Here is a 144,179-nt window from a genome sequence, read left to right on the forward strand (position 1 = left end):
TGTGTAAAGACCAAAAGTGGAGGACATCCACATTAAATCGGCTTTAATATCAACAGATCTTCAATTAAGGTACGCGAATCTTTTCATCATGGCACACCTTCAGCCTGTTCAGTGTGCTGAGTGTAGGATGTTTAGTCATTCTTCTTCTGTTGCGAACAATAGCTTTATTTGTGATAAGTGCAGATTAGTTAGCTCTCTGATGGAGAAAAAGCCTGGGCACGTGCTAGAAGCACATGTCCAGGCTTTAGAGAAGGCCAGTGAGCATGAGAACAGTGTAGTTTCTGTAGAGGAAAGTCTGGATGCCCTAGGTGGAGTTAGCAATCCCCCAACTCTGGCATTAGAGCCCGTACAGTGGGGCGAATGGGTGACGACTCCACAGCATAAGCGTAGAGCCAAAGCTACCGCTGAGGCTCACCCATGGGAGCACCACTCCTCTCCATGTCACATGTCGAACAGGTTTGCTCTCCTTAGTGATGCACCCACTGAGAAACCTGAAAGAGCTCTGGTTATAGGGGACTGTATCATACGGCATGTGAAATTAGCTCAGCCTTTGGGGCACCAGCAGCTTTAGTCAGGTGTATACTGGGAGCCAGGGCGCTGGACATAGCAGGTAATCTTAGGTTCCTAGGCAAGCACAGGATCTCAAAGATAGTTATCCATGCAGGAGCTAATGATACATGCCTTTGTCAGTCTGAGGTTACTAAGGGTAACTTTGTAGAGGTGTTTAAATTAGTGAAGGCGATGTCCGATGCTGTAGTATGCTCTGGCCCCATCCCAATGCGGCGTGGCGATGTAGCTTACAGCAGGTTATGGTCGCTGAACTGCTGGTTGTCCAGGTGGTGCTCTGAAAACAGTGTGGGCTTTATAGATAATTGGGCTAATTTTGAGGGCACTGCTGGCCTGTTAGGGCAGGACAGTATCCATCCCACTTGGGAAGGTGCTGCTCTCATTTCCTGGAGCATAGGTCATAGTCTCAGAACAGGCCTAGTTAATTTCTGACAATCCAGAGCCAAGGCCAGGGAGCAGACGAACAGGCTAAACCGACTGTCTGCTAGTTGCACAGAGTCGTCACTCGGGGTCCACTACATCAAGACTGTGTCTGTTCCCCGAGCTCAACAAAAAAGTAGAAATACTCAGAGTTTGTTCCAGTAACCTAATCAATATAAAATTAGATCATACTGGCTGTACAGCTGCTGCCAGCACCTTTGATCTAAAGGTGGGGCTATTGAATATTAGATCTCTTACATCTAAAGCGCTAATGGTTAATGAACTTTGTACTGATCAGGAGTTTAATGTACTTTGTTTAACTGAAACATGGATTAAGCCAAATTAATATATAGCATTAAATGAAGCGAGTCCTCCTGCATACAGTTATATACACCAGCCTCGTCTAACTGGCAGAGGAGGAGGTGTTGCGGTTATTTAGAATGATTATCTAGGTGTAACACAAAAACCTGGTTATAAATTTAATACATTTGAAGTTCTTCATACTAGTATAATGTATGTAGCCTCAAAAAATACATCTACCCAGTTAATTCCATTACTTTTTATATACAGGCCCCCAGGGCCATATTCTGAGTTTCTTTCTGAATTTGCAGATTTTCTCAGATCTGGTTATTTCCTTAGACAAAGCTTTAGTTGTTGGAGATTTTAATATTCACTTCGATAACCCAGAAGGCCCTTTGAAAACAGTGTTTGTGTCCATTTTAGATTCAGTATCCAATATCTCAGATTACATACTGACATTTTCAAATGAGTGATAACAGATGCCTTTCTCTGGGCTGAATTAAAGCTCACAACCTGGTCTCTCTAAGTAATGGTCCCATAACCTCTACATCTACAAAGCAAGGGAGAGAAATAGAGGTATTTTAACTGAATGGAATATTCAGCTTGTTGGTTGGTGTGACAAACCTGCTGGCAGGTAGCAGCTTCAATAAATAAATAAATAAATAAATAAAAAATACACCTGGAAGGAAACTGAAAACACCAAAGGACAACTATCTATCTACCTAACTACCTAACCCTATTCGATGCTAATACTAATGTTCTTAATTTCCCTGAGGGAAACCGCCCAAAGGGATCAATAAAGTTTTATCTAAGCTAATCTAAGTCATGCCCCTTGGCAGCTTCCTGTTGACCAGTCAGGGGCTCTGCTGGTTTGAGGAGGATGAGGAAGAGTCAGCTGTACTGGCATGAAAGTTGATGTTGTCTTTCTGCTGACCTTTGCTGCCAGTCACCCAGGGGTGGAGGAGGATCTGCTCTAGGGTTGGCCGGTGAGAAGGCTGCTGGCTCAGACACCAGCTAATCAGCTCCTGGCACTCTGTGACAGAAACACATGGAGGCGAAGAAGGGCAATGGTAAACAATAAACAGCAGCAAAGACCATACTGTAGTGGTTCTCATATAAGGGCGGAGCACAGAAGATGGCAGGACAGAGTTCAGGTCGGTACAGCATTTTTATTGCCACACTTTTCAGTGAACAACTATTTTAAATCCACAGACACGCACAATCGGCGTCTCGTTGGGGGAAGAGCTCCCTCTGCTCTCGCTCTCCCTCCTTAAGTAGGGTGCAGTCACTGGGAAGACACACAAACACAGGTTAATTGCCCTCAGGTGTAGTGATTCTGCCACTTACCTTCCCTGACTCCACCCTCCGGTCACAGACCGGCGCTTGACCATGCCCCCGCTGCCACATACCCCCACCACCCGACTCAGGCTGGGCGGCCGTCTGGCCTGCAGCCGACTCCCCCCCTTGACGGGAGAGGAAGTCCGCCACGACCATCTGCGCCCCCGGCCTGTGGACCACCTTGAAATTAAAGGGTTGGACTGACAGATACCAACGGGTGATCCGCGTGTTGGCATCCTTCATGCGGTGGAGCCACTGGAGGGGTGCATGGTCCGAACAGAGGGTGAAAGGGCGTCTCAACAGGTAGTAATGGAGGGAGAGGACCACCCACTTGATTGCCAAGCACTCTTTTTCAATCATGCTATAGCGCCCCTCACGCACCGACAACTTCCTGCTGATGTACAAGACTGGGCGGTCCTCCCCCTCCACCTCCTGGGACAAAACAGCCCCCAGCCCTCTGTCCGATGCATCCGTCTGCAACATAAAGGGGAGAGAAAAGTCAGGGGAGTGTAAAAGTGGCCCCCCACACAGTGCAGCCTTTACCTCAGAAAAAGCCCGCTGGCATTGCTCCGTCCACTGGACCGGATCTGGTGCCCCCTTTTTAGTCAGATCAGTCAGCGGGCTGGTGATGTCTGAATAATTAGGTAAAAACCTACGATAATAGCCAGCCAGCCCTAGGAATTGTCTCACCACCTTTTTGGTCTTGGGCCTTGGGCAGGCCGCAATTGCTGGCGTCTTGTTAATTTGGGGACGCACCTGCCCATTGCCCAAGTGGAAGCCCAGATACCGTACTTCCACCCACCCAATCGCACACTTCTTCAGGTTGGCTGTGAGACCCGCTCTCCTCAGCGACCTAAGGACGGCCCTCAGATGTTCGAGGTGCCTCGGCCAGTCATTACTATAGACAATAATGTCGTCGAGGTAGGCGGCCACATAGGTGGCGTGGGGGCGGAGGACCCTGTCCATCAGCCGCTGAAACGTAGCGGGCACCCCAAACAACCCAAATGGAAGTGTGACAAATTGGTGTAAGCCAAACGGTGTGGAAAAGGCCATTTTTTCTCGGGATAGTGGAGTCAAGGGGATCTGCCAATATCCCTTTGTTAAATCCAGTGTCGAATAAAAGCGAGCTGTTCCTAGTCAATTGAGCAGCTCATCAATATGAGGCATTGGGTACGCGTCGAATTTAGACACCGCGTTGACTTTTCTATTGTCCACACAGAACCGGACCGACCCATCTGCCTTGGGAACCAAGACCACTGGGCTGCTCAAGTTTTTCTTGTGTTCGGGAAGCCTGTAAGGGCGGCTACACACTACCACCCCCGGGGACATCTCAATGTGGTGCTCTATGAGGTTGGTGCGGCCGGGCAGGGGCGAGAACACATCTGAAAACTCAGTCTGCAACTGGGCAACCTCCGCGAGTTGGGTCAGGGAGAGGTGGTCTCCACAGGGGACCGGAAAGGTACGTGATGCTAATGTTCCCTTTTGAACCTCCAGTCCCAGCTCCGCCTTCTCCAGAACCACCGACACCAATGTCACGGGGACCTCCTTGTTCCAGAGTTTGAGCAGATTGAGGTGGTAAATCTGTAGCGCCCCACCCCTGTCCGTTCGCCTCACCTCATAGTCGACGTCCCCGACTCGCTGTGTGACCTCAAAGGGTCCTTGCCACTTGGCGACTAATTTGGAGCTCGATGTGGGCAACAGTACGAGTACTTTATCTCCTGGTGCGAACTCTCGAAGGCGCGTACCCTTGTCATACAGGCGGGTTTGCCGTTCTTGGGCCTGCTGCAAATTCTCCTGGGTTAGGTGTGTGAGTGTGTGGAGTTTTGCGTGCAGGTCAATAACATACTGAATTTCATTTTTACTTGGTGAAGGTCTCTCCTCCCAATTTTCTCACAGCACATCTAAAATGCCGCACGGCTTACGCCCATATAATAATTCAAACGGGGAGAACCCCGTGGAGGCTTGGGGGACCTCTCGCACTGAAAACAGCAAGGGTTCGAGCCATTTATCCCAGTTACATGCGTCCTCACTTACGAATTTTCTAATTATATTCTTGAGGGTGTGATTGAACCGTTCAACTAAACCATCTGTTTGTGGGTGATACACGCTGGTGCAGATCAGCTTAATACCTAATAACCCATACAGTTTGTTCAGTGTTCGTGACATAAACGAGGTACCTTGATCAGTCAGAATCTCTTTCGGGATTCCAACTTGGGAGATGACGCGGAAGAGTGCCTCCGCAATACTGCGTGCTGAGATATTGCGGAGAGGCACTGCTTCCGGGTATCGCATTGCATAGTCCACCAGAACTAATATAAAGCGGTACCCTCGTGCTGACCGATCTAATGGCCCGACGAGATCCATCCCAATTCTTTCGAATGGGGTCTCGATTAATGGTAGAGGGCGCAAAGGCGCTTTTGGAATGGCCGCTGGATTTACTAACTGGCATTCGCGGCACACCGTACACCACCTACGGACATCGCCGCGAATCCCCGGCCAATAGAATTGGGCCATTATTCAGGCTAGTGTCTTATCCTGCCCTAAGTGTCCAGCCATGGAATTAAAGTGAGCCGCCTGGAATACCAATTCCCGGTGGCTCTTCGGAATCAAAAGCTGCATGACTCGCTCTTTAGTTTGAGTGTCCTGCGTCACTCGGTATAATCTATCCTTCATAATTGCGAAGTAGGGGAAGGACGGGGTGGCGTTTGGCTGGAGCGTTTGACCATCGATTACTCTCACTTGGTCAAACGCATGCCGCAGAGTCTCGTCTCGCGACTACTCTAACGGGACATCCACCAGGGATTCCCCGAGAGAGGGAGGAGGAGCCTGTGGCTCCTTACTCAGACGCGGAGATGACGTAGACGACTCTGTGACAGCTGCTCCCGCCAAAGCGACACCGGGACCTCCCCCTGTCAAATGGCAGGACCCACTCTTTACTAAGTGTGTCATTAAATCCCGAAATCCCAGCCAATCAGTCCCCAAAATTAAAGAGTGGGTAAGGCGAGGATTAACCGCCGCCTTCACTATAAATTTTTCCCCTCAGAAAAAAATGTGGACTGACACTAAAGGGTAGTTGTAAACATCCCCGTGCACACACAACACCTTCACCAATTGTGCTCCCCCCACTGCCTCGTCTTGCACCAGGTTTTGGTGGATTGAGGTCTGATTACAGCCAGAATCCACCAACGCCTGATATGTATCCCCTTGAATACTCACCGGTATGCGATACGCTCCGGCCCGATCGAGGGTGGCTCCTGGCGCATTGGGGATCCGAACCACTGCGCCCACCTCCATTACCGAGCACTGCTGTTGGAGGTGGCCCAGTTCCCCGCAGCGCCAGCAAACCGGCCCAGGCTTCCTCTCTGCACTAGTGCTCTGGGGCTCACTCACCTGAGGGGGGGAAGAGACAGACACAGAAGGGAGACACGGAAGGGCACCGCAGTTGCGGCGGGCCGGCTGAGGTGGCACCGGCCCCCGCCTCCGCGGTGGGGGAATGGGGCGAGGAGAAGACACAGGAGGGGGGAGAGAGAGAGAGAGAGAGAGAGAGAGAGAGAGAGAGGAGAGAAGAGAAGGGGTCGTCTGCTGTCCTGCCGTCGGGACAGCCGCCAGATGATCCTCCGCCAGCTCGATTGCCTGATCCAGCGACGCCGGGCAGTGGCACTGGACCCACTCTGCGGTTCCTGCTGGTAAACGCGCGACGAACTGTTCCAGTACCACCTGGTCGATGAGTCCCTCGGCGTCGCAGCTGTCGGCCCTCAACCACCGCCAGCAGGCGTCCCGGAGTTGCTGGCCAAACGCGAACGGCCAGCCGACTTCCTCCAAGCGCAGAGCGCGGAAACGCTGATGTTGTTGCTCCGGGGTGCGTCCCACCCGCTGGAGGACGGCCCGGCGAAGGTCTGCGTAGGCCGGTCGGCGGGGAGCTGTAGCGCAGCCAGCTGCGCCTCTCCCGTTAGCAGGGGGAGGAGGCGCGCCGCGCGCTGTTCCACCGGCCACCCCGAGGTCTCTGCTACCTGCTCAAAGAGCATGAAGAATGCCTCGGGGTCGTCCTGCGGGCCCATCTTCGTGAGGGTGAGGGGGGAAAAGGGCCCGCGGCGGTGGAGATGGTGGACCCCGCTGATGCAAGGAGGTGCTGGAACGCCCGACGAGCTTCCTGTTGCGCCAGCACCAGGGCCTCGAACCGTTGTTCTTGCTCCTTTCGGAGGGCGAGCAGCGCCTGGTGCTGGCTCTGTTGGGCCGTGGCGAGGGCGTGGATCAGGTCGGTGAAGGTGGAGGACTCCATGGGGCTGTTGTCTTCTGTGCTCGTCCCAGGTTTCAGCACCACTGTAACAGTTCGTGTAGGTGGGTGGAGCACAGAAGGACGGCAGGACAGAACTGGTTTCACAAAACTCTCTTTTATTAAGCTTTTCAGCTTTTATCTCTATTCCCACACACTCAGACACGTACACACATCAGCCGTCTGGTTGTGGAGAGAGCTCCCTCTGCTCTCGCTCTCTCCCCTTAAATAGGGCGCGGTTACTGGGAAGACACACAAACACATTAATTAACAACAGGTGTAGTGATACTGCCACTTACCTTCCCTGACTCCGCCCTCCTGTCACAGACCGATGCTAGACCACGCCCCCGCTGCCACATTCCCTCACTGCCTTTTCCAGCAATATTCCAGCAATATACAGGTTTTGTACTGTTGCTATTATTGATGGACATATACCCTTGGCTGCTACTTTCACAGTACACTGTTGAAACACATTATTGTTGCATTCATGTCTTTGTTATTTTTAGTACTAGTAAAAGTTTTTCATCTCACTGTGTACTATGTATGGCTGAAATGACAATAAACCTTCTTGACTTGACTTGTGTGCAGCAACTCAGTTTTAAAAAGCTTACAATTCTACAATTCTTACAATTAAGTTAATACCTTTTAGTAAAATGTTACCTGGGAACTCCCCCTGCTATCCTGATTTGCATTTGTATAGCCTTCCCTAGGCTTAGGGGAAGGGGGGTCATGGGGGACAACTGCCAAAGCAAGTTACACGTCCATTTCTGACAATTCACGGCAGTTTTCAGTGTTGCCTGCAAATTGCTGTAAATTGTCATAAACCTGAAATTCCACAGAAATCTACAGTCCCGTTTGCTCCCGTAAATCCCACTTTTCATGCAGTGTCATTTCTGCCGCGCATTAAGCTGGAATGCTGAGAAATTAAATGAAACGTCACTGCATGATAACTAGGCTATGTGTTTAAATTCCACTTGTGCAAAAATGCTCAGCCTTCGTCCCAACAGTTTAGTAGCCTATCTTAACTTTTGTCATTCGATGCGTAAAATAGCGTAAATTATAAACCAAGTTTCACTAGTTCGCCCTTGAGTGCTTGGTGTACAGTAAGCATGTTTGGCATGTCAGCTGGCCTCGGTACCTGGATGCTTTCAGCGGAGATCATACGGGATGAGATCCACTTCACACACCCCCTATAGAGGAATTGCAGCTGGGTGCTCTAGTGAAATGGAGGAGAAGGGGGAGGTGGTGGGACAATTCGAGAAGCCTTCGCGCATGACAGGTCAAAGGAGCAGGAGGGATTAAATCTCCGCGAAGGCGGGAGCAGATAATGACACCTGTCAATCACTCCGCGGGCTTCCTCCCGAACTACGTTTATACAAACAACATTTATTTTAAATACTGAAATCACGCGCAGCCACTTCACCTCTCTAACTTAAATCCTGGAAGTGTGCTCGAGAATACTGTGCAGTTTAATGATCTCGTTATCAGCTGAATCGGCATGCGCTAGAATATTAATGTTATCAATTAAGTTGGGATATTTATTAATAACTAACATAACCAGACGAACTGTCTTCACCTACAAAACAACGGCAGTGTCTGTACAAAAAATTAAGTGACAGGGCATGCCAAACAAACTGTGCAATTGCAATTTTTTTTTAACAGCTGCGTGGAGGAAAGGAGGTGAGAGGAGAAATTGGCGCATCTGCTCAAGTTTGTGGCGTGCAATTATCAACTCGTATGCATTCAATTGTCTCTGTTATTAGTTAGCAATAGAGGTAATTTGCTATCACCAAATCGCCGATTATCACCAAAAAGAGAGGGAGAGATGGCGGGCGCACATGTTTTGGCGGCCACTGACAAAGCCTACTTCAGTGTTATGCTGCCCCCATGGCTGCAAGTTGTAACTGCACCCTTACCACTGCTTACCGCCAGGGCCCCTACCATTCTGCGGCAGACAGGCGAGCATTCTGAACTAGCAACCACAGTAGTACACAAGTTGAGGCTTTTGATGCAGAGATTAATGAAAGTAATTCAATTTATTTTAGGAGAGTAAAACATTCTAATTGATGATCTGACACAGTTATATTGTTAACTACAGGGTCACCTACATTGTCTGGCCTTAAATTAGTAGTTTGAATTATTTGTTGGATATTCTCAATTTTGCCATTAAAATAAAAAAATCATGAAATCTTTGCCACTGCATATTACAGGTGTGTGTGTGTGTGTCTATGCTGGACTTATTCCTGGTTAATTTTGCTATGGTGCTTAATAGGAATCTAGGATTATTTTTTACGGCAATGACGTTCCAATTTTCGAGTGGCCCTAACCCTGACCCTAATCCTGACCAATCGAAAGATGTGACATGTGACAACTTTTCACCATTTAGCCCCTAACCCTAACCCTTTTTGCCATTTAGCCCCTACCCCCTAGATGCCGCCCCTACCCTAACCCCTAACCTAACACTAAATCTAACCCTAATCCTGACCAATCAAAAGATGACAACTTTTCGCCATTTAGCCCCTACCCCTAACCCTAACACTAAACCTAACCCTAACCCGGGCTTTCGTTTGCAAACACCAGAATACCTGAAATATAAAATAATTGATAGTGCGTATGAAAAAGGCTTTGGACGAAATGTCTTAATTATTGGACAAAATGGTCACTGGACGAAATGTCTTGAGCCCCTCATCTCCTAACCCTAACCCTAACCCATACTAAGCCTCAGAGTTTCCTCGCTCTCTTTCCGAATCACGGACGGAATTCTAAAAAATCGGCACGTGTCACGAGTACTCTTGTGCAAGGACGTGTTATCCTAATGGGCTTCATGGGCAGCTGCCCAGGGCCTCGGCCCCTAGGGGGCCTCGGAGGTAGCGAGATCAGAAAATATGAAACGATATTTTCAGAAGTTTTGATCATATTGATAACATTTTTGATGCATTTCGCCACCCGTAAGGAAGCCCACCTTGTCCCGTCGCATAAATCACCCGTCATTGTCAATATGATCACTGTCCACCATGTCTTCACACGCTACGCCAGCTTGAGTTCAATGATTTAATTAATGACATCGCTTTCCAGAAAAGTAGGAAAGTGCCCTTGTAAGTTGACCCATGGCTGTCAAACTGAATGCGCAAAGCTGTGTGCCACTGCTGTTTGGGACATTATGTGTGTGAAAGGATGAAATGTTTCACATAGCCTAACATTTTGAGATTTATTTCTGAGAAGCAAGATATAGAGCCCTGCATTCCCGCGGGACCCGACGCAAAGCAGTGCGGCGCGGGACAAATTTTGAAAGCTCATTGCGGGCGCGGGCGGGAGGGGGAGTGCACAATGCGGGAGCGGGCGGGAGAGGTGATAAGCTGCAGTCCCGCTAACTAAAAACGTGTTTAAAATAAAATTTATACATTATTAATTTAAGTCTATCATTTATAATTTGTGCTGGATATTTTATTTGGCATTAATAAAAACATTTTAAGATGCCTAAATTTGCGGATGTGGTCTAATCTCGCGTACGTTTCCGATGCCTTTCCACTCTTCCGTGTTTGAGATCTCCGATCATGGCAGAAGAGCAGAGCTCCTCTAGTGAAGCTCACAGTGCTTCAGAAGTAAGTGATGTTTTAAAAAGAGGTACATTGCTTGAAACGCACCCCTGAACGTGAGCTGTAGACATTTATGCTCAAATCCACTCAAAGTAGAGGGCAGGGCACCATCACGCTGTGTCTTTAAATTATATTAATTTCTTATAGGCCTACTTGTATTTCCTAGAATGTAAATGTGAGGAGTGACATATAAGCTATGTGCAATGTACAATATTCTTAATATCCACTGTAGATGTTGGTAGGTGTGTTGGGTATCTCTGTAAAGCCTCAGCTGCGCATGCCCCCTGGCAACGCACACCCTCACTACATGCGCTAGGTGAAGGATCGGTCAGTGGAGAGCTCAGCTAAGCTCAGCATGTTTAATTCCCCAAGCCAATGACAAGAACTTTCGTGAGAAATAACGCGAACGTCTGCATCATGCAGGATTTGCAGGCGGGAGCGGGACAAAATATGGCAGGCGCGGGTGGGAGCGGGACTGAAAATCATAATTCTTTGCGGGAGCAGGCAGGAGCGGGACTGCACAATGCGGGAGCGGGCGGGAGCGGGACTGAAAATTCTGTCCCGTGCAGACCTCTAGCAAGATATTTTTCTTTCTTTGTTATCGCTCTTTGTTTTCACAAGTTAAAAGTCGCCTGGATTCCAAAATGAAAACGAACGGTTATATACCAAATGAATGTTCTTGTTCTGAATACTAAAGAAACTGTTGTAGGCCTCGGTTATGTTCTTGACATGTTGTTCATTGGCTCACTCATTCAAAGGCTTCTTGAGGCTAAACTTTAGTTAACCAGACTTGTTAACCGTGATGTCTGATGGATTTTTTCACCATGCAATTGCCTATTTCACCATTGCTTTTTCTCGATTAAATAGGTGTTGATGGATATAAAGTTTTATCGTTCAATAGTATTTCTAATTGTGCCACTGTCATTATTTAAATTTCTGTGTCTAGTTAGACAGGCACGTCTGAGGGGGTGAATTTGCTGAGCGCAGTTGACAACAGGTGGGGGTGGGGCCTCGGGGGTGTGTCTGCCCAGGGCCTCGGCAAGGGTTAACACGGCCCTGCTCTTGTGACCACAACCATATACAGCACAAAGATATGGCATAGCTAAAAGAGCACTTAAAGCAGTGGAAAAACAGAGTTGCACATGCGTTTTGTCATGTTTTGCATGGAATGTCACTTGACCCCACATTTGTGGCAGATCACAGAATCCAGGGACACATGTCGGCCCAGGGGCATTTTGAGTTATTGACAGATTCAGAAAGTACAGTTTCTAAGCTTTCCAATGATGCCTTCCATGTGGAGATCTGCCAATATTTGAAGAATGTGTGGCCTTTTGAAAGTGTATACTTCTTAAAACAGAAAAGGGAGAAAATCGCCCTCAAAGTTTTCCATCTCAGCTACTCTGGGTGTAGGGCGGGCACATAATGGTGCTCATTTGCATGACATTAAGGAAAGCTCTACCCCCTACGAACTAGCACGATACTACTTTCATGTAAACAAAGATCACCACGTCAATTTTCCTTCCATGCAAAGTATGCCCAAAACAATTATGAAGTACAAAAATAAGTCCTAAAGTATACTTTAACGTTTTGTGGTTGAAAAATTACTCACACCGTAAGAAAGAAAGATAGCATGATGATGACACAACTAACACAACACTAGTTTCATGTAAAGCCTCGGTCTACATGCAAAAACCGCAAGAAACACACGGAAAGCGCGCATGAAACGCAAGAGAGCGCGAGTGTGAAAAGCACGAGAGCGCGCATGTGATGTACTGATTTTCGAGCCGCAGACTGGCCGCAGAGGTTCTTTGTCATGTCAAACAAACTCTACGGGCGCTTACGTTTTTTTCAGGTTGCAAGACAAACTTACGGCCAACGTGCGTCTTTCTCCGTGAACAAAAAAAAAACGCAGCGATTTGGGAAACGCCAAAAATCACACGGCCAAAAAATCATATGTCCGGTTGTGACCTAGGCTTAACCAAACCACAACACTCTCCGTTACATGCAAAAATAACCACACAGCCTTAGATTAATAAACTTACCCCATCAGAAAGAGAAACGGCACCTTGCACATACCAATGCCTCCGATGGAATGTAGTCCTAGAACGGTCCGTGTATCATCCGATCATTCAAGTATTCCATTCAATCTGGAAAACGAGGTTGCGTTTTTTTTTTGCTAGAAATGGTCATCTCCGATGTAAATACCGTGTGTCTGTTTGCTTCGCGGTGTTTCAGCTCCTCTGCGCTCTGTTTAGTAACTCATTCCATAGTGAAATCACACGCCTGTATGCAGCTTAAGTAGCCATGCGCTCAACTCGTATCATACAGCTGATTCGCGGAAAAAAAAATGACTTAAATCATCATGTGAATGGCCCATATGGTAATTTAGCCACACCCCCCAGCAGGCTACAGTCCTGACAAAAACGAGACAATTTGCAACAAAAAATGTATGCTTTTCCAACAAAACAATCTATTATCTGAAATACTGATTGCATTCTTCAAGATCTCAACTTGCACATGATGGAAAAAAAACAAAAATCACAAATTTCGAAAAAAAAAAAGCTTCTTTTGCGATTATCTCGGATTCGTTTTGGCCGACATGTGTCCCTGGATTCGGTGAGGGGTCACATTTGTATCTCCACCTACATGACCAACATCCAGGTTTCTATTTTGCTTTGACGTCACTTGCAAATCAAGGATTGTACCAGTGTAGATGTAGGACTGTTTATGCAAATGAGGCTGTCTAATTAAGCATGGGAACATTTGCATACTTAACAAAACCCGTAAGTCTTGTCTTAGGATTTTATTTTTTAGATTTAAAATGCTTGCTTCACTGTGAAGACACTCTCAAGAGAACTTTAATCAAGAGAACTGAGGCTACAGAAAGTATTTATTGTTTAATGAAGAACTTAACTTGGAGTTAAGAACTTTTTCCAATGCCATTTTCAGTATACGATCCAGCAATAATCAACATTTTGGAAATTTTAGTCTGCAGTATGCTTTGTATTAGGAATAGGAATAGCCTTGACATGTAATATTTCAGTTTGCGTGCATCATGTAGTGTGTGATGGCTCATTAGCCTAATTGTTCACTTCAGATCTGTGTTCCTCATGGGCCCACTAGTGGTCAGGAGGCCTGGTCAGTAAACTGCCCATATAAGCAGCATCTATCCATTCATCCATTATCCTGTGCAGGGTTGTGGGCAAGCTGGAGCCTATCCCAGCTGACTATGGGTGAGAGGTGGGGTTCACCCTGAACAAGTCACCAGATCATCACAGGGCTGACACACAGAGACAAACAGCCATTCACACCTACAGTCAATTTAGAGTCACCAGTTAACCTAACCTGCATGTCTTTGGACTGTGGGGGAAACCGGAGCACCCGGAGGAAACCCACGCAGACACGGGGAGAACATGCAAACTCCGCACAGAAAGGCCCTCGCCGGCCACGGGGCTCGAACCCAGAACCTTCTTGTTGTGAGGTGACAGTGCTAACCACTACACCATTGTGTTACCCTCCTAGAACTTTATGTTGACATATAACCATTTTAGTCTTGCTTAATATTCTTACACATCTCAACACATCTCAGCTGTGTGTGTGTGCGATCACTTCGGGTTTTTAACCACCTGATGTCGCCAGTGAGGTCTGTTTGGATATCTGTAAGTAAAGAGCTTTGGAAAACTTCGTTTCTCCTTTCAAGACAACAAGGGACAGTAAAATATAACATTTATATTCAGAAATGTTTGTATGATAGTCATGTTATAATCTGTTTAACATTACCAAAGGCCTTGGCGAATCGAACAAGACCAATAATCGGTTCACGCATGCGCAGTGCAGGTCGAGCGACACTGACGCTACCTGATGTGCAAAGAGAGCTACGAGATATATACGAGAGCTCACGACGCCAGACATTCTGTGGCGGCTCTGTCGCGGCCCATCTGCGTTTCCGCGCGTCCTAATGAAGCGGCCACCATCGCTGCGGACAGCCGACGACGACGACCTGATGTGCGTCTCGTGCCCAGTTCACATAGCGCATGCGCACACATGCGCAGCGCACATTGGCCAGGGGTATAGACCGGACAGTGACACCTCCATTCTGTAAAAGGTAAAAATATACATATATATATATATTGATTTTTCTGTGTCGTTGCAAGGGAAACACTAACTGATTGTAGAGTTGATCACCTGAACATGGCAATATTTCTCAGGGAGTTTTAGTCAGATCGAAGGCATGTAAAAGCCCGTGATTGTGTCTGTTTGAGGAGCTTTAACTCCGTTCTGCTTTAATGTTCAAACTGAAGCTGTTAGCTGAGCTGCTAATATTTAACAGCTGAATCCCAAATGGATCTTTACTTCTCTTAATGTACATTACACACGTGTGTGTGTGTGTGTGTATAAAATTAAATATAGTACGTTGAAGCTGATTGTGTGTATCTAAATATAAATATGTCCATTAATTTTGTTCTGATAATGGCTCTTGTATAACTTTGTCTGTTGCAGTGAGTTTTGGGTCATGAAGAGAAAAATACAGTAATTTAAAAATATAAGTGAGAATTGTTAAACATGGTGTGAAGTTTCATCTGTCTTATGTACTAATCCTGACTTAGTTTTGAAAACTACTGATGATAAGAATGGTGAGTCAAAAATAAAACATCAATGTTAGACTTGTAATTCATGATAACTCATTCTGAAAGCATTTCTCAAGTGTTTTTACTTTGTATGATGCATATCCCACAGAAAAGATAACGTCTGTTTTACAGATATTTAAACCAACACACATTTTTAACGCTTCAGCAATTACAGAATCATAGATGCTTTGTAAGCCTTTTCAATTTTCCCTTCGAACAAAAATAAACAATAATGAATAAACTCCAGCCTCGTTTTATATTTTCATGTAGAGCAATGTTATGATTTCAGAAATCTTACAGTATATGAAGTTATATTGCACACAAATATTGTGTGATATTTTTAGAATGTGTATGGATTTCCAACAGGGGTGTAGCAGCCATTTTAAATGTGAGGGTGACACATGCACACCCCAACATCATCATAAATATCTCAAAGCATCCATAACTGAGATCTAAACACCAACACTGCTTTTACTCGGGTTCTCAAATGTAAATATCCTGAAGTGCCAATTACTTTATCTTTTTCTCCTGGTGCTGCCACTGCTTACATAGGTCCCAAGTTTCCAACTTCCAAAAGCTGGTCTATTTCTGAAGTGATGCTAAAGGCTGAGGCCTTGCAGTGGCTGACTGACGATGGTGAAGCTGCCTGGGGTTGGGGGTCTGGAGCTCTCCTCCAGAAATTTTTTTTTAACTCTAATCATAGATTGAAATATGCAATTTCTGAGCATTTCAGCTTACTTTTATGACATATATACTGGTATCAAAACTTGCCAGTGGATGGTGTATCTGCTGACAGTTTATAACGGCACGTCTATAGCCAAGTCAAGTCAAGTTTATTTGTATAGCGCTTTTAACAAAATTTGTTGCAAAGCAGCTTTACAGAATTTGAACGACTTAAAGCATGAGCCTATTTTATCCCTAATCTATCTCCAATGATGAAGCCTGTGTCGATGGTGGCAAGGAAAAACTCCCTCAGACGACATGAGGAAGAAACCTCAAGAGGAACCAGACTCAAAAGGGAACCCATCCTCATTTGGGCAACAACAGACAACATGACTATAACATTAACAGTTTTAACATGAAGACAGTTTCGTTGATGTTGTAACTCTTCATTGATGGAAACTTGAGTGCAAAACTGTTCATGACAACTGCAGTCCTAAAGTTAGCAAGTCAACTGTATTCCTCAGCCATAAAAGCATTACTGTAAGAGTCCAGAGCGTCCTCCAGGTGTAACTTTCAACTGTCCTCATGGGGCCGTCCTCCACAGGAGCGATGTGATAAGACTCCAACCAGACACAGGGCACCAGGATGGATCAAGCAGGTCCGAGGAGCAGAAGAGGTTCAACATCTCGATCCCAGGACCGACATGTAACTCAGAGGGACAGATGGGGGGGGGGGGGGGGGGGGGGAACATAGGTTGTTGGGTATGCCCTAAAAATGACGCAAGTATTAAGTCTGTGTGGTAGGCTCGCAGAGACGAGAGTCTTGACATCAGGCATAATACACAACAATGGCATGTTAATATGGTTAAAAAAATATAATGACCTGCTCTGGCTGGATGCTTGATTGGGTGATGGGAGCACACTCCTCAGCAATGATGGGATGCAGATGGGACCCTTAGGGCTGGCTAAGACAATTCAGTTACATTTCACCGGGTCTGGGACATGCGACAGAATGTCTGACGGCCGATTCCCTGCAGGCTACGATAGCCAGTCAAGGTCTTCATCTTCTCCACCAAAAGATTTCCTGTTGACTCCATGTAACTCAGAGGGACAGATTTGGGGAGAGAGAGAGAGAGAGAGAGAGAAAGAAAACACAGGTTGTTAGGTATGCCCAATGTCACCTGAATAAGTAGGAACAGTATACATATTGCACTGAGTACAAGCAGGGACTCTGGCAACTAACTATGACAGCATAACTAAAAGGAGAGAGCCAGAAGGTAACACAGGCATGAGGGAGCCCCGGGACATAAAGCAGCAGCCACTACACCATCAACAAACTCGAGTGAGTAAGCGAGTGGGGACTGACAGCATCCATACATCCCAGTTTACCAAAACACTCTGTCTGAGGACCCTCCAGATCTACACCTTTATCTCATAAACACCATTAACACAAGGCTTGACTAAACAGATCTGTTTTCAGCCGAGACTTAAACACTGAGACTGTTTCTGATTCCCGAACATTACTTGGAAGGCTGTTCCATAACTGTGGGGCTTTGTAAGAAAAGGCTCTGCCCCCTGATGTAGCCTTCACTATACGAGGTACCAGCAGATAGCCTGCACCTTTTGATCTAAGTAGGCGTGGTGTTATCAATGTGAGTTTCGAGTGAAAGACTGGGGTCAATAATCACTCCGAGGTCTTTTACTGCTGCACGTGAAGAAACAGAAAGGCCATCCAGAGTCACTGTGTAATCAGAAAACTTGCTTCTAGCTGCATGTGGTCCGAGTACAAGTACTTCAGTCTTGTCAGAGTTAAGCAGAAGGAAATTAATAAGCATCCAGTGTCTAATGTCCTTCACACATTCCTCAATTCTATTAAACTAGTGTCTCTCATCCGGTTTTGCTGAAACATACAACTGTGTGTCATCAGCATAACAGTGGAAACTAATACAATGTTTACGAATAATATCACCCAGAGGTAACATATATAAAGAAAAAAGCAGTGGACCCAAGACAGAACCTTGTGGAACACCAAACTTTACCTCAGGACGTCTAGAAATATCACCATTTACATCAACATACTGATAGCAATCAGTTAAATAAGAGCTGAGCCAGGAGAGGGCCGTTCCCTTAACTCCCAAAACATTTTCTAGTCTATCCAGAAGAATGGAACGATCAGTGGTATCAAATGCTGCACTAAGGTCAAGCAACACAAGCAGCGAGACACAGCCCTGATCAGACGCCAACAGTAGGTCATTTACTACTTTAACCAGAGCTGTCTCTGTGCTATGATGAGGTCTAAATCCTGACTGATACATTTCATGGATGTCATTCCTATGTAAATATGAGCATAACTGCTGTGCCACAGCTTTTTCAAGGATCTTGGAAATAAAGGGGAGGTTTGATATTGGCCTATAATTGGACAGCTGACAGGGATCAAGGTCAGGTTTTTTAATCAGCATCTCACTAATTTTATATCAGTTTTATAGCATCTCGCACTAGCAGCAACCTCCGCTCCTGGACAGTGAAGCTAATGTGGAAATGCTAAAATCTGCAGTTCCTAAAATGGCCACTTGAGGCAGGCTCCAAAAACGAGTCAACTCCCATAGACACCCCCCAGTGTTAAAATGTCCAACTTTACAGCGAAAACAAACATGTTTACAGCTTGGTACGAAAAACGGTGTAGGTCTCTATAGCTAGTTTCCCAATTCATGACAACTGTATGGGGGTGAATATTTATATAACTGAAAAGTTTAAATTATATTGAGCCATACATTTATGCATAATTAAGGGCGGGGCTGATTTGAGTGACAGCTGGGTTTGTGTCATCTTGTTAGCCGCTAACTTGCATTACCTCAGAACTCGAGCCAAATTCAGTGCAGGTGATGGATTTATGTAAATAATTTATGGAGCTTTTCCATGCAAGCACAACTTTTACACTCGACTACACCTGTAAGTTACTTTAATTTGCTTTATTAGATTGTACTTACCTTTCAGTATTTTTGATGTATAGGCTCCAGCTTGCCCGTGATTCTGCACAGGATAAGCGGTTAAGGATGACGGATGGATATTTTTGATGTCGCTGCTGATGAAGTTTATTGGGGTCTCCCCTTCAGTAAATTAGGCTCAGACTGACAATTTGACAGCTTGAGTGACTTAAAAAAAATTACATTTTGGAGTTTGACATAGAAATGATATCCATTCAGCATGAAGATTCATGTAGCAGCAGTCAGTTGTTCCCCAAAAGACACTGCTCTGAACTAAATCACAGGTTTGGTCAATTGCTTCAAATCAAACACTCTGTGCTATGTGACCATCATAGTCCAGGCCTGTAGCCTCCTTATTTGAGCTTCAAACCACTCTTCAGAAATCCTGTGAGTGATGTCACAGAGGCTTTGTCCATCTATTTTAACAGTATATGGTCTCACAGCACTGAGCAGTGTTTATTTTAATGGGCAATGACCTTGACATTTGATAAATCACACACTAGTCTTAGATCATTTCATAAATTAGACTATTACAGGCCTACACTAGAGTCTGTGAGATACAGATCTAGATTTTAGCAGAGGTGGACAAAGTATCCAAATTCATTACTTAAGTCAAAGTACAGATCCCACTGGTCAAATGTTACTCCGATACAAGTGAAAGTTGTCCAGTCAATTTTTACTCAAGTTAAAGTACTGAAGCATTTGCTTTTAAAAATACTTAAGTATTAAAAGTACATTTTCTGTCAACGCATTGTTGTATTATTGCCACAACGCTTACAAAACCTAATGCCTCTGAAGCAACCGACTGGATTTACTGACAAGCTTGTAGAACCTGTAGAATAAACACCTGGTAGAATGTCACAAAATGAAACACAACTGAATTGACAAAAAAAAGAGCCATTGTCATTTTCTTTCTTTCTTTTTTTATTTTAACACACCTACCCATCCCCACAAAGCAGCATGGTAGGGTTGTGACCCAGCTCTGGCAGTGTGTGCACGCATGCATGTGTGTATATATGTACAACCCTGTTTCCAAAAAAGTTGGGACAAAGTACAAATTGTAAATAAAAACGGAATGCAATGATGTGGAAGTTTCAAAATTCCATATTTTATTCAGAATAGAACATAGATGACACATCAAATGTTTAAACTGAGAAAAGGCATAATTTAAAGAGAAAAATTAGGTGATTTTAAATTTCATGACAACAACACATCTCAAAAAAGTTGGGACAAGGCCATGTTTACCACTGTGAGACATCCCCTTTTCTCTTTACAACAGTCTGTAAACGTCTGGGGACTGAGGAGACAAGTTGCTCAAGTTTAGGGATAGGAATGTTAACCCATTCTTGTCTAATGTAGGATTCTAGTTGCTCAACTGTCTTTGGTCTTTTTTGTCGTATCTTCCGTTTTATGATGCGCCAAATGTTTTCTATGGGTGAAAGATCTGGACTGCAGGCTGGCCAGTTCAGTACCCGGACCCTTCTTCTACACAGCCATGATGCTGTAATTGATGCAGTATGTGGTTTGGCATTGTCATGTTGGAAAATGCAAGGTCTTCCCTGAAAGAGACGTCGTCTGGATGGGAGCATATGTTGCTCTAGAACCTGGATATACCTTTCAGCATTGATGGTGTCTTTCCAGATGTGTAAGCTGCCCATGCCACACGCACTAATGCAACCCCATACCATCAGAGATGCAGGCTTCTGAACTGAGCGCCGATAACAACTTGGGTCGTCCTTCTCCTCTTTAGTCCGAATGACACGGCGTCCCTGATTTCCATAAAGAACTTCAAATTTTGATTTGTCTGACCACAGAACAGTTTTCCACTTTGCCACAGTCCATTTTAAATGAGCCTTGGCCCAGAGAAGACGTCTGCGCTTCTGGATCATGTTTAGATACGGCTTCTTCTTTGAACTATAGAGTTTCAGCTGGCAACGGTGGATGGCACGGTGAATTGTGTTCACAGATAATGTTCTCTGGAAATATTCCTGAGCCCATTTTGTGATTTCCAATACAGAAGCATGCCTGTATGTGATGCAGTGCTGTCTAAGGGCCCGAAGATCACAGGCACCCAGTATGGTTTTCCGGCCTTGACCCTTACGCACAGAGATTCTTCTAGATTCTCTGAATCTTTTGATGATATTATGCACTGTAGTCAAGTCAAGTTTATTTGTATAGCGCTTTTAACAATAAACATTGTCGCAAAGCAGCTTTACAGAATTTGAACGACTTAAAACATGAGCTAATTTTATCCCTAATCTATCCCCAATGAGCAAGCCTGTGGCGACAGTGGCAAGGAAAAACTCCCTCAGACAACATGAGGAACAAACCTCGAGAGGAACCAAACTCAAAAGGGAACCCATCCTCATTTGGGCAACAACAGACAGCCTGACTATAATATTAACAGTTTTAACATGAAGTCAGTTTCGTTGATGTTATAACTCTTCATTGATGGAAACTTGCGTGCAAAACTGTTCATGACAACTGCAGTCCTAAAGTTAGCAAGACAACTGTAGTCCTCAGCCATAAAAGCATTACTGTAAGAGTCCAGAGCATCCTCCAGGTATAACCCTCAACTGTCCTCATGGGGCCGTCCTTCACAGGAGCGGTGCAATAAAACTCCGACCAGACACAGGGCACCAGGATGGATCAAGCAGGTCCCAGGGGCAGAAGAGGGTTAACCCAGCATCTCAATCCCAGGACCAACATGTAACTCAGAGGGACAGATTGGGGGGGGGGGAGAGAAAGAAAACACATGTTAGGTATGCCCTAAAAATGACAAGTATTAAATCTGTGTGGTAGGCTTGCAGAGACGAGAGTCTTTACATCAGGCATAACACACAACAATGGCATGTTAATATGGTAAAAAATATATCATGACCTGCTCTGGCTGGATGCTTGATTGGGTGATGGGAGCACACTCCTCAGCAATGATGAGATGCAGATGGGACCCTTAGGGCTGGCCAAAACAATTCAGTTACATTTCACTGGGTCTGGGACATGCGACAGAAAGTCTGACGGCCGATTCCCTGCAGGCTACGATAGCCAGTCGAGGTCTCCACCCTCTCCACCAAAAGATTTCCTGTTGACTCCATGTAACTCAGAGGGACAGATTTGGGGTGGGGGGGAGGGAAAGAAAACACAGGTTGTTAGGTATGCCCAGTGTCACCTGAATAAGTAGGAACAGTATACATATTGCACTGAGTACAAGCAGGGACTCCGGCAACTAACTATGACAGCATAACTAAAAGGGGAGAGCCAGAAGGTAACACAGGCATGAGGGAGCCCCGGGACATAAAGCAGCAGCCACTACACCATCAGCAAACTCGAGTGAGCGAGCGAGTGGGGACTGACAGCATCCATACATCCCAGTTTACCAAAACACTCTATGTCTGAGGACCCTCCAGATCTACACCTTTACCTCATAAACACCATTAACAAAAGGCTTGACTAAACAGATATGTTTTCAGCCTAGACTTAAACACTGAGACTGTGTCTGATTCCCGAACATTACTTGGAAGGCTGTTCCATAACTGTGGGGCTTTGTAAGAAAAGGCTCCGCCCCCTGATGTAGCCTTCACTATACGAGGTACCAGCAGATAGCCTGCACCTTTTGATCTAAGTAGGCGTGGCGGGTCATAGAGGAGCAGAAGTTCACTCAGGTACTGTGGTGCGAGACCATTCAGTGCTTTAAAGGTCAATAGTAGTATTTTATAATCACTACGAAATTTGATTGGGACCCAATGCAGTGTGGATAAGACAGGCGTGATGTGATCATATTTTCTAGTTCTAGTAAGGACTCTTGCTGCTGCATTTTGAACTAACTGGAGCTTATTTATGCACTTATTGGAACATCCAGACAGTAAGGCATTACAATAATCCAACCTGGAGGTAACGAAAGCATGAACTAGTTTTTCTGTGTCACGCAATGACATTAAATTTCTTATCTTTGCAATATTTCTGAGATGAAAGAAAGCTATCCGGGTGATGTTATCAATGTGAGTTTTCGAATGAAAGACTGGGGTCAATAATCACTCCGAGGTTTTTTACTGCTGCACGTGAAGAAACAGAAAGGCCATCCAGAGTCACTGTGTAATCAGAAAACTTACTTCTAGCTGTATGTGGTCCAAGTACAAGTACTTCAGTCTTGTCAGAGTTAAGCAGAAGGAAGTTAATAAGCATCCAGTGTCTAATGTCCTTCACACATTCCTCAATTCTATTAAGCTGGTGTCTCTCATCAGGTTTTGCAGAAACATACAACTGTGTGTCATCAGCATAACAGTGGAAACTAATACAGTGTTTACAAATAATATCACCCAGAGGTAACATATATAGAGAAAAAAGCAGTGGACCCAAGACAGAACCTTGTGGAACACCAAACTTTACCTCGGTACATCTAGAAATATCACCATTTATATCAACATACTGATAGCGATCAGTTAGATAAGACCTGAGCCAGGAGAGGGCCGTTCCCTTAACTCCCACAACATTTTCTAGTCTATCCAGAAGAATGGAATGATCAATGGTATCAAATGCTGCACTAAGGTCAAGCAACACAAGTAGCGAGACACAGCCCTGATCAGACGCCAACAGTAGGTCGTTTACTACTTTAACCAGAGCTGTCTCTGTGCTATGATGAGGTCTAAATCCTGACTGATACATTTCATGGATGTTATTCCTTTGTAAATATGAGCATAACTGCTGTGCCACAGCTTTTTCAAGGATCTTGGAGATAAAGGGGAGGTTTGATATCGGCCGATAATTGGACAGCTGACAGGGATCAAGGTCAGGTTTTTTAATCAGGGGTTTGATAACTGCTAGTTTAAAGGATTTGGGTACATAGCCAATCGTAAAAGAAGAATTTATTATTTTTAGAAGCGGTTCAATTACTCCAGGCATTATCTGTTTGAATAGACGTGTAGGTAAGGGATCTAGTACGCAAGTTGAGGCTTTTGATGCCGAGATTAATGAAAGTAATTCAGTTTCTTTAAGGGGAGTAAAACATTCTAACTGATGACCTGATACAGTTATATTGTTAACTACAAGGTCACTCACATTGTCTGACCTTAAATTAGTAGTTTGAATTTTTTGTCGGATATTCTCAATTTTGTAATAAAAAAAAAAATTCATGAAGTCGTTGCTACTACATACTGCAGGTGTGCATGTGTCTATAGTGGACTTATTCCTGGTTAATTTTGCTACAGTATTAAATAGGAATCTAGGATTATTTTTGTTATCTTCTATTAGGGAGGAGAAATATGTTGATCTCGCAGCACTAAGAGCTTTTCTATACTTCAGGAAGCTCTCCTTCCACGCTAATTTGAACACTACCAATTTTGTTTGACGCCATTTACGTTCCAATTTTCGAGTGGTCTGTTTTAAAGTGCGAGTGTCATCATTATACCAGGGTGCTAATTTTTTGTCTCTGACCATTTTCCTTTTTAGAGGAGCTACATTATCTAAAGTATGGCGGAATGTTGACTCTAAGCATTCAGTTGCCTGATCAAGTTCTGCAGGGGCTGACAGTGACCCAATCAAAGTTGATAACTCTGGGAGATCATTTATAAAGTTATAAAGCTCTGTGTAGTAGTTGACGTGAAAGTACGTTTAATACAGTAGCGTGGTGAAGTGCATATATTATTACTCAGACATAGTTTGAATGAGATGAGATAATGATCTGAGATAACTTCAGACTGTGGAAGTATGACTATATTGTCTATGTTTAATCTGAATGTTAGTATTAGATCAAGGGTGTGACCACCATTATGGGTCGGTCCTATGACATTCTGCTTAATCCCGACTGAATCTAAGATGGACACAAACGCTGTTTTTAAAGGGTCTTCTGGGTTATCGAAGTGAATATTAAAATCTCCGACAACTAAAGCTTTGTCTAAGGAAATAACCAGATCTGAGATAAAATCTGCAAATTCAGAAAGAAACTCAGAATATGGCCCCGGGGGCCTGTAAATAATAAGCAATGGAATTAACTGGGTAGACTTATTTTTCGAGGCTACATACATTATATGAGTATGAAGAACTTCAAATGTATTAAATTTATAACCAGGTTTTTGTGTTACACCTAGATAATCATTATAAATAACCGCGACGCCTCCTCCTCTGCCAGTTAGACGAGGCTGGTGTATATAACTGTATCCAGGAGGACTCGCTTCATTTAATGCTATATATTCATTTGGCTTAATCCATGTTTCAGTTAAACAAAGTACATTAAACTCCTGATCAGTAATGAGTTCATTAACCATTAGCGCTTTAGATGTAAGACATCTAATATTTAATAGCCCCACCTTTAGATCAAAGGTGCTGGCAGCAGCTGTACAGTCAGTATGATCTAATTTTATATTGATTAGGTTACTGGAACAAACTCTCTGAAAATTTCTACCTTTTTGTTGAGCTCGGGGAACAGACACTGTCTCGATGTAGTGGGCCCTGAGTGACGACTCTGTGCAGCTAGCAGACAGTCGGTTTAGCCTGTTCGTCTGCTCCCTGGCCTTGGCTCTGGATTGTCAGAAATTAACTAGGCCTGTTCTGAGACTATGACCTATGCTGCAGGAAATGAGAGCAGCACCTTCCCGAGTGGGATGGATACTGTCCCGCCCTAACAGGCCAGCAGTGCCCTCAAAATTAGCCCAATTATCTATAAAGCCCACACTGTTTTCAGAGCACCACCTGGACAGCCAGCAGTTCAGCGACCATAACCTGCTGTAAGCTACATCGCCACACCGCATTGGGATGGGGCCAGAGCATACTACAGCATCAGACATCGCCTTCGCTAATTTAAACACCTCTACAAAGTTACTCTTAGTAACCTCAGACTGAAGAAGGCGTATATCCTTAGCTCCTGCATGGATAACTATCTTTGAGAACCTGTGCTTGCCTAGGACCCTAAGATTACCTGCTATGTCCGGCACCCTGGCTCCTGGTATACACCTGACTAAAGCTGCTGGTGCCCCTAAAGGCTGAGCTAATTTCACATGCCGTATGATAGAGTCCCCTATAACCAGAGCTCTTTCAGGTTTCTCAGTGGGTGCATCACTAAGGAGAGCAAACCTGTTCGGCACGTGACGCGGAGAGGAGTGGTGCTCCCGTGGGCTAGCCTCAGCGGTAGCTTTGGCTCTACGCTTATGCCGCCGAGCCGTCACCCATTCACCCCGCTGTGAAGGCTCTAATGCCGGAGTTGGGGGATTGCTCACTCCACCTAGGGCATCCAGACTTTCCTCTACAGAAACTACACTGTTCTCATGCTCACTAACCTGCTCTAAAGCCTGGACACGCAATTCTAGCACTGTAATCTTCTCCGTCAGAGAGCTAACTAATCTGCACTTATCACAAATAAAGCTAATAAAGCTATCGCTAGCGACGGAGGAAGAATGACTAAACATCCTGCACTCAGCACACTGAACAGGCTGAAGGTGTGCCATGATGAAAAGATTTACGTACCTTAAACGAAGATCTGTTGATATTAAAGCAGATCCGATGTGGATGGCCTCCACTTGTGGTCTTTACACAGGAGGAGAGAAAAAGAAAGCTTCCGGTCTTGGCGTTCTTCCGAAAAAAGAAAGAGAAAAACCGGAAAAAAAAAACGGAAAAAAGAAAGTGAAAAGTACAAAAAGGAAAGCGACAGTACAATAAAAATGAAGAGGATACTGGAAATTTATTTGTAGAAAAAAAGTTAAAAAAGGATTAGTAATTAACGTCGGCACTCGCGGGAAAAAAGGACTCGGCGCGAACAACTCAGGAACCTGTAGATGATATGTTCAAACTCTTTGCAATTTTACACTGTCGAACTCCTTTCTGATATTGCTCCACTATTTGTTGGCGCAGAATTAGGGGGATTGGTGATCCTCTTCCCATCTTTACTTCTGAGAGCCGCTGACACTCCAAGATGCTCTTTTTATACCCAGTCATGTTAATGACCTATTGCCAATTGACCTAATGAGTTGCAATTTGGTCCTCCAGCTGTTCCTTTTTGTACCTTTAACTTTTCCAGCCTCTTATTGCCCCTGTCCCAACTTTTTTGAGATGTGTTGCTGTCATGAAATTTCAAATGAGCCAATATTTGGCATGAAATTTCAAAATGTCTCACTTTCAACATTTGATATGTTGTCTATGTTCTATTTTGAATACAATATCAGTTTTTGAGATTTGTAAATTATTGCATTCCGTTTTTATTTACAATTTGTACTTTGTCCCAACTTTTTTGGAATCTTGGTTGTATGTTAATCAGGAAGACAGTGGAATAGCTGTAAATGCAGCTTGCTCAGAAAATAAAAATGACAGTCCAACCTGCTTAAAACCCAGGTCTGCATCTCTAGCTTAATAACTGCCCAACAGCAATACTGCTTTAAGCAAGACAAAAAAATGCAAGACCATCATCTGACATCAAAACAAAACTGTGTTAACGTTAGCCGTGGACAAGGCTCTGGAAACTTGGCAGGCAAATCCATAAAAAGTCATTTGACTAATCAGACTGCATAGCTATTGCAACGTTATCGCTAACTCTAAAAGCACAGACAACTTCAGTGCAAGTTTTCTCTTAGAATAAAACATTTACAGACCTCAGTATGCTTCCACAAGTTGGACAGCAAGTTTTTGTAGGCCGATGTGGTTCATTTTAGGCAAACAAAGTAAACAATTAAAACTAAATGAGTCTTTAATCCTTTCAGAAAACTGAAACATGGGTTCTATGGCCATGGGTGCGTGTATTCCCCAGAAGAACCGCCTCCTTCCATTCTGTCATCAACTGATCCTGTTCAAATAACGTTGCTGAGAAATCACTGAACTTGATTTTATACAGTCAATGGACGTGACATGACCCTAGTGATTACTGGTAGGCTCTCAGTGTCACCTGCGAAAAACTATCACGTTTTAGAAAAGAAAAAACATCCACTTTCAAAGCTGCTTCACAGTAATGAGTAACGAGGACCTTGATAGAAATGTAGTGGCATAAAAGTGATGTTTGATATTTGTATGACATTTGTATTTCAAATGTAGTGAAGTTAAAGCCATAAGTTTCCAAAAAAATAATACTCAAGTAAAGTACAGATACTCAAAAAGTGTACTTAAGTACAGTACTCAAGTAAATGTACTTCATTACTGTCCACCTCTCGACTTTAGAGACATTAAAACACTGGGATATTTCCAACATATGGATCTCTTTACACACCAGTAATATAAAGGGAAATTTAAGCATTCAGCCTTGATCTTGTAAATAAGTGATTAAAAATAATCTCTCACTGTACAAAAAGTTTTGCCTGGCTGATCTTTCACAGGCCGTACACAGAAATGTAAAAGACCTCCCTTTACTGAACTTCATTTTAGAATGCACACGGTGGGGGCGTCGTGGCTCAGGTGGTTAAGGCGCCATACCATGAATGCGGGCGACCCGGGTTCGATTCCGGCCCGAGGTCATTTCCCGATCCCTTCCCGTCTCTCTCTCTCCCGCTCATTTCCTGTCTCTACACTGTCCTATCCAATAAAGGTGCAAAAAGCCCAAAAAAATATCTTTAAAAAAAAAAAGAATGCACACGGTGTCCTTGTACTTGTTCCATCATAATCTGACAGGATTACACAAATGACCAATCGTGTGTGAGATATTAATTACATACGGTGAAGATCAATAATTATAAAGCTTTACTTACATCTGTACATCCATGCAGTGACAGCAGCAGTCACACGTCTGTAGGTTTGTAAACTTAAGGGTTTGTCAAAGCAATCAGAAAACCTCGGCCTGTGAAATGCCAAAAAGCAGTTTGGGAATCGGCTGAGTCATCAGACTGCTGTGAATGAAAACACCAGATTTTATTTTTCACTTGTCACCGTGATCAGCAAAGGGGCCCAATCAGCTCACCCCATACACACCAGAAGACATACCGGAAGCACTTGTTTAATAAGTTAAAGAAGTTAATTGGTCCAAAAACACTTATTGGCAAGTTTGGCTTAGATAAATCCTGACAGATCAGTGACATTACTCTTGAGATTTTTCTAATGTGGGTTTTTTTCACATCTTGGCTTGTCAGTTGGTTTGGAGATCATTTGGCAGGTCTGACTCAGCAGATGTGGGTCACTTGGGAGATCTGTGCTTACCTCTCCTACACCAGAAGAACAGAGCATCAACAAAGCAGGAAACTGATACAGAATAAAACAGTGCGGTGAACTCATTACAACTAGCTTAGCTCACAAAAATATATACTATACAAATAACATGACCATAATTATTCAGTTATCTTAGTTAAGTGAAGTTAGGTTTGTGTGACATACTAGTAGGAATGCAGTAACAATCCAATTAAATATGTCCATACATTCCTAAATTATTTGTGTCCAGTACTTCTCTTCTTGAATCTCATCTCATTCTCTCTAGCCGCTTTATCCTTCTACAGGGTCGCAGGCAAGCTGGAGCCTATCCCAGCTGACTACGGGCGAAAGGCGGGGTTCACCCTGGACAAGTCGCCAGGTCATCACAGGGCTGACACATAGACACAGACAACCATTCACACTCACATTCACACCTACGCTCAATTTAGAGTCACCAGTTAACCTAACCTGCATGTCTTTGGACTGTGGGGGAAACCGGAGCACCCGGAGGAAACCCACGCGGACACGGGGAGAACATGCAAACTCCACACAGAAAGGCCCTTGCCGGCCACGGGGCTCGAACCCAGGACCTTCATGCTGTGAGGCGACAGCGCTAACCGCTACACCACCGTGCCGCCCTCTTCTTGAATATATATATATATATATATATATATCCTAATCCATGAGTTTACATTTTGGCCAGTAGATGGTGGGGGAGTGTTCTGGAACAATAGAACATCAAACAGAACACACACACACACACAAAGCTTGTGCCAAAGACATCCCTAATAATACATATATTTAAAACCGAACATAATCAAATTTTACATTTTTACAATCTGCTTTCTATTGTAATGAATATACTACCTCAAAACTTCAAGTGAAAGTATGCATCTTTTTTAGAAGGTGCATTCAATCTGATTAGCTCCCACTCAGCTTCATTGTGATTGGTTGGTTGCCATTCAACGAGACTAAACCCTAACCCTGACTAGCCATAACCCTAAATACCCACAAAAACATGAAAGGGACAGAATCACTTGGTCATGAGGAGCAAGGAGTGTGTCTGCTGTGACAGTGCAGTGGTTAAAAAAAATAATAAAACATATATAGCAAAGTGCGTATGCTCAGCAGAACACCTACAGTAAATTGTACAAATTATTCCACCCCACTAACTCCTAAATTTTCAAGGCTGTTAAAGGAAAAGAACATGACAAGGCAAGGTTTATTATTTTAAATCTTTATAAAGGTTGAGGGTAAAAGAAGTATTAATAACGAATAATAACTGATTTTGTGCTTTGCTTTGTAAGGATGTTGAGATGGAGACCTGTGTGACCTCTGGTGAGGGGACATCAAGCTTTTTGGGACGCATCATCATTGTGAACGAAGAGAACGGTGGATTCCAGACATCTCTTAAAGAAGAACCAAAGGATGAATATGAATATTACTTGTGTAAGACAGCAGGGAGAATCTTTAACCTTCTTGATAATTCCATCTTTTACTCTCATTGGAGTTCATTTTTCACTGGACAGTTCCTCCATTTTTGTGTTCTGTACTTTATTTCTTGAACTATATAAATATGTAAATCATGAAACTACAGGTGGAGAAACATCAGACTCTGTGGACCAACAGAATGAAGAATACCAGATTAAACTTCTAAAAGAGGAAGAAGATGAAGCTGAAGATGAAGACTACCTCTGTAAGAAAACATGTTTTGCACTAACCAGACATTTAAAATAACTACTTACAGAATTGAAGGGCATTTATTGCCATACACAACGTTGAGAGATTAAACCTGAGCAGTAAATCTCAGTTATCAATTAAATTTTGTGTTTTATTTTGTATTTTAATCATTTCTCTGCTGTGTTGTGTTTTGTTTTGTTTTTTTTGTTTTTAAGACTGTGAGATTTGCAGATCTTTTTTCATCAATAAGTGTGAGCTTCATGGTCCACCACTCTTCATCCCTGATACACCTGTTCTTATCGGGGTTTGGGACCGAGCCAGACAAACTCTTCCACCATTTCTAAAAATTAGGAAGTCTGACATTCCAGATGCAGGTCTGGGAGTGTTTAATACAGGGGGCACGGTTCCAGTAGGTGTGCACTTTGGGCCATATGAGGGTGAGCTTGTGGACCAAGAGGAAGCCATGAACAGCGGCTACTCCTGGGTGGTAATTATGCATTATAACTACTGTAAATTAATTAAAATTAAAAATTGATTTTATTCCGTGATTAGGCCACACCAATTCGATTAGTTGGTTCTCGGAATCGCCGCTTGAAGAAAATGCAAAATGAAAAAAATAATAAAATCGAAATCAACTGCCGATTGAGGTCACGTGACGTCAAAAACCAATCAAATCGCCCCTTTCACTTTAGATAAAGACTTGTGGAAGAAACATGGCTGTGGAGGGGAATCCTGCAAAGCCTGTTTGTGATTGTTAGGATATTCAGCGAACAGAAGCGTAAAATCTTTGACAGGTGTGTCGAAATTCAAGAGGGGGAAAACTTTGCCCAGTTGTACTCAAGATGCCGTGAGCTTGTTACCCTGCGATGTGCCAACTTGGACTACAGCTCTGTGGAGGTGGGTTTGATTTATATATTTCACTGATTGATGTGAGGGGCAAACAAAAAATCATTCAAAGTATTTGGCCATCAGAACTAGCTACTCCTGGTCAAATCTTTTTTTCTGTGCATTGTAGACGTTCAGTTGACTGTAATTCAATCGTTTATTTAGCCTCTCTGTTTACTGGTTTGCCTGATAAAAGATGTGCAGCCAGAGCCCTTAATGCATATGGGTGGAAATAAGATAAGCTATTAAAAGAGCCATATGAAATGTGTAACAATAATGTATTGTCTTTGTTTTGTTTCTCTATTATGAAAGCCCTCTATTTCCACCGCTAATTTTACCATCAGAGCATTTTTTTATTTTATTTTTATTTCGCCCGCCCGCTTCATATTTTTCCTGAAAAAATCAGAGAACCAACTAATTAAATTGGTGTGGCCTTATATAGATGGGGAAGTCACCGTTCAGAGGATCTCGTCTGAAACAAACATTAACTATGTTCAGTTGACTTTCACTGACGGACAACCAGAGAACCAGAGTCCATCAGTTTTGTGATTTTTCCCGGCTCTCACAGCCTGCTGAATAACTAGCTTCAGCTAAGATTTACTTGGCTTAACTATAATTAGTTAGAAAAAAAACATAATTGCAGTTTCTAACACAAATATTGAAATTATAGCTTTGGCATGCATGAGGATAACAGCACTGTCTGGCTTAGATCTAAATGTGTTGACATTGTTTTTAAAGCAAACAGGAAAAAGACAAATACGTGTTGTGATTTCCAAAGCAGCAGCTGTCATTCATTCATCTTCAATAAATGAGATTGTTTTTCTAAGTTTTAGTCTATGCCTGGGTCCAAAACCATTTTCTTACATATAGCAATGAAGTGACAGTCTGGCAAGGCTTCTAAGCTTTTACAGAGATGGTACAGTGTTGTACACCTGACTGATGTTGCTGTTTCCTAAATGAGCCACCGGTTCTACAAATAAACTATTTTCCTTCAGTCTACAAGTTGCTGATGTTTACATGCAAATACTTGTTTCTAGCTCCTTAAACAACATTGGCTGCATTAAACAGTTTAAACACATCTAAATCTCAGACAGACCTAAAAATGCATTATCACTATATATCACTAAAAGTATGTGCACCCCTGGCCATCACACCCATATGTGGTTCTTCCTCAAACTGTTACCACAAAGTCTGAAGCACACAATCGTATGTAATGTCTCTGTACCCTGTAGTATTACAGTTTCCCTTCACTGGAACTAAGAGTCCAAACCTGTTCCAGCATGACATTGTCCCTGTACACAAAGCACAGGAGCTCCATGAAGACATGGTGTGTGAAGGTTAGAGTGAAGAACTTGAGAGTGTCCTGCACAGAGCCCTGACTGAACTCAACCCCACTGAACACCTTTGGGATGAACTGGAACAGCGACTGCACCCCAGACCTCCTCACCCAGCATCAGTGTCTGATCTCACTAATGCTGTTGTAGAAGAAGAAGCCTTTATTTGAGCATGCATGAACACGCATCTTCACAGCCACGCCCCAAAATCTAGTGGAGAGCCTTCACGGGATGTGGGTGTGATAGTCAGGGGTGCATAAACTTTTGGCCTTATAGTGTATATATGACCTACAGTACCAGTCAAAAGTTCGGACACACTCATTCGTAGTAATGAATGTGTCCAAACGTTTGACTGGTACTGTATCTCACCGTGTTTTACAGATATCCAACAGGAAACAGTGTGAGCAGTACATTGACGCCAAGAGAGAGATACACGCTAACTGGATGAGGTCAGAAACTCACTGCTGAAATCTTTATTGTCAAGCCTGAAATGATAAATCACTATTTTATTAATTAAATTACAACTAATTAAAGTACAAATTTATGTATCAATGTCTATTACCATGTGTTCATCATGATTCTCATTTTCTTTCTCGCTTTCTCTCTGTTGCTCTGCCTCATTCTCTCAGGTATGTGAATTGTGCTCGTAATGATGAAGAACAGAATTTGGTGGCTTTTCAGTATCGAGGGGGAATTTTCTACCGTTGCTCTCGACCCATTGAACCAGGCCAGGAGCTGTTGCTGTGGTATGAAGAGGAATACGCCAAAGATCTCAGCATCACATTTCACTACCTCTGGAAGAAAAAGTGCTTTGCAAATGGTTACGTACAAACATTGTGATTTTATGATGCTTATTTAGCTCAAAATGATTTCTGGATTTAAATGCATTTTATATCTAATTAATGTTTCCCTGTTTTAAAGCATACAAATCAACTTAAGAACAAAATATTCATGAAATGAGTTGCAAGAAAACTGTACTGCAAAGTTTACACATGCACTTTAAGAAGTGCTGAAGTAGTCAGTATGTTTTTTTTTTTTTAAATACTTACTATTAGAGGAAGCTCACTCAGTATACAGTGTCTTGCAAAAGTATTCATCCCCCTTGGTGTTTGTCCTGTTTTGTCGCATTACAAGCTGGAATTAAAATGGATTTTTGGGGAATTAGCACCATTTGATTTACACAACATGCCGACCACTTTAAAGGTGAAAATCGTTTTATTGCGACACAAACAATAATCAAGATAAAAAAAAAACAGAAATCTAGAGTGTGCATAAGTATTCACCCCCTTTCGTATGAAACCCCTAAATAAGAGCTGGTCCAACCAATTCACTTCATAAGTCACATAATTAGTTGATTAAGATCCACCCGTGTGCAATCAAAGTGTCACATGATCTGTCACATGATGTCTGTATAAATCAGCCTGTTCTGGAAGGACCCTGACTCTGCAACACTACTAAGCAAGCAACGTGAAAACCAAGGAGCCTCCAAACAGGTCAGAGACAAAGTTGTGGAGAAGTATAGATCAGGGTTGGGTTATAAAAAATATCCCAAACTTTGAATATCCCACGGAGCTCCATTAAATCCATTATAGCAAAATGGAAAGAATATGGCACCACTACAAACCTGACAAGAGAAGGCCCCGCCCACCAAAATTCACAGACCGGGCAAGGAGGGCATTAATCAGAGACACAACAAAGACACCAAAGATAACACTGAAGGAGCTGCAAAGATCCACAGCAGAGATGGGAGTATCTGTCCATAGGACCACTTTAAGTCAAGTCAAGTTTATTTGTATAGCGCTTTTAACAATAGACATTGTCGCAAAGCAGCTTTACAGAATTTGAATGACTTAAAACATGAGCTAATTTTATCCCTAATCTATCCCCAATGAGCAAGCCTGTGGCGACGGTGGCAAGGAAAAACTCCCTCAGACGACATGAGGAAGAAACCTCGAGAGGAACCAGACTCAAAAGGGAACCCATCCTCTTTTGGGTGATAACAGATAGTGTGATTATAAGATTTTTAACAGTTTTAACATGAAGTCAGTTTCGTTGATGTTATAACTCTTCATTGATGGGAACTTGAGTGCAAAACTGTTCATGACAACTGCAGTCCGAAAGTTAGCAAGTCAACTGTAGTCCTCAGCCATAAAAGCGTTACTATAAGTGTCCAGAGCGTCTTCCAAATGTGACTTTCAACTGTCGATATGGGGCCGTCCTCCACAGGAGCGATGTGATGAGACTCCAACCACACATAGGGCATCAGGATGGCTCAGGCAGGTCCGAGGAGCAGAAGAGGTCAGCATCTTGATCTCATGATTGACATGTAACTCAGAGGGACAGATTTGGGGGGGAGCCATACACTCCACAGAGTAGGGCTTTATGGAAGAGTGGCCAGAAAAAAAGTAATTGCTTAAGAAAACCCATTTGGAGTTTGCCCAACAGCATGTGGCAGGCTCCCCAAACACATGGAAGAAGATTCTCTGGTCAAATGAGACTAAAATTGATATTTTTGGCCATCATGGGAAACGTAAACCCAACACCCTGAGAACACCATTCCTACAGTGAAGCATGGTGGTGACAGCATCATGCTGTGGGGATGTTTTTCATCTGCAGGGACAGGAAAGCTGGTCAGGACTGAAGGAAAGATGGATGGCACTAAATACAGGGTAATTCTAGAGGAAAGCCTGTTTGAGTCAGCCAGAGGTTTGAGACTGGGACGAAGGTTCACGTTCCAGCAGGACAATGACCCTAAACATACTGCTAAAGCTACACTGGAGTGGTTTAAAGGGAAACATTTAAATGTCTTGGAATGGCCTAGTCAAAGCCCAGACCTCAGTCCAATTGAGAATCTGTGGCATAACTTGAAGATTGCTGTATGCCAACGCAACCCATCTAACTTGAAGGAGTTGGAGCAGTTTTGCCTCGAGGAATGGGCAAAAATCCCAGTGGCTGGATGTGCTAAGCTAAGAGAGACATACCCCAAGAGACTTGTAGCTGTAATTGCAGCAAAAGGTGGCTCTACAAAGTATTGACTTTGGGGGGTGAATACCTACAGTGGTGCTTGAAAGTTTGTGAACCCTTTAGAAGTTTCTATATTTCTGCCTAAATATGACCTAAAACATCGTCAGATTTTCACGCAAGTCGTAAAAGTAGACAATGAGAACCCAGTTAAACAAATGAGACAAAAATATTATACTTGGTGATTTATTTATTGAGGAAAATGATCCAATATTACATATCTGTGAGTGGCAAAAATATGTGAACCTTTGCTTTCAGTATCTGGTGTGACCCCCTTGTGCAGCAATAACTGCAACTAAACGTTTGCGGTAACTGTTGATCAGTCCTGTACACCGGCTTGGAGGAATTTTAGCCCGTTCCTCCGTACAGAACAGCTTCAACTCTGGGATGTTGGTGGGTTTCCTCACATGAACTGCTCGCTTCAGGTCCTTCCACAACATTTCCATTGGATTAAGGTCAGGACATTGACTTGGCCATTCCAAAACATTCACTTTATTCTTCTTTAACCATTCTTTGGTAGAACGACTTGTGTGCTTAGGGTCGTCGTCTTGCTGCATGACCCACCTTCTCTTGAGATTCAGTTCATGGACAGATGTCCTGACATTTTCCTTTAGAATTCGCTGGTATAATTCAGAATTCATTGTTCCATCAATGATGGCAAGCCGTTCTGGCCCAGATGCAGCAAAACAGGCCCAAACCATGATACTACCACCACCATGTTTCACAGATGGGATAAGGTTCTTATGCTGGAATGCAGTGTCTTCCTTTCTCCACACATAACGCTTCTCATTTAAACCAAAAAGTTCTATTTTGGTCTCATCTGTCCACAAAACATTTTTCCAATAGCCTTCTGGCTTGTCCATGTGATCTTTAGCAAACTGCAGACGAGCAGCAATGTTCTTTTTGGAGAGCAGTGGCTTTCTCCTTGCAACCCTTCCATGCATACCATTGTTGTTCAGTGTTCTCCTGATGGTGGACTCATGAACATTAACATTAGCCAATGTGAGAGAGGCCTTCAGTTGCTTAGAAGTTACCCTGGGGTCCTTTGTGACCTCACCGACTATTACACGCCTTGCTCTTGGAATGATCTTTGTTGGTCGACCACTCCTTGGTAGGGTAACAATGGTCTTGAATCTCCTCCATTTGTACACAATCTGTCTGACTGTGGATTGGTGGAGTCCAAACTCTTTAGAGATGGTTTTGTAACCTTTTCCAGCCTGATGAGCATCAACAACACTCAGAAATCTCCTTTGTTTGTGCCATGATACACTTCCACAAAAATGTGTTGTGAAGATCAGACTTTGATAGATACCTGTTCTTTAAATAAAACAGGGTGCCCACTCACACCTGATTGTCATCCCATTGATTGAAAACACCTGACTCTAATTTCACCTTCAAATTAACTGCTAATCCTAGAGGTTCACATACTTTTGCCACTCACAGATATGTAATATTGGATAATTTTCCTCAATAAATAAATGACCAAGTATAATATTTTTGTCTCATTTGTTTAACTGGGTTCTCTTTATCTACTTTTAGGACTTGTGTGAAAATCTGATGATGTTTTAGGTCATATTTATGCAGAAATATAGAAAAGTCTAAAGGGTTCACAAACTTTTAAGCACCACTGTATGCACACTCCAGATTTCTGTTTTTTCCATCTTAATTATTGTTTGTGTCACAATAAAACAACAATTTTCACCTTTAAAGTGGTCGGCATGTTGTGTAAATCAAATGGTGCTAACCCCCCCAAAAATCCATTTTAATTCCAGCTTGTAATGCGACAAAACAGGACAAACACCAAAGGGGATGAATACTTTTGCAAGACACTGTACTTTGTGCACTTCAGCTAACAAAGTCATCAGCATCAGCTCAGCATCAAAGTTTACACCTTGTAGTTCTAGGAATGTCATATTATGGGGCATTTACATTGCACTGGCTCTGATCGTCCAGAATACACACAATCAGACTTGCATTTCTAGCATTTCTTTATCTAGTAATTGTCTGTTTAACTATAGTATTTCTAGTAGTTTGTAGGTTCAAAAGGTTTACCATGTGTTTACAATATGTTAGGGTTTTTTTCACCTCTGGCCCTCACCATCTCGAGATCAGTCCCCTCGTGTCACCCAGACGTCTGGGGGTGAGTCGCAGAAAAAAGAAAGGAACCCCACAATCTAGTTCGCAATCTTTATTCGCAAGTCCCCCAATACAATGAGAGAATACAGGGATTTTATATGTGTCTTATCTGTGTGGATGAAATGACATCACTGTTTGATATGTCTATGTGTGTGTCTGTGTGGATATGCAGCTATGCTATATGTATGTGTGTGTGTGTGTGTGTGTGTGTGTGTGTGTGTGTGTGTGTGTGCGTCGTACGATGTCAGACTATGACAACAGTGACTAGGTCAGTAAACCTTAGACTGAGCAAAACACATCTTAATAAGCAATATATTTCATATTAGCAGATGTTCTAACAGATATCAACATTTACGCACAACCTTAGGTCAGAGATAGAATGTTCCAAAAGATATCAGTATTACGTCTCGAGCAATGTGTCTAGCTTAGACAGAAGGTCACACAGTAACTTGGTCAAGTTACACAGAATTCAATGCCTTCTAGCTGAAATAGTAAAATAGAACAAAACAATATTAAAAATAAATCCTTACAATTTTGTCACAAAATAAATTACTGCCTTCTTGGTCAAGAATAAATACTTACAATTATTTATCCTTACAAAGGAATAAAACCTTACACAATACTGTAGGGCAATGATAACTGTAATGTTAATTTTAATTACACATGCACTTAAAGAACTTTCTGTAATTATTATCTTCTTTTTTTTCTGTTCCAGGAATGAACAACATGCAAGTGTTCTCCTGCTCCTTGTGTCCAGCATCCTATACTTCTCAAGTTTACTTTCACAAACATGTCAGAAGATGCCACTATGAGGAGTATTTGAGACTGCTGAATTCAGGAGAGATTAAGTTTGAGACTCTGATGCCCATGAGGAACTCCAGTAGTCAGCAGACATCATCTGGTTCTCTGGGCACTAACAGTTCTCATGAAAAAAAACAACAAGAACTTCATCACTGCTCAGATTGTGGGAAAAGTTTTTCCGAGCTGAGTATTCTCCAGTTACACCAGTGCATTCCCACAGGGAAAAAAATGCATCAATGTTCATCGTGTGGAAAGAGTTTCAGTAACAAAGGAACTCTCATAAGACATGAACGCATTCACACTGGAGAGAAGCCATTCCACTGCGCACAGTGTGGGAGGAGTTTTACTCAAAAAAGTCACCTCCAAACACACGAGCGCATTCACACCGGAGAAAAACCATTTCAGTGCTCACACTGTGGGAAGAGTTTTAATCACCAGAGTCATCTCCAGCAACACCAACGCATCCACACTGGAGAGCGGCCGTATCAGTGCTCGCAGTGTGGTCGAGGTTTTACTCACCTCGGTCACCTCCAACAACACCAGCGCACTCACACTGGGGAAAAACCATTTCAGTGCTCAGAGTGTGGGAAAAGTTTTAATCACCAGAATAATCTCCAAACTCACCAGCGCATTCACACGGGTGAGAAACCGTATCATTGTACACTTTGTGGGAAAAGTTTCATTCACCAGAGCCATCTCCAGTTCCACCAACACATCCACACTGGAGAGAAGCCCTTTCAGTGCTCTGTGTGTGGAAAATGTTTTAATCGAGCTAGTCATCTTCAGCAACATCAGCGCACTCACACAGGCGAGAAACCGTATCAGTGCTCTGTGTGCGGGAAACGTTTTACACGAAACACTCATCTGCAAAAACACCAGCGCAAACACACACCAGAGACAGCATATTAATGCTGCATTATGGACGCAGTTTCAATTATTCAAGAACGTGCACGTGCCCTATCACACAGCTGACAGACTCAGCACGTAAATATATCAAATCCAGAAACATGATTTTATTATATGTTTTCCAGATTAATGTGCTAAATTATGTAAAGCATGTGTTGTGTATTTGTAGGCTTGACCAAAAACACTTCAATTTATATAGTCTTGTTGAATGTCTAATCCATTTTATGTTTTAGATGACACCGGCACTTATTCCTGCCTACGTAAGAAATGTGTATTTACACTAATCATAAACAATATGACAATCCAAGTGAACTCAGTATACCTAGTGATAAATGTAGCACGATGTGAAAAACACGATAATTCTGTTAATGTATTCTAGAGGTGGCCAATCTTATCCAGTATCAAAGAGACTGTTGTTCTTGGTAATTCTTTTGTGGATAAAATTGTACAGTGAACAACAGCATGTCTTCAAATCTGACAGTGAGGGTGACGATGGTGGAAAAACAACCTGGACGTCCTCTGAATATCATGGAAGGAATTTCTTAATTATCATCAGGTCCTTCTCCATATTTGTCAAAGTTAATAGAAAGCAGCAAGAATACTTTTAGGAGTGTTTATAATTCTCAGATTCTTCCAGAGGACAGTAGCAGTCATTTCCTCAAATTAAAATTCAACAATCCACTGTGACCTCCTCATTCCTCGAATAATAATCTCAGTGATTTTTGTCCATTTGCCTATAAATCAGCTTTATACCGTGATGCTATCCTCTAGATCACAGCTGTGTCCATATGATCAGTGATCATGAAGTTAGTGATTTTCCTGATTATTCAGTTGGTGCTCAACAGCCATGTTCTTTTGTAATCTGGAATAACAAGCGTGATGACCTTCAGTTGGGTTTCCAGAAGCATTCTAAGACCATGGTTCAGTCTGGGTTTTGATGGACATGAGTTTAACACTCCTCACCTTGATGTTGTTTACGGGAATGGTTTGGGTCCATGCTTTTTGTTTCTCCTGTTTAGCTATTTAGTTGTCAATCTCATTCCTCTCAAGTTTTCCTCCTCATGACAGCTCTGGCTTGTGAAGCTGCTTTGTGTCTATTGTTAAAAGCACTATTTAAATTGGAATGTCATTTAATTGTTCATTGTTTTAGTAAATTAAAATTCAAATTAAAAATGTACTTTCTATAAGCCACCTGTGTCTTATTAAATACAGATTTTATGGTATTAATTGTTTTACATTAACAAATAATTACATCATTGTTTCATTGTTATAAATACTTTCTTTTAATCATCCATGTCTTTTAAATGTGACACATTTAAGATTTTGAATTCAAAATGAAAATGTTCAACATGAATAAAATGGGTTTTTTTTGTTTGTTTTGTTTTATTTTTTGGGGGTCCCCCCCCCCAAAAAAAAACAAGCCCTACGGCATACCCAAGTAACATAATATAAACTTTATTTTAAACATGTTCAAATTAAATACAACTGTAGTGCTTAAGATACAACTAGATTTGCTTTCCCTTTTTAAAACACAAACCAAAAATAAAATTCACAAAACAAGGCATTTCTATGTTTTTGTCAAGGATTCTTATGTGTCCCTCAAGCCAGTTTCGGCAACTGGGGATCAGAATGCCAAGGCCCCCACCTGCGGCCGCTGCCCAGTCCACAATTGCGCTGGACCTCTATGGTTCCTCCTGCAGGTGGTGGATGGGTAAAGGCCCGACCACCATGCGCTCACCAATGAGTACCCTAAACCAGCTCCAAGGAAGATGCCCTTTGTGACCGATTCAGTTCATAACTTTTATGGATAGAATTTCTAGGTGCAGCCAGGGATTGAGGGTGTCCAGTTCACTGAGCTCATAATCACATCTTTGTTTTTTGCAGATGATGTGATCATGTTGGATTCATTGAGCCATGACTTCCAGCTTGCACTGGGGCGGTTTGCAGTCGACTGTGAAGCGACTATGATGAGAATCAGCACCTCTAAGTTTGAGGCCAAGATTCCTAATCGGAAAAGGGTGAATTGCTTGCTCAAGGTTGGAGAGGAGTCTTTTCCTCAAGTGGAAGAGTTCAAGTATCTCATGAGTGAGGGAAGAATGGAGCAGGAGCTTGACAGGCAGCTTCCGTGCAGCTTACTGATCTCTCTACATTCCTACCCTCACGTATGGCAATCAGCTGTGAACAAAAGAACAAGATCGCAGATGCAAACAGGGAAATGAGCTTTCTCTGAAGGCTTATCTCCTTAGAGACAGGGTGGGGAGCTCAGACGTTCAGGAGGGCTCAGAGCAGAGCTGCTGCTTGTCCACATCAAAAGCTGAGGTGGGGTTTGGGCATTTGTCTAGAATGCCTCCCAGATACCTCCTAGGTGAGGTGTTCCAGGCATGTGTAACTGGGAAGAGGCTCTGGAGCAGAACCAGAATACACTGGAGAGATTATATCTCTTGGCTGGCTTGAGAAAGCCTCAGTGTCACCTTGGAAGAGCTGCAGGAGGTGGCCAGGGAGAGGGAGTTCTAGGCATTTCTGCTGGAGCTGCTGCCCCTGTGACCCAGACCCGAATAAGCCACAGAAAATGGATGGATGGATGGATGGATGATGTTTTGCACATCTGAATGTTTTACACTTTACATATTAGTTGTTTGCTCAGATTCACACTTTTTCCTTCCCTGACAAACTTTTTTTGTCAAAATAAAATAAAGCATATTTGATGCTGTTCCCATGCTGTCCTCTAAATCACTGTGGAGAAACTCAAAGCCATATTGTGATTAACTGATATTACAAGTCAGTGTGATCATAGTTATGTCATAACCTGACTTTACAATAAATTCATGTGACTTATGTGTCAGTAAAAGCGTCGAAACCAGCAGCGCTAACCGAACTACAAACATGGCCACTCAGAACTACAATAACCAAGATTCACAGCGACCCCTGTCACCGGAGTCTTGAACACAGCTGTTGCTCATCTCTCAATCAACCACCACGCTATTTAAACCTCTCCCTCAAACAGTTTCACTGCGAAGTATCATTCTGAGTTCCCAGTCCATACCGAGCCTTTATATCTCTGACTGTCTCTTGTTGTTCTTTGACTCTTGCTATCCTTTTACCATTTACGCTTCCTGTTTTGCCTACGTTACCCTGTTCTTCGATCAACTGTCCCTCGCCTGCCTTCTGACTATGATTATAGTGCCACAATTTGGCTCTGTACTGTTTGCTTCCTGCTTTCTCCAGCAATTACATTTGTAAGTGCCTGCATCTTGACAGGATACTTTGCCTCCAATAGATGTAGTGGAGGAAGCGAAGCACACTGCACTGAACGCTCAGGGGCAGTTATTAGGAGAACATCAACAGATGCTTGCTGACCTCAACATGCGAATGACACAACTTGCAGCTGTGATGTCGCAGACCCTCTTTCCACACCCTGAGGCGTCTTCTAGTGCTGTATTACAGCTCCCTGTTCCTGAAAAGTATGCCGGAAATACGGTCACTTGTAAGGGATTTCTGCTCCAATGCTCTCTGTATTTTTCTACAATGCCCCGCCTCTCGGACAAACACAAACTCGGCAAGTTTCTATCCTTTCTCACTAGTAAGGCACTGCAATGGGGTAGCGCCGTATGGAGAAAAGGAGTTGAACACACCACTTCATATGAGCATTTCCTCAAGCTCTTCAGACAAATGTTTGATCACAAACCTGAGGGCATCAAAGTTGGAGAGAGTCTCCTCGCCACAAAACAAGGTTCTAGAAGAGTTGCAGAATATGCCTTGGAAAAGCGAGGTGATGGCTTTCGGCCTTGTATAGACTATTGAGGACTCAACCAGATCACTGTTAAATATCCATATCCTCTGCCTCTTGTTCCATCTGCTCTAGAGCAACTTTGTTCCACCAAGATATTCTCGAAACTTAACCTGCGTAGCACCTATAACTTAATAAGAATCAAGAAGGGTGGCTAATGGAAGACTGCGTTCAGTACAACCACTGGTCACTTCGAATACTGGGTAATGCCATATGGCCTTTCTTCGGCTCCCAGTGTCTTTCAATATCTTACCAACGATGTACGAAGAGGCATGTTGGGACGGTACATTATAGCTTACATTGATGACATTTTAATCTGGTCCCCCAATGAGAGGAGTCCTAGAGAACATGTCAGAGTGGTCCTCCAGCGTTTACTGAACAACCATCTTTATGTTAAAGCAGAGAAATGCGAATTCCACCATAACCAAATCTCCTTCTTAGGATACATCATAAGTTCAGAGGGAGTCAGCATGGATTCCTCCAAGGTTTCTGCAGTCATGTCCTGGCCTGCACCCACATCAATAAAGGAACTTCAACGATTCTTGGGTTTTGCAAACTTCTAACGTCGTTTTATTAGAGGCTTCAGCATGATTGCAGCTCCCCTAACGGCATTACTCAAGAAGGGACCTAGATGACTCCGGTGGAATCTCTCCGCTGAAGAAGCCTTCAATCAATTGAAGAATATGTTCATCTCAGCCCCAGTTCTGCAACATCCTGACCCAACTATACCTTTTGTAGTTGAAGTCGATGTATCCGACATAGGAGTTGGAAGGGTCTTATCCCAACGTTGTGGCGAGAAACACAAACTTCATCCTGTGGCCTTCTTCTCCAGAAAGCTCACGTCTCCAGACAGAAACTATGATGTTGGGACCCGTGAATTATTAAGTCAAGTTTGTTTGTTTGTATAGCGCATTTAACAATAGACATTGTCCCAAAGCAGCTTTACAGAATCTGAATGACCCAAGACATGAGCCAATTTTATCCCTAATCTATCTCCAATGATGAAGCCCGTGGCGACGGTGGCAAGGAAAAATTCCCCCAGACGACACGAGGAAGAAACCTCGAGAGGAACCAGACCCAAACGGGAACCCATCCTCACCTGGACAACAACAGACAACATGACTATAACATTAACAGTTTTAACATGAAGTCAGTTTCGTTGATGTTATGACTCTTCATTAATGGAAGCTTGAGTGCAAAACTGTTCATGACAACCGCAGTCCTAAAGTTAGCAAGTCAACTGTAGTCCTCAGCCATAAAAGCATTACTGTAAGTGTCCAGAGTGTCTTCCTGTCATGCTCCGCCCCGGACATCCACTCTGGAGATTATGGATCTATCACACCGGCACCGATCTGGATTCGGGACAGGAATTCCTTCTCACCTGCATTCACTTCCTGGTTTTCACCGCTGCTTATAAATACGCCGTTCTCAGACTCATACTTTGCCAGAACGTCTCGTTTTGCTACTCTAGCTGTTTCTGTGCCTCTCTTACTTCTCATGGTTCATCTCTTTAGCGATTTTCTCTTGTTCATGGTTTTTGCACTAGTGTTTTTGTCTTTGCCTGTCTCATGTTTTTGTCAAGTTGTTTGTTCTCATTTTGCCTGGACTATATTTGCCATTTGTTTTTTGTCCTGTTTGTTTACCTTTTGCCACGCCCTTTCTTCCCTGTATTAAATCATCTTATTTATTGGATTACAGTCTGTGTTCTGCTTCTGGATCCTACTCATCACATCTCACCCCCCATAACACTTCCAAGTGTGACTTTCAACTGTCCATATGGGGCTGTCCTCCACAGAAGCGATGTGATGAGACTCCAACCAGACATAGAATTATTAGCCATCAAACTCACTCTTGAGGAGTGGAGACACTGGCTAGAAGGAGCCACTCATCCCTTCACAATACTCACCAACCACAAGAACCTAGAATACCTCAAGAAAGCCAAATGCCTCAATCCACGCCAAGCCAGGTGGGCGCTCTTCTTCACCTGTTTCAATCTCACGATCTTGTTCCACCCAGGATCTAAGAACAATAAGGCTGATGCTCTATCTCGCACCTTCGTATCTTCTCACCAGGGTTCTGCTACCCATGCGATTCTTCCGCCCAACTGTTTTGTACAATCCATTACTTGGGACCTAGACCAACAGATAAGAAACTCTCAACCCAGGACAGTTCCAGTGAGCCTTCCACCTGGCTTACTCTACGTCCCTAAGCAGTTCTGAGGCAGCTTATCACCTGGGCCCACATGTCTCCCGCCACAGGACATCCTGGCAGCCAACGAACTCACCAGATGTTGAGTAACAAGTACTGGTGGGAGAACATGCTCACAGAAACCAACCAGTCCATTGCATCTTGCTCCAAGTGTGCCCAGGCAAAGGTTCCACGCACCCCGCTGGCAGGTAAACTTTATCCTGTCCCAGTACCCCAAAGACCCTGGTCACACATAGCCATTGATTTTATCATGGATCTACTGCTTTCTCTGGGCAACACCACGATCATAGTGATTATTGACAGATTCTCCAAAGCACTGAAACTCCTTCCATTACCAGGTATCCCCACAGCACTCCAGACCACCAAGCTATTGTTCCAGCAAGTATTCAGATACTTTGGCATTCCTGAGGACATAGTCAGCGACAGAGGCCCCCAGTTCATTTCACATCTGTGGTTTTGCTTCATGGAACAGCTAGGAGTCTCAGTCAGTCTCACATCAAGTTATCATCCTCAATCGAATGGACAAGTGGAGAGGGAAAACCAAGAGATCAGATGCTTCCTGTGAATCTTTTGCATGAGGAACCAGGGGGATTGGGCACGCTTCATCCCATGGGCCGAGTATGCACAAAACTCTCTGGAGCACTCCGCAACATAACTAACCCCATTCCAGTGCATGCTCTGCTATCAGCCACCCTTGTTCCCCTGGGATGACACTCCAGCACAGATCCAAGCCATCAAGGACTGGTTTTCAAGCAGACAAGCCATCTGGGAGGAGGTACGTCAGCACATTGAAACAGTCAGTGCTAAGTACAAGGAATATGCTGACAAGCACAGGAGCAACAACCCAGATTTCACTCCTGGTGACAGGGTGTGGGTTGCCACCAAGAACCTCAGATCACCCAACATATGTTGAAAACTACAAGCATGGTACATCGGCCCATTCAAGGTACTCCGGAGAATTAATGAGGTCTCCTGCAGGTTCGCGCTCCCCCTCACAGTCAGGTGTCCCCAGCATTTCATGTTTCCTGTCTCAAACCTGCCATTTCAGGCCCACTTGCCAAGAACCCTCTCATCCAGGAGCATCAACTGCTGAACCTAGAGGGTGAACCCATTGTGGCAGTGGGGGCGTGGTCAAGCGTCGGTCTGTGAAGGGAGGGCGGAGTCAGGGAAGGTAAGTGGCAGAATCACTGCACCTGACTCCGCCCTCCTTTCACAGACCGACGCTTGACCACGGCCCCGCTGCCACACCCATCTACCAGATAAATAGACTACTCAACTCCAGATGCAGAGGAGGCCAAATCAAGTATCTGGTAGATTGGGAAGGCTATGGGCCAGAAGAAAGAAGTTGGGTAGGTGCCAAGGATGTCCTGGACCCTCTGATGAAACAGGAGTTTCATGCCCCAAACCCTGACAAACCCGCACTAGCGGCAGAGGGCGCCCCAAGAAGAATGTAGCTCCCAGTGGGAGCTTCTCGGGGCGGGGGTCTGTCAGTAAAAGCATTGAAACCAGCAGCGCTAACCGAACTACAAACATGGCCACTCAGAACTACAATAACCAAGATTCACAGCAACCCCTGTTACTGGAGTATTGAACTCAGCTGTTGTTTGTCTCTCAATCAACCACCACACTATTTAAACCTCTCCCTCACACAGTTTCACTGCGAAGTATCGTCCTGAGTTCCCAGTCCATACCAAGCCTTTATATCTCTGACTGTCTCTTGTTGTTCTTTGACTCTCGCTATCCTTTTACCATTTAAACGTCCTGTTTTGCCTACATTACCCTGTTCGTCGATCGACTGAGCCTCACCTGCCTTCTGACTACAATTATAGCGCCATGATTTGGCTCTGTAATGTTTGCTTCCTGCTTTCTCCAGCAATTACATCTGTAAGTGCCTGCATCCTGACATTATGAATATTTAAAATTTGTTCCGAAATGAGAAGAAACGTTCTGGAAAACACAAATGCAACTCACCAACAATCTCACTGACTGAGGAATTAAAATAGTTTTCTTATGATTACATTCATGTAAAGCATGCATGATCAGAATTAATTTACATTAGGCTGAAGTTATTGTGGCTTTTATCATTTTGTCTATCAAATGTAATTTTACTAATTCAGTTTAACTCATTTTACAAGTAGTTTATGCATTAAGGTGACATTAGATGTCTTTTTCTGGAAACACACGGAGTAATGCATTATAGCTAAGGCAAAGTCGAAAGTTTAAAGGTAGCCTGCCTCAGATTTTTCAAGTTTAGGTAAAAAAAATTAATTCCCTGACACCCAATTATTTTTGTTTAGTGGACCAAAAGCCACTGAATTTAAATCACAAACTTCCTATTTATTTATTTATTTATTATAGAACAATTAATGAATTTAGAGCCACATGGCCCTAAATTCTCTGCTATTTTTTCCTGCTTCATCATGACCCAATTCAAGATACTACCTTATGCATCATGTGGTGGGCTTTCCCCATTCACACAAGGCATTATGGGATACAAATTTGAAACAGGAGAGAAAAATGGAGGACGTGAGCGTGCAAATGAAATGTGAAAGACTGACTACAGTCACGGAAAGTGAGAAGAAAAGACATTATGTTGTGAAAGAAAGGAAATGCAGGACCAAACTAATAAATATCGGCGGTCAGCAACCACCTTGGCGTGATCAGCTGTTCATCCAGTGACAGAATTATGTCAAGTTTATTTGTACAGCGCTTTTAACAATAAACATTGTCGCAAAGCAGCTTTACAGAATTTGAACGACTTAAAACATGAGCTAATTTTATCCCTAATCTATCCCCAATGATGAAGCCTGTGGCGACGGTGGCAAGGAAAAACTCCCTCAGACGACATGAGGAAGAAACCTTGAGAGGAACCAGACTCAAAAGGGAACCCATCCTCATTTGGGCAACAACAGACAACATGACTATAACATTAACAGTTTTAACATGAAGTCAGTTTCTTCGATGTTATAAACTCTTCACTGATGGAAACTTGAGTGCAAAACTGTTCATGACAACTGCAGTCCTAAAGTTAGCAAGTCAAGATGTACTGTAACTGTCAGTGCATGGTCAAGGTAAACCTGTAGAGAGCAGTATTGCAACACTGGATGCCAGCTGCTGTAAAGCCCAGAAGAAGAAGGTAAACCTGTGCATGCGCACATGGACTAACTCTGTCTGCTTGACTGCGTGAAGCGAGCAATTTCATACACATTATTTGCTTTAATCCCCTCAAATTAAATAACTTCCCAGCCACAGAATGGCCTGACATTTTGTGAGATATTACAGAAATAAACATATCACAATGACCACATTTCAGAAGGAACTAAATTTCACCGATTTTATGAAATCGAAAGGCTGTATAGCTTTAAAGTTTTCTCACAGTCTCTTATGCACACATGCACATGGTCAATGCGTGGACTTTGGTCTCTCACACGACACATTCGAGAAGCTTTACTCAAACTGCTCTCAGATAAAGCAGAGTGTCAGAGAGAGACACAGAAACAAAAGGACAGAATTTGGCCATTTGGACATAATATAAACATGGTTTGTTGGTGTGTTTATGTATTTGTTGTTCAGCTGCTGTGTTCAGTTTTATCTAAGGCCAGTGTTAATGAAAGGACAATTTTTGGCCATTCTGAGAAAATCGGCGTGTTTGAAGGAACAAGCAATTTTGGGAGTGTAGATGGCACCGGACCCAGTGAGACAAAGAGTACCGGCAGGGTGCTGGTGGTGCCAATGGATGGGAGTCACTGGATCGTGATGAAGGCTGTGGCAGAGGAACTGGGCCGCAGAGGCCACACTGTGCTGGTGCTGATGCCGGAGGTCAGCATGCGTTTGGACTCTGGGAAGCATTACATGAGCAAAACATTTCCGGTTCCATACACACAGGATCTGCTTAACCAACTGGCAAAAACTTCCCAGCAGCTGATTGGTTCTACAGCAGGTCTGATGGAGAGAATCTCAGGGAAACTGAAACACATGAGAGAGATTATGAATCTGATAATCTCCACGAGTGAGAGTTTGTTATTTAACCATGACCTGGTGGAGTTTTTACAGAAGCAGCAGTTTGATGTGGTACTGACAGACCCTGTGATGCCAACTGGAGCCATTTTAGCCTTTAACCTGTCTCTACCAGCCATCTACATGCTACGTGGTTTACCATGTGGGATGGATGCTATTGCCACTGCCTGCCCTGACCCTCCTTCCTATATTCCCCGCTTTTTCACTAAACACACTGACCGCATGTGCTTCACTGAGCGTGTGTTAAATGTGGTGATATATTTGCTAGAACCAGTGATGTGTAAGCTGCTGTACTGGTGGTTTGATGATGTGGCATCACGGTTCCTGCAGCGCAGCATCAGTATGAAGGAGATTCTAAACACAGCTGCTGTGTGGCTGCTGAGATATGACTTCACCATGGAGATCCCCAAGCCACTAGTGCCTAACACTGTGTTGATTGCAGGACTGAACTGTGCTGTTACCCACCCTCTGGACCCGGTGAGTGACACATGCTCCTCTCAGAACAAAGCAGTCACCAGATTTAAAAATAATATAATATATATCAAGCTATTCACTCTCCAACAACCAAACAGGACGACTAGGGACTCAATCTTTTTTTTATATTATTTATTGACTATTTAAAATGGCAAAATATCACTTCCAAGCGAGAAATGGAGTGCTGATATAATCAGCAATCTGACTGAATTAACTGGCAATATATGTGTAATAATCCTCTGCAAGTCCTATAATTTAGAACTCATATTACCACCCATAAACTGCACTGCATGGGAGTCAGTCCTAACAATACATCAAACAGATGATCACTTTCATTCTTTCTGCATCTGTTCTTCCATACAGAGCATCTGTTTAGTGCTTATGGACAAGCTATCCAAACGCTTCAATCTCAGCACCCCTTTATGTTGTTTTTATAGCATTACACCACTTTCACAATACCTGAATATCTTAAGCCTTTCATATTAATAGCACTAATGATTGCAAAAAAGAGACTATATTATTTAATTGGACAAACAGAACAAAAAGTATCCCTAGAACATTAGCTTAACCTTTTAACAGATCATTCAAATGTAGAAAAACCGACAGGGGCCTTTCTGTGTGGATGTTCTCCCCGTGTCTGCATGGGTTTCCTCTGGGTGCTTCAGTTTCATCCACAGTCTAAAGACATGCAGTTAGGTTAACTGGCTACTCTACATTGCCCATAGGTGTGAATGGTTAAGAGGAGAAAACCTCTATAATAATCCAGTAGAAGGCAATGGGAAACCACTACTGCAATTGTCATTAGAAACTCTAATGGACATCAGAGTGGCCACATCTCTGCAGTGACATGCCAAATAGATAGATGGATAAATAGAGCTTTCCATCCACATTCCACCTTTTGAAGCACAAATTTTCTTCATTTTTTTTCTCATTTTGTCTTTCTCCCTTTAATAATGAAATGAAAACTGCAGCATTGCCCTGCATTGATTAACATGCCAACAAAACCACTACACCATTAATTAATTTACTCCATGTACAGCTGAATAAAAGAACTTACTTGAGTACTTGACATAATAACACCAAGTTCCTCAATAAAGCTTAAAGCAAGTTGAATTTGAGAACATTTAACCACCGTGTAAATGTGAGTGCGAATGGTTGTTTGTCTCTGTGTTAGCCCTGCGATGACCTGGCGACTTGTCCAGGGTGTACCCCACCTCTCGCCCATAGTCAGCTGGGATAGGCTCCAGCTTGCCTGCGACCCTGTACAGGATAAGTGGTTACAGATAATGGATGGATGGATTTAACCACAGCTTGACGTCCTCGTCTAACCATGTTTATTTAGTCTTCTTCCTCTTCTTTCTTCACTTCCTTGGGGTCTTATGGCAGCTGGTATCCACAGAGTTGCATTACTGCCATTTGCTGGACTTAATTATACCTGGGAGCCATCAGATTCTTCTTATTAGGCCAGTACTTCCTAGGAACTCACAAATGAGTCAACAACCTTGCTCCCTTTCAATGCAGATCAGTAAAATTTTTTGAACTAGTTCCTATTAGCCCCATTCTCGGCATCCCCAGTAACATCTGCACTCCTACTTCCAACGTCTATGAGTGAGGCTGTCCCTTATTTCCTCCCATTTCAGCCTGCCATGTCCACATGATAGACAGGCCTTTCTTTTATCTCCCTCATGTTCTTTGTCCCTTACCGTCTTTTGTTTTGCACCCTACTGCTCACTATTTTTTTTTATCCTGTCCAGCCATCTCAACTGCTTCTGCATATGGCATCCTTTCCTTTGTTCTTCATTCTTTTGGTGGAACTCCTTCACCACACCTCCCATACTTGTGGTCATCCCCACACCTAGCACAGGTCTTTTTTTCCTTTACAGACTTTAGTGATGGGGCGGCACGGTGGTGTAGTGGTTAGCGCTGTCGCCTCACAGCAAGAAGGTCCTGGGTTCGAGCCCCGGGGCCGGCGAGGGCCTTTCTGTGTGGAGTTTGCATGTTCTCCCCGTGTCCGCGTGGGTTTCCTCCGGGTGCTCCGGTTTCCCCCACAGTCCAAAGACATGCAGGTTAGGTTAACTGGTGACTCTAAATTGACCGTAGGTGTGAATGTGAGTGTGAATGGTTGTCTGTGTCTATGTGTCAGCCCTGTGATGACCTGGCGACTTGTCCAGGGTGTACCCCGCCTTTCGCCCGTAGTCAGCTGGGATAGGCTCCAGCTTGCCTGCGACCCTGTAGGAGGATAAAGCGGCTAGAGATAATGAGATGAGATGAGACTTTAGTGATATGCCCATATTCCTGGCATTTGAAACATCTCATTGGTTTTGAGAAATTCTCTTACTATATATCTTACATATCCAAAGTACAAATCTTTGAGAATTTCTTCTGTCTCCCTTTGCTCCATTCTCCTAGTCATTCTTTTTGCCATCTTAACTGCACTGTTATGGACTCTTAGGTATTCAACTAGCTCCCTCATGCTAATGCTAAGGGGAACCCCAGTTATCACCCTCATGCCCCCATGAGATCTCGGTCCTAGAACTGTTATTGAGACTTTTCTTACACACTGTAGCTTTCTTGCCTTTTTTAACTTGATTCTCTGAATTACACCCTTTTAGCAAGTTTCTGTCCCTGAGCACGCTTACATATTTGACTTCACCTATTTGCGCTCTTATTTTGTTAATTTTGGGGGGATCTATTTTCTTTACTTCTTCCTCTCCCTCAAACCTTACCACAACAATAAGGGTCCTGTCTTGGGGATTTTGATTTCCTCCTCTCTTTCTTCCCCCTCTGTTCCTCCCAAGTTAGCCCCACCCTGTTTCTTTCCCTTCCTACCATCAGCCCTCCAGTACATCCTCCCTTCCCTATCTGCTCCCATTCATTTCATTTATACCCCCTTCTCGCTCACACATCTCCATGCTATTGTGGCTGACTCATTCCCTGCCATGGTGCAACTCTCAGTCAGAAGTAGTGTAAGAGTATCATTACTGGACCTATACTGGCCGTCGGCTGATATGCCTACCTCCCACTCTCCACCAGCCACACCACAGATAAGCTACTTAGCTAGCATTAATGCTCCAAAGAAACTAAACAAGCTTTGTCACATGTGCCTATCTCACTCTGCAACTCGGACAGAAAAGACCAGAACCCCAGCCCCGTTTGTTTATTTTGGGAACTTACTTAGTATCTTATTTGTGGCTGTGATGTTGTTTAGCCATAAATGCCATCTAATGGGACGGAGGAAGATCTGCACCTTAATGTGTGCTGCATTTTACACACGTGTCTTTCTCTCCTATAAGATGGTTTTCAGTAATAAACACTGAATACTATGCAGAACATAAACTTTATATATTTTACTGTTAGTAAACTCGGCTCTGTGTGCGTGCGTGTGTGTGTGTGTATGTGTGGTAAAGGAAGTTTTGGAGTTTGTGGAAGGATCAGAACATGGAATTGTAGTTTTCACACTCGGCTCTTTAGTGCCAGCAATGCCAAAGGAGAAAGCAACCATTTTCCTCCAGGCTTTCAGCAGAATCCCTCAAAGAGTAAGTGTGCACACACACACACAAACGCGCACGCACACACACTATCTATACACTACTTATTATTTATGTGTGTATTAGTGATTGGAAGAGTCATCATTTCGCATCGGTGCAGCAATTTAAAAGTTAACGATGTAATTGTCCCAATTTAAAAAATGTGTGCACCAGATACAATTTAGGAGGAACTCAGGATGGATAATTTCTAACACTGTTTCATTTGCATAAATAAAATATGGTCATTTATTAATCCTTTCACCACTTCAAAATGCTATATCAGTATGGAAAATATGGAATCTTTTAACACAACAGACCGCAAAAGCAGTCTCATATATTGGTCGCCATTATCACAGCAGACCGCTTTTCCAGTCTCATTGTAGTAGGGAAACCCCCGTGTATTGTATATGCTGATTGGTTAAGAAGTCAGATTCACTGGGATTTCCTGTGACAATTTCAATAAGCACAATGTTGTTTTATGTTAATTTGGGTTACACACATTTCTTTCGGTAAATATTAGCAGATAAAATGCAAATTTACCTGTGTTCAGTTTATTGTCATAAGTGTTACATATTCTCAAAGCAGAATTCTTCTAATTTCCAATGGTACCAAATATGTCACTATGGCGCACACACTCTAGTTCACTATATTTTCTTTTTAAAATTGTGTAGTTTATATTGAATTTACCACAAAGTTACAGAGCATTAATGGCATTTTTTATATAAAGTGATATAGTGTATGCAGCAGTCTATGTATGAAGTTACGCAGTGATGAAAGAGTTAATATGTAATTATATTCATGTATGATTATTAGTAGAAGCCCTATAACTTTATTATTTAGAAATGCAACCAATAATTTTATATTTATATTGATTCTTCCTTTTTAAAATTGTTTCTCAAGCATGCTCCGCTTACTCATCTCCACTGCTGTCAGTGGCCAATTCTCATCATGTCTCTTGGCAAAGTCTCGCATGAGTTGGAGGCATGCCTGAGCAAGTCACACAAGAGTATATGACATAAAGTGGAAGACTCTGTCTAAATCCAAATACTCCGTATGCACTAACATCAGTTAAGAGCCTACTGTAATGGACCTTCTAATAAACACTTCAGAACGCTTAGCAGTTGTCTTTTCAGTTATTTATTATAGTAGATCATATAAAACAGAGATATAAAACAGGAAAGGAAAAAGAAAAAGAAGACACCACTTCAGTGATGCCGAGAGTAAGTGCACTCTGAGTTGTGTCTTAGAAATGTTATTGTGGCAGTGGGGGCGTGGTCAAGCGTCGGTCTGTGACCGGAGGGCGGAGTCAGGGAAGGTAAGTGGCAGAATCACTACACCTGATGTGAATTAACCTGTGTTTGTGTGTCTTCCCAGCAACCACGCCCTATATAAGGAGAGAGAGGGCAGAGGAGGGGAGCTCTCTCCCGCACCAGATGACATGTGTGTGTGTGCGCGCGCGTGCGTGTGACTGGGAGAGTGTGAAAAGTCAAAGCTGAAAAGCTAAAATAAAAGTTTTTGGAACTCAGTTCTGGCCTGCCGTACTTCTGTGCTCCACCCACCCACTCTGACATCTACAGTGGTGCTGAAACCTGGGACCAAGCACAGAAGAGAACAGCCCCATGGAGTCCTCCCCCTTCGCAGACCTGATTCACGCCCTCACCACGGCCCAACAGAGCCAGCACCAGGTGCTGCTCGCCCTCCGAAAGGAGCAAGAACAACGGTTCGAGGCCTTGGTGCTGGCGCAACAGGAAGATGGTCAGGCGTTCTGGCACCTCCTTGCGTTGGCGGGGGCCACCATCTCCACCGCTGCGGGCCCACTCCCCCTCACCCCAACGAAGATGGGCCTGCACGACGACCCTGAGGCCTTCCTCATGCTATCTGAACAAGCAGCAGAAGCCTCGGGGTGGCCGGTGGAACAGCACGCGGCGCGCCTCCTCCCCCTGCTAAGGGGTGAGGTGCAGCTGGCCGCGCTACAGCTCCCTGCCGACAGCTGGCTGGTCTACGCGGACCTGCACCAGGCCGTCCTCCAGCGTGTGGGGCGCACCCCCGAACAACATTGTCAGCGCTTCCGTGCTCTGCGCCTAGAGGAGGTCGGCTGCCCGTTCGCGTTTGGTCAGCAACTCCGGGACGCCTGCAGGCGGTGGCTGAGGGCTGACAACCACGACGCCGAGGGAGTCGTCGACCTGCTGGCACTGGAGCAGTTTATCGTGCAACTTCCCAAAGGAATGGTGGAGTGGGTCCAGTGCCATCACCCGGCGTCGCTGGATCAGGCCATTGAGTTGGCGGAGGATCATTTGGCTGCTGTTCCCGCGGCAGGATCACAGATCCCCTCTTCGCTTCTCTCCTCTCTCTCTCTCTCTCTCTCTCTCTCCCCCTCCCCTTCTGTGTCTCGTCCTCACCCCATTCCCCCACCGCGGAGGCGGGGGCCAGCTCCCTCACAGCTGGTCTGCCGTACCCGCAGTGTCCTCCCGTTTCCCACTTCCGTGTCTGTCTCTCCCCCCCCTCAGGTGAGTGAGCCCCAGAGTACCGGTGCAGAGAGAAAGCCCGGGCCGGTTTGCCTGCGCTGCGGGGAGCCGGGCCACCTCCAACAGCAGTGCTCGGTGATGGAAGTGGGCGCGGTGGTTCGGATCCTCGACACGCTAGGAGCTGCCCTCGATCGGGCCGGAGCGTATAGCATACCGGTGAGTATCCAAGGGGATATATATCGGGCTTTGGTGGACTCTGGCTGTAATCAGACCTCAATCCACCAAAGCCTGGTGCAAGACGAGGCATTGGGGGGGAGCACAGGGGGTGAAGGTGTTGTGTGTGTGCACGGGGATGTTCACAGCTACCCTTTGGTGTCGGTCCACATTTTTTTCAAAGGGGAAAAATTTAAAGTAAAGGCGGCGGTTAATCCTCGCCTCACCCACTCGATAATTTTGGGGACTGATTGGCCAGGATTCGGGGCATTAATGAGTCATTTAGTAAAGAGTGGGTCCTGCCGTATTTCATCAAGGGGAGGTCCCGGTGTCGCTTTGGTGGGAGCAGCTGTCACAGAGCCGTTTACGTCATCTCCGCATAAGAGCGAGGAGCTGCTGGCTCCTCCTCCCTCTCTCGGGGAATCCCTTGCGGATTTCCTGTTAGAGCAGTCGCAAGACGAGACTCTGCGGCATGCGTTTGACCAAGTGAGAGTAATCGATGGTCAAATGCTCCAGCCAAATGCCACCCCGTCCTTCCTTTATTTTTCTATTATGAAGGATAGATTATACCGAGTGACTCAGGACACGCAGATTAAAGAACAAATCAAGCAGCTTTTGATTCCAAAAAGCCGCCGGGAATTGGTATTCCAGGCGGCTCACTTTAATCCCATGGCTGGACACATAGGGCAGGATAAAACATGAGCCCGAATAATGGCCCAGTTCTATTGGCCAGGAATTTGCGGCGATGTCCGTAGGTGGTGTACAGCATGCCATGAATGCCAGTTAGTAAATCCAGTGGCCATTTCAAAAGCACCTTTGCACCCTCTCCCATTAATCGAGACCCCGTTCAAAAGAATTGGGATGGATCTCGTCGGGCCATTAGATCGGTCAACACGAGGGTACCACTTTATATTAGTTCTAGTGGACTATGCAATGCTATACCCAGAAGCAGTGCCTCTTCGCAATATCTCAGCACGCAGTATTGCGGAAGCGCTCTTCCGCGTCATCTCCCGAGTTGGGATCCCGAAAGAGATTCTGACTGATCAAGGCACCTCGTTTATGTCACAAACACTGAATGAACTTTATGGGTTATTAGGTATTAAGCCGATCCGCACCAGTGTTTATCACCCACAAACCGACGGTTTAGTCGAACGATTCAATCGCACCCTCAAAAATATAATTAAGAAATTCGTAAGCGAGGACGCATGTAATTGGGATAAATGGCTCGAACCCTTGTTGTTTGCAGTGTGAGAGGTCCCACAAGCCTCCATGGGGTTCTCCTCGTTCGGATTGTTATATGGGCGTAAGCCGCGCGGCATTTTAGACGTGCTGCGAGAAAATTGGGAGGACCTTCACCAAGTAAAAATGAAATTCAATACGTTATTGATTTGCGCGCAAAACTCCACACACTCAGCCACCTAACCCAGGAGAATTTGCGGCAGGCCCAAGAACGGCAAACCCGCCTGTATGACAAGTGCACGCGCCTTAGGGAGTTCGCACCAGGAGATAAAGTACTCGTACTGTTGCCCACATCGAGCTCCAAATTAATCGCCAAGTGGCAAGGACCCTTTGAGGTCACACGGCGAGTCGGGGACGTCGACTACGAGGTGAGGTGAACGGACAGGGGTGGGGCGCTACAGATTTACCACCTCAATCTACTCAAACTCTGGAACGAGGAGGTCCCTGTGGTGTTGGTGTCGGTGGTTCCGGAGAAGGTGGAGCTGGGGCCAGAGGTTCAAAAGGGAGTATTGGCATCGCGTACCTCTCTGGTTCCCTATGGAGACCACCTGCCCCGACACAACTCGTGGAGATTGCCCAGTTGCAGACTGAATTTTCGGACGTGTTCTCGCCCCTGCCCGGCCGCACAGACCTCATAGAGCACCATACTGAGACGCCCCCAGGGGTGGTAGTGCGTAGCCGCCCTTACAGGCTACCCGAACACAAGAAAAAAGTGGTTCGGGAAGAACTCGAGGCCATGCTCGAAATGGGCATCGTCGAGGAGTCCCACAGCGACTGGAGCAGCCCGGTGATCTTGGTACCCAAGGCCAACGGGTCGGTCCGGTTCTGTGTAGACTATAGAAAAGTCAACGCGGTGTCTAAATTCGACGCGTACCCAATGCCTCGTATTGATGAGTTGCTCGATCGACTAGGCATGGCTCGCTTTTATTCGACACTGGATTTGACAAAGGGTTATTGGCAGATCCCCTTGACTCCATTATCCCAAGAAAAAATGGCCTTTTCCACACCGTTCAGCTTACACCAGTTTGTCACACTTCCTTTTGGGCTGTTTGGGGCACCCGCTACGTTTCAGCGGCTGATGGATAGGGTCCTCCGCCCCCACGCCACCTATGCTGCTGTGTACCTTGATGACATCATTATTTATAGTAATGACTGGCCACGGCACCTACAACACCTGAGGGCCGTCCTTAGGTCGCTGAGATGGGCGGGTCTCACAGTCAACCCGAAGAAGTGTGCGATTGGGCGGGTGGAAGTATGGTATCTGGGCTTCCACTTGGGCAATGGGCAGGTGCGTCCCCAAATTAACAAGACTGCAGCGATTGCGGCCTGCCCGAGGCCCAAGACCAAAAAGGGGGTGAGACAGTTCCTGGGGCTGGCTGGCTATTATCATAGATTTATACCTAATTACTCGGACGTCACCAGCCTGCTGACTGATCTCACTAAAAAGGGGGCACCAGATCCGGTCCAGTGGATGGAGCAATGCCAGCGGGCTTTTTCTGAGGTAAAGGCTGCACTGTGTGGTGGGCCACTGTTACACTCCCCTGACTTTTCTCTCCCTTTTATATTGCAGACGGACGTGTCGGACAGAGGGCTGGGGGCTGTTTTGTCCCAGGAGGTGGAGGGGGAGGATCGCCCAGTGCTGTACATTAGTCAAAAGCTGTCAGTGCGTGAGGGGCGCTACAGCACCATAGAGAAGGAGTGCCTGGCCATCAAGTGGGTGGTCCTCGCTCTCCGTTACTACCTGCTGGGACACCTTTTCACCCTCTGTTCGGACCACGCGCCCCTCCAGTGGCTCCACCACATGAAGGATAACAACATATCTGGCACTCCAACCCTTTAACTTCAAGGTGGTCCACAGGCCGGGGGCGCAGATGGTCGTGGCGGACTTTCTCTCCCATCAAGGGGGGGAGAGTTGGCTGCGGGCCGGATGGCTGCCCGGCCTGAGTCGGGCGGTGGGGGTATGTGACAGTGGGGGCGTGGTCAAGCGTCGGTCTGTGACCAGAGGGCGGAGTCAGGGAAGGTAAGTGGCAGAATCACGACACCTGATGTGAATTAACCTGTGTTTGTGTGTCTTCCCAGCAACCACGCCCTATATAAGGAGAGGGCAGAGGAAGGAAGCTCTCTCCCGCACCAGATGACTTGTGTGTGTGTGTGTGTGTGTGCGCGCGCATGTGACTGGGAGAGTGTCAAAAGTCAAAGCTGAAAAGCTAAAATAAAAGTTTTTGGAACTCAGTTCTGGCCTGCCATACTTCTGTGCTCCACCTACCTGCTCTGACATCTACAGTTATATATTATACTCTGAAGAATATTCCCTTACTGCTCGTGTTTGTATGTGATTGGCTCAAGATTTTCTATGAAGCTTTGTGCAGACTTTAGGTTACGGCCTTGTGGACCCACTGGTGAGCATGTGGTCAGGTCCAGGAATGGTGTCTCTTCCGTCGCCATATGCAAGACCGGATCTCGTGTGTGACGGAGAAGTGAGGGGAGGCGCTGATGCTGGAGGCGGCTGGTAGGCTGGGAGAGTTTCTAGAGGCTCAGTTTTTTTGTTTTTTGTTTTTTGCTTTGTCTTGATTTCTCCCTCTTTCTGTGGGTGAGGTGCTTGTGGAAGTGATGCTCTGCCTTGCTGAGGAGGCAATGTGTCGGGGTGGTGGGACAGACTCCAGGTCAGGGTCCATCTGAAATTTCAAACATTGAGAAAAGGGTGAGAGCCCTGCCTGTCGTTTCTCTCTTTTGTACGCTCTCTTAAGTGTTTCTTTTTTCCATGCAGAAAACGCCCACCAGTCCCCTAAGAACTTGACATTATCTGCAGACTCTTCTTTTTCCTTCTGTTTCAACCTTTCTTCTAACTGTTCTATCTGCCTGGGACTAAAACTGCCCTTCTCAGGGAATCCTAAGTCCTTTACCCATATATCAAACTGTGCTAAGCAATCGTCACCATACGAGGTTTTCATAAACTGGATGTTTGGGCTGTCATAGGAACACCTAATTCTTATGATAGCACATGTAGCCTCAGGCTTACTTGCTTTTTTCTTTTCTTTCCCTAACTTACTGTTTCTGTTCCCCATTGTACACTGTTATATCAATAGGTTATGACAACAATGGCTGAGTTTTTACTAGGATCACAAGAAGAACAGGTTGGACTATGTCCAAAAATGTGACACAATAATCCTTTAGGTATGTTCTTATTAGTAAACAATTTATCTGACATTTACCGTAAGCAAAAAGTAGGTATCATTTAGCACAACCTCAAAGACAACTCACGCATGCGTACAAGATCTATTTCTATGTTTCAGAATTTGGAGCAGGACAGTACTCTGTTAATTCATCAATATTTTGCATGCACACCAGTGTGTCTTGGCGACTTCGTGATCGAACCTCTCTATCCCATTCCTACGACGGGCCAGTTGTTCACACAGAACAAGGGGAGCAAGATTCAATTTTTTCCCAGTTACAAATCGCTGAACGTGAATCCGTCGAAACACGCACCCTTACTTCCCTCTCTCAAGTAGGTGAGCCGTTACCCAGTCGTCACTTAGGCGGATTTTCTCTTACACAACCCAATAAACTATTCATGGTTTATTGTCTCAAAATTGTTTTTTATCCGTTTCTGCAAACATATTGATGGTACCACAGCTTAGCAGTCCTCCTGGGCTCGGACAAACTTCTGTCTGTCTCTTATATCAGTCTTCCTTGACTGGGGCAATCTCTGTCCATCTCTTATATCAGTCTTTAAATACTGTTTCCACTAATTTCTTTCCACAAGAATGCAAAGTTATCACTTACTGGTTCGGTGAGCCTTGACGGTCTGGTCTCTCGTCCAAGTTCTCAGCTCCGCACCGTGGCCTTGGGAGTGTCCCGTCATCCGAGGGTCAGACGTGTAGGTTCCACCCAGGGATGCCAAATTGTAATGGAAACTTCTAATAAACACTTCAGAATGCTTAGCGGTTGTCTTTTCAGTTATTTATTATAGTAGATCATAAACAGAGATATAAAACAGAAGAAGAAAAGAAGAGAAGACGACACCACTTCAGTGATGCCGAGAGTATGCGCACTCTGAGTTGTGTCTTAGAAATGTTATCTGTTATACTTTGAAGATATTTGCTTACTGCTTGCGTCTGTATGTGATTGGCTCAAGATTTTCTATGAAGCTTTGTTAAAGCATGCACCTGGCGTGCTCTGGGATGTGCAGGCGGATGCGTGGTTAGGGAGAACCCAGACACCCTGCTTATCACCAGCCAAGGCCACAGAAAGGCAATTACAGCATGTGGAAAAACAACTTTTCTCAGTACACTAGGCCACTTGAGCTCAACACAAAGAAACACAGAGAATCAGAATGTTCATTCACTAAATTTTCTTCACACTACTACACAACCATTATTGTAGTACTTTCTGTGGGTACGTAAGCAAATAGTAAGGACACGATTTGGATGTACTTTACCACCATTTTATCTGTCCTTTGACCTGGATGTTCACAGATGACTTATACCCCAAGCATCATTGGCAATTCATTGTGATGTGTATTGCATTGGCCTTAATGATGGAGATGCACATCCCTAGTGTCTGTCTGTCTCTCTCTCTCTCTCTCTCTCTCTGTCTGTGTCTGTGTGTTTACAGGTGCTGTGGAGATACATGGGTGAAGTTCCTCATGAAGTGCCTGGGAATGTGAAGCTGATGAAGTGGCTTCCTCAAAATGACCTTCTGGGTATGTCATCAGTGTTCCCTCATTGATGTTCCTTCATCAGTTTTCCTTCATCAGTGCTCACTCGTCATTGTTCCCTCATCAGTCTTCCCTTGTTAGTCTTCCCTTGTTAGTGCTCCTTCATCAGACTTTCTTTATCAGTGGTCCTCCATAAGTGGTCTTTCATTAGTGTTCCTTCATTATTCATCCCTTATCAGTGTTTTCTCATCAGGCTTTCTTCATCAGTGTTCCATCATGAGGCTTCTCTCATCAAGCTTTACCAGGGTTCCCTCATCAGCGTTCCCTCATCAGCAAGAACTTGACACTGTGATTTCTTTTAATTACTATGCCACACCATAGATGTTCTAAAATGTTCTTTTTGTTTGTTATTTATTTTTATTATTAAAGGTCACCCAAAGGCAAGAGCATTCATTACTCATGGTGGATCACATGGTATCTACGAAGGGATTTGTCATGCTGTTCCCATGGTGATGATTCCACTTTTTGGTGAGCAGGGTGATAATGTGCAGCGACTGGTCAGACATGGGGTGGGTGTGGTTTTGAACTTCTATGCTATCACAGCTGATGTGCTCGTCAACACCCTAGATGCTGTCATCAATGACAGTAGGTGAGACATTTGTCTGAGTAAATCTTTCTGATTACAGTGGTTTTATTATTTAGACTTGTATCTGATTGGTAAGACCTGTGTCTGATTATGTCCATGTCTGATTAATTATACTTGTATCTGATTATAACTGTGTCTGATTAGACCTGTCTCCTTAGTCCTATCTGATTAGACCTCTGTCTGATTGATTAAATCAAGGTCTCATTAGACCTGTGTTTTATTCAATCTGTTTGTCTGAATGTCTAATAATTTCTGACTACATAAAATTATTTGATTATATTATCTCTGATGGGGCGGCACAGTGGTGTAGTGGTTAGCGCTGTCGCCTCACAGCAAGAAGGTCCTGGGTTCGAGCCCCGGGGCTGGCGAGGGCCTTTCTGTGTGGAGTTTGCATGTTCTCCCCGTGTCCGCGTGGGTTTCCTCCGGGTGCTCCGGTTTCCCCCACAGTCCAAAGACATGCAGGTTAGGTTAACTGGTGACTCTAAATTGAGCGTAGGTGTGAATGTGAGTGTGAATGGTTGTGTGTCTATGTGTCAGCCCTGTGATGACCTGGCGACTTGTCCAGGGTGTACCCCGCCTTTCGCCCGTAGTCAGCTGGGATAGGCTCCAGCTTGCCTGCGACCCTGTAGAAGGATAAAGCGGCTAGAGATAATGAGATGAGATGAGATTATCTCTGATTGATCTTTGGCAGGGGGTGGCACGGTGGTGTAGTGGTTAGTTCTGTCACCTCACAGCAAGAAGGTCCTGGGTTTGAGCCCAGCAGCCGGCAAGGGCCTTTCTGTGTGGAGTTTGCATGTTCTCCCCGTGTCTGTGTGGGTTTCCTCCGGGTGCTCTGGTTTCCCCCACAGTCCAAAGACACGCAGGTTAGGTTAATTGGTGGCTCTAAATCAGGGGTGTCCAAACTGATCCATAAAGGGCCGTGTGGCTGCAGGTTTTCATTCCAGCCATGCAGCAGCACACCTGATTTGGCTTATTCAATCAACTGACACACCCACCCTTTAATCAAGGGTGGGTGTGGCTGCAAGTATTTGACTGTGTGAAGACAGTTCAGTTGATTGAATGAGCCAACTCAGGTGTGCTGCTGCATGGCTGGAATGAAAACCTGCAGCCACACGGCCCTTTATGGATCAGTTTGGACACCCCTGCTCTAAATTGACCGTAGGTGTGAAATGTGAGTGTGAATGGTTGTTTGCCTCTGTGTCAGCCCTGTGATAACCTGGCAACTTGTCCAGGGTGTATCCCGCCTCTCGCTCATAGTCAGCTGGGATAGGCTCCAGCTTGTCTGCGACCCTGTAGAACAGGATAAGCAGCTACAGATAATGGATGGATAGGTGGATGATCTTTGGCAGCTCAGTCTTGAGAGACCATGTGTGATGCGCCCCTGGATTATCGCCTGTTGGTAGGTCCTTGGCATCATCTGCTGTAGCTGTGCAGGCCAACATGCAAGTGGCAGTCCCTGTTGCACTTGGTGCAGATATACTAAGAAGTCCAAGTTGTAAGGGTTGCTGAGGCACACTTCCTCTGGTCCCTGTTGTCTGCTGCAAGCTGATTTCTCCTTGCATCTGCATCGGCGATGCCCTTGTAGATGGTCAGACACCAGGCATCACGATCCTTGGCCCAAATCCCCCAGCTTTCTGAAGAAGTGCTACAGGCTTTCAACTCTCTCTTGCAAACATCCTGCAATCGATTCATCTGGGGCCAATGACCAGCTGTCCATACAGGATGTCTTTTGGCAGTGTCCCATCCTCCATGCATTGAATATGTTCTAGCTATCGAAGGCAGCATTAGCTGGAATACATGCTGGGAATTTTGGCATGATGCAGGATGTCACTATATGAGCTGTGGTCCTGCCAGCTGATTCTGAGGATGTGCTCAGGGCACTGCATGTGGAAGGTATTGAGCCACTGCTTTTGCCTCATGTAGGTGCTTCAGCTCTCACTTCCATAGAGTAAAGTGCTAAGAATACAGGCTTTGTTAGGACTGGGACTGTTTTGGCCTCTAGAGGCCACTGTTATTTCCTTTTCTGGTCATGTTTGTTTTGGGCCTCTAGAGGTCACCACTGTGTTCTGTGTTTTGTTTTTGTCTTATTGCCTGTTTCCTGCCCCGCCCTGTCCTTAATTAGTTTGTGTATAAATACCCCTCTGTTTGTTCCCTTGTCACGGAGTCTTTTTCCTATGTTATGCTGTTAGTGCTAGTTCCCTCTGTCCCATGTACCTTGCCTGTGTCTTTGTATTCTTGGTTTTTGCTTCTTTCTTTTTGGACTTTGTGGATTTTGTTTTTGACCTATTTGAGTTTTTGCCTTTTTTCTTATTTGGATTTTGGACTTTGTACCTTTTGGATATTTTTATTTTTGGTTTATCTTCTGAGCTTTGGATTATTCTTTTTGTTTTTTCCCTTAGATTGTACATAGTGTAAATAAACTGTTTTTGATACCTTTCTACTTCCGCCTCATGCCTCTGCACTTGAGTCATTCCCCTGGTGGCCTAGTGGGGGTTTGCTGGATTATCACACCAGCGAACCAGGTTCGAATCCCAGCAAAACCCTAACAGGCTTGGTAGATTTGGATCTTGGTGTGTTCTGACAGTGCTCCCACACCCTCTTAGTCTAGCCATGATGGTGTTTGACTTCCCAAGCCATCGGTCAAGTTTGATGTCAAGCCAATTGTTAGCCCAAGGTAAGTGAAGTTGTCCACAGCTTCAAGAGTAATGTCAATTCTGATAGAGGGAGCAGTATTGAAATCTTGTGCAGAGACCTTGGTCTTCTTCAGGCTTAGTCAGCCCAAACTGCTTGCAGGCCTTAAGGAATTGATTGGCCATTCTCTGGAGGGCAGCTTCTGTGTGGATCACAAGGGCTGCACCATCAGCAAAGAGCATATCTCGGAGTACCATCCTCCCCTTGATCTCTGAGCACAGATGTGCCAGGTTCCCATCATAGCAGCTTCCCAACATATCGCCATGCAGCAAGACATTGTCAGTGGACAAGTCAAAAGCGTAGGACAGGAGCAGGGAAAAGAAGATCCTGAAAAGGGTCGATGCCAGCACACAGTGATGCTTGACATCACTGTTGATGCATAAGGAATCCAAGGAGTATCCATCATAGAAGACTAGGGTTCTTTATGTTGGTATGGAAGGAGATCATAATACTGAGAAGTTCAAATAGGCCTTTCCTACTGACCAAATCAAAGGCCTTGGTGATATCTATGAACATCATGTAGAGCAGTTGGCCTTGATGTCTGCTTTTCTCCTGAAGCTGTCAAAGAGAGAAGTTAATGTCTGTTGTCAACCTGCCTGCCTTGAAGATGCACTGGGATTCTGGGTACACAGGATCCATGAGTAACTGCAGTCTGTGGAGAAGGATGCAAGCATACACTTTGCCAATAATACTCAGGAGGGAGTATTGCCTGCCTCAGGTGGCAAAGATGTCTGGACTGCAGCTGGCTCCACCCATGGTGGGAGAGGTAATCTGCCACTACCATCTGCAGCCCTGGCCTGTGGAGCACCTCAAACACCTCTTGCTCTCTGAAGGACTGAAGATCCAGATACCAATAAATGAAATGCAACAGCAGGCCCCGACATAAAACTGCTTTAACCTGAGCAAAAGCCCATTCCCACAGCTCTGTCCACTGGACCAGATCTGGGGCCTCCTTTTTAACGTGGTCAGTCAGTGGGCTAGTGACATACGAAGAATTAGGTACAAACCTCCTGTAATAGTGAGCCAGTCCGAAGAAGTATCTCACCCCCTTTTTGGGCTTGGGTTTCAGACAGGCTGAAATCACTGCAGCCTTGTCTGTTTGGGGATTAACCTGCCCATGACCTAACTGGAAGCCCTGAGACCATACGTCCATCTGTCCAATTGCAAATTTCCTTGGGCTTGCTGCAAGTCCCACACATCTCAATGATCTCAGGACAGCCCTCACGTGTTGTAAATGCTGCTGCCGATCATTCCTGTAAATAATGATATCATATAAATAGGGAGTGGCATATGCACTGTGTTGGGCAGAGGATTCTGTCCATGTGTTGGTGAAACATTGCTGGGGCTCTGCACAAACCAAATGGAAGTGTGACAAACTGGTGTAACCCAAACAAAGTGGAAAATGCTGTTTTTTCTTGGGATACTAGAGTCAAGGATATCTGCCTATATCCCTTAGTCAAAACCAAGGTTGAATAAAAACGAGCTGTGCCCATCCGATTGAGCAGTTCATCAATGCATCAAATTTAGACACTGTGTTGACTTTGCTAAAGTCTCCACAAAATCAGACCAACCTGTCAGTTTTGTGATCTAAAACCACCAGCCTGCTCCAATCACTGTGTGACTCCATGATCAATGCTATTTCATCATCAGGATGAACTCAAGGCTATGTTCGATCACCCCCATATCAAGCATAGTCTTAAGTTTGTTCCAAAACACTTTTTTTGTGTTCCAGGAGCCAATACGGGTGGCTGTGTATCACCACCCCTGGAGGAGTCAATTTGTTGCTCTATCAGGTTAGTGCGACTGGGCAGAGGCAAAAACACATTACAGAATTCCTCCTGCAATCTGTGCTCCCTGGGACATTGAAATGGGGTTTCCACAGGGGACCTGGGTGAATTGGGCCACACATTTTAGACTTACCTTTGGTCCCAGTTACTCCCTCTCAGGAACCATCATCACCAGAGCCAGAGGAACCTCCTCTCTCCACAGTTTCAAGAGATTGAGGTAGTAAATCTGAAGTGCATCACCTCTATCTGTTCACCAGACCTTATAGTTGACTTCTCTGACTTGCTGTGTGACCTCAAAAGGTCCTTGCTACTTTTGCAAGTAATTTAGAGCTTGAAGTGGGTAGTAAAATGAGCATTCTGTCTCCCAGTGCAAATTCCCATAGCCAAGCCTCCCTATTATACAGCCAGGATTGCCGTTCTTGCACCTGTAGCAAATTTTCCTGGGTTAGGTGACTGTGTGTGGAGTTTTACCCTCAGGTAAAGAGCATACTGAATTTCATTTTTACTTGCAGAAGGTCCATCCTCCCAATTTTCCCTAATAATGTCCAAGATGCCACAAGGCTTGCCACTATACAATAATTCAAATGGGGAGAACTCTGTGGAGGCTTTCAGGACCTTTCATACTGCATATAAGAGGGGCTTCAGCCACAAAGCTTACAAAGCTTGGATGCCCCTGACACAAAGTGATGCAAACTTGGGTGGCAAGCTCACCAACAAAGCTAGACAGCAACCAACAGGAGCACTTATTACCAGTACTGATGTTCAGATGTGATTTAGTAGGATTTCTAACATCACCTTGAGATGTAGTTAATGGCTAAACTTTTGTCAAAATGAGCCAACTTGCTAGCTTTTGATCATAAATCAAGTTGATAACTTTGCAAACAGCCAAACCTCAAGTAAGTGCAACAACACAACACACAGCAAAGCAGCTAATGTAATATTACTTACTAGTTCAACAGAAAGAAACCCAGCTTGGCATCTGTCTTACAGCCTTTTATCTCTCTTGGTTCTCAGCAATGAGTAAAATCCAATCCAAGATCTACTCTTGTCCACTTTCTTGCTTGGTCACACTCTCTCTTTTTTTTTTTTCTCTTCCAGGTTTCCTCCAACAGTGTTTTCTTTGGTTTCTTCAACTTGACTGCCATGATGTCCATACTGAGAATATTGATTTTAGCTTATTTTTCTGGGTAGTGCTGCTGGCTGATTTTGGAAGATAGCTGGAGTGCTGTAAAGTGTTATGCAGTTCTCGTGAGAGGTGTCAGTCATGCCCCACCAGAATCACTTAGTGCTATAACTGGCAAACCGAGTGCAGACTCAGAATGGAAGATGAGCCATTCTCCCTATTACAAGTCAATGTACCATCCAAATGATTTTAAAGCTGATATTTTAAGGTAAAATTCCTACCTAGTGTAGCTTTAAGTCTTCAATTAAACCATTCAACTAAGTCATCCATTTGCAGATGGTAAACACTGGTATGAATCGATTTAATCAAGAAAAATTTATGTAGTTTGCAAAGGGTGCATGACAGAAAAGTCATGCCTTGATCAATCAGGATTTCTTTTGGGATCCTGACTCAGGAGATAATGCGGAAGAGTGCTTCCACAACACTGCATGTAGATATGTTGCGTAGAGGCACTGCTTCTGGGTATCGCTTTGCATAGTCCACTAAAACTAACACATAACAATATCCCTGTGCAGATTAATCTCATGGCCCAACGAGATCCATACTAATTTTTTCAAAGGAGATCTCAATCCATTGTAAAGGGCGCAACTGCACTTTTGGGGTGACAGGTGGATTCACCAGCTGACATGTCACACACCACCTGCGAACATCACTGGCAAATACCCAGTCAATAGGAACAGGCCATGAGTCAGTTCAGTGTTTTATCCTGAACGAAATGCCCTGCCATGGGATTATGATGAGCAGCATGGAATAAAAGTTCCCTACGTCTATTCGGGACCGACAACTGGATAGTTTCTTCTTCTGTGTGAGTGTCCTGCATCACTTGATATAACCTATTGTTGATCACAGAAAAATATGGGTAGGAGAGTGCAATATTAAGCTGGAGGTTTTGACCATTGATTACTCTTACATGGTCAAAAGCATGCCTCAGGGCTTCATCTCATGACTGCTCCAATGGAAAATCCCTAAACAAAATCCCTGTGGAGAGTGGGGGGAGCCTTCCCCCCACTCTCCATGTCCCCCCTCTGCACTGGAATCCTCCCTGGGTTTCGCTGCAGTAAAATCTATCCACAAATAAATGCTTTACCAAGGCTTGAAACCCCAAATTGGGGTTTACAAGGGGTACCAATAATTGTGGAGGGCACGATATATCAGAGATTCAAAGTTTGTCATCATATGTGCAGTCACTGTACAAAATACAATGAAATTCTTTACTTGAATGCTTCTACACCGACCAGTTAGTGTTAGAGCAGTGCAACATTACAATGAAATCAATACTTGGTACAAAATACTGTGATATCTAATAATGTCTAACAACATAGAACACAACAGTTAACACAACATTCATCAATTAATATTTAACATGAAGTGGTAAGTGTTATGATGGAGCAAAGTAGCAATATATAGTTAGTAATATATGAGGATAATAAAAGCTTATGTTAACTAAATTAGTCACCCAAAATAACACAGGGTGATCCATCCATCCATTATCTGTAGCTGCTTATCCTTTGCAGATTCGCAGGTAAGCTGGAGCCTATCCCAGCTGACTTTGGGCGAGAGGTGGGGTACACCCTGGACAAGTCACCAAACCATCGCAGGATTGGCACATAGAGACAAACAACCATTCAGACTCTCATTCACATCCATCCATCCATTATCTATAGCCACTTATCCTGTTCTACAGGGTCGCAGGCAAGCTGGAGCCTATCCCAGTTGACTATGGGCGAGAGGTGGGGTACACCCTGGACAAGTTGCCAGGTCATCACAGGGCTGACACAGAAACCAACAATCATTCACGCTCACACCTACGGTCAATTTAGAGCCACCAATTAGCCTAACCTGCAAGTCTTTAGACTGTGGGGGAAACCGGAGCACCCGGAGGAAACCCACACAGACACAGGGAGAACATGCAAACTCCACACAGAAAGGCCCCCGCCGGCCACTGGGCTCAAACCCAGAACCTTCTTGCTGTGAGGCGACAGTGCCAACCACTACAACACCATGTCACCCTCTCACAAAAATACTCAGTGCTAAATTAATTTTGCTTGCTGTGTGTATACTAAATGAATCACTTTTGTTGTGTGGAACTGACTCCTATGCTTTGAGTTTGACTTAGTTTTCAACTGACAGTGGCATTCGTTGTGAACTATTTTTATTATTGAATCTTATCAATTTTGTCAATTCCTTGTTTCAGCCTCAATCTGATTATTTGCTCATATCTGATCAGATTTTTTTGATGATGCTTCTCCTGCAGTTATAAAGAGAAGATGATGAAACTATCTGCTCTTCACAATGATCAACCAATAACGCCGCTGGATCTTGCAGTTTATTGGACAGAATATGTAATGAGGCATAAAGGGGCAGACCATCTACGTTTGGCTGCTCATAATCTTAATTGGTTCCAGTATCACAGCCTTGATGTGTTTAGCTTTCTGCTGGTTATCATGGTGATTATTGTCACAGTGATGATGAAATGGTGCATGTTATTGTTAAGATGCTGCAGGAAATTACTGAAGACTAAAGAGGAGTAAAATATGCTACTATTTTATTTGGCTTTTTGACATTCTACAAGGTATATTACAAAAAAAAAGTTATAAATGACAGCTTCATGTGATTTGTATTCACTACATACTGATAGTAATTAATCCTCTTTTCGCATTAGCTGGTTATTATTATTATTTAGCTGCCCATGTTAATGTCTCTATATATGTTAAACAGTCTTATGGTAAAATGAAGTTAATTATGCATTAATGAGTTTAATTTCTGAACTAAATTACAGAGTTCCATCACTGAGCTATACCTCTTAACTACATCACAGTTCTCCATCACTGTGCAATAGACTGCTCTACATCTCTGAGATACAATCCTGCTCTACATCTTTTAGCTGAAAAACTTTGTGATTTCACTTTCTGTGTATATAAAAAAAATGTGCTGGTATATTTAGAATAAGGAAAAGCGCAGTATTAACAGAGGATGGTCCCATGTGTACAGCCCCCTGATCCATCCTGATGCCCTGCTTCTGACTAAGATTCTCATCACTTCACTCCTGTGGAGGATGGCCCCATATGGACAGACTAAAGATACACTTAGAAGATGGTTCTGGACTGCAATTGATACAGTTTTGCGATGATGGTTTAGGATGATAATCCCCATGATAACTTTAGGACTGCAGTTGCCATAAACAGTTTTACACTCAAGTCTCCATCAGTGAACAGTTTATAACTTTAACAAAAGACTTCCTGTTAAACTATAATGAATTTCCTGGTGACACAGTTGTACTTTGTGACTCTATAGGACACAGTTATAGAAGTGAGTTATTTATAATCATGCTATCTGTTATCACCCAGATGGAGATGGGTTCACTTTTGAGTCTGGTTCCTCTCAAGGTTTCTTCCTCATGTGGGCTCAGGGAGTTTTTCCCCTCACCACCGTCACCTCAGGCTTGATTGGTGGGGATAAACTGATATTTCTAAATTCATATGTTTAAAATTTATATCCAGAATTTACATTTTCCTGTAAAGATGCTTTGTGACAATGTCCATCCACCCATCATCCATAACCACTTATCCTGTGCAGGGTCGCGGGCGAGCTGGAGCCTATCCCAGCTGACTATGGGTGAGAGGCAGGGTACACCCTGGACAAGCCACCAGATCATCACAAGGCTGACACACAGAGAGACGCAATCATTCACACCTACGGTCAATTTAGAGCCGCCAATTATCCTAACCTGCATGTCTTTGGACCGTGGGAGAAACTGGAGCACCCAGAGGAAACCCACACAGACACAGGGAGAACATGCAAACTCCACACAGAAAGGTCCCCATCGGCCACTGGGCTCGAACCCAGAACTTTCTTGCTGTGAGGCAATGGTGCTAATCAATACACCACCATGCCACTTTGTGACAGTGTCTGTTGTTAAAAATGGTATACAAATAAAAATGTATTGAATTAATGGCACTGTTTTATGTGAATATGAGTTCATTATATTCTGTATTGTGTTATAGGTACAGACTTTTGTGCAAGTGTGTTATAGATACAGCCTCTTGCGCAGTGTGTGTGTGAACGTGAGGTGATGCATGTTCTCTGGATTTCTCTGGTTGTGTTCAAAAATCTCTTGGTTAACTTCAGTGAGGGCATCAAGCACATGAAGCTTCCTAGAGACAAACAAATGCGCATTTCAGCATGGCAATATAAATGTCCCACACTCCTTACAAAATGACCATACAGGGTTAAACACTCCAACTGTACAGCATTACACACTCTAGTGTTACATACTCAAGTATTACAAAATCTGACATTACACACTCCAGAGTTACATACTGTAGTATTGAAAACTCCAGCATGACACACCCCTGTATTACACACTCCAGGGTTACAGAGTCCACCATTACAGATTCCAGTGTTACCCACTCCAGTATTACAGCATTATATACTCCAGCTTACACATTACAGTATTACACACTCCATCATTACACACTCCAGTATTAACCACTCATGTAATTCTTGTTTCATTGGTCACATGTTCATACCTGGTGTGACCTTGCAGGAGGGCAGAGCTTATTGCTTGCAGGTAAACAGAGCTGTGTTCATCCCCATCTAGAAGCTCCACCCTTGTCTCACACATACTCCACAGCACATCCTCAGTGTTGTGTAGTAGATGTGTGTGAGGAATGTGTGTGTGCCAAGTGTGTGTGGTGCAGGGCAGTGCATCAGTCTGAAGAGTCTGATCTGATCTGACTATATGATTGAAAAATAGTTTGGGCTTCTCTTTCAGCATTTCACACTCAACACACACCTCCATCAATTTAATGTGTGTGTTCAGTGGGTGTGTGTGTGAAGCATGTATGTGGGTGTTCAGCAGGCAGCAGATGAACACAGCAGCTCTTTGGAGAATTGAGTTCTGGTTGATGGTCTTCATTATTAAATGCACTTCACATACTTCACACACTTCTGTCTGTGTGTAAGGAAACACATGGAAGCCAAGCTGCTTGAATGTGTATTTCAGCAGCTCTGCAAAACAGAGAACAAGATAGTGTGTAACACTGGGGGAAGGTAGGTGTGTGTGTGTGTGTGTGTACAAAAACTTACCTCCATCACTGCCAGTGCAGCCTATAATCACACACACACCCCGCAGATCATAGTTCATATTGTATTCGTGGATAGGAACCTAACACACACACACACACACACACACACACACACACAAAGAACTACATTTAGAGCATTTAGAGAACAAGGAGTTAGCCATTTGGTTTGGATTTTAGGGCTAAGGGAGATGAGGAGTAGATTATACCAGTGGAAGAAAAGGAATTATGAATCATGGCTAGAGAGGAATAGTCTTAAACCTGAACGGGCTGAACTCCAGTCTGACACACCGAGAGCTCCACTGTCTCACACACTGAAGAACACAATACACAACTCAATATTACACCCACACAATGCAACATGTGAGTACAGGCCTTTCACACACTGAGGCTGTAGTCACTAATTAAAGTCCAATTAAATACAGCACATAATAATAATAATAATAATAATAATAATAATAATAAATGTACCTCTGTATGACTGAATTTTTTTGATCAGGTCATTTCTCCTGATGCTCCTCACACACTCTTCAATCAGCTCCAACTTCACACTTGACACCTCTCCTGTCTGCTCTAACATACACACCACATCCAAAAAACTCTACACACACACACACACACACACACACACACACACACACACACACACAGTTGTCTTTTTGTCTTTGCTAGAGGAAATCAGAAAGTGAAGTGTCATCATCATGTGTTTATGTAAAAAGTTGGCTGGAAGTCGTGAAGCATTGTAGAGTTTCATTTATTTTTCCCCTTAGGTAAAGGAGTAGATCTGGAGGGTCCTCAGACAGAGTGTTTTGGTAAATTGGGATGTATGGATGCTGTCAGTCCCCACTCGCTTGCTCACTCGAGTTTGTTGACGGTGTAGTGGCTGCTGCTTTATGTCCCGGGGCCCCTCATGCCTGTGTTACCTTCTGGCTCTCTCCTTTAGTTATACGGTCGTAGTTAGTCTCGCCAGAGTCCCTGCTTACACTCAGTGAACAATGTACACTGCTCATAACCATTAGGTGACAATGAGAATACTTAATAATCCCCCCCACGTTACTCCTCCTGCACGATAAAATACAGGTGACCCTGACTCTTTCTGCCATCTCATCCAGCCTGATGCTCTCCTTTGGTTTGAAGCCTCCTTTACCTCAGAGATTCATTGATGGAAAATCAGTGTTGCATAGAAAAAAAGATCTCAATGTTTAGTGGACAGTGCATTTTTTGCTTGTCCTGCTCAGACACACAGCTTATGAATATTACGATCCATATGATAAGATTTCCTAAAGAGGCAGTACTTCATAACTAACTGCCAATCACTGAAAATTTAATGAACATAATTGAAATGTCTTAAAAATATCAGTGCCAGTCAGAATCACTTGGAGCTGCAGTAGCGATTAGTTGAGTAGCAAAATCCAAAACAGTTTTTCACTAGTATATTTTATTATTTTACCATTATAATGTGTAAATGTTGTTCATAAATTGGAAGTATAAAGTTCAGTTTCATTATTTGCAGTCATTTCAAAAAGTTGTTGTTAAGTCTAGCTAGCTAACGGTCACTTCCTTTTTAGCTAGTTGCTTTTTTGCATGAAATGGCAGGCACTCTTCATGTTGGCCTAATTTTTCAAGTCTTTTGATGCTCATACTTATGAAGAGAGACTAAAAATTAGACAAAATGGCAGACCTACAGCCAAGATTTTAACTTAAAAAAAATCAAGGATTGAAAAAGGTCCTTTTAGCTATATAATATATTTATATACATACAGAGGCACCACCATAATTGTGGAGGATGCGTTCCAAGATCTAACTCAGATAGCTGAAACCGTGGATCGGAGCGAACCATATATATAAAGCTTGTTTTTTGTGAACATACCCAACCCTATGATAAAGTTTCATTTATGAATTACACAAAATATAACATCAACAAGAGTAACCAATAACAAAACAATTCTAACCATATGCTGTTATAAAAGTTTATATGAATATGGTCTCTCTCCCTGTCTCCATCCTCCTTCACTTGCATCAACCTCTTATTGAGATTTCCAATGAACCGCTGCCAAATGCAATTTCAACACTTGGAATCAACTCCAGACCTTTTCTCTGCTTAAACTGTCTTGAAATACTGAGGAAACAAGCCACAACTGGTCATGAAACTGCTCATCAGTCAATTACCCAATTACTTTTGAGCCTGTGAAAATGGAGGGAGTATGTATAAAATGGTGGCAATTCCCAAATGATTAACACAATATTTGGTTAAACTCCTTGAATTAAAGCTGAAAGTCTACACTTCAATCACATCTTGATTCCTTAATTTCAAATGCACCGAGGTGGTGTACAGAGGCAACATTACCAAAACTGCGTCACTGTCCAAATACTTATGGACCTGATCGTATATTCATTATAGAGCGGCAGCTACAATTATCGACAGTCCATAATTACTGACACCTTTTCAGATTTACCAATAAAAAAACAATTTTACAAAGGTGAATTTCAGTTCCAACAGTTATTATTAGTTAATTAATCAACCAGAAGACTCCCCTCGCCCTTTGATCTTGTCGTCTGATGACACAGCTCGTTACCTGAGATGGAATTTGTTTTAGCACAACCAGCAATTTGAGTAAAACCCAGACGTCATCATCGCAGGTAAGCATGGTGGGAAGATCATGGACATGTTTTTACTGATCAAATTCAGATATTTCATGATCTCCTTGTCGAAACCTACCTTGTTTCTTACGCTTTCATTTGACAGTCGCCATTTTGTATCTAAACGTGCGTTTGAGAAGTCACGCGAGGTGTCGATAATAGTGATCACTTTCACCAGTGTCCACCATTATCAACACCCTGTGGGATTAAGTGACATTTACGACTGTTATGGATCGATCTTTTTGTAACATTGTTGAAGTAGATGAAGTATTTTTAAAAAATCAAAGTGCTGTGATTTTTTTTTCTGATTCATAACAGAATGGAATGTTTATAGAGTATTTGGAATCCTATTGCAATAAATAGAATTAGACCACAATTAAATTCCAAGCATATAAAAAATTACATGCTTGAAATATTCAGATTTTTCTATTCCATTCAGAATTTTTTTTTTGCAGTTTGTTGTAAATATCTACCACATATTACAAATCAGTCAGCATTTTATATTTTTAGATGTAAATTTAAAATCTCAATTAAAAAAAAATCACTTGTTTGAAAATACTGAAGCTTCACCAATCTGAATCTAATTACAACAAATTAGATTCAAAACTGGAAATTAATACAAACAACAATGAATGAATAACAAAATGTGATTTATGAAAATACTTTGAAAGCGGGTAGAAAGTGGAACAAAAAGATTTTCTGACGCAGGTTAAACATTATCAGTTAATTTGTTTACAAACATTAGAATTACTTCCTCATTTACGTAAGCACCAACATTGATATATTTACATAAAAGATATTTTGTACTAAATATGAGTCTATGTAAAACACATTTTAAATAAAAACTGTTTTGTTAACTTCATACCACATACCGATTATTTTTTTTATAAATAATAATCTGGATGTCGATAATTGTGGAACAGTGTCACGTGATCTGATATGCCAAGTAATCAGGAATCAACTCATTTTTTTCCAGTGGAAGTTTGAGTAATTATTCATGCACAATTTACATATTGAAAGTCTGTTCTGCTTTTGCAACGGCCAAAAGATCGTTAAGGTGTCGATAATTGTAGCCGCAGCTCTCTCTCCCTCTCTCATATTTTTATTTATATATGATATTACCTGGTTGCGCAAAGATATGAAATTTACCTTCGAGTGAAATATTTTCAGCACGAGAAGATAAACTTCATATCTTCACGCTACTGTGTAATGTTCTTTATATTACATAATGTCCACAAAAAAAATAATATGCAAGTTAATCAAAAGAATTTTAATTTTGAACTGGTTCACCATTTTGATAACACGTGTCTAGTCAGCAGGAAAACACTGGAAGTGACATCACTGATAGCCTTACAAGTGAAGATATTGGAAAATACGAGTGGCGTATTTCCCAGTAAAACGTGTCTATATTTTATACAAGCGTATAGCTTGTGCAGTGTGTGTAGAGTGTTGTGTAATCTTACAGTTATCTGCTTTGCTCGTTTTTTTGTTATCTTGTTGTACAGCAGGAATATGATTGACTGTAACTCATCTGTCTCCAGACTCTCATTCAGATCCATCATTAGAACCCTACACACACACACACACACACACACACACACACACACACACACACACACACACACTTTACAGTCTAATCAAATCCTTTCTCTCTTTAGCATTAATCCGTCTGGCATTAGCCTTTGGGTGGATACACCACTCACAGATCAGATACACATACAAAGCACGTTCTCGATTGAGTCACGTTCAACATATAAGTTATTTATTACACAAAATCGAGTCGTACATGAGCTGATAGCGCGATAATCCATGTACGACGAGACTGAGTGAAATAACTTTTATTCTATCCACATTCACTGGATTTTGAGAAACAGAGCATTTTTATTTTTTGCAAATTTGATAAATAAAAACCTTATACGAAACGTCCGACAAAATCATTTCCATTTAGAATGTAAACAAACCAGCAAAATGACAGGAGCAATTTGTAAAAAATGCGATAATAATAATTCTTGAAAAATAAAAAAAGATATGTTCTTACCATCAAATACTTTTATTCTATATTTTGTTGCTTTTTTTTTGTATTTTTTTGAGGTTTTGTTTTCGAATAGAGTTTTTATTTTGTCCTCGGTTGGTTCAGCAACACGATCCGCCATTTTGTTTTTCTCTACTCACAGTGTATGAGCTGATATCCTAGTAGTAGATTAGCCAATCAGAGTGCACAATTGCTCATATCCAGTAGATATGGACAGAATAAAAGTAGAGATAAAGCTACAAGAGAAGATAGTTTCTGGGCTCAAGACAGAATCACTTTTGGAAATTATGAGATTTGATATTCTTTCCAAGACATTCGTCGGAGGTGGATGTACAAGATCCACGGTTATGCCCTCTTTGCAGGTCTGCATTTTATTGATCACCTGCAGGAATGGTGATTCATCTGTGTTTTCAATCATGTGCTAAACACTTCAGTAAGACAGGAGACACCATTAGTATAGGATGCTTTGCTAATACCGGACCCTAATAATTATTTGATGTACATGTGTTATGTGTAAGGTGAGGTGAGAGTGTGTTACCTGTGAAGGTGAGATGCGAGTATGTTACCTCCAACATGACATGTGAATGTGTTACCTCTACGATGATGTGTGTGTGTTACCTGCAGGATAAGGTGTGAATGTGTTTGCTGTACGATCAGATGCAAGTGTTTTACCTGTTAAATGAGACGTGAGTGTATTACAAGTAGGATGAGATCTGACTGTGTTGCCTATAGGATGACATGCGAGTGTGGTACCTGTAGGAAAAGATGCAAGTCTGTTAGCTGTATGATAAGTTTTACCTGTTAGATGAGATGCAAGTGTGTTGCCTGATGGGTGAGATGTGTGTGTGTGTGTGTGTGTGTGTGTGTGTGTGTGTGTGTGCGCGCGCGTGTGTTACCTGAACAAGATGTGTTTTACCTGTCGGATGAGATGCAAGCATGTTGACTGTAAGGTGTGATGCAAGTGTATTACCAGTAAGATGAGATGCGAGTGTGTTACCTGTAAGGTGAGATGACTCCGCCCCTCCTCAGTTCCTCCTCCACCTGCTCTCTGTTTTTTCCCAGAATCCGTTTCAGAATGTCAAAGCGCTTTAGGTGAAACAATACTTCCATCATGATGACGTCAGCAGGCCGTGATTGACCACTGCGCGTTACCACGGCGATGAGTGCTGATCGTGCGTCCTCCACTCGTTGCCCAAAGAGAAGGTCAGAAGTCAGAAACATCAGCGTTTTACACTCGTCTATTGTTAACGCATCTATCACGTGGTTCACCACGGAGCAGACGTCCCCCCCTGCCATCACAGTGTGAGCTACACACACAACAAACACACAAAAACAATTAACACACCTCAAACACACACATTCACCAGCTACACACCAAACATGATTAACAAACCTCAAACACACACACTGAACACAAGGGACACACAATGATGTTTGACACTGAGGCTGCTGGAGTTTTACGCAGTATACATGTGGTGTGCGTTATGATGTCTCACCTTAACAGTAGTCCACATCACACATTTTAACAGTTTACAGTGAGATTTGATGTTTTTGAACATTCGAGAGATGAGTTCGTTCCTGTTCTCACTTACGTTACAGCAGCGATAAACAGCCATTTATCAGTTACAGCAGCGATAAACAGCCATTTATCAGTTATAGCAGCGATAAACAGCCGTTCTTCACCAGTTTCTCTCATTTTCAATCTCTCTAAAAAAAACAAATGCAACTTATCATATTACCAAAACATTTTTTTTTAAAGTGTTAAACGTGTCTCACGTGTTGTTTGTTAATAAATTAAAATCTTTAATCTTTGGAAAATCACTGTGCTGCAAGAACAAAAACTTCTCAAAATCTCCATTTTAAAGCTTGTTTATTTATTTATAATATTATTATTATTATAGCGGTTGTAGTTAAAGGAATTCTGAAAGTCGGGGTGCTGTAGTGCACTCAGCTCACACACTTCCCCCACCTGCACACACATTTTTTTAAAACATGATTGTGTGTGTGAGTGAGAGAGAGAGGGAGAGAAATAAGTGTGAGAATGACAGGATGACTCATGAAAAATAAAACAATCCTCCTTTTTGGCAATTAGCAATTTAGCCACTGATTTTAAAGAAGTGTCATTGTCATGTATTTTTATACTATTTTAACTCGAACCCAAAACCGTTTTTAGACTGATGTGTTAGTGACCTTTTGAACCAGTATGAGGATGTGTTTATTTATAGACTTCAAAGCACTTCTGTAAATTTCCCTGGATAAGGGCATCTGCTAAATACTGTAAATGATTACTTTAGGTGTGAGAATTAACTTTGGTTTTGCCAGCATCATAAATGGAATTACAATCTGCTACAGTAAGTTAGAGGCAACAAAGTGAGCTTGCTCTCCCATAAACAGTACACCATTTCAAAAAAATAATATACATTCTTATTATTTAAAAAATAATAAATATAGCTTCAAGCAGCAATGAGAGGCCCAAGCAAGTTGAATACAATCTCAGAACACTAAAAGGAAAACATGAAACACCCCTGACTTTGAGAAACACCCTCACCCCTGGATTTCACTGAGTGTAGTTCTGTTAGATTGCGTCTCATCTCATCTCATTATCTGTAGCCGCTTTATCCTGTTCTACAGGGTCGCAGGCGAGCTGGATCCTATCCCAGCTGACTACGGGTGAAAGGCGGGGTTCACCCTGGACAAGTCGCCAGGTCATCACAGGGCTTAAGGCCAATTTATGCTGACAACCCAGTCCTCGCAGATGGCGTCTGCGAAGCCCCCCCCGTTTGCAGACGCTCTGCGCGCACTTCCCAAAAATTGTGACCACCGCAGACAGCCTCGCAGACAGCGTCGCAGACAAGAGGGCTCTGATTGGTCCACTCTACATCCGCTGTACACGCACTTCCGCTTCCCTACTTTCCCGGTTTGTTTTGTTTTCACGACCGCCATTTTTAAAAACACGAGCGAAGATGGAGCAGCACAAAGAGCGGTTGATCGAGGAAGTGAGGAAGTACGTACATCTATACGACTCCAGTTCCAGTCATTATAAGTAACCGGAGGATAAACACTCCACTAACCACACCCACCAACTACTCCTAGCGATTTCGTGACTTCGTGCCCCCTTGCGTTGTGGCGGTGAATAACATCGCGCACGCCTATTACTCCCCGCTCAACGATAAATTACAACTGTCTGCGAAAAGCTATCTGCGAAAGCCCTGTCGCAAGAGCATGCAGACGCCTTTAGATTGCGTCTGTGACACAGTTTTGTTTTCTGCGTGGCTTCATCCCAGACCGAGAGTGTTTCAGAATTGGAACTTTTGCTGGTCCAATTTTCTTGACTTTATTTGGTCATTTCTGCTTGATTTTTTGTGCTGCTCTGCATGGCTTGAATGCAGCAAGCAACAAAAATAGACCAAGTGTGTATTTTTAGCGAAGAGAAGTGGCAAGCCGCTTCTGAAACACACTGTGGTACATCTGGTGGAATCACGGCTGTAGTGTGTACTCAGTGTGCACTTGGGCCATACCGGCTGCATTACGTGTGTGTGATGGCTATGAAGCTGGACTGCAGTGGCTCGCATGTGTTTGTCCACACCACCATCGCTGCTGCTGCCAGCCCTGCCTCTCTACACTGAGTTTGCCTTCAATAATGACCATCATGAATAGAATATCTGATTTCATTATAATGTTAATGTATATTAAGTTTAGATAGAAAAAGGTAAGGTGAAGAAGCATATGTTCAATTGTAAATACACCCTTTTCCCCCCCATGTCTGTGCCGTATTGCCTCGACAGTGAAACTCCAGTGAACGGTGTCAGTGATGTCATGGTGCTGGTGTGATGTCATTGAGACGAAAGCAGATCTTTTCACTGGTTGTTTATTTATTTTTAACCGCATGTGTCACTGCAGCGTGCGCGTCACCTGTTCAGGTTCTTCGACAGGACGAGTGTTGGAGCACCACAGCATCACTCGGCATCACCTCCACTTCCTGCTCCGTCATTTACAGACCAGCGTTCTGGATATTTCATCTCTCCGTCTGCAGTGCACGCGCCGTTTTATAAAGCAGAGACAGGAAGAAATCAGGCAAAGACAGAACTGCAAGTGCTGAAGATGAACTTCAGCAAACAGGAAAAGTTTTTAAATTATTATTATTAGTAGTATTTATTTTTTAACCAAGATCGTGGTCCCACTTGGAAAGTCACACGCCAGAGTATAGCTGTGTTCACACTTATACCGGTACGATAGTGGTATAACTGTATCGATACAAAGTATACCGGTACAGTTTAGTGCATCTGTCCACACTAGCGAGAAATGTTTGCGGTTTTCTTTCACGGTAGTTGAAATACGTGTGCGCGAAATGTTTCCGTGGTTACCGAGTAACTTCCTCCCGAGAATATGGCGGATGAAACAACGTGTGTGCTTTTTGTTGTCAGTGTACAGTCTGTATTTCTGGTGGTCATTTATTCAGTCGAATCGTATAAAACGCGCGAGGCAGTTGAGAAAGAAACAAAGAAAACGAATCTCCCTTTCTCCCTCTTCCCTTCTCTTCCCCCTTCTTCCTCCCTCCGTCCCTTCTTTGCTCCATGTAACTCCACAGTCGTTCTGAGCCATTTTTACCCTGTCCACACTAGGGATTTTGTACCGATACGATACTACTTTCGTACCGCAACACCTGTCCACACTAGCAACTATACCGGTACTGTAGCGGTATAACTGTATCGGTACGAAACCCACATATGTATGGGTTTCGTACCAGTACGGTATCGGTACTGTAGCGCTTCGCTGTAGTGTGGACAGATGAATCGGTTCTGTATCGATACAAATATAATGCACATGCGCAATGAACCATTCCTACGTCTTCCAGGTTATTCATACAATACAATACGCACGCGCTTTCCAGCTGTAAATAAAACGTCAAAATGGCTCAAAACGACCGTGGAGCTACATGGAGCAAAGACGAAGTTGTGTGTTTGTTGGAGCTTTGGGGAGACGAGCGATGCCAGGAACAGTTAGTGAAGAACGGAGATTCGTTTTCTTTGTTTCTTTCTCAACTGCCTCACGTGTTTTATACGATTCGACTGAATAAATGACCACCAGAAATACAGACTGTACATTGACAACAAAAAGCACACACACGCTGTTTCATCCGCCATATTCTTGGAAGGAAGTTACTCGGTAACCACGGAAACATTTCGCGCACGCGCATTTCAACTACCGTGAAAGAAAACCGCAAACATTTCTCGCTAGTGTGGACAGATGCACTAAACTGTACCGCTATACTTTGTATCGATACAGTTATACCACTATCGTACCGGTATATATGTGAACACAGCTATACATTTGTGGGTTTCGTACTGATACAGTTATACCGCTACAGTACCGGTATAGTTGCTAGTGTGGACAGGTGTTGCGGTACGAAAGTAGTATCGTATCGGTACAAAATCCCTCGTGTGGACAGGGTAATAGAGTGGGTCTTGAAATTCACGTTCATAAATCTTTAACTCCATTCCCCAGCAGGGCTCCAGTCCCTCACACCAGCGCTCACTGGTTCATTCCGGCCTGCTGCGCGCGGATCGGAGCCGTTTACAGACAAACCGCGGGAGAGTCGCTGGGAAAGCCGTCACTGCAAACCGCTGCTCCGCGGAACCGCTGTGCTCTCTCTCTCTCTCGCGCCCTCACGCGGTCAGAGCCAGAACTGCTGCTCTCTCTCTCTCTCTCACTCACTCACTCACTCTCTCTCGCGCCCTCACGCGGTCAGAGCCGGAACTGCTGCTCTCTCTCTCACTCACTCTCTCTCTCTCTCTCTCTCGCGCCCTCACGCGGTCAGAGCCGGAACTGCTGCTCTCTCTCTCTCTCTCTCTCTCTCACTCACTCACTCTCTCTCTCTCTCTCGCGCCCTCACGCGGTCAGAGCCGGAACTGCTGCTCTCTCTCTCTCTCACTCACTCACTCTCTCTCTCTCGCGCCCTCACGCGGTCAGAGCCGGAACCGCAGCTGTTTACGATCTGTTCAGAATTTAACCCGAGCGCGAGCTCCCGGTTCGGTGACATCATGAATCGGTGCTGGTTGACGGTAACACACACACACACACACACACTTCCATCAAAGGGACACAAGGAGTGGAATGTTACAGTGATTACGTCACAAGGTGGATAAAATGTAAAGTAAATTAAAGTCATTTATAAATGTGCGATTGAGAAACACGATATTATTAAAACTCTTTAACCCTTTCCTGCGGAAGTGAACGATTCGGGTCGCGAGCGCAGCACGATCACAAACACGAGTCACATCGCTTACGGTAAAGCAGCTCGCGCGCTCCGCCGTTCTTCAGCCCCGCCTCTAGATCACATGCCTCTCCAGCGCGCGCTCCTCCGGTCTCAAACAGAAAGTAAGGCTGGCCGGAACAGGAAGTGGCAGGAAATAAATAGTCTGCACGAGGCACCACCCCCACACTGCTCACTGCCAGTGTTGGGCAAGTTACTTCAAAACTGTTCTGCGTTATTTATTACTCGTTACTGTCATTTTAAAGTAATTAGTTACATTACAATATTACTGTATTTAAAATGTAAGGCATTACACTACTATTGCATTACTTTTAAGTTGCTCTCACCAAAATAACTGGAAGTATGGATTTGGCAATCTAAATGTAGCTCAAGACGCTCAATGAGCTCATCACACATCCAGTGGAAGGTGATGTGGTATCTGACTGAGCTAGGCTGATGGTTAAAAACACTAGAATATAATAGCCACAGTGATGCTCATGGCACAATACAAGGAACAATCATCGCAAGAACAGACAAAAGGTGAAAGTCTGGCAAACTGTGATAGAAATACTGTAACTTTAGGCCTATTCATATTAACATTAATTGAACTGTATTGTATTGTAATGTCTAAAGATATTACAGGATACAAAATTAGCATTTCTATGCCTTTATTGTTTTCAAGTTTACAGCATTAAGCATTGTTTATGCTTCATTAAAAAAAAAAAAAAGATTAGCCCTAAGGGATATGACTCCATTTCAGAAATTTAACAAAAACGAACATATTATGGCAAATCGTAGCCTACAATAAAACTGGCCTGAAAAAACCCACAAGCCTTTTAAATCACAGCTAGACAATGACTATTAGCTATATGAGGCGACCCAGTCACATTTCGAAAAACAGAATTAGAAATAACAAAATCAAAGTGCTTTTACTGATATTGAAGTGCTTAGGCCCATTAACCCTTGAAGGAAAAAGTCAAAGTCCTTCCCACGCCTTACAGTACCTGGTATTCCTAGGCAGTCTCCCACTCAAGTACTAACCAGGCCCAACCTGTATGTAGCGCATCGGGCGGCGCCGATCTCCGTTTCCATAGCCCTCGGCCTCTCGCCTATTACATAGCTAGGGTTACAGTGGGGGGCTAGTCCTCTGGGAACCACGAGAGTTTAACTCCCCATGCACATCTGTATTGCAGCGTGCCTTGCCAGATGGCGGTAGGTACCATTTTTACAATGGTCTTTGGTATGACCCGACCGTGAATAGAACTCCCGATCTAGAGGCGGACACGCTACCACTAGGCCACTAGTGGGTAGCCCTCAAAGGAAAGGCAGCTCAATCACTTTAGTCTGACTTCCGACCAGAAAAAAAAACAAAACAAAACGAGGGTTATGTATATAACCGCGGTTCTATGAGTTTCGGATGACCGCCAGAGGCGGTGCTTTCAGCACATGGATATCCATCACACGAACGTGCAGGTCGAGTAATAGTAACAACAAAGTCACGTGTGACCTGGGTGACGTCACCCCGTGACCCCGGCATAAAAGACCGGTAAACCCAGGAAGTGACCTCTTGGCAAATCTTCTCGTGTACACTCCGAGTGACTGCCAAGCTCTGGCGGTCATCCGAAACTCATAGAACCGCGGTTATATACATAACCCTCGTTCTATTTCGTTTCTACTGACCGCCAGAGGCGGTGCTTTCAGCACATGGATGACTAATACCAACCAGGTCATGAGGAGTGCCTACCCGTACCCAGTGCTGCTGCGACGGGCCTGGAATGACAGCCGTCGCCACAGGATTATGTGGGACGACATTAAGACGGTAAAACCTGGTGAAGGTGCAGCTGGAAGCCCAGGAGGCTGCGCTGCATATGTCTGAAAGGGGCACGCCCTTCAGTGATGCCCATGAGGCCACCACGCCCCGTGCAGAGTGCGCCCTGACAGCCGGAGGAATCGGGAAGCCACTGTGCCTGTAGGCATGTAATATAGCCTCGACTATCCACTTGGATAGCCTCTGCTTAGAGAGCGCCAGACCCTTCGTCGGTCCTGTGTGGCACAGAAACAGGGCGTCACTCCTACGGAAGCCCTCTGTACGCGACACGTACACCCTGAGGGCGCGAACTGGGCACAAAAGTTCCGACCTCTCACCATGGCCCGCCTCGAACGCCGCAAGGCTAAGGGGCTGGTTGACGAAGGTAGCAGAGAGGGTCTTCGGGAGGAAAGAGGGGTTAGGCCACAGGGTGACCCCACTGTCGCCGGAGTGCCACTGCAGGCACGCCCCACTGACTGACAGCGCGTGTAGTTCCCCGACGCGCCTCGTCGATGTAATGGCCAGAAGAAAAGCAGTCTTCAGGGAGAGCCATGAAATGTCTGCCGTGAGCAGGGGCTCAGAACGGTGCGTCGCAGAGAGCCTGCAGCACCAATGAAGGTCCCATGTGGGTACCCGGCTCCGTCGGGGGGGGTCTCAACCGGAGAGCACCCTTCAAGAAACGTGCCACCAAGGCGTGGGACCCCACGGTCCTTCCCCCAACTCTGGCATGCTGAGCAGAGATGGCAGCTGCATAGACCTTGATGGTGGCAGGGGTAAGACCCTTATCAAGGCAGAGACTGGCAGAACAGTCGAATGGTCGGCAGGGGGCAGCATGTAGGCTCCTCCCCCCGAGTTAAGCACCAGTTGGAGAAAAGCCTCCATCTGTTGGCATAGAGGGCATTGGTGGGGGGTGCCCGAGAGCTTGCAATGGTGTTGACCACTGCCGGCTCACAAGGACCTCGCAGGGGGTCCGGCCCTTCAGCGGCCATACCCAGAGTTGCAGACGGGCTGGATCCGGGTGCCAGATCTGCCCTCCCAGCTGTGATAGGTCAGTCCTCACTGGCAGGCACCAGGGGTTGCCGTTCAGAAGTTGCAGCAACTTGGGAACCACACTCGGCCCAGCCACCGGGGGGGCGACAAGCAGCAGCCCGTGGTGGTCCATCGCAACCCTGTGTAGGGTTGGCACGATCAGCAGCAGAGGGGGGGAGGCATACAGCAGTTGCCTCGGCCAAGCATGCGCCAGCGCATCCTGGCCCAGGGGACTGGGGCCGTGGAGGCTGAACCACAGAGGGCAGTGTGTCGACTCCTGGCAGGCAAAGAGGTCCACCTCTGCCCTGCCAAAACGTTCCCAGATGGCGAGAACCACCGCTGGGTTGAGTCTCCATTCTCCGGGATCGGGGTCCCGGCGGGACAGCAGATCTGCTACCCTGTTGGCAGTGCCTGGCAAGTACATGGCACGCAGGCTCAAGAAATGTCGATGGGCCCACCGCAAAAGTTGGCCAGCCACTTCCAAGCACTGGAGGGACTTTGTGCCTCCCTGGTGGTTGATGTAGTACACTACCGTGGCATTGTCCGTCCGCACCAGAACGTGTCTGCCGGTCAGGCCTGGGAAGAAGTGCTGTAGGCCGAGGAACACAGCCCGTAGCTCCAGCATGTTGATGTGCTGCGCCCGTGCAGCACCGGGTGGAGGTGGAGACCGTTGAACCACCTCTGAAGCGGCGTAAGTCCAGAAGTCCCAGCGGGACCAGAGAGGAGGCTGCCGTAAGCATGCCCAGCAGGCGCTGAAAGGTCTTCAGGGCGAGTGACCTACCCCGTCCGAAGCGGCCAAGCAGTAGGCGGATGTTGTGGATCCTGGTCTGGGAGGGAGTTACCATCAACGACCTCGAATCCAGGTGCATGCCCAAGAAAGTCGTCTCCTGGCTGGGCACCAGCGAGCTCTTCTTGTAATTCACCCTGAGCCCCAGCTCTACGACATGCGAGAGCACAGTCGCAATGTTGGTGCGGGCCTGAGCTGCTGACCGTGAACAGACAAGCCAGTCGTCCAGGTAAGGCAGGACACGCAAACCCCTTGCCTGAAGTAGTGCCGATGCCGCACACCCGGTGAACACACGGGGTGCCAGCGATATCCCAAAGGGCAGAACATTGAACTCGAAAGCCTGGTCCTCGAAGGCAAACCGCAGGAACTGCCTGTGGTGTGGCACAATGGGAGCATGGAAGTAGGCGTCTTTCAGGTCGAAGGTGACAAACCAGTCGCCCGCCTGGATGTGGTGTAAGACATCCACTGTACGCAGCATGCGGAATCTCATGGTCCTCAAGTGGGAATTGAGGGACCTCAGGTCGAGGATCGGGCGGATACCGCCGTCCTTCGGAACCGGAAAATACCTGGAGTAGAACCCACCTTGCTGTCTCTGCCTGTCGACGGGAGAGACTGCTCCTTTCTCCAGGAGGGTGGCGATTTCCTGCCGGGGGACGAGGGACTTCCACGGATGGCTCACGGTGGTGTGTTTGACCCCATGAAACGTGGTGGACGGCGGCAGAACTGGATGCGGTAACCCTCGGTGAGGGTCACCAGCACCCAGGGGTCAACGCTCTCCAGCTTTGGAGCTGTTCGCTGGAAAAGCGGCCGACCGCCGGCGCGCTGATGTCAGCGCCGTCCAGAGCGCCCCCGTCGGTCACCATGGGGCGACGAGGAGTGGACTGGGTGTAGGGGGCGGCACCGCGGGTCCGGGAGGTGGTGGGGCGGCGAAAGTCATCAACCCGTCTGGTCTCCTGGCGGGTGCGTGGCCGAGACAGAGTCGGTGTGGGCCCCCTGAAGGACTGGGCAGCATTGCCATGGTGGTGGGCCTGGCGGGGGCCAGCGAACTGCTGTTACGCCTAGATGACCTGGGCACTCCGATCCAGGGCTTGCTGAGTGGCTTCGCCAAACAGCTCCCCGGGGACAACAGGGAGAGAGTGCAGCACACGCCGGTCGGGCTCGGCCAGAGGGAACTGTGCCCGCCATATCTGCTGGCGGCCGAGGGTGAGATACGACATCAGCCAGCCCAGTTCCCGCGACGAGTAGGCAAAGGCCTGGAGCCGCGTCACACAGCTCCCGTGATGCCGCGCTCGTCCCCTCCAGCGTCTGGGGGTCCATGACACCTGGCTGGCAGAAGGGAACTTAAATAGGGCGAGAACGCTCCAAGTAAGTAGCCCAAAATAAACTATCAGGCGGAAATAAAAAAAAACAACCGGGCGAACACACCCGTGGTCGGGAATATTAACAAGGATGGCGCCGTGCGCTACAGAACTGATAAACAGCGGCGAGAAACACTGCTTTAATTTAAATGAATGAAAACCGCTTACCTGAGCGACAACAAACCGGCCTCCAGCAGCGAGGACATGCCTCGGGGGGCTAGTCAGCTAACTCCACCGAGCGAGAGCGCTCAGCTTAACGGAGTAACAAACAATACGAATAAAACACACAAGACAGCCGGCCCGTGAGCAGGCCGGGGACAAGGCTACACAAAACAAGCGGTTGATAATATTAACAAGGATAGGCACTGTGCGCCACAGAACTGATAAACAGCGGTGAGAACCACCGCTTTAATTTAAATGAATGAAAGCCGCTTCTCAATGTTGGGCATCTGCAGGAGGCCATAGGTAGGGGTGTCCTGCATTGCCGCCAGGGGCCTGCAGTCACTAGGGAGGTGGGAAGGCATCTAGGGTCCGCCCAACACCTCTGTAACTCCTCGATGTATGAGGCCGAGGGCGGAACAGACAACGAGGAAGGCTATGTGGGACCTCTGAAGGAAGCGCTCTGATGCTGGGCCACCGGGGCGTGTCCAACCCCAGACGGGCCAATGCAGCCCTCAGCATTGGCTGGATGGATGAGCATCCGCCTTCCGACGCTGCCACGGTGCCATGGCTGGTGGCCTGGGAACCGGCCGGAGAGGTGGAGCCGTGACCATCGGACCCACCACAGTCAAAGCTCTCCGAAGCCCGGATCGACAGTTCATCCAGGCCGCGTGCATCAACGGCCGGTGACAGAAGCGGTGGTGATGGTGAACAGTCGGGCTGCCAGGCAGAAGGGGTGGCTGCGGGAACACTGCCCCCTGTGGCGGAGGCTGAAGATTCGCCAGCAGGGCCTTCATCTCCTCCAGCTCGGTGGACATCACCTCCACCTTCTGAGCCAAATCGCCCGAGCGCTTCTTTTTCGCCTTAGAAGCGAAGACGTGTGGGGGAGCCCACGGCGCTTGCTGGGCCCCGCTGCTGCAGCCGACACAGTGTCCTGTCCCCCCGAGGCCCGGGGGATGTCAGACGGAGAATCCAGCCGAGCCAGCCTGGCGGTCCGCGCAGCCACGCTCAGGCACATGCAGTCTGCGCAGGCCATGTCCGTCAGCCCCTGCCGCAGGTGATCAATACCCAGGCATGAGGGGCACTCGCAGTGGCCGTCCTCCGGTTCGAGGGGGACCGGCAGTTGGCGCAGCGAGAGAAGAGGTCCATGACGCCTGGCTGGCAGAAGGGAACTTAAAAAATAGGGCGAGAACACCCCCAAGTAAGCAGCCCAAAATAAACAATCAGGCGGTAATGAAAAACGACCGGGCGAACACACCCGTGGTCGGGAATATTAACAAGGATAGGCGCCGTGAGCCACAGCACTGATAAGCAGCGGCGAGAAACACCGTTTTAATTTAGATGAATGAAACCCGCTTACCTGGGCGACAACAAGCCAGCCTCCAGTGGCGAGGACACCGCCCCGGAGGGCTAGTCAGCTAACTCCACCGAGCGAGAGCGCTCAGCTTAACGGAGTAACAATACGAATACAACACACAAGACCGCCGGCCTGTGAGCAGGCCGGAGACAAGGTTACACAGAATAAGGCGGTTAATAATATTAACAAAGATAGGCGCAGTGCGCCACAGAACTGATAAACAGCGGCGAGGAACACCGCTTTAAATTAAACAAATGAAAACCGCTTACCTGAATGAGGACAAGCCGGCCTCCAGCGGTGAGGACACCGCCCCGGAGGGCTAATCAGCTAACTCCACCGAGCGAGAGCGCTCAGCTTAATGGAGTAACAACCAATACAACACACAAGACCGCCGGCCTGTGAGCAGGCCGGAGACAAGGCTACACAAAATAAGGCGGTTAATAATATTAACAAAGATAGGCGCAGTGCGCCACAGAACTGATAAACAGCGGCGAGAAACACCGCTTTAAATTAAATGAATGAAAACCGCTTACCTGAATGAGGACAAGCCGGCCTCCAGCGGTGAGGACACCGCCCCGGAGGACTAATCAGCTAACTCCACCGAGCGAGAGCGCTCAGCTTAATGGAGTAACAAACAATACAACACACAAGACCGCCGGCCTGTGAGCAGGCCGGAGACAAGGCTACACAAAATAAGGCGGTTAATAATATTAACAAAGATAGGCGCAGTGCGCCACAGAACTGATAAACAGCGGCGAGAAACACCGCTTTAAATTAAATGAATGAAAACCGCTTACCTGAATGAAGACAAGCCGGCCTCCAGAGGTGAGGACACCGCCCCGGAGGACTAATCAGCTAACTCCACCGAGCGAGAGCGCTCAGCTTAATGGAGTAATAAATCAATACGAATACAACACACAAGACAGCCGGCCTGTGAACAGGCCGGCGGCGAGGCTACACAAAACAAGGTGGTTAATAATATTAACAAGGGTAGGCGCCGAGCGCCGCAGAACTGATAAACAGCGGCGAGAGGAACGCCGCTTAATTAAAATAAATGAAACCCGCTTACCTGAAGCGAAAACAAGCCGGCCTCCAGCGGTGAGGACACCGCCCCGGAGGGCTAATCAGCTAACTCCACCGAGCGAGAGCGCTCAGCTTACGGAGTAATAAATCAATACGAATATAACGACAAGAAGAAAAGAGTTGGTGGACTTAGCGCAGTTTCTTGGAGGGTGCGTAAGCACAGCCCCAACCCTACGGGTAACGAAACTACCACAGCGCTTTGTCCAAATTTCAATCCAACTCGCAACCTGCAAACGCGAGAAGATGTAAGAGGTCACTTCCTGGGTTTACCGGTCTTTTATGCCGGGGTCACGGGGTGACGTCACCCAGGTCACACGTGACTTTGTTGTTACTATTACTCGACCTGCACGTTCGTGTGATGGATATCCATGTGCTGAAAGCACCGCCTCTGGCGGTCAGTAGAAACGAAATAGAACTCAGTTATACAGGACAAAAATGTAAACAAACTGTCAGCATATCTTCATCACCATACTCCACCACAAGCCTCCTCACCTCCTGAGGCTGAAGGAGCATCTCAGAGCGGCAGAACGTTAATTTTGGCTGCTTTGTGATTTTATCGCCACTCTCATCCTCCGCTTGCTTCCTTGCTAACTTCATGTTACTGTGGCACCTCTGTAAATGTTTAGTTAAATTACTGGTGCTATTTCGGGAGGTGGACCGTTCTTTAGGTTTAGCACACAAAGTGCATTTGACTACGATGTTCTTCACATCCTTATTTTTCACAAGTAATGGGCGTGTGCCCATCTGGAGAATGTGCTATCCAACGTTAGATCAGCTGCAGGTTCACTCATCTCTCTCTTCTGTGTGACTAGCCTAATAAAGGAAAAGGAAGCGAAACATTTTGCGCGGACATTTCACCTCTGCTGATCTCGCGTGATTTTGGCAAATTTGTATGAAGGAAAAAAAGCCCACCACTTCATTCCAGGTTAAAAATGCATTGTAGCGCGCGTTACTGACTTTTGTACCGAGTAAAATATTACCAAATTTTTCTGTAATGCCTTTCATTACCGTGTTACTGCAAAAAGCAATGCATTACAGTAATTCGTTACTTTTGTAACGCGTTACTCCCAACACTGCTCACATCCCGTTGTTTTTATGCGACACTTTGGTGCTGCACTCAAATGGAACTCGGAACCTGTTGACGCACTTTTTCAAAGCTCAGCCAAGAAGCTGGGCCTCATGACTCACTGTACAACTCATAACCACACAGGGGCTGCTCATCAGCAGGTTTCAATATGTAGAGGTATTTAATATCAGTAAAGACAGAGCAGTCAAACTTCCCACCTAAAATAACCCTGGAATCAGTCACCATGTCTCTGGAGTTCCTGGATGAGGTTGAACTCACTGTTAGTTTGGTGAAACAGGGTCCCATACTGTATATACAAGTTTCTTTCCCTCCGTTTTTCTGCTGTCTTCTGCAAGTGTCAAACTAAAGCCAGAACCTTTTGTTTCAGATTTATATCCATGCTGGATTTAGAAACCTACAGAATGGGCTCGCTCTATACAGGACCTGCGTTTTCAAGCAGGTTATGAGGACGCAGTGCTGCTTCCGCCTCATGGTAAAAACTGTCCTACAGTCTGCAAAACACAAAACACTGATCGTCTGTAGGAATTACACACTCTCTCTCTACATCACATTTATATGGTATGAAAGTCATGTTTACTGTTAAAGCAGTCAAATCCACTCTCACCTCGGTTTATGAAGTGTGTGTGTGTTCGGTCATATGAAATGCAGATGTGTGTGTGATAAACTCAACACAATCATGTCATGTGACCTCATTTATTTACCATGTCACTGTTTACAGGTTTTATTTGTACAGATTTATCACCAAGTCGTATTTTTGAGTAGAAAATAAAAAATAAGGCCACTGTTTAGAACAACACAAAGTATTTAATACAATATCATAAACCGTTAAATGGAATTATGATTTTTATTTATATAAAAGTTTAATATCTATACATAACTTTCAGTAACTGTTCAGTTTCAAATCACCACCACAGTGTAAAAATATTAACACTAAAAACTCCCACAATCTTTCTCTCACACACACACCAGACACACAAACGGGGAGAGAGCGTGTGTGTACCAGTCTGCTGGGCGGAGGAGAACACACCTGTCTCTCTCCCTCTCGGTCTCCCAATTGCTCAGTTGGACAGACAGATCTGTTGCTCTCACAGAGTGAAGAAGAGGATGAGGACAACTATGAGGATGATGAGCAGAGCACCTATAGCACACCATTGCCTCCGGCCTACACACACACACACACGTTAATGATGTACACTGAAGACAAGATGTCAACAATCCTCACTATAAAGAGTGTGTGCGCACCATGCACATACTCACTGCTGGTCATGTGGGAAACCTTTTCCAGTTTCTTCAGCACTGAATCCATTCTTGAACCCGTCTGCTCCATCTCCTCACTGAACTCCCCCAGCATACTACACACACACACACACACACACACACACACACACACACACACACACACACACACACACACGTTCTGCTTCCGGTCCTTTAAACCACTAAAGTAGGGAAACCTGTGTGCGTGCGCACAGGGTCAATTGCAATAATCCTGTTGTGAGTGCAGGTTTAAGGCTCTAGCAGGAGTTAGCTGGTGATTATAGGATGTACTGCAACGCTGCTGGTTCTCCTCAGACCACAGTGCTTTAAAGAGTTTCTCAGAGCACAGACTGTCACTCAACATCACAGAACCCAGAGCATAGAACCCACCTACTCATCCTTGCCAACCCCTAAAGTGAGAGACTACTAACCCTAAGCAATGCACAAGTCATTTCAGCAAGTTACACTAGGAATGACCTTGTTGGGAACTCGCTGCTTTCTCTCAGGGAACATCCTTCTCAGGAACGCTCCACTCTCTCTGGGAACAACACATTTCTTCCCCCCCGTCTGGGAGTTCCTTGCTCAGTGGGAACACCTCTCTCTTTCTCTCACTCTCTCAAATACTGTCCTCCTTGAAAGCCTTTGAGCCAGCAGCACTGAGTCAATCCCTCCCTCACTTCCCTCCCTCCAGCTGCTTATACTGCAGTATCCTGCACATTTAACTCCTTGATTATCACTTTGATGCAATATCAGTCTGAGCATTGCATAAACTGTGTGTGTGTGTGTGTGTGTGTGTGTGTGTGTGTGTGTGTGTGTGTGTGTGTGTGTGTGTGTGTGTCTCTTACACAGCCTGCTCATCCAATTCATCTCCAATCCTGTCACTCATGTCCTTCAGAACACGGATACTTCCAGAAACCAGCTCCAGCTGCTCATCCTGCTCCTGAACTATCAGCTACACACAATAATACAGAGGTGGTCATGAACTATATACATCTCTCTCTCACACACACATACAGAGGTGCTCATGAACTATGTACATCTCTCACACACACACACACACTAATACAGAGGTGCTCATGAACTATGTACATCTCTCTCTCAACACACACACACCTGCTCAGAACTCTCAGATCTCACCATCCTTCATGGCACAAAACCTCAGTGTAGTTCTGGACAACCAACTGTCCTCCTCTCTTTACATCACTAACCTGAATCAGTCATTCAGATTTGTCCTTTACAACATCAGGAGGATTAGGAGGACATTTCTCTCCACTGAGGTCATGCAGGTGCTTGTTTAGTTCCTTGCCATTTTGAGACTGGACTACTGAAACTCACTCTCAGCAGTGCACCGTCTGACCCCTGTAATTGATCCAGAATGCAGCTGCATGACTTCTTTTCAAACTTCCCAAGTTCTTTCACACCAGATCACTGCTACGCTCCCTCCACTGAATTCCTGTAGGTGCTGCATCAGATGTAAACCACAAAGCTCACCTACGAAAACGGACCAGCAACCACCTACCTAAAGTACTTATCACACCCGCTTTGCACCACACTCCCTCTGAGCTTCTAGCACTGCGCAACTGAACACACCATTTCACACACACACACACACACACACACACACACACACACACACACACACACACACACACACACACAAGCTCCATCAAGGCTCTTCTCTGTCCTGCACTCAGGTAGTGAATGAACCTCCCCTGGCTGGAGAACAGCTGAGTCATTGGCTGCAAAAACCTACTTCTTCATCAAGCACTTAGTAAAGGTAGGATTTAGGGGGATCTATTAGCAGAAATGGAATATAGTATTCATAATTATATTTTCATTGACCCTCCACCATCATTTTATTTTTGATCCATTTTTCACTTTCCCTTCTGCCACATTTTCATTTTTCCTCAAAGAATGCCTTTTTTCCCGTTCAAAGACAAGTGGAGGCCATGCACATCGGATCTGCCTTCATATCAGCAAATCATCGACTAAGCTTCGTAAATCATTTATCAAAGCACACATTCAGCTTGTTCAGTGTGCTGAGTGCAGGATGTTTAGTTATTCTTCCTCCGTCGTTAGTGATAGCTTTATTTGTGATAAGTGTAGATTAGTTACCTCTCTGACAGAGAAGACTACAGCTTTAGAGGTGCGTATCCAGACTCTAGAGAAGGTTAATGATAGTGAGAGCAGTGTAGTTTCTATAGGGGGAAATCTGGATGCCTTAGGCTGAGTTAGTAATCCCCCAGCATTAAAGCCCTCACAGCAGGGCGAATGGGTGACGAATCAGCGGCATAATCACAGAGCATCAAACATGTTTGCGCTCCTCAGTGATTCACCCACTGAGAAACCTGAAAGAGCTCTGGTTATAGGGGATTCTATCATACGGCACATGAAATTAACTAGGCCTTTAGGGGCACCAGCAGCTTTAGTCAGGTCTATACCGGAAGCCACGGCACCGGACAAAGCAGGTAATCTTAGGGTCCTAGGCAAGCACAGGTTCTCAAAGATAGTTATCCATGCAGGAACTAAATGATATACACCTTCGTCAGTCCGAGGTTACTTAGAGTAACTTTGTAGAGGTGTTTGAATTAGCGAAGGCGATGTCCGATGCTGTAGTATGCTCTGTCCCCATCCCAGTGCGGTGTGGCAAGGTAGCTTACAACAGGTTATGGTCGCTGAACTGCTGGCTGTGCAGTTGGTGCTCTGAAAACAGTGTGGGCTTTATAGATAATTGGAGTAGTTTTGAGGGCACTGCTGGCCTGTTACAGCAGGACAGTATCCATCCCACTCGGGAAGGTGCTGTGTTCATTTCTTTCAGCATAGCTCATAGTCTCAGAATAGGCCTAGTTAACTTCGGACAATCCAGAGCCAAGGCCAGGGAGCAGATGAACAGGCTAGACCAACTGTCTGCTAGCTGCACAGAGTCATCACTCAGGGTCCACTACATCGAGACTGTGTCGGTTCCCTGAGCTAAACAAAAAATTAGAAATACTCAGAGTTTGTTCTAGCAACCTAACTGACATAAAATTAGATCATACTGACTGTACAGCCACTGCCAGCACTGCTTCAGAAGTGTGGGTATCCCAACTGGGCTTTCATCAAGACCAGAAAATGAAACATAACGGACAGAGAAGAAAACAGCAACAAATGCAAGAACATGGTCATTCCTTACATTTCTGGACTATCTGAGAAACTCAGGAGGATCTTCTACAAACACAACATCCCTGTACACTTCAGACCCAGGACACTCTGAAGCAGAAATTGGTCCACCCTGAGGACAGAATCCCCAAACACAAACAGGACAACATAGCGTACACAATTCAGTGCAGCGAGGAATGAACAGACCTGTACACTGGGGAAATGAAACAACGGCTTCACAAGCGCATGGCTCAACACAGGAGAGCCAATTCCTCAGGCCAGGACTCTGCAGTCTATCTTCATCTAAATAACAAAGGACACTCGTTTCAGGATTGCAATGTACGCATTTTTGCCAAAGACGACCGGCAGATTGAAAGGAGTAAAAGATGCCATATTTGTCAACCTGGAATGACCATCACTGAACAGAGGAGGTGGTCTGAGACACCACTTATCAGCCACCTACAATGCAGCCCTTGGCAGACTTCCCAGAAAACTGAATACACATCTACACCAAGACTCAGCTGACTTCAATGACTCACAGGATGGCAGAGAGAGCCAACGACCCACAGATCACCCTAACGACCCTCTAGGTTGCTAACAGCGTTCACACCCAGCCTCCAGTGACCCTAACACCTACAGGATGGCTGAGAGGGTCAACGACCCATGTGACCTCAATGAGTCTCCTTAGGGTTAATACCTGGAACTCCCCACTAGTCAGACAGAACTGAAAAAGCCTTTCGGATAAGAGGTGAAACATCTTCAAGAATTTCAAGCAAGTCCAGTTGCCTTCTTTAGCATCTACGGTTAAAAAAGGTGTGTTTTTATGTAACCTGTGTTTGGTGCTGATGGGCTGTAAATCACGAGGTCAACGCCGGAAAATATGCATATAACTCTTTCTGTTCACTAGCTTTGGATGCACCTTTAGAACTGTACCCAAAAATGACTTTAGGCATAGAGAAAAGGATTGATGTTACTAACATTGTAGGGGTGTGTAAAGGAGCAAAGGTGATGTCTGATGCAGTAATATGCTCTGGCCTCAGGGTTGGATGGTATCCATCCCACAAGGGAAGGTGCTGCTCTCAGTTCTTGCAGCATGGCCCATAGTCTTAAAACAGATTAATCTGTGACAATCTAGGGCCAAGTCCAGGAAGACTTGATTCAGTCGGGGTTAATCAGAATATCACAGGACCTACCCATAATGCAGTGGTCTCAAAAGTAGCTGGTCGGCTACAGCAAATCGCTGTCTGTAGTAGGATTTACTGCCGTGTATTTTTCACCGAGTAACAAAAAAAAATTGTTTACATATCTGTATAAGACTGAGCAGCATGCAATGTGAAACCAAGTTTTATTCAACTAAATAATGGTCAGATACTAACACATCCATAGGAAATAGAGGCAGTTGTTATGCTGCCATGTGCTGTAACTAAGATGTAATCTGATTGGCTGACAAGGTGTTGACAATGTATCGTGTGCTGTGATTGAGCCACGCTACCACATGGCTAGAAATGTTGACTAAGAAGCGGAGCGGCACGTTAGATGCCTGGTTTTCAAAAAGGCTTCGTACCACAGGCAAGTCTAATTTTAGCCATCACTATGATTACTGAGTGAAATACCTGGCACAAATTTAAGGGGGTGCGCACCCGGTGCCCCCCCATCAAAAAAAAAAAAGAGGTTTTAGTATTGCAGATGCTGAGATGTGCCCGCCATTTTTATTTAATTAATAAGGTTTAAAAAAAAAAAAGAAAAAAATCGTTATGCGGGATTGAGCTGAAGAGTTTATGGCAGGGGTGTCCAAACATCCATAAAGGGCCTTGTGGCTGCAGGTTTTCATTCCAGCCATGCAGCAGCACACCTGACTTGGCTCATTCAATCAACTGAACTGTCTTCACACAGTCAAATACTTGCAGCCACACCCACCCTTGATTAAAGGGTGGGTGTGTCAGTTGATTGAATAAGCCAAATCAGGTGTGCTGCTGCATGGCTGGAATGAAAACCAGCAGCCACACGGCCCTTTATGGATCAGTTTGGACACCCCTGGTTTATGGTATAAATTTATATTTAATAGTAGGTCCTATAGTTTTTTTGTTTGTTTTTCCCCCACTCGTGACACAAATGCAGTGAAAAGCAAGCTGGGCGAGTCCTGTTGGATTTTAACAGGGCACGGGAACTTCGTGCATCGACATGACATAGTGTGGGAAATAAGGCCAGACTGTCGGACACTGACCGGTAATTTTTGCATTTGTCTGTCTGCATCTCAAAAGCATCGGACCGGATGGCCCATGAAAAATAGTAAAGATATGGGTCTAATCTACTTCTAATTTTCTTCCAAATATTACACTGGGCGAATACATTATGTTGTAACACGGCCTGTGATTGGCCAATCGCAGACACTCTCGATGAATGACAAGTCGCCTCTCATCAGTGAGCAGGAGTGCATTCTGGCCTGACACCACACCACACTGTTATCAGCTGGGTAGGTTTACCACTAATGGTAAAAGGAAATACACTAATACAGGTTTTGGACCCTGACAAAGTGTTTTTTCCATCGTATTTTAACCCTCTGGGGTCAAGAGCTTCTCCGGTGAAGCTCGGCAGGTTTAGAATGAGTAGGTCATGGATTTAGATAAATATCTTTGCCAGTTATCATCATACAAGTATAATAAACATTGACAGAAACTTGACACTTTCCTATGTGCCCACTGCCAAATAATATAGTTTTTAAATTACCTAAATTAGATGAAGCATAAAACTTGTCCCCTTCCTCGGTCACACCAGAGTCGGCGCACTGAGCGCCCACTTACACATTCATAAAAGACTGTTCCGATGGTAACGGCATGAAAATCACTTTCACTCTTTCGGTTTTGACTGGTTTCTCTGGTTTGCCGTATTTTCTTCTCTTTTCTAAGTTCTAGTCCAGCAGATTTTAGTCGGAATGCCAAATGATATGACCATGTCTAGTTTTGAGTCATTTTAAAAGTTGTTGTTCCGAAGTTACTTGGAATCTCGTATTCAAAATTTTAACTCTATTATGTAAGAACAGTTGTATTGTTAATTACTAAATTTCTTTTAGATTTATTATAAACATAATATAAAAATAGTCATTGTTGACATACCATTTCATGAGTATTATAGTACCTATATATGGGTACCAGTAAGTTGTAACCAACTGGAACATCCTTGCCCCCCAGACTTTTTTCGAGAGCAACTGACCTGTGCGCGCGCTACTGTTTTGTCACGTGTCGAACAGGTTTGCTCCATTATATGGCACGTGAAATTAGCTAGGCCTTTAGGGGCACCAGCAGCTTTAATCAGGTGTATACCGGGAGCCAGGACGCTGGACATAACAGGTAATCTTAGGGTCCTAGGCAAGCACAGGTTCTCAAAGATAGTTATCCATGTAGGAGCTAATGATATAAGCCTTCGTCAGTCTGCGGTTACTAAGAGTAACTTTGTAGAGGTGTTTAAATTAGCGAAGGTGATGTCCGATGCTGTAGTATGCTCTGGCCCCATCCCAGTGCGGCGTGCTGATGTAGCTTACAGCAGGTTATGGTCGCTGAACTGCTGGTTGTCCAGGTGGTGCTCTGAAAACAGTGTGGGCTTTATAGATAATTGGGCTAATTTTGAGGGCACTGCTGGCCTGTTAGGGTGGGACGGTATCCATCCCACTCGGGAAGGTGTTGCTCTCATTTCTTGCAGCATAGGTCATAGTCTCAGAACAGGCCTCGTTAACTTCTGACAATCCAGAGCCAAGGCCAGGGAGCAGACAAACAGGCTAAACCGACTGTCTGCTAGCTGCACAGAGTCGTCACTCAGGGTCCACTACATCGAGACTGTGTCTGTTCCCCGAGCTCAACAAAAGAGTAGAAATACTCAGAGTTTGTTCCAGTAACCTAATCAATATAAAATTAGATCAGACTGACTGTACAGCCGCTGCCAGCACCTTTGATCTAAAGGTGGGGCTATTAAATATTAGATCTCTTACATCTAAAGCACTAATGGTTAATGAACTCATTACTGATCAGAGGTTTAATGTACTGTGTTTAACAGAAACATGGATTAAGCCAAATGAATATATAGCATTAAATGAAGCGAGTCCTCCTGGATACAGTTATATACACCAGCCTCGTCTAACTGGCAGAGGAGGAGGCGTCGCGGTTATTTATAACGATTATCTAGGTGTAACACAAAAACTTGGTTACACATTTAATAAATTTTAAAGTTCTTCATACTAATGTATGTAGCCTCGAAAAATAAGTCTACCCAGTTAATTCCCTTGCTTATTATTTACAGGCCCCCGGGGCCATATTCTGAGTTTCTTTCTGAATTTGCAGATTTTATCTCAGATCTGGTTATTTCCTTAGACAAAGCTTTAGTTGTCGGAGATTTTAATATTCACTTCGATAACCCAGAAGACCCTTTAAAAACAGCGTTTGTGTCCATTTTAGATTCAGTAGGGATTAATCAGAATGTCATAGGACCGACCCATAATGGTGGCCACACCCTCGATCTAATACTAACATTCGGATTAAACATAGAAAATATAGTCACACTTCCACAGTCTGAAGTTCTCAGATCATTATCTCATTTCATTCAAACTATGTCTGAGTAATAATATATGCACCTCACCACGCTACTGTATTAAATGTACATTCACGTCAACTACTGCACAGAGCTTTATAAATGATCTCCCAGAGTTATCAACTTTGATTGGGTCACTGTCAGCCCCTGCACAACTTGATCAGGCAACTGAATGCTTAGAGTCAACATTCCGCCATACTTTAGATGATGTAGCTCCTCTTATTGTTTTGGGATAAAGGTTTGGCAGTGAGAGGGGTATTCAATGAGAAGAGTGAAAAATTCTCATCCACTCAATGAGAAGAGTGAAAACCCCTCCCACCGCTATTTCTTAATCCCATCAGGTCAAGTGATCAAAATGGTTCATCACAATGGGTAAGGTCATGTTTTTTTCCCCCACACATTCCAACAGTTCTAGAACCGCTTTTTACAACACCTTCATTTATCTGGTATTTGACGCTTTTCAGTGTCTCTTAAAATTAACTCTTGTACTATTTTACTCAGTTCAGAGCCACAACCAATTCTGTTACACAATTACTCAGTAATTTTGCTCATACTCCAACTCCAAATTTTACTCTCCAAACTCCAAATAGAGCAAAATTAACTATTTTTGAGGAAAATATTTTTAACTCTGGAAAAATTGCTCAGTCATTTTCCGTGTATGCACTACAGCGAACATATCAACCGATCTGCTCATCAGAAATAAAATAAATATTTACACTTACTCGAGTTGATCTTCAGCTGGATCGAGTCGAGGTAAAAAAAAAAAAAACACCCGCACCGCTCATCATCAGTGTCGCTGTTCTCAAGATTGAATTGAATCGCTGTCCTGAATCATCTGAAGCGCGTAAAATCCGCCATCTCACAACAAGTTTTACCTCCAAATAGCCTAAACTGTGTCTGACAGATTTTATCCTGTTCATGGTGGGCATTCCCACCGCGAGAGAGAAACCAATCAAAACCGAAAGAGTGAAAGTGACTATCATGCTGTTACCATGGGAACAGTCTTTTATGAATGTGTAAGTGCGCACTCGGCGCTCTGACTCCGGTGTGGCTGAGTAAGGTGACAAGTTTTATGTTTCATCTAATTTAGGTAATTTTTTTAAATATATTACTTGGCAGTGGGCAAATAGGAAAGTGTAAAGTATAAAGTTTGTTAATATGTTTATCATGCTTGTTTGATAAAAACTCAAGATATTTATCTAAATACACGACCTACTTATTCTAAACCTGCTGAGCTTCGCCGGCGAAGCTCTTGACCCCAAAAGGTTAACTCTGATAAGACAGAAGTACTTGTACTCGGACCACATGCAACTAGAAGTAGATTTTCTGATTACACAGTAACTCTGTCTGGCCTTCGTTTCATCATCTACAGCAGTAAAAGGCCTCGGTGTGATCACTGACTCCAGTCTTTCATTTGAAGCTCATGTTCATACAGCAGCAAGAGTCCTAACTAGAACCAAAAGACATGACCACATCACCCTTATCTTATCCACACTGCATTGGCTCCCAATCAAATTTTGCAATGATAATAAAATACCACTACTTACATTTAAAAGCACTGAATGGTCTCGCATCACAGTATCTGACCGAACTTCTGGTCTTTTATGACCCGCTATGCCTACTTAGATCAAAAAGTGCAGGCTATTTGTTGGTACATGAATAATGAAGGCTACATCAGGGGGCGGAGCCTTTTCTTACAAAGCCCCACAGTTATAGAACAGCCTTCCAAGTAGTGTTCGGGAATCAGAAACAGTCTCAGCGTTGAAGTCTCGGCTGAAAACAGATCTGTTTAGTCAAGCCTTGTGTTAATGGTGTTTATGAGGTAAAGGTGTAGATCTGGAACGTCATCAGGCATAGAGCGTTCTGATAAACTGGGATGCATGGATGCTGTTGCCCCCCCCACTCGTTCACTCGGGTTTGTTGACGGTGGCGTGACTGCTGCTTTATGTCCCGGGACTCCATGATGACTGTGTTACCTTTTAGTTATGTTGTCATACTTAACCCAAAATGTATACTGTTCTTCAAGTGCATATTCTGGACCAATTTCATTTTTTTTTTTTAAATATGAAAGTATGTCCCTTTACACACTCATCCAGAAGGGTAATTTTGCACAAGGCCATCTGTCTACAGTAGAAAAAAATAAAATAAAATGCGTCTGGAAAAATCCCAAGGGAGTCTGGAGCCAGATTCGTGACGTCACCTGCGGAAGCGCCAGCAGGCTGCGCGAGCTTTGTACGGTTTCAGTGCACAGCCTGTGTAGACCAAGCGCTCCCATTTCTCTCTCATTGTCCGGTCTTTTGGGAAACGATGAGTACTAATCCCATCAAGATTGGTGTTGCTCCACCCTCCTACGATACATCTATTAACAATTTTAATAATTACGCGATAACGTTGAAATTTGCAGAAAACCACCAGGTCGTTTTCTCATAAACAAACCAGCGCTGACGTAGGATTCAGAGGGAGGCGTCCCGCACGCGACATCACGAAAATCAGTGTTTGCCGGGAAATCCAAATGCCAGGTTTTTCAGAGGCGGACCAATTCACCTCAAATGGCTTAATTTCAACTGAATTTTTCTGGTATTGCGCAAGGTAAAAAAATTGCACAAAATGCAAAATGTGACAGATATTTGACCAAAGTTTAATATAAAATAAGAGAATTAATAATAATAATAATAATGTTAAATTTATATAGTGCCTTTCAAAAAACCCAAGGACGCTTTACAATTATAGACAAGGAAAGAAAATTATATTGAGCTTGCTCCTGAATTTACCCGTGATATGCACTTTAACCATTAGGTGGCAATGAGCACACCCAACAATCTCCATCTTTCTCTCTCATCACACATGCCACTCCTGAGATTCCAGTGACGCTGACCTCTCCTGCTCTTTGGACCTGTCTGATTCATCCTGATGCCCTACTTCTAGCTTGAGTTCTCATCACTTTGCTCATGTGGAAGATGGCCCAAAATGGACAGTTTAAAGATGCACTTAGAAGATGGCTTTCAACAATTAACACAAATAGTTTTGCTAGGATGTCTTAGGACTACAGTTGCCATGATCACTTTAGGACTGCAGTTGTCATGAACAGGTTTTCACCCAAGTCTCCAACAGTGAAGAATGGATAACTTCTTAAAACTAATGAATTTCCTGGTTACACACCTGTAACCACTCCTGGTTTCACTTTTTGATCATGTAGCACACAGTTATCGAAAAGAGTTCTTTATAATCACACTATCGGGTGTCAACCAGATGAGGATGGGTTCTGTTTTGAGTCTGCTTGCTCTCAAAGGTTTTTCCTCATGTTGTCTCAGGGAGTTTTTCTTTGCCACCATTGCCTCAGGCTTCCCCGTTGGGGATAAATTTATAAATTCATATATTTAAAACGTATACATTTCTGTAAAGCTGCTTTGTGATAATGTCTGTTGTTCAAAGCACTATACAATTAAAACAGTTTAATTTTACAGACAAAAATACATTTTCTAAATATCTATTTAAAGTAACTTAATCAGTTGACAGGGTACACAATGCAGTCACAGATGACATCATTTTGGAAGTACACTATGAGCATCTGATGCAGTGTTTTTGGCAGCCATTTTTGATTTCGTTTTAGTCTTTTGGACGAAATGCTTATTAGTTTTAGTCACATTTTAGTCAATTCCATCCTTGATAGTTTTGGTCTAGTTTTAGTCGACGAAAACAAAGGGTTTTAGTCCAGTTTTAGTCAGTCATTCATTTTAGTCGAAAAAATAAATTACTTTAAGACATTAAATTAGGCCAATACAGAGATAGGAAATTGTAATCGAGGTTGACAGGTTGTGCATAACATACTCTCAAAGCAGTGTCTCAAAACAAACTTGTTTCACTTAACGTAAAAAGTATGTCAAGTATTTGGGTTTAATAATCAATGACAATCTTTCTTGGAAGCCTCATATTGATTTTATTTGCAACAAAATAAGCAGGGCGGCACGGTGGTGTAGTGGTTAGCACTGTCGCCTCACAGCAAGAAGGTCCGGGTTCGAGCCCCGCGGCCGGCGAGGGCCTTTCTGTGCGGAGTTTGCATGTTCTCCCCGTGTCCGCGTGGGTTTCCTCCGGGTGCTCCGGTTTCCCCCACAGTCCAAAGACATGCAGGTTAGGTTAACTGGTGACTCTAAATTGAGCGTAGGTGTGAATGTGAGTGTGAATGGTTGTCTGTGTCTATGTGTCAGCCCTGTGATGACCTGGCGACTTGTCCAGGGTGAACCCCGCCTTTCACCCGTAGTCAGCTGGGATAGGATCCAGCTTGCCTGCGACCCTGTAGAACAGGATAAAGCGGCTACAGATAATGAGACAAAATAAGCAAGGTTGTCGGCCTTTTGGCCAAGCTTAGACATTTTATTCCACTACATACCCTTATGACATTATATCGCTCTCTGATTCAACCTTATTTAACATATGGTCTTAGTTCTTGGGGACAGGCTTGTAAAACTCATATAAATAAAAGTATTAATCCTACAAAAACAAGCTTTAAGATTAATCCATTTTGTTGATAATAGAGAAAGTGCCCTTCCATTGTTTTCCAAAACCAATATTTTACCAGCAAATCTTCTTTTCTATGAATGTATTTCTAAATTAATGTATGACGTTGTTAATCAAAGTGCACCCTCAAACATTTGTAAATTATTTTCTTCTATTTCTAGCATCCATTCTTATAACACTAGGTCATCTTACTCCAAGAACTTATACTCAGTATTCTCGTACAAATCTACAAAAGAACTCATTTACTCATTTTCCCGTGTTGGTGTTAGGGTATGGAACCAGATTCCAACTTCTATAAGATCTTCATCCAAATTGTTGTTCAAGAAAAAAAAAAAAAGTCAGACACCACCTTTTTTCTGATTTAAGTAGATATGGATATGATGTTGACATCTCCAAACTCTTTCTTTCTACATAATTATATATAGAAATAAAGTTAAGAGCTATATATATTTATGTATCTTAGTTTTAACTTTAAATATTATTTAATACCATGCATGAATTATAATTATCAGTATGACAAGTATACCTCTCTATATATTTTTTTTCAATGTTATTGAATGATATATTACTGTACCTTTATATCGAATAACAAGTATTGTCTCCTCTTTTTCTTTTTGTTACCAAATAGTTGTTAATTTGTCAAGTATGTTTTATTATCTTTTTCATACAAATTTAAGTATTATATTAATTCATATATTTTTTTTTCTTTGTAAACATGAGTCTGCCTTGATTAGCAGTGCGCTATTTGTAGACTCGTGTAGTCTATTATATGTTTATATGTAATTGAAATAAAAGATTGACTGATTGAAGTGTGCATGCTCTCTACATAAACACTGTCTAGTGCAGACATCACATGTCTCCCGGAAGTTCCGGGAGTCTCCCGCATATTGATGGTGGCTCCCTGATGCCTGCAAATTGGATAATATCTCCCGGAATCTAGAGCAAGCGAGCAAGAGCGTGCACGCGCAACATTAATGTCTGCATCGCGCATATGACGGCGTGCGCGAGAGAGACTGTGTGCGCGCCTGTTCATGTAGCGGATGCTTGACAAATAGCATCCTGATTGGTTTACAGACATCCCAACTCATTTCAGGGAGGTGTCGAGGTGGTGTTAACGAAATAATTTCATCATCGTCATCGTTAACGAAAACACTGATCTGATGACCACCGTATATACCAACACGTGCTTGGAAAGGCAGGACTGAGAGAGGGGCGTTCAGTATGTTGCAAATCTGCAAGCTCACTGCTAGATGCCATTAGATCCTACACAGTGTCCCTTTAAATTAAAAAAAAGTTCATTGTTTTGGGTTTTTTTTAAATTTTTTTTATAAAATGATACCAACCCTAATCCAACCAGATTCTTAAAGTGATGGTACTCTTAATCCCTATCCCTTTGTGAACTAGCATGAGTATGTGTCATTCTGGATAAGGATGTCTACCAAATGCTGTAAACATAATTGTACTCCTGCACCAACACACACACACACACACACACAATAATATACAGGTTGTGTGTACCGTACCTGCTGCTGCTCTTGTTGTTCCTGCATGTACCTAGAATTTGCTGATACCAGGTGATGATCCAAACCTGCATTCCGCTGTACGTCCAACAGGGCCTACACACACACACACACACACACACAGTACTGTATATGATCATAGATGTTGGACATAGGGGTGCAGTGGGTGCCACACCTAGTGCTAACCAGTTATTGGACAAATACTGCGAAAACACCCACCCATGGACTCCCAGCCTCAGTGGACTTCAATAGCATTTGGGAGCGATGCGCTTGTCAATCTCAAAATGCAAGACGGTTATTGGACAAATACTGCGAAAATGCCTGCCCACGGACTCCCAGCCTCACAGTGGGAGGGACATGGCAAAGCTTTCCGCGAGGAGACTGGTGATTGGTGAAAGCGGCCGGATATTTTCTTTGATTGACAGCTCGTTTCAACTATAGACAGGCAGTGGTGAATCTCAGTTCAGTCCCATGCGGATTCGCAAGTGCTGTGGTGTATTGTAAGAGATCAGCTTACATTTCGATTTCATTCATTACATACGGTTTCTACCAGCTTTTTTAGTTTGTATATATTTTCATTGTAAATAAAGTGTAAATATAGTGTTGTCAAGTTTGCTATCTTAGTTCCAGAAATGTCGTTTATTTGAGTGACTGAACTTGAACTTGAGGGGGCTAGTCAGCTAGCAAGAAAGCTGCGCACGGATGCCAAGCATTGCTGATTTAATTTTGGCGAAGCCATTTGCCAGTCTTCCTTTCGAGGAAAAAATTAAAATTAAAGAGCAGGGTAGACCAACGCCTCAAACTGACTTGGTGAAAAAGGTAGGGAATAATACTCGTTCCTTTCAGCTCTCCTGGTACGAGAAAGTGAATTGGCTAACAGCAAGTGACCCACATCAACAACAGTAAATAGGCTACTTTAGTAATATGACATGGATGGACCAAAAATATAGAATCTATTTAAAATGTTTATGCTGAGTATATTATATTGGAATATATATTTCTCTGGATATGAATTAAACACAGCTACAATTTGGAAAACATTTTTAAACAAAAACACAGCCGAGAACATTTCACACTACAGACCTGGATTAAAAGTGAAGGGTTATCAAAATTGTCAATAAAACATTTCTCAGTCAAAATAAGTAAAATATAGGGAAAGTGTCATTGAATGAAATGTGTGGCCCCCAGCTCTATGTTTGGCTCCCCAAGGTCAGTGCTTGTGCCTATTCCAGAACACTCTGCTGTTACTGCTGAGGTTCCTCACAAAGAGCTGCTTTCAATAATGATCAATTTTTAAACAACATGCCACAATTTTAAAATATAAAATGTTAAAATATACCCCTCCCCCCCAACACCACCATCATGTATATTGGACAGTAGGCTAATGGGCCAAAAGAACCTGTTATTTCACAGTTTGTGACCCTGCCAACAATCAGCCAGATCAGAGGCAAGAGTATGGGCAAAATTGATGTTTTTATTTTCTTTTTTCTTTTAAAATCTGGAAATATCGTAACCGACCAGCCTCCCCTGTTTGAAAGACTACCAGCCGCCACTGCTCGTAGTGGAATATTTTTATAGTGTGGTATTCGCACTTTTACTGAAGTAAAGGAGCTGAACACTTCTTCCACCACTGGTGCAGGTCAGAAACCAAGAGTCTCTTCTTGAAAGAGAAAGGATTTATATTTTCTCAAAATCAACTGATATTTGACATTAAAGCTTGGGTCATGGTCAGTAACAGCACAGTCTAAGCAGCACTGCTGTGTTGGACAGCGCTGTCCAGGGTGGGCACCAAGAAAGAAGAACGGTGCGACAGGTGAAGTAGTCCATGACCCATGCACCCCCTCCCCCATTTACAGCACCACCTCCCAGAACAAAATCCCAACGTCCCTATATATGATGTTTGATGCAGACTGGGTAAAGTGGAATCTATAGACCCCTTCGCAGTAAACGTCATTCATATGCAAGAGGAAATTGCGCGCGCAGCCTGGACTCAAAAAAGACTCAGCGATGCCTAGTTGTTGTGTTGTCGGGTGTCAGAATCGTAGCAGTGATGGGGTTAAAATGTTCAGAATTCCAGCAGGATCTCACCCATTCCAAAAAAAAAATCGCCGACGTCTACGGCTACAAGCCATCAAACGTGTAGACTGGGATGAAAGCACCATCAAAAATGCGCGGGTTTGCAGCGCCCACTTCATCACAGGTAAGATCAGGCTATTTATTAAATCTTTCTTTTTTATTCTTTCTAGTCTTCGTTTATTGATGGAGCAAAATACTTTGGTAACGTTTGTCTGATTAGCTGGGTCATAGTTACACAATGTAATGAATATTGTTAGCATGTTAACTTAGCTTTGCATGCAATTTTGTTTGTAGGAGAGGTCTCGCTTGACTCAAGCAGTCCAGATTTTGTGCCGTCATTATTTGTATATGCCGAAAATCACAATTTTAAAGCAAGGATGGAAAGGTAAAATTGTGTGCCCTCACTCTAAATGCCAACTTACGCTGACTGCTCTAACCTCGCTCCCGCCCCGTTCAGTTTCATTTCTGCTCTCTGCCTCTCGCTTTTTACGCAGCTCTGATTTCTCTTAGCTGCACTCTTTACACTATCATTCCTTTCATGCCATCACCTCCTGCAAATTGCTGTTTAGTGTTGGTATTTGCTGTTGTAGCTCAAGCCACATTGCCATCACATCACTTGTCAATAAGGTACGAGTATATATCTAGCCATTGTATACCAGGGAACTTACTAACATCGTCCGTCCACTCTTTAATTAAATACGGATCCGGTAGGCGATGTCCACTTGTTAGAGTTAACTTATTTATGTAGCGTTCTCGATCTTGTAACGACAATTGTTTTGCATAATCTGACAGCTCATAATGCCGGTCTATGGGCAGCGCCATTGTTTCTGGGTCCAGGCTGCGCGCGCATCCTGGCAACGGTCGGTTTGTTTACAAACATGCGAAGGGGTCTATAGCAGTGAGGAGGTTTGGGAATGATCTCCTGCTCTCTACATCACCAACACTCCATGGTCCAGTTAGTGCAAGATGGAGTGATGTGTGACACTCTGCAGATTTTCCTGTCCACTTGTGTATTTAGACCTAACCATCGAGTGTTTTGTTTAGTCACAATGAGATCATTTCACTTCCAGTGGAGGTGTAAAGTTTATTGATTACTATACGTGTCCAGTCTGAGCTGTCGTATTTTTGCTCTGGGTGTATAACGGATCTTCTCAAGGCCAAATGTTATCCCCATGCTGGAGTCAAACTTAGAGTTTACAGGTTTATTAAACTGATGTCGTCTTTCATTTCACTGGAACCAGAAAATTAAAGCAGCAAAAATAACACTGAAAAAAAGTTTTGACAGAAGGTAATAAAGAAAGATTTTTCTCTTCACAAACAGAGCGTATATGTACTCTGCGTGCGTGTGTGTAAAGATGTGTGATAGACCTGTGTTTAGAGCTTCACCCGTGTTGTGACCTGTTTAAGTCACTCTAGTGAGTTGGCAGCAGCAGCAGCTTTGGACTCATTTTCATGAACCTTGTCCACCAGCAGAGGCTCCAACAAGAAGCACAAATTCCACATCTCTGGAAGATTTGGATGCGCCAGTCTGTTTATTTTTCATTTTTGATAAATGTGATATTCCAGAGTGCAAATATTTCCTAATCTCCCACTGTGTGTGTGTGTTGTAATGCTTGCATGTTTTTTATGGTCAACATACTGCTGACGTCCTGTCCAACTCCACACCCCTTCCTGTCAAGAACCTTACAGCATTGCTATTTCTGAAAGCAGCACCCAGTGATAAAAAACCAAACATTAAACAATAATGTAAGGGAAGGTGTAAATGGCTCTTATAACATGGTTGTTATTCTGATGAAGTGTTTATGTATTTTGTATAAAATTATAATCCAGAGCGTCTCAAATTCCCAACTGATCCACTGCTTTAACACACAATAAACTGCACTCTCACCCTCTCTACCGTTGCAGCTCTATGTTATTATTATTTTCCTAGTGGACAATTCCTGATCTCTGATTCAGTTACGATAGATGTCTACGACCTCTGACCCCAGTTACAAACCAAATCGGATGTGAGAAAATCAGCTGATGAGAAACACTAATGTTAAATGACTCACCTGTCTGTTCTTCTTCTCCGCCTGAGCAACAGCAGAGGGACTGGAGAGCTGCTGCTTCATCTCCTACACACACACACAAAACATTAAAACGGGATGAGGGATGATGATCTACACCATGAGTGTGGCAGTGTTTAAATTAAGACGCTAAGCACGTTACAGCTGTGAAAGCTAAACTACTGAAATAGAAATATGCAACTGGTCTAGTAGCCTCACCCGGGGGGGGGGATGGGGGACGTACGTACCTGTACAGCAGTGCGCGTTTGCTCCACGAACTCTCTTCTTTCCTGCAGTTCGTTCTCACATAGACGGAATTTACTGGGGTTCGACTGCACAATACCTCTGTCAGTCAAGGCTCAAACGCCCCACACACACACACACACACACACACAAAACCCAACATCACTGTCTGTCTTTCCTGTCTCTCTCTGTAGAATACTGATGTTCTTCTGTCGATCCCAGCCGATGATCGATCTGTCTGTCTGTCCCTTCCCTACAGTTCTCTCTCTCTCTCTGTAGGATACTGATCGTCTCCTGTAGATCCTCCAAGTCCCACTCGATGGCCCGTAAACAGTTGCGCAATTCATTTTTGCTCCATTCGAGTTCATCTCGGCTCACAGGTTCCTCCTCCTGGAGTAACTCTGCCCATCTCTCACACAATCCCCGCCCACGCAGCACCGCCTTCTGCACCTCACTAACAGAGAGAGGGCATGTGATCATGAGTGTTCCCTACATCCTCAAAACAACACACCCTTTACAGCGAGCATTCTGAGGGAGACTGAGAGTCCTGTCACATGGCCAGACATGGAAACAAACATTTAATGTGAGCTTCCAGTCATTTAGCGGGATTCAATAAAGTCTGAAAAATAATCATGTGTTATTGTTTAATCACTGACTGAATAAATAATAAATATTCAGTTACATCAGTTTACAGTTCGGAGGGACAGGAATTAGACAGCTGAGCGGAGAGACGGGCTCTGAGAGTCAGCTTGAGAAGAAGTGAAAAAAAATGCGATTTACTCACTGCATTACTATGCATTTTACAAAACGTTCATGTGTTTATAGATTAAACACTGCACAGAGTAAACACCAGAGGAGTGCAGCGTTCATCATCTGCTCACTTTAACAGTCACCATGCAGTCCAGTTCATTTCTGCATCCTCATAAGTGAAGAGGGGAAGGACAGACCCGTTTATCTACAGCCCCAAATCAGAAAAAGTTAGGATGGGATGTTGAAATTGAAATTAAAACTGAAAACAATGATTTGTAAATAATATTTGACCTGTATTACACTTGGAACAATACAACAGCACATTATTTTAGATTTTACCTCATGAATTTTTTTTAAACACTTATTTCAATTTTTATATTTGAAACACGTCAAAAAAATGTTGGGACAGTAAAGCATTTCCGACTTTATAATGTTTATAACGCTCCCGTTCCTTCTCCCGACACTTAAAAGCTGTTTATGGACTGAAGACTCCAAGTGATGAAGTGGTTCAGGTGTTATTTTTGTCCCGTTCTTCCTGTAAACAGGTCTTAAGGTGTGGAACAGTTCGGGGTCGTCACTGTCATATTTATCATTTCTAAATTCTCCACACATTCTCTACTGGGGACAGAGGGGACACGCCCTCTTCTTCCACAGCCACGCCTTTGTAATGTGAGCAGAATGTGGGTTTGCATCGTCTTGTTGAAATCTCCCTGGAAAAGGCATCAGATGTTCCATAATGTCAGTGTAATTTTCTGCATTAATGCTCCATCACAGAAGTTACCTTTACCAAGGGCACTGACCCAACCCCATACCATGACACACCCTGGCTTTTGGACTTGTTCCTGCTAACAGTCTGGATGGTCCATTTCTTCCAAAAAAGACCTGGAATACTGATCTGTCTGACCACAATACCCGTTCCCACTGCGTGATGGTCCATCCCAGACGCCTCCGAGCCCAGAGAAGTCGACGGCGCTTCTGGACACAGTTAACATAAGGCTTCCTTTTTGCACAGTAAAGTTTTAACTGGTGTTTGTGGATGTAACTCTGTATTGTAGCTTGATAAAGGTTTTCCAGAGTAATCCCGAGCCCATGTGGTTCTATCAGCTGTAGATAAATGATGGTTCCTGATGCCGTCTGAGGGATCGGAGATCATGGGGGTTCAGATTAGGCTTGAGCCCTTTACTCACTGAAATTCCACCAGAGTCCTTGAATGGTTTAATGATATTATGCACCGTAGAGGGTGAAATATCCAAATCCCTTCCTATATTTCTTTGAGGAACATTGTTTTTAACCATTTCAATAATTTTCTCACACATTTGTTGATAAACTGGAGATTCTCAGCCCGTCTTTACTCCTCAAACACTCGGCCTTTCCTGAAGACTGATTTTGTACCAAATCATGATTACAGTCACCTGTTTCACATCACATCATTATTTAATAGTCGTACCTTATCCTCCGTCCCAACTTTTTTGGAATGTGTTGCAGGATTAAAATGCAGGAACGGATGGATATAGATAGTTTTCACTGACGTCACGGCATTCCGGGGAACGCCCTCCAGCTGCCATCTTGTGGGGCAAACAAAACAGACCATCGCCATTACCGGCTACGTTATCTCGGACGAATTTATGAAGTTATATAGTCAGTTTTCTAAAATAAAGATCAATGTCCACAAAATCAAGCAAACAGAAGTATATAGATACATTAGACAACATCTCACGACAACGGTATGCAGCCAAACTGGCCTTGATTGGGGGAATTGACCCCTACAAAGTGGACAAAGATGCATTTTCAAGTGACTATGCAGGGCTGCCAAAGCCTGAAACTGCCAAAGCCTGAAACTGACTTCATCAAACTTTAAAGGCTGTCTGATATATACAACTTTATATATTCACAGCGCGCCTTTTGTCGGATGCCGCCTTTTTCACGGCTGAATCGCGCAGATCCGTTTTTTTTTTTTTAGGGGGGGGCGTTGGAGTGTCTGATTATAATTTCAAAGTAAATTCTGTATTAAAATTACTAAATAAGCAAATCCGTTACAGTCCATGAAACAGGAAGTATAAGGATGAGAAAAAAACAGTTTAAATCGGAAAGCTGCGCACATTTGCGCAGCCCGAGCAGGACTGCGCAAATGTGCGCAGCTTTCCGATTTAAACTGTTTTTTTCTCATCCTTATACTTCCTGTTTCATGGACTGTAACGGATTTGCTTATTTAGTAATTTTAATACAGAATTTACTTTGAAATTATAATCAGACACTCCAACGCCCCCCCTAAAAAAAAAATCGGATCTGCGCGATTCAGGCAGCATCTGCCAAAAGGCGCGCTGTTTGCATCCCAAACACAAATTAAATCATACAGAATAGACCTAAAATGTTTTTCAAAAATGACCCTTTCGTGAGCGAAGTGACAAGTTTCAAATAGAAATGTGACAAATGAGCGATATTAAGTGTACATTACAATGTAAACGTACACTCAGCGGTTCCAGTTAGGCATTCTCCAGAGATTGTTCACACGATGTTTTGGTTTCCAAAAACAAACTTAAACACAATTGATTGTTTATTTAAACAACTTACCACTTATAAAATGATCGGAGCAGACTTTGCTGTGTTTGGAAGGCTGATAATCCTTGCGGTTGATTCTCGCAAGCCATAGATTTCTCCTTTGTATGCCGAGTTTGTTTGTTTGCTCGCCTTCGTGCTCCCGTACAGTGGGAATTCCATAAAAGCTCCGCTTGACTTCATCATCTGACCTATTACGACAGCCGTGAATACAACAGGTGTGCACCATTGCTAGCTTTAAACAGCCTGCTTGGGTTCCTTTGAAGACTTTGTACTCGCGCGTTACAATGTGTGCTCAGTCACCCGTACGGTAAGCTTGACCCGCAAGATGGCCGCCACTAGGGAATCCCCGACTCTGTGAAGTCATGTGAAAACTATCTATTGACGAATAAAATGATGTTGACCAACAAAACATGAAAAATATTGGCTTCATTCTGTCTGTAATCAAAGTCAAAGTACATTTACAAATCACTGCTTTCTTTATTTATTTACATTTTCCACACCATCCCAACTTTCTCTGATTTGGGGTTGTTATTAATATTACTTTCAATAAACTGTAAATAAACATAGAAACAAAAATCAAACAGTGCTGCAGAGAGATGTGTGGGTTTTTAATCAGGCACCAGATCTACATTTATAACTGACTGCTGCAAAGGGTTCACTTCAGAGAGAGAGACACTCACAGAGAGAGAGAGAGATACTCACAGAGAGAGAGACTCACAGAGAGAGAGACTCACAGAGAGAGAGACTCACAGAGAGAGAGACTCACAGAGAGAGAGACTCACAGAGAGAGACTCACAGACAGAGAGAGAGAGACTCACAGACAGAGAGAGAGAGACTCACAGAGAGAGAGACTCACAGAGAGAGAGACTCACAGAGAGAGAGAGACTCACAGAGAGAGAGAGACTCACAGAGAGAGAGAGACTCACAGAGAGAGAGACTCACAGAGAGAGAGACTCACAGAGAGAGAGAGAGACTCACAGAGAGAGACTCACAGAGAGAGACTCACAGAGAGAGAGAGAGACTCACAGAGAGAGAGAGAGAGACTCACAGAGAGAGAGAGAGAGAGACTCACAGAGAGAGAGAGAGAGACTCACAGAGAGAGAGAGAGAGACTCACAGAGAGAGAGAGAGAGACTCACAGAGAGAGAGAGACTCACAGAGAGAGAGAGAGACTCACAGAGAGAGAGAGAGACTCACAGAGAGAGAGAGAGACTCACAGAGAGAGAGAGACTCACAGAGAGAGAGAGACTCACAGAGAGAGAGAGACTCACAGAGAGAGAGAGACTCACAGAGAGAGAGAGACTCACAGAGAGAGAGAGAGACTCACAGAGAGAGAGAGAGACTCACAGAGAGAGAGAGAGAGACTCACAGAGAGAGAGAGAGACTCACAGAGAGAGAGAGAGACTCACAGAGAGAGAGAGAGACTCACAGAGAGAGAGAGAGACTCACAGAGAGAGAGAGAGACTCACAGAGAGAGAGAGAGACTCACAGAGAGAGAGAGAGACTCACAGAGAGAGAGAGAGAGAGAGAGAGAGAGTGGTGGCTGAACCTGAGCGCTATCACTCCTTTGATAATGATAGCGTTGATGTTAATGATGAATAATCCCACACACACACACAAGTGCACCGCTAACACTGAATTAAAACAACAACAACAAACACATGAGCAGGACTGAGCTCTGAAGCTGTCTAGCAAGCTGGCTAAACCTGCTGTAGTCTGTGTGTCATCATTTAAAATCTGTACATAAAAACTTCATCAAAATCCCGAAGTTAAGTGATAAATGTGAGAAAGTTGTGATTATTTACGCTTTAACGACGAAAAACGGATCATCCATAGCACAGCTTCAGCACAGTGAAGCCGGAAACACAACACTGCGCACGCGCTCAGAAAGCAGTGAAGCCGGAAACACCGCATGCGCGGTGCACACTACAAAATAAATGCCCAACATCTTTTTACACTATAAAGGTTTTATTACATTCATTCATTCATGAGTAACAGTCATGTGGAAAAAAAATAAGTACACCACATGAAAAATATTGACTTTTAAAAGATATTTAAACAAGCACAAACCACACAAGTTGAGTAAAATTTGGTGACAATCGGTGCTCATCTCATCTCATCATCTCTCGCCACTTTATCCTGTTCTACAGGGTCGCAGGCGAGCTGGATCCTATCCCAGCTGACTACAGGCGAAAGGCGGGGTTCACCCTGGACAAGTCGCCAGGTCATCACAGGGCTGACACATAGACACAGACAACCATTCACACTCACATTCACACCTACGCTCAATTTAGAGTCACCAGTTAACCTAACCTGCATGTCTTTGGACTGTGGGGGAAACCGGAGCACCCGGAGGAAACCCACGCGGACACGGGGAAAACATGCAAACTCCGCACAGAAAGGCCCTCGCCGGCCACGGGGCTCGAACCCGGACCTTCTTGCTGTGAGGCGACAGCACTAACCACTACACCACCGTGCCGCCCCAGGGCAAAACCTTATGAATATATTTCAATATGTTATGGAAATTGTTATGTCTCATTGATTTCGCCACACTTTAATCACATTTAACTCAATTATGCAAGTGATTATCTAATTTAGTGTCATGAATGAGACAAACTGCTGCACCTGGCACATTGTATACATATATAAGGGCAAAACATTGCCAACTTGGCATTGTGGGTAACAGTTCTAGTAATCATGGCTGCACTCCAGCGACTCCTGCAACTCGAGCACAGGCAAAGAAATGCATGCTGATACCACGGTACCAACACCGCCAGATGGAATGCGTAAATAAAGCTGCATTTTAATCCTCTGGAGCACTACAATGATGAAGCTGTCCAAGGCAGGTACAGGTTGCTCAGAGCTGAAATCCTGTGGAAGCTCTCATAAGGGGAGAGTTGCAACAAGGTACTCATCGCAACTTTTCCCTCACCCCAACAGTGCAGCTTCTGACGGCTCTGTGGTACTATGCCACTGGGGGTTTCCTGCAGACAACTGGGGAGGGCCATGGCCTTAGTGTAGCTGCTGTGTCTAAGGCTGTGCACTCAGTAACAACAGCACTCCTGCACCACTGCCACATGTGCATCCAGTTTCTCAGGATGCAGGAGGAAATCCAGGAAACCAACCAGGGTTTCTATCAGCTCACAGACCCAGGAATTCCTCAGTTCATCCGAGCCATAGATGGCACCTGGATCCCCATCTGGCTGTTATCCTGTGATGACCCTGTGTTCTTGTGCAGGAAAGGGTATGCTGCCCTGAGCATGCAGGTTGTGTGTGATGCCCACAGTGTGATCACTGATTTCATTGCCAAATGGCCTGGCAGCACACATGATTCTTTCATTTGGGCAAATTCATCTCTCTGCACCATGGCCAACAACGGGGAATTTGGAGGTGGCTGGCTACTTGGGGAAAGTGATTATCCCTGTGTTGTTATGAGCAGAGTAAATAAACTGCATTACCCAGAATGCACCAGGCATACGAGCAGTAGATATTATGGATACATGTTGAAAGTCGCTTCAGTAAAGTTCGAGCAAAACCCAAGCCGACCGTGTGAGAGTATCTTTTAAAATGCACTACACGGCATAACAATCCCCTCCGTTCCTTCCTGCTCACCCCTTTTGGCAACCCACAGAGTGAACCAGAGGAGAGGTACAACATCAGTCATGCGGATGCCCAGAATGTGGTGGAACAGACCATCGGGATGTGGAAAATACCTTTCTGCTGCATCCACAGATTCTCCGGTGGCCTCAGATTCTCCCCAACCAGAAGCTGTGCAGTGGTGGTGGTCATGACAATGTTGCACAATACTACAGTTAAGGCCAAAGTGCAGATTCCAGCCATGGAGGAAACAGAGGAGCAGGAAGAGCAGGAACAGCAGCATGTGGTGCCAGAGCCAGTGCCAGGGCAGAGGCATGATGTACAACATCAGGCAGGGTTTGATGCCATAAGGCAGTTAATTTTGAATGTTTTAACATAAATTCTTTAACCTGCCTGAGACAATCAATGTTTGTTTATTATTGTGACTGGTTTCTTTACTCCTATCAATGACTATTTGCAAACCATTTTCACTTCAACACTCATATCAGGTTAAGGTTACTTTAGCTGTACCCAAAGATATATTTGGGTAGCAGTTAAGAATAAAAGGCATCTATTGACAGTTTCACACGCCAGACAACAAGGGCTCAAACAAAAGAAAACATGATAAAGTGCTCTTGTGCTAAGCAAAATGATAAATATCAAGTAAAAGCACTAAAATACACAACCAAACCCCTAAAATGAGAGCCATCTAAAAACTGGGGGGATACTTTTTCTACAGCTTCTTTACCACCATGATGGCCGCTGAAACAAAGCTATTTTTATAGCACTTTGTTTTACACCTTGGGACTAAAAACCTCCATCCATAGGGGAGAAGCTGAAACTCTGTGCAAAGGGTGCAAGTTATCATTTAAAATGGTATTGGCTATCTGCTGTAACTATCCAGTAGACAGGGACACCAGGTTCAGCTGGGACTCACTGATCAGCTGATACTTGACCATTTCACCATTTGATTAAGAGAGTTCTTGTTGTTTACAGAGAGACTTCCTGACCATGACACCTAAGAATATGATACCGTTGCTTCTATAAAAGCATGGTGAAATATAGCATGGCTTAAACATTGTACTTCAGACTTGACTTTGTTAATGTACACTGTAAAATATGATATTAAGCTTGGTGGTATTATAGGAAGTGGCTAAATGTAGGCTTACCCCAGGTGTGATGAATGAATATTGTATGTGAGGTTTTTAAGAACAAGGCAAAAATAAACAAAAACAGCACTCAAGTGAAATGAAGACATTTATTGAACAGAGAAAAACTTTTAGGTTGCGGATAAAGTATGCTGGTCAGCAGGTGCAGCTTCTACAGGAATAGAAGAGGATGTTAGCATTCATTATCATATAAAATTGCCCCATATAAATGGTGCAATTATATTAATTGTCAGGTATAAGGTAGGCGGATGTAAGTGTAGAAGTACAACCCCGATTCCAAAAAAGTTGGGACAAAGTACAAATTATAAATAAAAACGGAATGCAATAATGTGGAAGTTTCAAAATTCCATATTTTATTCAGAATAGAACATAGATGACATATCAAATGTTTAAACTGAGAAAATGTATCATTTAAAGAGAAAAATTAGGTGATTTTAAATTTCATGACAACACATCTCAAAAAAGTTGGGACAAGGCCATGTTTCCCACTGTGAGACATCCCCTTTTCTCTTTACAACAGTCTGTAAACGTCTGGGGACTGAGGAGACAAGTTGCTCAAGTTTAGGGATAGGAATGTTAACCCATTCTTGTCTTATGTAGGATTCTAGTTGCTCAACTGTCTTAGACGTCGTCTGGATGGGAGCATATGTTGCTCTAGAACCTGGATATACCTTTCAGCATTGATGGTGTCTTTCCAGATGTGTAAGCTGCCCATGCCACACGCACTAATGCAACCCCATACCATCAGAGATGCAGGCTTCTGAACTGAGCGCTGATAACAACTTGGGTCGTCCTTCTCCTCTTTAGTCTGAATGACACGGCGTCCCTGATTTCCATAAAGAACTTCTAATTTTGATTCGTCTGACCACAGAACAGTTTTCCACTTTGCCACAGTCCATTTTAAATGAGCCTTGGCCCAGAGAAGACGTCTGCGCTTCTGGATCGTGTTTAGATACGGCTTCTTCTTTGAACTATAGAGTTTTAGCTGGCAACGGCAGATGGCACGGTGAATTGTGTTCACAGATAATGTTCTCTGGAAATATTCCTGAGCCCATTTTGTGATTTCCAATACAGAAGCATGCCTGTATGTGATGCAGTGCCGTCTAAGGGCCCGAAGATCACGGGCACCCAGTATGGTTTTCCGGCCTTGACCCTTACGCACAGAGATTCTTCCAGATTCTCTGAATCTTTTGATGATATTATGCACTGTAGATGATGATATGTTCAAACTCTTTGCAATTTTACACTGTCGAACTCCTTTCTGATATTGCTCCACTATTTGTCGGCGCAGAATTAGGGGGATTGGTGATCCTCTTCCCATCTTTACTTCTGAGAGCCGCTGCCACTCCAAGATGCTCTTTTTATACCCAGTCATGTTAATGACCTATTGCCAATTGATCTAATGAGTTGCAATTTGGTCCTCCAGCTGTTCCTTTTTTGTACCTTTAACTTTTCCAGCCTCTTATTGCTCCTGTCCCAACTTTTTTGAGATGTGTTGCTGTCATGAAATTTCAAATGAGCCAATATTTGGCATGAAATTTCAAAATGTCTCACTTTCGACATTTGATATGTTGTCTATGTTCTATTGTGAATAAAATATCAGTTTTTGAGAATTGTAAATTATTGCATTCTGTTTTTATTTACAATTTGTACTTTGTCCCAACTTTTTTGGAATCGGGGTTGTATAAGTTTAATAATAAAGTGCAAACACATGCAAAGGCAAACAGTCCAAATTGGCAGGCTAAATCCAAAACATTAAACATGCAAAGGGTCAGACGAGGCACAAACAGGATATCAGAGGCAAAGCGAGAACAAGAACTAGAAACAGGCACAGGAATCAGGAAACACAGGTAGTAAGGCTTGGTAATGTATACTGACATAGCGTAATACTTCCCACTAATTGTGCATCAGCACAGACCTTAAATAGGTGCACATATAGCTCCTTAATTAAGTTCAGGTGCGCATCATTAACAGCACGCATGCTGGAGTCTGCTCGACGCACATGCAGCCCAGGGCATGCCTTCAAGTGCACATGCCACAGCACACAGGACTGACATTAATGGCTTATCTTGCTCAGAGGGCAGAAGAATGGGCACTGAAATAGAGGGCATGTGAAACGATGCCTCTGCCAGGTCCACCTGTCTGGCCAGCAGGTCCACTTTTGTCCGTTTAACGGTCATTCATTCATTATGAAGCCTCTCCCTTTGGTCATGCCTGTCTCGAATGCACTGCAGCCACTCCTTCTCAATCTGGAGCCACTCCTTCTCAATGTTCAGCAGCTCCTGGCTGCACTGACACTCGATGCCAGCTGTACTCTGGCTGCCTGCAGGCTGGTAAGTGGCCTGCTGAGAGGGACCAGGGGATGAGGAGGCAGTGGGGCCATGGGAGGTGAGGGATGGGGAGACGCTGCAGTCATGGGAAGGGGATGCAGGTGATGGTGCAGACACCTCCTTCCCACAGACATCAATGCCCCCAGGTATGCCCTCTGTGGCTGCTTTCCCCAGCATCACGAGGACACGTTCTTCCTCTGGGGTCAGGTGGGATTCACGGTGGGGTCCACAGTGGACATGCCACCACCGGCCACCCTGTCTCTCTCTCTCTCTCTCTCTCTCTTCATCTCTGCTCCTTGCCTCTTCACGAGGCTGGAGAAGTCCTGCCACTCCTTCCTGATGTCCTCTGCACTCTTTGGCTGACTGCTTGAAGAAATTAGTTGCACTGCGATGGACCTCCACAATTGCTTCTTCACCTTATTTGCTGAATGGCTCTTCGATTTCATGAAAAGCACATCCTTATAGCGTTCCACAGCATCCAGTGAAATGTTCAAGTCCTCCTTTGTGAATGTGGACCTCCGTGTTTTTTTCCCCTCCGTTGCACATACCAAGTACCACACAGCTGCATGCTAATTTATAGGGGAAATTAAGTTCTTGATTGCTTAACTAATGAGCGGGCACAGGGAAAACATTTTACTCTTTAACCATTAATCCTTTCACCACTGCACATTTTCTATTCCAGCCTCATTGTAGTAGGTAAACCCCTTCTGGAAAAAAGTTGCACTATGGTGAAAGGGTTAATTATTTAGTTTATTATTTGCTCATTCTTTCATGTGAATCTTTTCTCCCCCCCCCCCCCCATTGACTTAAAAGCCATGCTTAGGAAAAAATAGCCAGAAATGTTAAATCATTTAATTTATTAATTATCACATTACACAGTGGTGCTTGAAAGTTTGTGAACCCTTTAGAATTTTCTATATTTCTGCATAAATATGACCTAAAACATCATCAGATTTTTACACAAGTCCTAAAAGTAGATAAAGAGAATCCAGTTAAACAAATGAGACAAAAATATTATACTTGGTCATTTATTTATTGAGGAAAATGATCCAATATTACATATCTGTGAGTGGCAAAAGTATGTGAACCTCTAGGATTAGCAGTTAATTTGAAGGTGAAATTAGAGTCAGGTGTTTTCAATCAATGGGACGACAATCAGGTGTGAGTGGGCACCCTGTTTTATTTAAAGAACAGGGATCTATCAAAGTCTGATCTTCACAACACATGTTTGTGGAAGTGTATCATGGCACGAACAAAGGAGATTTCTGAGGACCTCAGAAAAAGCGTTGTTGATGCTCATCAGGCTGGAAAAGGTTACAAAACCATCTCTAAAGAGTTTGGACTCCACCAATCCACAGACAGACAGATTGTGTACAAATGGAGGAAATTCAAGACCATTGTTACCCTCCCCAGGAGTGGTCGACCAACAAAGATCACTCCAAGAGCAAGGCGTGTAATAGTCGTCGAGGTCACAAAGGACTCCAGAGTGATGATGATTGTTTACATGTTCGAAATAAACTAACAATGAATAAATAAGCAGATAAGAAAAGCAAAACAGCATTTGCAACAAGAACACGTAAAAAGTCACTAAATTAGAAAATAAACCTTAAATAATATAGGTAATAATAATAATATATCAAAACAAAAGAAAACAAGACAAAAATACAAACAAGGACACACTAAGCAGTTTTGAGTTTACATGTCTGAAAAGGAGTGGGCTGAAGTAAAAACTTATTTAATCCCACCCCTCTACTTTAGTCAATATAAATTGATTATCTAGCTTCCTTTATATATATATATACACACACACACATACACTGTATATTACTTATTACTTCAACTATTCAGATATCAATTCTCTATGACTATATCATATAATTAATTAATTATATATGCATATCCGTATGTCTACACATAAGTTTACTACAAATACCACACTCACAATGGAGAACAAAATAAAAACAAAACAAATAGACGAAGACTCAAAAAAGAAAAATACACAATAAACAGCCAGTGATGATTAATCCCCTTCATCCTTATACCTTGTGAAAATCAATTTTTTGTACATCTTTTTAAACCGCTTCATGTCTGGACATCCCTTGAGCTCCTCATTCAAACTGTTCCACCGCTTCACCCCACAAACAGAAATACAAAACTTTTCTTGGTTGTGCGCACCCTATAATTTTTAAATTTAAATAAACCCCTTAAATTATAACTCCCTTCTCTTTCAGTGAACAGTTTTTGAATATTATGTGGTAGTTGATTATTGTTTGCTTTGAATAATATTTGTGCTGTTTGAAAGTCCACCACATCTGCAATTTTCAGGATTTCTGACTGTGAGAATAATGTATTTGTATGATCCCGATAACCAGCCTGGTGCAGGGCTCGGAATTTGCGGTGCTCCGAGGCGACTTAATTTGTCATTTGGTGAGTAATTGCTGTCACTCGGCAGCCCAGCTGGGAGCTGAAAATAAAGATCTGAAGCGAAGATTCAGACACACCGGCAACTAAAGCCGCCGCATATTCAGCGCGTGCCGTGTCTGTGTTTATCGGCAGGACGGTCAGGCTGTCGGTTTCTTCACTACTGCGCATGCGTATAACAGACATCCCAAGTCACCCGGAAGTTCCGGGAGTCTCCCGCATATTGATAGCGGCTCCCTGACAGTGTTGCCAGATTGGGCGGTTTTAAGTGCATTTTGGCGGTTTTTGAACATAGACATATAAACATAGACGCCGCATTGAGCTGGTGGCCCGTTGCTGGGATACGTCAGAGTGTCCGCCATATTGGATGTGGCAAATCTTCCCCGTAAACCAATGCAAGTAAATGGACGGAACTTCATAAAACCCCTTTCTACAATAATATGTGTCAGAAAACAGAATCCAGGAACACCTGTCTGCCCGGGCGCATTTTGAGTTATTGGCAGATTCAGAAAGTACAGTTTCTAAGCTTTCCAATGATGCCTTCCATGTGGAGATCTGACAATATTTGAAGAATGTGTGGCCTTTTGAAAGTGTATACTTCTTAAAACAGGAAAGGGAGAAAATCGCCCTCAAAGTTTTCCATCTCAGCTACTCTGGGTGTCGGGCGGGCACATAATGCTGCTCATCTGCATGATATTAAGGAAAGCTCTACCCCCTACGAGCTAGCACGATACTAATTTCATGTAAACAAAGATCACCACGTCAATTTTCCTTCCATGCAAAGTATGCCCAACACATTTATGAAGTACAAAAATAAGTCCTAAAGTATACTTTAACGTTTTGTGGTTGAAAAATTACTCACACTGTAAGAAAGAAAGATAGCACGATGATGACACAACTAACACAACGCTAGTTTCATGTAAAGCCTCGGTCACAACCGGCCGTACAGTACGCGCTCCTACGGCCGGTCTACATGCAAAAAACGCAAGAAACACACGAGAGCGCGCGTGAAACGCACGAGAGCGCGCGTGTGATGCGCTGATTTTCGAGCCGCAGACCGGCCGCAGAGGTTCGTTGTCATGTCAAACAAACTCTACGGGCGCTTACGTTTTTTTCAGGTTGCAAGACAAACTTCCGGCCAACGCGCGTCTTTCTCCGTGAACAAAAAAAAAACCGCAGCGATTTGGGAAACGCCAAAAATCGCACGGCCAAAAAATCGTACATCCGGTTGTGACCTAGGTTTAACCAAACCACAACACTCTCCGTTACATGCAAAAATAACCACACAGCCTTAGATTAATAAACTCACCCCATCAGAAAGAGAAACGTCGCCTTGCACACACCAATGCCTCCGATGGAATGTAGTTCTAGAACAGTCCATGAATCATCCGATCATTCAAGTATTCCATTCAATCTGGAAAATGAGGTTGCGTTTTTTTTTTTTGCTAGAAATGGTGATCTCCGATGTAAATACCGTGTGTCTGTTTGCTTCGCGGTGTTTCAGCTCCTCTGCGCTCTGTTTAGCTTCCTCATTCCATAGTGAAATCACACGCCTGTATGCAGTTAAGTAGCCACAAGCTCAGCTCATATCATACAGCTGATTCGCGAAAAAAAAACCCCAAATGACTTAAATCATCATGTGAATGGCCCATATGGTAATTTAGCCACACCCCCCAGCAGGCTACAGTCCTGACAAAAACGAGACAATTTGCAACAAAAAATGTATGCTTTTCCAACAACACAATCTATTATCTGAAATACTGATTGCATTCTTCAAGATCTCAACTTTCACATGATGGGAAAAAAACAAAAATCACAAATTTCAAAAAAAAAAATGCTTCTTTTGCGATTATCTCGGATTCGTTTCGGCCGACATGTGTCCCTGGATTCGGTGAGGGGTCACATATTTAACTCGATGCCTTTTATTCACCCATTAAGACACACACGTATATATTTGGGAAACAAACAGGCATCAAAACAACATATATAACTTTTAATGTGATGGTTATAAATAGTGTGCGAAATACCCTGCACACTGCAAACTAGCGACAGATCCGCGATAGATAGCTCAGGTAAGCTAATCAGTCAGCATACCATAGCAAGCTACCAAAACCTGAGGCCACAATAACCAACCTACAAGACTGAATATGATAAATGATGGAAATAGTGGAAAAACTGGAAATAGTGAATGAAAATAAAAATGTACTGTTTTATTTATTGAGTCACCACACAGACCTGCTCTCGCTGAATAAAGTGAGCTGAATGAGCGCCAAACTGAGTTCGGCCAGGTTCTAACGTCATACCAAAACAAACTACATCACTGATTCCTTCACACTCAGAAAGGTTCAAAACATTCATCATACGTTCAAAAACGTTCATCATAGTGTGGCACTGCATTCTCTAATTCTCACTGCTTATAACTCTACACCGACCTGGTGGAGATGAGCTGGGAAACTGAAGACTGAAGGAACAGCTCCCTCTCTGATCCTGACTGTCTGACCTGTTCTGAAGTGTTCACTGCACAGCATGGATGACGGAGTAGCAGAAAACCCTTCCCGTCGCACAGCTGTCTCCCACTGCTTTTTCATGGCTTTATTTTTGGGAAACCTACATAGTATGTGAAAAGTTAGCTAAGCAACTAACAACAATCAGCGTAGTTACGAAGGAAATACTTCGTTGTTTGGAGACAGGTTTCACCGAGCGGCTATTATGCGCGAGACTTCATATTAGCCACAAAGTCAGAAAAATCTGTTTGTAAAATTACATTATAATGACCAAATACAATGAAAAGTATTTATCCAGTCTCACCTGTGAAAGGTAATCCCATGTGATCTCGTTTGGACGGTAAACCTGTTGGTACAGTTAAACGCAGCACATGAATGAGGCATCTTTATTCTCGGCTACTGTCTGGATGCTACACCAGAGATGGCTGAAGAATCTCCACTTTGCCACATCCAATATGGTGGCCAGGATGACGTATGATTCTACGCAGAAGGCAGCGTCTGTGTTTATATGTCTATGGGTTTTGAACATATTTTGGGCTGGAAAACATCATCAGTATCTGGCAACACTGCTCCCTGATGCCCGCAAACTGGAGAAACTCTCCCGGAATCTAGAGCAAGAGCGCACACGAGCAACATTAATGTCTGCATCGCGCATATGACGGAGTGCGCGAGAGAGACTGCGCATGCGCCTGTTCATGAAGCGCATACTCGACACAGAGCATCCTGATTGGTTTACAGACATCCCAACCTGCAGACCGGGGAAAAAGGTCCAATATATTATTATTTGTTGATATTATATTATGGTGCTCTGTGTTGTTCTCATTTATGTATTTAACAATAGTATCAAAATACTCGGGTCTTGAAATAAATGCACATTAATCATGAACAATGGTAACGACTCTCTTTTGCGTTATTTTTGACAGAAGTAAATCAGGGGTGAAAGTGAGCCGGTCCTGCCTGGTCCGGTGTACCACTAAAAGATTTGGCCGTACCGGAAAGAAAAATATACTGTCTCTGAAAAAACATGCACTTTCAGCATAACAACACGCCTGCTAACGTCAGTTTACCAAAAGCAACACGTTTTCCTCAATATCCATCGCATATACCTGGTTGTGGCCTGTCTCTGAATTCTGTCTGAAGTGAATTCCTTCCTGGTTTCACTCGACACACAGCGCGCGCGCGGAGCCACTGCTTCACCATCCTGCGCCGCGTGCGCAGCTGCTATCCCCAAAGGGTTTTAGAGACAGAATGTCCAAAATGAAAAGTTAGTTTTCAACTGTTCAGCTAAAAAAAATGTTATTAAAACGATTGTGTTGTTGAAATGATGTGTTTGCAATTTATTTATAATCAAAAACTGATACGGGTGGATGAAAGAGTGATAGTGTGATAAAAAAGTACTACACTAGTACTACTGAGTGATAAGAAGTCCTAGTGAATGCTTGATAGGTAGACAATAATAAATAATTAGGTGTATTTTTGGCCCTCGCCGCGCGCATGCACTATGACTCAAAATAACAGCAATGGCAAGAAATAAAAGTTACTTTCACCCCTGAGTAAAATTCATACATGAAGAAATTTTGGCAAGTTGATTTTCTGTTTGGCTAGTTACTTTGGAAGGTAACTAGTCCGGCTGGCTGGTGAAAAAATATATAAATTTTAAGCCCTGCTTGTGTATAATCCTTATTGCTCTTTTTTGGAGAATGAATAATGAATATATTGTATTTTTGTAATTATTGCCCCATACCTCTGCACAGTAACTTAAATAAGGTGAAACCAGGGAACAGTAAAGAATCCGGAGTGAATTGTGATCTAGAAACTAACTAGGGTAACTTCTAAGCAACTGAAGGCCTCTCTCACATTGGCTAATGTTAATGTTCATGAGTCCACCATCAGGAGAACACTGAGCAACAATGGTGTGCATGGCAGGGTTGCAAGGAGAAAGCCACTGCTCTCCAAAAAGAACATTGCTGCTTGTCTGCAGTTTGCTAAAGATCACGTGGACAAGCCATTGGAAAAATGTTTTGTGGACGGATTAGACCAAAATAAAACTTTTTGGTTTAAATGAGAAGCGTTATGTTTGGAGAAAGGAAAACACTGCATTCCAGCATAGAACCTTATCCCGTCTGTGAAACATGGTGGTGGTAGTATCATGGTTTGGGCCAGTGCCGTATTAAGCCAATGCGGTGCCCCTGGGCACTATACCTCAAGTGCCCCCACCACCACCACCCTGCCGCACGCGTTCAGTAACCTCCTGCACACACAAACCTTGCCCTTTGCTGTCAAAAATAGTAGCATATACATAAACAATAGTACACATAAACAAGGTAATTCTTCCTCATTGAAAATTTATTAAGTAGGCTACATCAGCCCATCAAATTCACTGAAAACAACCAACGATATGCATGTAGGCATATTGAAATGTCTTATTCAAAAATGAGCAGCATATATTTGTATGTCAAAATAAAAACCTTCAAAGCATCCATACTCTATTCTATCCATATTAAAATGTCTCCCTCGCTCCCATCTTCCTCAAGGGGATCCTCATCTTCGCCAACCCCTCGGCTAACACTGGCTGTGGTTGTAGCATCTCCCCGGCTAGTGCTAGCAGGGCCATCTCCCTCACTAGCATCGCTGATTTCACTAGCTTTGGCTTCAGCGCTGGTAGTGACAGCAGTTGTCGATGTTTTTATAAAAATAACGATCTAACACTGGAACATTTTTAATTGCAGCTACATGCCTGGAGTCATTCTCTTTTTTTAATTTTCTCTTTGCACAACCACTCAATTGATGTCCGTCCATTTTTCATTTCTACCGCGGTTTTCACCATAGGTGGACTGGCTCAACTGACAGGTTGAGGAAAGGGGGGTTAATGGTCACATAGGCCACTCTTGCTCAGAATTATGATTATTGTTGTTGTTCTTATGAAATTAGTGTTCATAATGAATTATATATGACTATTTAACAATGTCAAGTGTATAACCATTTTAAGTGTACAAACATTCACAAAAAATATTTTTAAAGTTTCTGTCATGTGGTGCCCCCCCACTGGCTGTGAGTGGTTAGTGCCCCTGGGCACTGTGCCGCAGGCCCATATAGTTAATCCGGCCTTGGTTTGGGCCTGTTTTGCTGCATCTGGGCCAGGACGGCTTGCCATCATTGATGGAACAATGAATTCTGAATTATACCAGTGCATTCTAAAGGAAAATGTCAGGACATCTGTCCATGAACTGAATCTCAAGAGAAGGCGGGTCATGCAGCAAGACAACGACCCTAAGCACACAAGTCGTTCTACCAAAGAATGGTTAAAGAAGAATAAAGTGAATGTTTTGGAATGGCCAAGTCAAAGTCCTGACCTTAATCCAATGGAAATGTTGTGGAAGGACCTGAAGCGAGCAGTTCATGTGAGGAAACCCACCAACATCCCAGAGTTGAAGCTGTTCTGTACGGAGGAACGGGCTAAAATTCCTCCAAGCCGGTGTGCAGGACTGATCAACAGTTACCGCAAATGTTTAGTTGCAGTTATTGCTGCACAAGGGGGTCACACCAGATACTGAAAGCAAAGGTTCACATACTTTTGACACTCACAGATATATACCGTAATATTGGATCATTTCCCTCAATAAATAAATGACCAAGGATAATATTTTTGTTTAACTGGGTTCTCTTTATCTTCTTTTAGGACTTGTGTGAAAATCTGATGATGTTTTAGGTCATATTTATGCAAAAATACAGAAAATTCTAAAGGGTTCACAAACTTTCAAGCACCACTGTACATGTACCGTAATGCTTCCAGATGATACAATATATTATCTTATTTTAAACACTTTATATTTCATTATATTTTTGGTTAAAAATGTAACCTCATCGACTGCATTTAGCAACTACTAATGCCTATATCAGGGACCCTCACTGCCAAGACACTCTTCATCCTGTTGCTCTTTAAACTCCTTCTTACAAGTGAGTTCGGGAAAACCACATACAGAGACAACATTCGTTGCTTCAGAGCATCTCTCAACTTGCTTTTTAGCCCTAAAGGGCAACGTTATCGGGAAACCTACCCCAGATCAGTAAGATGATTGAGTATAAAAAGAGCATCCCAGACAGGCAGCATCTCTCAGGAGATGGGGCAGGGTTCACCACTCTATGAAAGACTGTGTGGGCAAACAATGCAACAATTTAAGAATAACGTTCCTCAATGTAAAACTGCAAAGAATTTGGGGATCACACCATCTATGGTCCATAATATCATTAAAAGATTCAGAGAATCTGGAGAAATCTCTGTCTGCAAGAGACAAGGCTGAAAACTGACATGTGATCTTCAGGCCCTCAGGAGACACTGCATTAAAAGCAGACACGTGTCTGTAGTGGAAATCAGTGTATGGGCTCAGGAACACTTCAGAAAACCATCGTCTGTGAAAACACTTCATTACTGCATCCACAAACGCAAGTTAAAGCCAGATATAAACAATATCCAGTACCCCACCCCCTTCTCTGGGCCTGAGCCCTTTTACAATGGACTGAGGTGAAGTGGAAAACTGTCCCGAGGTCTGACGTTTCAGAAGTAGAAATTCTTTTTAGAAATCATGGACGCCACATCCTCCAGGCTAAAGAGGAGAGGGACCATCCGGCTTGTTATCAGTGCACAGCCCAAAAGCATTCAGCATCTGTGATGGTATGAGGGGGCATTAGTGCACATGACATGGGTAGCTTGTACATCTGGGAAGGCATCATTAATGCTGAATGATATAAACACGTTTCAGAGCAATATGCTGCTATCCAGACTAAATCTTTTTCAGGGAAGGCCTTGTTAAGTTCAACTTGCATGTATTACAACTGCATGGCTCTGTAGTAAAAGAGTCTGGGTGCTAAACTGGCCTGCTGCAGTCCAGACCTGTCTCCCATTTAAAACATTTGGCACATTATGAAGCGCAAAATACGACAAAGGAGACCCAAACTGTTGAGTAACTGTAATCGTATATCAAGCAAGAATGAGACAGCATTTCTCTTTCAAAATGAGAGCAATTGGTCTCCTCAGTTCCAATTAACAGCATTCACAGAGTGTTTTTAAAAGTAGAAGTAAACACGCCCCTGTCTCAACTTTTTTAAAAATGTGTTGCTGACATCAAATTCAAAATGAGCATATATTGTTCAAAAAACAATAAAATTTATCAGTTTCAACATCTGATATGTTGTATTTGTACTATTTTCAATGACATATAGGGTTTCCGTGATTTGCAAGTTATCGCATTCTGTTTTTATTTACAGTTTACACAGCATCCCAACTTTTTTGGAATTGGGGTTGTAGTTATTCTCTAGTAATTTTAACAATTCATAATAACAATAATAGATATAACAATCTATAATAATAATAATAATAATAATAATAATAATAATTATTATTATTATTATTATTATTATTATTATTATTATTATTATTATACAATATATTATAATGTTCAATGCACAATTACATTTATATTCAAATATAATAATTATATAAAATAAATACATTATCATCTTCTTTCAGCTGTTCTCGTTGGGGGGCAGCACAGTGGATAATGCCACCCCCATCTCCTACTGTCCTCTGTATCTTCTTCTGTCACACCAACTGTTCTCATGTCCTCCTTCACCACATCCAATCCATAAATCTTTATCTTTGCTCTTCCTCTTTTCCTTCTACATGGGAACTCCATCTCCAGTATTCTTTTCCCAGTATACCCTGGATCTCTCCTCTGTATGTATCCATCTCAATCTCACCTCTCTCAATTTGTCTCCAAACCGTCCTACATGTGCTGTCCCTCTAATATACTCATTTCTCATCCTGTCCAACTTTGTCACTCTCTTCTTCACTTCTCTTCTGCACTTGCCATTACTTTGTACAGTTGACCCGAGGTATCTGAACTCATCTGCTTTGACCACCTCGATTCCTTGCAGCTGTACCATTCCACTGTCTTCACTCTCATTCATGCACATGTACTCCATCTCGCTCCTACTGACTTTCATTCCCCTTCTCTCTAGTGCACACCTCCATGTCTCTAAGCTCTTTTCCACTTACTGTACTCCCTGTTCTCACTACAGCTCACAATAACATCTGCAAACATCAGTGTCCTCATGCCTGATGTTATCTGTCAGCTTGTCCATTATCATTGCAAACAGGAAAGGGCTTAGACCTGAGCCCTGGTGCAATCCAACATCCACCTTAAATGCCTCCGTCATTCCCACTGCACATCTCACTGCTGTCACACTGTCCTCATACACGTCATGCACCAATCTCACACACTTCTCCACCACTCCTGATTTCCTCATGCAGTACCACAACTCCTCTCTCGGCACCCTGTCATCTGCCTTCTCCAAATCCACAAACACATAATGCAGCTCTTTCCGGCCTTCTCTATACTTTTCCATCCACATTCTCAAAGCAAATACTGCATCTGTAGGACTCTTTCCTGAATGAAAGGCAAGACAAGTTTATTTGTATAGTGCATTTCATACACACAGGCAATTCAATGTGCTTCACAAAAAATAAAAGCATAAGAACAGTAACAAAGAATTAAAGTAAAAGTGAAATAATTAAAATCCAAAATTAAAAAGAAATTAAAATAAAGAATTAAAGTAAAATCATTAAAATCAAAATTAAAAGAAATTATGTTAAAGGAAATTAATTACACTTTAGGTAAAAATTAATCAAGTGAAAGCATCTGAAAACAGCTTTGTCTTGAGCCTGGATTTAAAACTAACAACAGTAGGAGCATTTTTGATATCATCTGGAAGTTGGTTCCAAAGCTTAGCAGCATAGCAACTAAAGGCTGCTTCACCACACTTCGTTTTGACAGCTGGTATTACTAGCAAGTTTTTCTCCTGTGATCTTAGAGACCTAGTTGGTGCATATAATTGAAACATATCCAGTAGGTAGCTGGGTCCCATCCCATTTAATGTTTTAAATAGAAGAAGTAGTGCTTTAAAGTCAATTCTATAGCTCACTGGAAGCCAGTGCAGAGACCTTAGGATTGGAGTGATATGGACTACCCTTTTTGTTCTTGTAAGAACCCTTGCTGCTGCATTTTGGATTAGTTGAAGCTCTTTGATGGTCTTTTTTGGAAGACCTGTGAAAAGGCTATTGCAGTAATCAACCCTGCTGGAGATGAAAGCATGAATAAGTTTTTCTAGATCATGTTTTGAGATGAGACCCCTGAGTTTAGAAATGTTTTTTAGGTGATAGAATGCAGACTTTTTTACCACTTTCATATGACTGTTGAAGTTAAGTTCGCTGTCAATAAGGACACCAAGGTTTTTGACAGTATCCTTTGCTTTAAGCCCCTTGGTTTCAAGAACAGTGGCAATCCTAAGCCTTTCCTCCTTTTTGCCAAATATAATTGCTTCAGTTTTATCTGCGTTCAGCTGAAGAAAATTGTGAGACATCCATTTGTTAATTTGGTCAATGCATCTATGAAGAGACTCAAGAGGGGCATAGTCATTAGGTGATATAGCTAAGTAAAGCTGAGTGTCATCTGCATAGCTATGGAAGTTTATTGAGTTATTCTTAATAATTTGTCCAAGTGGGAGCATATAAAGGTTGAATAGTAATGGTCCCAGGATTGAGCCCTGGGGAACCCCACAGTTCAAGGACACGGGTGATGAACTGTGGCCTCCAATGGCCACATAAAAAAATCTTTGTTGTAGGTAAGATTTTAACCAGTTGATTACTATACCAGTAAATCCAACCCGATGCTCCAGTCGATGTAACAGTATGGAATGATCTACCATGTCAAATGCAGCACTTAAGTCTAAAAGCACCAAGACTGATGTTTTACCAGCATCAGAATTAAGACGTAGGTCATTCATGACTTTAGTAAGAGTAAGAAACTATATTGTTGCTCCCATATCTCCACCTCTCCTCTTAGCCGAGCTTCCACTACTCTTTCCCATAACTTCATGCTGTGGTTGATCAACTTCATGCCTCTATCGTTACTGCAGCACTGGACATCGCCCTTGTTCTTGAATATTGGTACAGTTCACCACTTCTCCACTCCTCAGGCATCCTCTCATTTTCCAAGATCTTGTTAAACAATCTAGTCAATAAGTCAGTTGTCATCTCTCCTAAGCATTTCCATGCCTCCACTGGTAGATCATCTGGGCCAACTGCCTTACCACTCTTCATTCTCTTCATCACTCTCCTTACTTCCTCCTTGTTAATCTGCTGTACTTCCTGATTCACTATCTCCACCTCAGCCAACCTTCTCTCTTTTATTTTCTTTATTCATCAGCTTATCAAAGTACTTCATTCACCTTCTCAACACACATTCTTCACTTGTCAGCACATTTCCATCTGCATCCTTTATCAGCTGAACCTGCTGCACATCTGTTCCAGCCTGATCTCATTGTCTTGCTAATTGGTACAGGTGCTTTTCTCCAAGGTTTCTAGTTCATCATACGGCTTTTCCTTTGCCTTTGCCACTGCTCTCTTTGCTTTCCTTCACATCTCCTTGTATTCTTGTCTGGTCTCTTGATCTCTCTTTTAATCCCAGCTTTGCTTTGCCAACTTCTTCCTCCTTATATTCTTCTGGATTTCCTCATTCCACCACCAAGTCTCCTTGTCTTCCTTTCTTTGATCTGATGTCACTCCCAGCACCTTCTTAGCTGTCTCCCTTACTGTACTACTTCTGCCATACAGTGGTGCTTGAAAGTTTGTGAACCCTTTAGAATTTTCTGTATTTTTGCATAATTATGACCTAAAACATCATCAGATTTTAACATAAGTCCTAAAAGTAAATAAAGAGAACCCAGTTAAACAAATGAGACAAAAATATTACACTTGGTCATTTATTGATTGAGGAAAATGATCCAATATTACATATCTGTGAGTGGCAAAAGTATGTGAACATTTGCTTTCAGTATCTGGTGTGACCCCCTTGTGCAACAATAACTGCAAATAAACGTTTCCGGTAACCATTGATCAGTCCTGCACACCAGCTTGGAGGAATTTTAGCCTGTTCCTCCATATGGAACAGCTTCAACTCTGGGATGTTGGTGGGTTTCCTCACATGAACTGCTCGCTTCAGGTCCTTCCACAACATTTTGATTGGATTAAGGTCAGGACTTTGACTTGCCCATTCCAAAACATTAACTTTATTCTTCTTTAACCATTCTTTGGTAGAACGACTTGTGTGCTTAGGGTCGTTGTCTTGCTACATGATCCACCATCTCTTGAGATTCAGTTTCATGGTGTAGGTACAGTCCCTTTAAAAACTACATTTCCCATCAGCCAACTTCCGCATTGACCTACGTCACGCGTGGGCGGGATCACCAACGTCACATCCTCTTTGAAAGCATAAGAAACCCGGAAACTCCTAGCTCGCTCTCTCTCTCATCCGGATTTCAAGCCATCCAGACACAAAGAGATACCCTGCACCAGAAAACCCAGATAAAGACGTCTTTTTCTTCTTTCTTGCAAGAATCAGAGTTTCGCATTTTTCTTTCACCTTTGGCCACGGTAGATCCTAGAATCGAGTGATTTTAAACTCAGTTTGAGTTACAGCCGGTTTTGTTTATTCATTATACGTACGTACGGACTGCAGCCAAGCAGTTAATTTAAAATTAGAAGCTACCGGATCCTTCTAATTAATTTTCTGTGCACGTTATTCTGATCAGAGACTTTCTTTTCATCACGAGCGACCACGCGCCGGACCAAGAAATGCTCTGCGCCTCAAATGCTTCACAACAGTGAAACTACAAAAGTTTCGGAACATCTCTTCATAATCTTGCTAGAGGCAGGATACTGAGTAAGACTTGGCATTTGGGCATAAAGCTAGTCTTAGGAATTTGCTTTTATGAAGAAGTGTGAATTTAAACTCAGGAATGGTTTAAATGTGTACACTGTAAACACGCAGCATGTTGAATGGAATTGATTGTTCCATTTTGTTTTAATCTCTCAATTGTTAAATAGGTTTTGCATGCTCTCTCTTTCTTTCTAATACTTTAATTTCATTATTTACACACATCTTGACCTCATCAAGATTTCAGTGGATTCAGTACTGTTATAAGCTAGTGAAATTAGCCTATGGCTAATTCTTTTGTCCCATTAGCATCCAGGGCTAATTGTATTGTCTCAAAGGAGAACACGTGGCGGCCCTCCTCCACAGGCCTCACAAACACACCTTAGCTAGCATTCCTTTGTCTTAGCTAGCAACACAAGGCTAATCTGTGTCTCCACGTGGTCAAACACACCTCAGTTAGCATCCCACGCTAGCCTTTCTTTTGCTAGGCCATAGGCCTTACCACGTGGTCACCAGGCCTTTCACACACAAACACATGCTAGCTAGCATCCCTTTGTCTTAGCTAGCGACACAAGGCTAATCTGTGTCTCCACACTTGGCCAACACATCTTAGCTAACAACCAGAGCTAAATCCTTTGTTCTCAAGCCCCACGTGGTGACACACCCTCCTTAGCTAGCAACACAAAGCTAATTCTTTTGTCTTAGCAACCAAAGCTAACTCCCTTGTTTTCACTTATGCCGCTTTTCCACTACAAACGCGGCTGAGTCGTGCCGTGCCGAGTCGAGCTGAGTCGAGCTGAGCGGGGCTGTTGGAGTTGCATTTCGACTACAACCGCGCTGAACCGTGCTGGCTGGGAGTGGGTGGACACATTGGGTGGAGTTAGCGAAAGTGGGTGGACGTCACGTGATGTCGTTAAGCAGCGCAAACAGTGACATCAGTGACAGTGGCGGAACAAGTCAGAGCCGGGCCGGGGGCGGGGCAAATGACCGGGCCCTTTATTAAAGCTTATCATAACATCATTTTAGGCTACAAAATGTCCGCAACTGCGGTGTTTACCAATTTCAACACTACCGGGTGCAACTATATGTTATTTAGTACATCAAGTCCTTCAAACGAACATGTAACTCAGAAACAAAAAACATTAGGATACTGTACATGGCTCATAATAAAACATCAATAGCCTATACTGCGCACATTATTTGAAGGGCATACGAATGAGCGCTCAGAGTGGTGACAGGAAGAGTCAGAAATAAAAGGAGGGCGGTGCAAACCTCACTGAATGCACTGTGTTTACCAATTTCAACACTACCGGGTGCAACTATGTTATTTTGTACATTAAGTCCTTCAAACGAACATGTAACTCAGAAACAAAAAAAACATTCGGCGACATACTGTACATGGCTCATAATAAAACATCAATAGCCTACTGCGCGCATTATTTGAAGGGCATACGACGAGCCTTGCGCTCCGCGAACTCGTCCACGATGCTCTGTATGTCACTGATTCAGTGAGCTTTTCAGCGGTAGTCTCACGACCCGGATAGTAAACAATAAACATGGAGGACATGGAGTCGTTAGTGTTGCTGGTCTTGGTTCTGTGGCTTGCTGTCACCGACAACGCCAACAGATACTGGCAAGAGCGTATAGATGAGGCGAGGTGCATAAGGCTTCAGAAATTCTCGCAATTCGTAATTATTCTTCTTCCGGGTTTGCGGTGTTTACAGATCCCAGCGCGCTCGCGGGGCGTGTGTGGGCATGTGAGGACACTCCTCCTCACCAATCAGTGCACAGGGGAGTGTCTGCTCACGCCCCCAGCCTCACTCGGCACGGCTTGGCTCGCTTCAGCCCCACTCCAAAACGGTGCGAGTTTTAGGGGCTAAGCAGGGCTGAAACGAGCTGAGTCGTGCTGGTTTTTGGTAGTCGAAACGCGAGCCGTGTCGGGCTGAAGTGAGCTGAAGCGAGCTGAAGTGAGCTGAAAAAGGGTAGTGGAAAAGGGCCATTAGAAACACATGGTCAACTCCCACACACACACACTACATGTTTCATGTTTAATTTCTTTTTTTTTACACACACACACGCTCACACACACACACACACTCATGAAGTATATATCATATTTGTATATATTTCAACTGCTATTATTCAATTTTTATCATTGTTATAATTAGGGCTGTCAAACGATTAAAAAATTAATCGCGATTAATCTCAGAATTTCATATAGTTAATCGCGATTAATCGCATTTTTTAAAATCTATGTAAATGAATAAGGCTTTTAAAGTGAAATGTTACAATTAAAATGGTGAACACATTTTATGCTAAAAGTACTTGTTAAAAACTGCTGGGACAAGAGAAAATGGTAAGGGAGTTTATTCACTCACATACTAGGCAGTACTGAACATACAAAACACAAAATTGGATTTTGTGATGGATTAGGGAGCTGTAGTCTCAAATATAAAACATGTAGTCACATACTACTGTGTCTCAGTTCAGACGTGTGACAAAAGAAAATAAAAATGAAATAAAACTTCAGTTGTGCTGGAGTTGTATTCAGTCACAGCCTATAGGACTTCACAGTGCTGTGCAAACAAAAATAAATTGCAGCTGGACTTCAATAAAGACATTTAGTGTCATATCACAGTGCTACAGCATACTGACATCTCACTGTACAAAAGTATAAGTGCAGACCAAAACCAACTCAATCACCATAGACATATAAACATAGACGCCGCATTGAGCTGGTGGCCCGTTGCTGGGATACGTCAGAGTGTCCGCCATATTGGATGTGGCAAATCTTCCCAGTAAACCAATGCAAGTAAATGGACTGAACTTCATAAAGCCCCTTTCTACAATAATATTTAACTCAATGCCTTTTATTCACCCATTAAGACACACACGTATATATTTGGGAAACAAACAGGCATCAAAACAACACATATAACTTTTAATGTGATGGTTATAAACATACATGTCAACCTTTGGTCAATCAAACCTGTATAACCAACCTCCAAAATCCATACTTCCCTTATAAAATCCGTATAAGATGCAAATTAAAATAATTTACCTAAAATTTGAATGATAATTAACAATGATGTATCCCAGTTACTTTTTATTCAATATTAATAACAATAAACCTTCAGAATGAATACAAAGCTCCAATGTTTGACAAAAACACAAAGTGTTATCAGCATAGTTACGAAGGAAATACTTCGTTGTTTGGAGACAGGTTTCACCGAGCAGCTATTATGCGCAAGACTTCATATTAGCCACAAAGTCAGGAAAATCTGTTCGTAAAATTACGTTATAATGACCAAATACAATGAAAAGTATTTTTCCAGTCTCACCTGTGAAAGGTAATCCCATGTGATCTCATTTGGACGGTAAACCTGTTGGTACAGTTAAATGCAGCACATGAATGAGGCATCTTTATTCTCGGCTACTGTCTAGACACTATACCAGAGACGGTTGAAGAATCTCCACTTTGCCACATCCAATATGGCGGCGAGGATGACGTATGATTCTACGCAGAATGCGGCGTCTATGTTTATATGTCTATGCTCAATCACACTCTACTTTTGAAATGAAACTTCCCGTTTAACAGACCTTTCTCCATCACTCACACTTACTCTTATTGAAGCAGCGCGCAACAAGCCTCAACAGGAACTACGGGTGACTCGCAGGGCCAAATTAGAATTTGCATTAACGGCACTATTTTTTTTAATCGCGATAAATTGAGATCGCGTTAACGCGTTATTATCGCGTTAACTTCTACAGCCCTAGTTATAATAAATTCATTTATTATCGAAACTGTGTATTTATTTGTGTTCTAATATCTTTGAAGTCACACAATCCAAGAAGTCCAAGAATTCAAAGGTGCATATGAGTTATGTAATATGGTAAGTGATCATAATAATTTGGAACATACCATAATTTAGCTGTTTGGTAATTTATTATTAAGCACCAAAATTAATGGTATTAATTAATGAGACTAATTACTGAGACTGATTCCATGAGTGATTTAATGATATGAGACTGATTCAATGATATGATTCAAATGAGACTGATTCAATTTTAATTATTAACCTTCAGATTGAATGAGACTGATCACTCACTTACCAAATGCACCTACAATGGACAGATGTCCTGACATTTTCCTTTAGAATTCACTGGTATAATTCAGAATTCATTGTTCCATCAATGATGGCAAGCCGTCCTGGCCCAGATGCAGCAAAACAGGCCCAAACCATGAAACTACCACCACCATGTTTCACAGACGGGATAAGGTTCTTATGCTGGAATGCAGTATTTTCCTTTCTCCAAACATAACATGTCTCATTTAAACCAAAAAGTTCTTTTTTGGTCTCATCCATCCACAAAACATTTTTCCAATAGCCTTCTGGCTTGTCCACATGATCTTTAGCAAACTGCAGACAAGCAGCAATGTTCTTTTTGGAGAGCAGTGACTTTCTCCTTGCAACCCTGCCATGCACACCATTGTTGTTCAGTGTTCCCCTGATGGTGGACTCATGAACATTAACATTAGTCAATGTGAGAGAGGCCTTCAGTTGCTGCTGACTATTACATGCCTTGCTCTTGGAGTGACCTTTGTTGGTCGACCACACCTGGGGAGGGTAATAATAGTCTTGAATTTCCTCCATTTGTACACAATCTGTCTGACTGTGGATTGGTGGAGTCCAAACTCTTTAGAGATGGTTTTGTAACCTTTTCCAGCCTGATGAGCATCAACAACGCTTTTTCTGAGGTCCTCAGAAATTTCCTTTGTTCGTGCCATGATACACTTCCACAAACATGTGTTGTGAAGATCAGACTTTGATAGATCCCTGTTCTTTAAATAAAACAGGGTGCCCACTCACACCTGATTGTCATCCCATTGATTGAAAACACCTGACTCTAATTTCACCTTCAAATTAACTGCTAATCCTAGAGGTTCACATACTTTTGCCACTCACAGATATGTAATATTGGATCATTTTCCTCAATAAATAAATGACCAAGTATAATATTTTGTCTCATTTGTTTAACTGGGTTCTCTTTATCTACTTTTAGGACTTGTGTGAAAATCTGATGAAGTTTTAGGTCATATTTATGCAGAAATATAGAAAATTCTAAAGGGGGACTTCCGGGAAGGCACGACACAAGCATGGCTGCATAGTTTTTGGCTCCGCTCGGCTTGACCTCCCTTCCCCATATATTACTGCAAGATATGCTTTGAAATCCCTTAAACAGCAACCTTTCACTCTCTTAAACAACAACATGATATAAATCATGCCAAATGAACAAAAAAATAACCCTACTTGCACAGGAAAGCAACAGAAAAAGCCCGTGAAGCTCGAAAGCAAGATGGACAAAGAGACAGCTACATCCGACAACACTAAGGCAGAGCTTGCCAGCATCAAAAATCTCCTGAAAGGTATAGCAGCAGATGTGAACAGTATGAAAACGGGCATGGAAAAGCTGCAAACTACTGTCGAGTCGCTGGGCTCAAGGATGTCGGAGGCTGAAACCAGAATTTCAGACCTGGAAGATGCTAACAACAGCCGAGGGGCTAGCATAGACTCTTAGCCTGGCAAGCCAGACTAAATGTGAATATTTAGTCTGGCCTCGATCCGTAGACATTTCCGACGGGTGTGGGAGGAACAAACCGCTGTCTTTCAAACTGTCTCTGTGCGTATAGGCCAACGCTCTGACCAATCAGCGCAACAGTGACTGTGACGTAGTCAGAGTGCACAGTGGGGGAGGCCTTGAAATAAATAATTTTTCAAAATGTGTATTAATTAATAAACAGGTTCTAGATATTAAGAAGTTTGGAGATAATGACCACAAGTTTGGAGTCTGTACCACATACTTAACATACACTTATTTTTTTCAAGTGTTTTTCAAGGGTTTGCTTAAACTGTTTTTGAGAGTTTTTATTTAGTGGTGTTTGGTGAAATAATTTCCCTTAAATTTAAAATAACAGGAAAATAAGAAACAATCCAAAAGTAATGTTTCAAAGCTGTTTATTAATTCTTCGTACTGCACAAACTAGCCCCATCCTTTTGGCTACGAGCGGAGCCAGCTGGTAGATCAGACTTTTGCCATAGCCGGTCGGCAAAACAGCGAAAACGTCCTTCTTGAAAAGGAATGAGCGGAGAGCCTCTTCCTGCTCATGTTTCAATGACAACTCCAAGTCTAATTCCTCTAAAACTGATTCCAAAGCGGAGTCAAACGCGCGCTGTTCACTAGCCGTAGCCATCTTTCCTGCTGTGCTTTCTCCAGCGTCGCGCAGCTTTGTCGTCACTCCTGCAAAAGCCCGCCCAAAGAATCCAAACAAAAACCTTGCGTTGTAGGGGGGGGGGGGTCCTGTTAGGACTGGGACTGTTTTGGCCTCTAGAGGCCGCTGTTATGTTTATCTTGTCATGGTTGTTTTGGCCTCTAGAGGCCGCCACTGTGTTTTGTGTTTGTCTTGATTGCCTGTTTCCTGCCCCGCCCTGTTCCTTAATTAGTTTGTGTATAAATACCCATCTGTTTGTTCCCCT

General features: G+C 43.6%; 4 protein-coding genes across 6 annotated transcripts; 2 read left to right on the plus strand and 2 right to left on the minus strand.

The window, feature by feature from the left end:
* Positions 1 to 14,377: 14,377 nt before the first annotated feature.
* Positions 14,378 to 40,742, plus strand: LOC132875203 (histone-lysine N-methyltransferase PRDM9-like). Its single transcript, XM_060911895.1, has 7 exons — positions 14,378 to 14,599; positions 30,165 to 30,306; positions 30,455 to 30,553; positions 30,753 to 31,024; positions 33,138 to 33,205; positions 33,386 to 33,576; positions 38,629 to 40,742. Exons 2-7 carry the CDS (start codon positions 30,174 to 30,176, stop codon positions 39,621 to 39,623), a joined length of 1,758 nt encoding a protein of 585 aa, XP_060767878.1. The 5' UTR covers positions 14,378 to 14,599; positions 30,165 to 30,173; the 3' UTR covers positions 39,624 to 40,742.
* Positions 40,743 to 49,020: 8,278 nt separating this feature from the next.
* On the plus strand, positions 49,021 to 71,045 carry LOC132874768 (UDP-glucuronosyltransferase 1A5-like). The gene is made up of 5 exons (XM_060911164.1): positions 49,021 to 50,109; positions 53,514 to 53,642; positions 62,165 to 62,252; positions 62,637 to 62,856; positions 70,769 to 71,045. The coding sequence occupies exons 1-5, from the start codon at positions 49,021 to 49,023 to the stop codon at positions 71,043 to 71,045; spliced, it is 1,803 nt and encodes a 600-aa protein (XP_060767147.1).
* A 17-nt stretch (positions 71,046 to 71,062) lies between these two features.
* cflara (CASP8 and FADD-like apoptosis regulator a) lies at positions 71,063 to 84,643 on the minus strand. 2 transcript variants are annotated; one of them, XM_060911813.1, is made up of 9 exons: positions 84,558 to 84,643; positions 82,183 to 82,297; positions 79,268 to 79,577; positions 77,702 to 77,807; positions 74,070 to 74,199; positions 73,860 to 73,912; positions 73,603 to 73,681; positions 73,044 to 73,524; positions 71,063 to 72,668 (listed from the first exon to the last, which is right to left on the minus strand). In XM_060911813.1, exons 3-9 carry the CDS (start codon positions 79,564 to 79,566, stop codon positions 72,542 to 72,544), a joined length of 1,275 nt encoding a protein of 424 aa, XP_060767796.1. In that variant the 5' UTR covers positions 79,567 to 79,577; positions 82,183 to 82,297; positions 84,558 to 84,643; the 3' UTR covers positions 71,063 to 72,541. The 2 variants fall into 2 exon arrangements, with proteins under 2 accessions (XP_060767796.1, XP_060767795.1); XM_060911812.1 differs by having other exon boundaries at positions 79,268 to 82,297.
* A 9,226-nt stretch (positions 84,644 to 93,869) lies between these two features.
* LOC132875077 (syntaxin-10-like) lies at positions 93,870 to 117,755 on the minus strand. Of its 2 annotated transcripts, none has more exons than XM_060911674.1 (8): positions 117,676 to 117,755; positions 112,847 to 113,016; positions 112,568 to 112,662; positions 112,326 to 112,388; positions 108,202 to 108,294; positions 95,293 to 95,399; positions 94,448 to 94,542; positions 93,870 to 94,352 (listed from the first exon to the last, which is right to left on the minus strand). In XM_060911674.1, the coding sequence occupies exons 1-8, from the start codon at positions 117,702 to 117,704 to the stop codon at positions 94,276 to 94,278; spliced, it is 729 nt and encodes a 242-aa protein (XP_060767657.1). In that variant the 5' UTR covers positions 117,705 to 117,755; the 3' UTR covers positions 93,870 to 94,275. The 2 variants fall into 2 exon arrangements, with proteins under 2 accessions (XP_060767657.1, XP_060767658.1); XM_060911675.1 differs by lacking the exon at positions 117,676 to 117,755 and adding an exon at positions 115,884 to 116,783 and having other exon boundaries at positions 112,847 to 114,877.
* Between the last annotated feature and the right edge of the window lie 26,424 nt (positions 117,756 to 144,179).

The sequence above is a fragment of the Neoarius graeffei genome, chromosome 27 (genome assembly GCF_027579695.1).
Source record: "Neoarius graeffei isolate fNeoGra1 chromosome 27, fNeoGra1.pri, whole genome shotgun sequence".
Lineage (NCBI taxonomy): Eukaryota > Metazoa > Chordata > Actinopteri > Siluriformes > Ariidae > Neoarius > Neoarius graeffei.

Bases quoted from the DNA above. Each gene is read 5' to 3' on its own strand.
- LOC132875203 (XM_060911895.1), top strand. From the start codon at position 30,174: ATGGAGACCTGTGTGACCTCTGGTGAGGGGACATCAAGCTTTTTGGGA. The intron at 30,554-30,752 runs GTAAGAAAACAT...TTTGTTTTTAAG, and splicing joins TGAAGATGAAGACTACCTCT to ACTGTGAGATTTGCAGATCT. The intron at 33,206-33,385 runs GTCAGAAACTCA...TCATTCTCTCAG, and splicing joins ATACACGCTAACTGGATGAG to GTATGTGAATTGTGCTCGTA.
- LOC132874768 (XM_060911164.1), top strand. From the start codon at position 49,021: ATGCGTGGACTTTGGTCTCTCACACGACACATTCGAGAAGCTTTACTC. The intron at 53,643-62,164 runs GTAAGTGTGCAC...GTGTGTTTACAG, and splicing joins TCAGCAGAATCCCTCAAAGA to GTGCTGTGGAGATACATGGG. The intron at 62,857-70,768 runs GTGAGACATTTG...CTTCTCCTGCAG, and splicing joins GCTGTCATCAATGACAGTAG to TTATAAAGAGAAGATGATGA.
- cflara (XM_060911813.1), bottom strand. From the start codon at position 79,566: ATGGCAGGGGGGGACGTCTGCTCCGTGGTGAACCACGTGATAGATGCG. The intron at 73,913-74,069 runs GTACATTTATTA...TGTGTTCTTCAG, and splicing joins AAAAATTCAGTCATACAGAG to TGTGTGAGACAGTGGAGCTC. The intron at 73,682-73,859 runs GTTTAAGACTAT...TGTGTGTGTTAG, and splicing joins CTGGAGTTCAGCCCGTTCAG to GTTCCTATCCACGAATACAA.
- LOC132875077 (XM_060911674.1), bottom strand. From the start codon at position 117,704: ATGGATGATCCGTTTTTCGTCGTTAAAGC. The intron at 108,295-112,325 runs GTGAGTCATTTA...GTGTGTGTGTAG, and splicing joins CGGAGAAGAAGAACAGACAG to GCCCTGTTGGACGTACAGCG. The intron at 94,353-94,447 runs GTGAGTATGTGC...GTGTGTGTGTAG, and splicing joins GGTTTCCCACATGACCAGCA to GCCGGAGGCAATGGTGTGCT.